A 144,179-nucleotide genomic window follows, 5' to 3' on the forward strand; every position below is an offset into this window, starting at 1 on the left:
CTGATATGATATTTTTGCGGCCAGTCTGTTGACTCTGATACTGTGATGTGCTATACATTATTTCTCTTTTTTTAAGCATGATATTTTTGGATGTCTGAATTTTATATTGATACATTTATCTATGATTGACTCCATTTATCAGGTACATCCCAGTAACTTCAATGAGAGAGAGTGCTGCCCAAATTTTGTTAAGACCATCCTTTTTCTTCTCTCCTTAGTTCATGTCTTATCCCATTTACACTTGCATGTTCACTGTGCACTGTTATTATCCCTTTGTTATCTGATGAGTTTTATCCAAGTGCCATCTTTTCAAGACTGCAGTCAATTCCAAGTTTGGGGGGGTTTATACCACCCACTTTGGATATTTGCGTCCTAACCATTCTTTGCCTTAGTTGCACTAGTATACTATTTCCTTTTGTTCTCTTTGCACATTGAGGACACTGTGCCATTTAAGTTTGGGGGTAATGGGTGTTAATTGCAGTATTTGCTTTTAATTCAAAATTTTAAGCATGACTTGTGTATTTGAGGGATTTTCTATGATTGGTCCATAACTAGCTATGATTTTGATCTATTAAGGACTATATTGCTTAAAATTCAAAAATTGCTTGACTTGAGAGTCAAATACTCCTTATATGCCTTGTGAATGCCATTTATGAGTAAATTTTTTGAAAGATTGATATCATGCTTGCACTTGTGGTCCACATCATCCTGATTTTGCGATTTTTTTGAGATTCACTCTAGGATTCTACACTAGCACAGGCGCACACTAGCATTCATTTGTGGGGTACATGCTTTTGTTGACTATTGAATTGATTATAACCTAATTGGGCTAGTAGTGCATTGAAAGCTTTCATTCTTGATAAAGGTGGATAACAAACCTTTTCATTAAGTAGCCGGGATTCTAGCCTCATCAAACACTGAATTTCTCGTGCCGAAAGGTGGAGGGCCCAAACTCTAGGTTAATAATTGAATTTCAAACAAAAAAAAAAAAATTTAAGGACTTCTCCCAAAAGGTGAGAAGTGGGAAATGATTAGATGGAGGTTGTTTTGACTTGTAACCTAGTTGATTTGAGCATGTAAGTCCTTAGAGGTGTTTGAACACCTAGTGCCCTAAAGCCGTATGGTTTGGGAGTCATTGACCTAATGCTTGACCTCATGGATCGCTAGAAAGCTTAATAGATCAACACATTGCACCATGCTTCCATCTTTGATCCCTAAAAAAAAAAAAAATCGAGTGAAAAGAATAAGCGCACCTAGAACAATAAAGTTTTAATAAAAGGTTCACCTTTTGTCTTAATGATCGGTACTAGATTTGTGTGCTAGTTTGAGGGTAAGGATGTGATCATTTCTTTAGTTGGCTTAGATAGCAACATATTTGATGCTGGTCCACTCAAAAAGGATTCTAGAGTTGTTTTAATTTGCATGATCATTTTCTTAATGTGTGGAGGACCATACTTGTTTACTTAATGTTGAGATTTTGGGAGATTGCTTGGAAATGGTTGAAAAATTGCATACTTGAGGTAGTTTTCTCCCAATGCTTGTTTGCAATATTAATGCCTCTTTTGTGATAATGAGCTTAATATTTGTGGGTATCATTTCTGGAAACCCTCACGAGACTTCACTCGTCCACTAGGGGTAACCTAGGGGTTTAAAAGGCTTTTTGCATATGCTAAATGCAATGGTGTTCCCTATGAAAGTAACGTTATCCTTTTATTATTTTCTAGTTCATAGTTGTATAGTCGTTCATTTAATTCCTTTACTTCGTAGATCATTGCTAGGGACTAGCAATATTTAAGTTTGGGGGTGTGATGAGCGCTGAAAAGTGCGCATTTAAACCCCTTAAGCTTAGGTATTCTAGGACCTTTATCTATCTTATTTTTCCGTCGTAGACTAATTTCATGTTATTGCCCTTTTTAGGTACTTATCCCAAAAATAAGTTAATTCTGCCAAATAAGAGCTTAAAAGAAATAATCCCAAGCTGAATAGAAGAAAGGAGCAAAGTGGAAGGAAAATGTTGCAAAGTGTGGAAAATCAGCAAGTTCGATCGATCTCAACATTCCTTCGATCGATCAGAGCAACATCAATCTGTACACTTCAAGTTGGATCCAAGCCTTTGTCTTTATCCAAAAGATTCCACCATGTTTCCAACTTATCTTCAATCTATTGAAATTATTCAATCTTATCCACACCTACTATGATACCCCTCGGATCCAAGACACGGGTTCATCAGGCCCAGGCCTAAACCCGAGAGAAATATCAAACAATTAAAGTATTTTAAAATGAACACAGAGTATTAAATGAAAATAAGAAATAGAATAAAGCTAACAGAAATATCCAAAATTAAATCCTCCAAACGATAGTAAACAAAGTGAATCCAAATCTCCAAAACCTCCAAGAGTACAACTTGGGAATCCATCTAGTGGACCCCTAAACAAAATCCAAACTAAACTGAAATAACTGAAATAAATGAAACTAAACATCGAGAGAAGTCTTACGTAAGTAGATGAAATAGACTATCCTCGACAAGCATGATCAAGCTCTAAGGCTGGAACCATTCTGTACCTGAAAAGAATAAAAGAGTGGGTCAGGCCCACGAACAAGTTCTAATCTAACTGCAATCCATACAGTGACCCGATATGCAGATACACCCTAGATACCTCGCGATATCTATTTAGTCCATACATATATATATCCACACTAAGGGACATTCACTGGACTATAATAGGGGTCTCAACCTGAATAGAAGACAACATACGAAAAGGCACCCAAAGGTGGGCATGAGTACCTAGACCTAATAGGGTACACCTACCTACTATATCTAGCTACATATCCATTGCATATACGCACCCTAACCAACGAGCCTGAGACTCAAGCTCATCTCGAGATACCATAACCATATATCTAAAGTCCTTCCAAATCTAGAGTATGTCATTCAATTATTCATTGAGGAGACATACAAAACGCAGTCCAGATAGTCACTCAACTTATTCAGCTGATATGACTTAACTACAACCAACAAATCCAGGAAGTCACTCAACTTAGTCAGTTGATCTGACTTAAACACAATTTAGGATTCAATAGTTTACAATCCATTCCGTTAATCCGATAGGTTAGGTCTTAGCGTTTTGAAGCTAAACCGTCCCTAGTATGCCACCGTCCCATACCGGTGCATACAAACCTCCATATCCATGTAAATTACAATAATTAAATAAAAGTTTAGCAACTTACTGTCCAAACCATTATCCAACTAATTGCAGAAAAATATATAATATTCTAGCAATTTAAATCCAAACAATAATCTATGTAATTGCAAAAAAGGATTTAATATTTCAACAATTAGCCTCCAAAGCATACATAGATCAAATTCAATACATCACTGACCCTAGAATGCATTTAGAACAAGTTTTATAATCATGTTGTTTCCCATTAAGTTGCTAAAATTTAGTTTAAGCAATTAATCCCTTTCATCCGGTAACAGTTTAACACAATTACACTAATCAGATACTGTTTGTCCCATGTACTTAGAACTGAATTTTAATCAATTTAAGGTCTTAATGATACCTAAAATCATCTTCTTAAGTCCTCTGTGAAGACCCAAAACCATCGGAATAGTTTAAGCCTCGCACAGTTCAAAACAGTGCGTAAAAAAAAACCATCTGAAACCAAATTGAGAGAGAGCCTGCTCCAAGTCTTTGGGAGCAGGCTCTAATAAGCCTAGAGCCTGCTCCAAGGACCTTAGAGCCGGCTCTACATGTGTGGGAGCCGGCTCCCACTTCTATGGAGCCAGCTCTCACCTCCTCTGAGAGCCTCCTGCTCCAACGCACTTCATTTTAGCCCGTCTGCTCTATCTCCGGCCATTCCAACCCCTCTATTCCTCTTTAATACTGAACTTAGGAGTCTTATCCAATCCCAGTAGCATCCCCTTGGTTGGTTTTACAGTGGTTAAAAGCAGTTACAGTAATTACAACAATACTAGTTTAGCATGCTTAAAGAATAACACTGGAACTCAAACAAGCACGAATTGAAACAGAGTGGATTCCAACACATACAGATCATCAATATAGCATATATTATACATGTAAATCTCAGTTAATGATTAATTAAACCCTAGAGACTATCTAGGTGCACAGAACACGAGCCAATGGGAAAGAGGAAGAAAAGAACTTGCCTATGATTTCAGTTATGAAATCTCGGTGTTGTGGCCACTGTTTCGGCAACACTGAACTACTGTCAAGCCCCCTAGTGCTTTGGGATAATCCACCACCACACTCCCCTTGGTCCTCTCTGTTCTTCTCCTTGACAGACCTTACAGTGCTATGTTCCCTCTACCCTCTGATTTTACAGAACTCAGTTTGCGTCTATGTGCTATGTGTTACGCTCGTAAACCCTAGTCTAAAGCATAATGGTGTATTTATAAGCTTAACCCCAAAACCCTAATCCTTGTAATATTAGAGACAGAGCCCTAATATAAACCTTAGTCTGCCCATCCGTGCATTCTAAAATAAAAGAAACCATAATCTTAACATTACAAGAATTACACTAAATTAATAACTTAATCTTAAAACAGTGAAATATAAATAGAATATTACAATTAACAATTTACGAAAATAACACACAACAATTAATAATTTAAATAAATCAAACAATGCACATAAAACCATTAAATATCAATTTAATTCAAATATCAATTAATAAACGCAAATAAATAATTAAACAACTAAAATTAGCAATTAAATAAATAAAAAGACAATAAAATTAAAATGCCAAGATTATCTTTTTTAAATTAGGGGTATTACACCTACCACCCCACCTACCACTTTTGTCTCTTTCCCAAAATATCCCAAAATATCTCAGAAATTTGTCTTTATTCAAAGAGGCACCGCCAAGGATGATCGATCTTTGCAATATTCAATGGATCTCACCTCAGTTCGATCGATCTCAACATAGTTCGATCGATCGAACCTCCTTAAGTCCGAAATAAAATAAATTCCAGCTCATTAAAAGTTGGCTCATGGTGCAATCATTGCAAGGACCCTAGTGCACGAATCCAGACCATTGGGTGTGACACTTGAGCATCCTATATAAGGATTTTGAGCCATTCAAATCAAATCATCTTCATATCTTCAATACACATATCATATCTCATATCTTGGAGAGGAGGCTAGAGGCTAGAGAGCTTTTACACATCTTTTGGAGTTCTTCCATTCTTCTAGGGTTTCCATCAAGAAGAAGGTCACGCCTACCATGGAGATAGCCCTTGAGGGTTGGATGACTACTTCAATGAGTGGCTAGACATCTACTTGGGACTAAAAGAGCCCCTAAGTTTGCTTCCTAGACCTAGTGTTTTGTATATTCTTGGGGATTTGCTTGTAATAAATGTTTTGATCTTGGATTTATATACATATCTTGTGATTTCTATTTGATGTGTATGGATTTTAATGCTTTCAATTGATTCTCTATCTCTAACCATATGTCTATGTTTGCTAGAATGGATGATTCATATGCTTTTCTCTAAATTTAGTGGAGTTTATGCATGTTTATGTGTATGGATGAAGTTAATCTAGAGATGGTCAAAACGTAATGCTTAATTGAACGCTCTTGTAATTTATTTGATGGTTCACACTTGTTTCTTGATGGATTGTGCCACACATTTAACTTATTTAGTTTAATTTCCATGTTTTTAGTGTAGATGTAGTGTAATTGCTTTAGATTCTTAAATATGTGGATAATCTATTCTTGTTCCTTGGTATTCCATACTTATGAATGCAAATGGTGAATGCTTCTAGATAGTTGTGTGTGCATCAATTGTGATTTCATTGAATTTATTTGGTCTCATTTGATAGGTTGTGCTTTCCATTTGAATTGGTTAGACAATCTATACTTATTTGTCATCCATGCCTAGTTTCAATTAATGTCACACACACACACACAAGTTACAAATCAATTTCCCCCATTGATATATAATTGCTAGTGTCTAGTGAAGTCAAGCTTAGTGGTGAGCTCTAGTACCCCAAGTCCTCTCCTCTATATCTTTTTCCCTACATTCTAAATTGTTACCTTTTACTTGCTTTAATTTCAATTGCATTGTAGTTTAATCAACCAAACAAACCATTTTTTGATCATTTGACCTACTAACCCTATACATTGTTTTCATTGCAAGCACGCCCACAATCCCTTGGAATAATCCCTACTCACCCTAGCTATATTTTTAGTTAGAGGTAGTAGTGGCTTTTATAAATTTAAAACTTGGCCATATTGCACACTCACACTCTTAGTGCAGCTTAAACGTTGGTGCTCGCGATAACCACCAGAGGGGAGCCCGGGGCTTATGTAAGATATGTGGGTTTAATAGAGGTAAATGATGGTTATTGAGTTTATAATTAACTGGAGTTATGCATCTTTGATTAATGTACTTTTTTGAGTTGTTTATACATATGGGAATGCAAGGTAAAGTGAGCTTGCTGAATTATGATTATGTTTAACATTTCTTGTTGAGCTTATAAGCTCAATCTATTATCACATTTCAGGTACCAGTTGAATAGGAATATGATGAAGACACATAATGATGATGGATTATAGCTCGATGCAAATTTATTTATTTTAGCTCAGCTTTACTTTATTATGATCATTGTAATAAGGTTAATGTTTTGTGGAACTTTGTTTAGTTGATTTAATAGTCATGGATGTTTTTACTCTGTTCGAGGGAGTTTCACCTCTATTCATTATTATGAGATATGTTTGTCTTTCAAAAAAATTGAATGATGGAGATTTATCGTAGATATATTAATTGTGGATGGTTGTTGAGGATAAATATAATTTATACTTTAGATTTTATATACGGGATAAGGGATTCTTATATTTTAAATTTGGGGTGTGACAAACATTGTAATTAACCAAAATGCAAAATTCAAAAGTGGCGCCTGTTGACACGCACCACCTGTCACCCTTTACTTTTGGAAAAAATTGAATCTTAGTCGTACACCTCTTTTTGCTTTCCAATAATCATTTTCAAGCCTTAATCGTTGCTTAGCCCCAAGATTTTTGAGATTTTTTTAATTCACTCTACAAATAAAGCCCTCATCTTCACAATTCATACACACGCAATCCCCCATAAGGTCATATATTCAGACACCATACTTTATCTCTATACACTCTCCTCCTCTCTCTTTCTACCTATACACATACACTCATACATTTCTTCACCTCTCTACACTTTTTTACATTCTCTACACCAATTTCTTCTTATTCTCCTCTTTTTACACTTATAGGGAGGATCCTTAACCTCTTCTTAACCTTGCAAGCACTACAAAGAAGATGGTGTCTTGAAGAAGAAGAGCAAGAAATCCATTACAAAGAAGGTATTGAAGCAAAAAATGGGTAAAAGAGTCTTCTAAACCTTATCTTCTTTATTTTTCTTGTATTGTTTTTCTTTTTCTCTTTTCTTTGCAAAACCCATGCATGTTTGTGTGTTGAAACCCTCATCTCTACGAAAGAGGTAAATGGTGTGTGATGGAATGGGTTCAAAAAGTTACACACCTCAAAAAAACAAAGTTCATAGAGATAATCATCATTGGCCTACCTGTGCGAAAAACCTTGTAGTAATCTGTTAGGTTTAATTTTATGCAAAACCTCTTTATTTTTATTTTTGTGTGCTTATTCATCCATATTTGCATTAAAATCAGACACAACATCGACAATCATGTTCATTATAGCGAAATGACATTATTGTCAAACCGTTACAATAATGAACTTTCTACACGCAAAAGCTGGTTCTCATGAGATCTCTACGATCTTTTGGATGTTAATCAATGCAATTTCCTTCACGGAATGTGTTGGTAGCTTATCTATTTTTGGAACCGTCACTTTTGTACATGTACATTAAACACACTCCTTTAAAATTGCAAAAATCATCATTCTGGTCATTTCTGACCTTTTCCTTTAAAATTGACATTCTGGTCACTTTCAACAATTTTCTTCTCTAAAATTGACATCAGCATCTTCAAAATACCAAATGGTCATTTTTCTCTAAAAGTGGTTTTCGTCATTTTTTACATCAAAAGCCCTGCTCACTTAAAACGGTCATTTTCACCTCATTTTTAACATCAAACCCCGTTCCTACAAAAACGGTTATTTTCCATCACTTTTTCAAACATAAAAACTCGTTTTCACTAAAACGGTCATTTTAATCACCTTTTTAAACATCAAAACCCGTTTTTACCAAAATAGTCATTTTTCTACATCAAAAAATAATTGCCAATGAAATGATCATACATAAATCCATTTCTCTCTTTCAAATCCAAAATATCAATCCCACATACACCTTTTAATCTCAATATCCAAATCTCTAATCAATTTAATGCAATCATTATTTTGCATTCAACACTCGAGAATACATAAGTTCTCATTTCACTTACCATTTGAAGCTTTTAGTGAGAAAGAATAATTGTTGTCATCAACAAATCCTTTGACATTACAATGTCTAGGAAAGCTCAGTCAAACGGCATACATGGCTAAGGATTTTGGGTTGTAAGTGGGACCCTTGTGACCCTTTTACTTTGGAAGCTTACCTGGTTGTAAGTCATCAAAGTTATGATCAACAATTCAGAAATATTCTTTCTAAAAACATCTTCAAATTTCCAAATCACGAATCTCGTGAGTTTCAACACTCTCATCCTTCATCTTTATTTCCAAAGGACACATAAGTCCTCATTTCATCCTAAATTTGAAGGTTCGTAATAGAAAAGAATTATCGTTGCCATCAATGATTCCCAAGACCTCACAATGTCTAAGGAAAGTTTTGTAAAAAATAGGCAACTCCGTTGCCTATGGAGCTTGAGTTCTAAGTAGGATTGTCATGATCCCACCCATTCTTCCTGGGAACATTCTTAGTATCAAGGGCTCACAGTCGGCAATTCAAAAATATTCTTTTAAAAAAACACCTTCAGTTCAAAATCAATCTTCATCTTGTGAAATCAATTACGATTCATTCATCATTCTTTCTCAATCCATGGGTAGAGGCCCTAAAACTCAACTCTAAGTCACACACGGCTCAATTATCCTCAATCATGCGGATGGAGGTCTTTAAACTCAAATCTGAGTCGTATTTAACTCAATCCTTTTTAGTCATGCGGACAGAGGTCCTGAAACTTAAATCGAGTTGTATTCAACTCAATCATTTTCAATCATGCAGGCGAAGGTCTTTAAACTCAAATCTGAGTCTTTGACTCAATTCATTTCAATCATGCCGGTGAAGGTTCTTAAACTCAAATCTGGGTCATATTCGACTCAAGCCTTTTTAATCATATGGGCGGAGATCCTTAACCTCAAATATGAGCTACCTATAACTCATCTCATCTCATGCGGATAGGGGTCTTAAAACTCAACTATTTTGAACTACATTTAACTTGATTTCCTAAAACAACAGGATACGTAGGCAACTTCAGTAACCTTGTAGGTCTTGAAACTCAAGTCTAAGTCATATTTGATTCAATCTTTTTCAATCATACGAGTGGAGGTCTTTAACTCAAATCTGAGTTGTATTCAACTAAATCCCTTTCAATCATACGGGCGGAGGTCCTTAAACTCAATTCCGAGCTATTTACAACTCATCTCATAAGGATAGGGGTCTTAAAACTCAACTCTTTTAAATTATGTTTGACTTGATTCCCTAAATTAATAGGAAACGTATACAAATTTGGCAACCCTAAGTTGAGTTAAGCTCTTCTTTATTTCCATCATTCCCTTTCCACTCCCATCTTTCATTCCATCACTTCCTCCTCATCTTATCCTTTACCACAATATTTCACATGCACCTCATTTTTTATAATATAATCATGCAATCGAATGAAACTTAGTACGAAGACTAGGTAAACTATATGCCTAACCCCTTCCCCATGTGTAATCAAGCCCCCAAAACCAATCTTTCAATTCAAGCAGGCCAAACGATAATCAATTAGGGTCCCACATTCCACATTTCCTCATCATGGTAACCTAACATACCAAAACTCAAAGTTAGGTGGCGACTCCAAAAATCAAATTTGTTTGGCCTTACCACACCATTTCCAAAATTTCAATACCATAGTGATAGGCGCTGAAAAGTGCGCATTTAAACCCTTAATCTTGAGTATTCTAGAACCTTATTATATCTTATTTTCCCACTTTAGTCTAATTTTGTGTTTTTCTCCTTTTCAGGTTCTTATCCCCAAAATAAGCCAAATCAGCTAAATTAGAGCATTGGAGGAAGCAATCCAAAGTCTAGTGGAAAGAAGGAGCAAAGTGGAAGCAAAGTGGTGAAAATTTCCTCTTCGATCGATCGAACCATGTTATGATTGATCATACTGTGGTTGTTCCAACTCTGCCTTGATGGATCGAGCCTTTGTCCTTATCCTCAGGAAAATTTCCTCTACGATCGATCCAATATTTTCTTCGATCGATCGAACCCTTTGATCTTATCCTCATAACCACTTTTATCCTTTTCCTCATAAATATCTCAGCCCTTATCCTTATCCATATCCAAATAAGTGCGCCGCCATGATGCGATCAATCGAATTGCCTCAAAAATCGTGCAGAACATATTTCAAGCCCAATTGAAGGTGTGCTCATGATGCAATGATTTGGAGGTCCTAGTGCATGAGGTCTAACCATTAGGTGTGACATTTAAGCTACCTATATAAAGAATTTGGCTATTTTTAGTAAGGAGGTTGGTTAGTTGGATAATATTGGCTAGAGATTAGAGAGAGAATATATACATTTTGGGTAGGATTCTTCCAACTTCTAGGGTTTCCATCAAGAACACTAAGAGGGGGAAAATGAATCCAACCATGAAGAGAGCCCTTGAGGGTTGGATGACAACAACTATGAGTGGTTAGATCATTCTCTTGGGGCTAGAGAGAGCCCTTGAGGGTTGGATGACAACAACCATAAGTGGCTAGATCATTCTCTTGGGGCTAGAGATAGCCCTAGGCTTGCCTCCTAAACTTTAATACTTTGTAATTAGTGGGGATTTGTGTTATAAATATTGTATTGACCTCGTGTTTATATAAATCATGTTTCCACATGATTTGTATGGTTTAATAATTCCATTTCATCTTTCAATTCTATTCATATGTCTATGTGTGATGGAATAGATGATTATGTGCTCACACTTGATTCTTTATATTTGACGCATGTCTATGTGTATTAAAATAATGGATCTAGTGTTGGTCAATACATGGTGCTAAATTGATTACTCTTGTATTTTATTTGATGGATTATGCTTATTTCTTGATGGATTGTGCTACCTCATTAATTTAATTAGTTTAATTTCCTTGTCACTAGTATAATTGTAGTGTAGTTGTTTTAATTTCTTAGATAAGTAGATAATTCATTCTTATTGTTTGATGATCCATGTTTAAATTCCTTGTCACTATGTATTTCTCTAGATTTTTATGTGTATTAATTGTGGGTTTATTGAATGCTTAATGGCTTAATTTGATAAGTAGCGCTACTCACAAAATTGATTAGACAATGTATGCTTATTTTGCCATCTATGCTTAGTATTTTAATCAATGGCACACACATTTGATTTACAACTTGGAATCCCCCTAAATTGACAAATATTAGATGTTTAGTGAGATAAAACCTAGTGGTGAACTCTATGTCCTAAGGCCCCTCTCTCATTCTCTACACCTCGCTTATTTTAGTTTGTTCTACGTTGCATTGCTTTTAATTGAATCATAGCTTAATTCAACCAACAAACCACTCACTTTGATCATTCGACCTACTAATCCAATTTTGATTCCGTAGTACCTTACAAATCCCTTGGGACGATCCTTACTCACTCTTGCTACATTAGTAGTAGTGATTTTTATAAATTTAAATTTGACCAAAAAGGCTTTTCTTGAACCACTCTCATATTCACATATTTTGGCATATGCAAACGACCCTTGTCACGTAGCCACCCCCATTGTATTTTTAGGTTCGTGATTTCTTTCTTCCACGACAGCTGGCCTCCATATGGTGGATAAGCTTGATTGGGTGAAGGAAAATCCCAGGCATGAAAAGTTCACATTTCAAATTTCTTAAAATCCATTTCATTGAGAACATATGTTAGGTGAAAATTTCAACAATATGCTTACATAATTTTGAACTTCTGGTAGTAATAGGAGCCTGTATTAAATCTTGATTTTCGAAAACCAACATATCCAAATGTTGTATTCAAAATTCTTAAAATAAAAAATATTTCATTCCCGGCTCCTAAGCACAACACCACATGGTTAAGTTCTAATATACATAGCATTTTCAAACGTATAAAATTTATATATGAAATTTACAAGCCTTTTTATTTTACAATACCAACTATTTCAAATTTAAAAGTTAATATATACACAGCAAAACACACAAAAAGCTCTCATACTTCTAAGCACGTGAGTCAAGCAAGTATGAGAGTAGAAAGCATAAAGCCTCAAGCATTCAGTCAACCTCTAGCCTCCACTTTGGACGGAATCTGAGAAAGGAACAAATATAGGGGTAAGCTTATATAATCCAATAGAGAAGTGATACTATTCTAATTTCTATAGCAACCTAATATGTCAAACAAACATAAAAAAAAAAAAAAAAAAAAGAACAACGAATATTTAACAAATTTAAACATAACATGGAACAATAGTTTTAAACGTAAAGTTAGCTTTACTCCCCATGTATTATTCAAACCCGCAGAATCCTTACTAATATCCTTTATATTTCATTAACCCCTAAGATTTTCATTAATCTTCAAAACTTTTTGGGACACATGTCTGACATGCTACTGGAAGTATCCAATTATTTATTTATTTTTTATGTTGGACGCACCATGGGACACCTTGGGGATACAAGGGACACGCTAACAACTGTTTTGAGGTTTTTTTTTTTAGGCCGAAGATGCAGATCGACGTTATACATATATATATATATATTTGTGTGTGTGTGTGTGTATCCATATAAAAGGATGTATAAAATTGGAGATATCTAAATATTTGAACAGAGAAATTTAAGTGAGCCACGATTCAAAGAGATAGTGAACAAGCGAGAGGTGAAGAGAAAGTGACGTCGTTTGAAAGAAAGAGAAAGTAACATATATATAGTACAGAGAGGTGATAAGAAAGAAATAGGAATACATGGAATCAAAATCTTATCTTCTTCTTCTTCTTTTACCACCACATTTAAAGAGAGCCATGATTTAAAGAGATAGTGAAGAAGGGAGAGGTGAATAGAAAGAGATGGCGTCTGAAAGAGAGACAAAGTAACAGACACAGACTACAGAGAGGTGATAAGAAAGAGAGTGAGGAATATAGGGGATCAAAATCTTGTCTTCTTCTTCCTTTTCTTTTAGCACCACATTTGGATAGAAGAGGTAACTTTTAGATATGTAGATACTCCAAAATTTGGGCTACTCAACTTCTACATTTTGCAAAAGAAGTTGGGCTTCTGAGCGGGCCTAATTTAAATTACTTATGTTTATGAATATAAATTATAATTTAACTAAAAATTAAATTTTTATGTACAATAAATATATATTATACAGGGTATTATTTTATTGTCGTATCCTTATATTATCTATGTCTTATTTTGATAATTTGTCGTATTGCTATGCTCGTGCTTCTTAGATTCTTGATTACTAAAACGGTCCAACTCTCAAAAGCTTGTAAAGAAAGCTTTGTCATCTATGTACTATGCATATATATTTATGGATACGTGTTGTGTGTGTGAGTTGGTGCTGGCAACTGTTACAAAGGGAGTCTTATCCACATTGGATCCAGGTGGGAAGTGAAATGGGCGTAAATGGGTTGGGTGATAGCTCCACCTAATGGCTTAAATTCTTGGGTTGACTCGCGAAGCACCTGGTCTGTTACAATTGGTATCAGAGCTATATCAGTTTTTGATCCGGTGCCACTCCAACCGTCTTCCCAGGAGGCATATGAGTAAGCACCATTTAAGTCAGGAGTGCGGTTCGAAAGCAAGACTTTAAGGACTTACCTACAGGATCTCTACCAATATTGCTATTCCCCTTGGGTATAAAACTGCATTGGTTTAAATAGCCTAGTCTCATCATCTTTAATTCTTTAAATTAGAGTCTACAAAATTTGGCTACTTCTATCTTACAAGGGAATCCGAACACCTTGTGGTCTATACGACAATTTGTCTCATTATTTCAACACGTTGTATGAGATTCAAAATGCCCCTGTTGTCCTCGTCCTGGTGGTGACTTGGAAGATTTGAGATCTCAACTTTGATTGAGGAGAGAAAAGAGAGTGAGGGTTGCTATGGTAGTGGAAGGAGATGGCGATGACGGTGGCGGTAGGAGGAGGTTAAGGGTTTGGGTTGGAGGAGGAGGTTGAAAGAGAGAGGTAGCAGCGATGGCTGTTGGAGATAACGACGGTTAAAGAAAAAGACCAAAGGTGTGGCGGTGGGAGAAGGTTGAGAGAGACAGTTATTGAGGAAGGTGTTGATGGTGGGAGTAGTTGGGGAGGTAAGAGAAACAAAGGAAGAAAGAACAAAGAATAAAGAGGGGAGAGTGGTAGTGCAGAGGAAAATTAAGGGTGTAACGAACTTTTTGATACTATTTAATAAAATTAAAAATTAAGTACTGAAAAATTTAAGTATTGAATGTGCTCAAGTTTGTAAGTGGTAATTAAAAAATAAATTAAATATATATTTTTAATATCTTTTTGAACCTCATTTTAAGTGGAGGTTACTATTTTTAATGATATTCAAATTATATTATCAAATTCACTTAATTGGATAAACACTAATCTGTCATTTATCGTATATACAATATAATATATTATTAAATTTAAAGACATAAATGACTTTTCACATTAAAAATCACTTTTTTATTGGAAAAATAGGTTTAGGGGATGTTAGCGTAATAAACATTAGGGTGATATTTACTCATACCTTAAGGGTCAGTTTGGTGCAATGAAAAAGGGAGGGAAGGGAAGGGAATGTGATAGAGGGTGATTAAAAATTTGTGTTTGACAAAAATTGTTGGAAAGAAAGGGAATGTTTTGGAGGGTTATGTTAAAGCTTGAACAGTATTTTACTTATCCTCCCAAAAATGGGAGGAAAATGAAGGAAAGTGAACGAGAGGGTTGATATATTATTTGTGATGCCAAATTTGCCCTTAAGATTACATATACATACAAGTTAGCAGTTGCAGAGAGAGTGAGAGACGGTGGGCCAGCGGCTGAAGCTTGCGAATGGCGAACCCGAACTGGAACAGTGGCGATGGAAATTGAAAGATATGGGTTTTGATTTTCTGAACAATCTGAAATGATATACCGATAAGGGTTTTGAACTTTTTGATTCTTGCAAATAGATGTTCCAGCGGCAATGGAAATTAAAATATATGGGTTTTGATTTTCTGAACAATCTGAAATTATATACCGATACGGGTTTTGAACTTTTGATTCTTACAGACAGATAGATAAACTGAAATATATGGGTTTTGAACTTCTGATTCTTGTAGTGCAGAGAGAGAAAGAGAAAGAGAGAGAGAGAAGGCAAGTTCAGAGTTGAGAACGAGAATAAAGATGGAGGCGAGATTGGGGAGGCTGAAATGATTTGCCCTAAATTTTTTTTTCTATTTATGTGGTCAATCATCTGTGGGCTTGCCAAAGGTACATGAGTGTATATATATATTTATTTATTTATTTATCTTTTAAAATATAAAAAGGTATAATAATCAATTTATTAAGATAATCCTCTTTCTTTTTTTTTCCTTTCTTTTCCAAAACATGATTATTATTCTTCTCTTTCTTTTCTTTCAATAATCAACCAAGCACAATAAGAACACAACAGGAGATTAAAATTATCCTTCTTTTCCTTTTCTTTCGCTCATAACTAATGTTATCATTTTCCTTCAAATCCACTGTACGAAACACAGCCTAAGCGAGGTGCGCGTAATTTACTACAGTAATCAACCAAGCACAACAGGAACACAACGGGAGATTAAAATTATCTTTCTTTTTCTTTTCTTTCGCTCATAACTAATGTTATCATTTTCCTTCAAACTCACCACCGTGCGAAACACAGCATAAGCGAGGTACGCGTAAATTACTACAGTATTTATTTTACTGTCTCCACAACGAAGCTCAGCCTCAGGCATCGAAAAAGAAAAAGAAAAAGAAAAAGAAAAAAGAAAAACTCATCCTCCAAACAGAACACGTGACATCTCTCGCATAAAAAAGCCCTGCCTGCCTTAAAACAAGAAATCAATCGATAACGTTTAGAGGGAAATGGAGTGAAGAGAGATGCGGAGGATAAGAAGATGAGGGGTTGTGCAATTGTAACCGGTTTCACACTTGCTCCCCTCTACAAGCCTACTACTACTTCTTCGCTCTTCCAGTTCCCAACTTGGTCCTTTTCTACTCCGATTTTCATACTACCAAAAAGAACCAACAGGAACAGGTCTTTGTCTCAATTGAAGAGGCGTAATTTTTATGGGAATGCGTGTGACGAAAGTTTCGGTTGTGGTTGTGTACCATCATCTTCTCCTCAAGCAGAAGATGGCTTTGATGTTGATGACAACTGTTTTATAGTTGTGAATTTCTACCATTTTGTCTTCATCAAAGACCCAGAAGACGAGGTCTCCAAACACCTCTCATTCTTGCAGGTTCTATCTATTCCCATTCCCTCTTTTCTAAATTTCGTGTTAATGCCCTTCTCTCTCTATATATATACATGTCTATGTGTGTGTGTTTGTGTGTATATACTTCGCAAAGTACGCTCTTTAAAAAAAGTACTAATAATGTACATGTTTCAGAAAGTAAAATTCAGTGGGTTCTGTTACTTCCAGGTTATATCTGTATGTTCCCTCTTGACATGTCGCATTGGTTACTTTTTAGTGTTTTCTGCTCTTTATGTATGTACATCTATGTGAAATATCAGTTTTTAGAAAATTCCGTTTCGTGGGTGTGTATCACATGAAACAAATTCATTAGACTTGTCCCAAAAAAAGGTTAAAATTCATTAGGAAACGAGAAGGGGTTAAGAGTTGGAAAAATTCTGTATTCTACCCGCGTAGGTGATGTGTGCGCACCCTTGAAGCTGGAGGTTGATGAGAGAGTGGGCATGGGAAAGATTGTTCTTAAAGTGAAAGATGGCGGCTCAGTTTCAAAATTTATACTGCTGGAAGACAACTGGTGACGGCTTCCCTAATTGGCAGAGATGAGATCTCTCTGATACTGAAAGTTGAGTGGTGGCAAGTGGGGGGGGGGGGGGGGAGGGGGGGAGAATCGGAGAAAAGATGATGTTGTGAGGGTCGAAGCCAAGAAAGGTTGTCTGTGATTTTAAGTGGCAGAGTTCATAGATGAAGGGCGGTAGGGTAGGAAGGGGGCAGGGAAGAAGTTGATAGTGCTCAAATGGGCCTTGTACAACTGCTGGCAGTCATGGGGCCACGTGGACAACAACTTGATGTTGTAGCATGTGGAGGATATAATTGAGGATTGGGTGATGGGGAATGTTGAGGATGTGAGCAAGAACTTGGGGCTGACTAAAGAAGGGAGTGAAGAACTGGCCCAAAATCTTTTTATGTCCATTGAAAATGAGTGGAAAATCTCTAAGTAATAGCAGGCGCTTGAGATGGAAGATGAGCACATGGAGGGGTGAGAAAGAGCTACGAAATTTGATCTCGTATGTGAACTATGAAAGTAGGAGTGGGAAGGAAAGGAAGAGGGGTAGAGGAGGAAGGAAGGGGGAGGGGAGTGCCGTGTGTGCATATGAAGCTCCGAATCGTGCGGTGGAATGTCTAGGGTCTCAATGACCTTTGCAAAAGGAAGGTGGTGTCCTTGCGAAAGTGGGGTGCCCAGGTGGCGTGCTTGCAAGAGTCCAAATAGTTTGCACCCCAAAACTTTATCATCTTCTTACCATCCGGGGGGCTTGGATGGGATTGTTAGGATTCTATGGGTGGTCTTTTTGTAGATAGGTGGCCCTTGATGTTGAGGGTTTTGTAGGGGTATTTTGATCCAGTTAGATAAGCAATGGGCATCTAAGGTAGATGTAGAAAGTGGGAGATTTGCAGTCACTTGTCTCTTTTCATTGAAGGACGACTGCTGTATTGATATTCTCTGGGGTTTATTGCCCTTGAAGATGTGGAGAGGGGCTTCTTGTCGGAGGAGATTACATATGTTCACAGAAGTGGGATTTGTCCTAGTACATTGGAGGGGATTATGATGTGGTTGGGTTTCCCATTGAGAAATCTATCAGAGGTTAGTGGACTGCGGGGTTTTCTGAGTTCACTGATGCTCAACAGCCGATTGATTTATTGCCAGAAGGTGCTACCTTTACATGGTCTATTGGTAGATAAGACCCTACTATTTTTTCTCTGGACAAATTCTTAGTGTCAGGGATTGGGAAGAGAAATTTCCTGATGGTTGCGTAGGTGGATATGGTTAGACCAGTGTTGGATCAAAATCCAGTATTGTTGGATGTTGAGGTAAGGGTAATCTTTATTCATATTTGAATACGTGGCTTTGAGTTGTTGATTTAAAAACAGGTTGAAGCATCTGTTAGATGGCTATGATTGTGAGGGGTCAGTTTTACTTTAGTTAACAAGTTTTGTATGTTGAAAGTGAATATCAAGAAGTGGAATTGTGGTTGTTCGGCAACCTGGAATGGTAGAAGGACAGAGTAAGGACAAAAATCTCAGAGTTGGATTGCAAAGAAAGGGCGTTAGGGCTTTTCATGTTTAGAGTTGTAGGTGGGAGGAACGCAATGCAACGATTGGAGAGATTGCAGTGAGGGAAGAAGTGTTCTGTAGACAGATCTAGGGTTTTGTGGCTTGAGGAAGAGGACAGGAATATGAAATTCTTTCATCGGTTGACCAACCCTCATGGAAGATTATTATGAGAAATCCCCCTCTCTCACACTCGATCTTCAAATTTATTATCCTTTTTCTTCTTCTCTCCTCCTCTAACCCTAATGCTAATTTCTTACCCTAAATTTTACATGTTGTAACTTCGGGGAAGGTAAAGGCTGGTGGTGCTTCTTGAGGTGAGATTCTCGGCAGGAGTGGGGGTGTGGAAGTTCATCAGGAAGGGATGTGATGAATTTTTCAAACATATTTGGTTTAGAGTAAAGAGTGGGAGGCATATTCTGTTTTGGCTGGATGAATGGCGTGGAGGGAGACTATATCGGGTGCTTTCCCAAGTCTCTTTAGGATTGCATTCAACAGGTCATCTACAGTGGCAGATAGCTATCGCCTTGATAGCGGGAGATTGTTCTGGGACATTTAGTTTGTGTAGCATCTTCAGGATTAGGAAGTGGAGGACTTTGCTCAATTCTTGGCTTTGTCGCATAGTTAGCAGATAGGTGGAAAGGGAGAGGATGAGTAGATTTGGGTGGCGGCTACTCACGGAAAATTTGAGGTCCACTTTTTCTATAGGAGATTGGTGGATTTTTAGGGCCTTTCTTTTTCTTGGAAGGCCATTTGGCACACAAAAGTCCTGGTTAAGGTGGCTTTCTTCGGATGGACGATAGTCCTGGAGCGGATTGACGATCGATAACTTGTGGAGAAGAAGGCAGATTATTGCCAATTGGTATTGCATGTGCAAGAGGGATGAGGAGTCAGTGAATCACCTCCTCTTGCATGTCCAGTGGCTAGGGAGGGATGGGATTTGCTTCTTGCCCTGTTTGGAGTGAGTTGGTTCATGCCGTTTTCCACAAGGAGCGTGCTTGAAGCTTGGAGAGGGTGTGTAGCGAGGAAGTAAGGTTGAGATGCTTGGAGGGGGTTGCTCTCCTTTGCATGTGGTGTGGTTTATGGCAAGAGAGGAATATGAGATCCTTTGAAAGGGAGGAGACTCCTATTTGGGCATTCAAATCCTATTATATACTTGGTTCCTTATTATTATTAAATTTTTTTGAGAATGGTTGGTATTGTAAATTTGTGGAGGATCTCATGTATTTTTTTGGATAGCTTGAGGGTATAGTGATTCTTTTGGTCTTGGTGCAGTTGTAAATGAGATGCGCTCCCCTTTTGAGCACCTTTCAATGAATACTTTACTTTAAAAAAAATCATATATGGAAATTTTCTTAATAAATATAGGCTGAATATGCATGGGTAGAAACACACGTGTAGTATTGTTAGTCAATAGTAATGGAATTGACGTGTGTTCTAGTACTCTATCTAGGAACAAAAAAATGAAAAATGGGAAAAGGAAAGGGAGCAGGAACATTGTTTAATATGCATAGATACTGATCGTGTATTTCTTCTTCTCTTCTTTATTTTTCTTTTTTCGGAATGGATTTTTTCTTTCTTTTTGTATACTAATTATTTTGAAGTTCAATTCGAAGTTAATAGTTTATCTAAAGAAGAAAGTTGGACTTTTTAATATAAACCCAAATGAATTCCAAGATTGTTCCAACCAGCAAAATTCCATCTATTAGGATTGTGATTCATTAAATTCTAATTCATATAATTGGAATTCTTAATCAATTCCAATCCTACACAGCAAACGCACACTTAAGCTTAGAACAAAAAATTCCAAACTCCAAAATATGTATATGCTGATGGATGCATCTAATTTGATGAGCTTGACACTGTGGAAACTTGTGAAAATGTATGGAGAGCATGAAAATAATATGAGATTGTAAAAAATGACCAGAGACTTCAACTTTAAATTAGAACTCTATGTTGCAATATTCTCAGCAATGTTGCCCAAACAATGAAACAGGGGGAGGGGGGGTGGGTTGAATTGGGTCTTTTGGCAAGCTTAATGGCTTTTCGATTTAGCTCAGTTCTTGGTGTGCAAACAGATTATAACAGTGATATGTAGCAGATGCGAACAATACAGAGAATGCAAAACGCAAAAGATAAGGAGATAGAGTTAGAGAGATGCAAACTCAAGAACACCAAGATTTATGAGGTTCGGCTACCCTGCCCACGTCTTCGCCTCAAGAGCACCTCTTGAGGATTTCCAAATCACTATCTTGCTTCTCCTTCACGGGTGGAGAAGAAACCATTACAGTCTCCCTTCACATGTGGAAGTCTCCCTTCACATGTGGAAGACGACCTGAGAAACACCCACCTAGACTTCAAGAAGGTTACACCAATCTTCTATTCTATCTCTCTCAAAGATATATATATATATATATATATATATATATATATATATATATGTATGTATGTATATATGTCTATATATATCAGTTACAACACAACAATGGTGCCCCTCTTTTTACAATGAAAGCTCAGTTGAAATTCTAGCCGTTAGAGTACTTGTGAGACTATTTGGAAACAAGGCTGTAAAAGCGCGACATGAGAAGACGTCTTGAGCTTTTAACCAGACGTTGAGTCCTTTTAAGTCTGTCCTGGTGTGTTCTTGTTCCATTCCCTTGTATACGTCTTGTCTTTACAAGAAGATATTTTGTTGGCATTTTCTGAGATTTCAGAGCTCTCGCTCTTTGCCGATTCTACAAGGGGAAGACATCTTGTTGAAACATGTAGACATCTTGTTGGCACTTTTGGAGATTTCAGAGTTCTTAGTTCTTTGCCAACTCTACAAAGGGAAGATGTCTTGTGAAAACATGTAAAAGTCTTATGGCCAATACTTTGGCACTTACAATGCCTAGGCCCGTCACATGGTGAAGACTTCTAGTTCACTTTGAATTTTTGAATTTGTAAAGTTTTGGCACTGAAGTGAAAAGAAGTGACACCAAATGACTCTTTTGTTCTTTTTCATTGAAAAACGTTTAAGTACATGGGCTTAGTCATTTTTCTTAGGGACCTTAAAAATATTTGATTTCACTTTAAAGCCTAGGTCCTTCATTTTTTAAATCATAGGGGTTGAGCTTTGAATCAACATGAGACATATATTACTTTACAAGATTCTTGCTCTCACCAACCCCTTAGCTTCATTATCTTGAACTGATATTACTTTTAGTTTCATCTCCATGAACTTGATCCATATTTGAACTTGAGCATTATTTCCATCAATTCACTTTGTACTTGAGTTTATAGAATCTCTTGAAAATCACCACTCTCAAGTAGACTATCAAATTCTCATATTAATAGGTTGTCATCAAAATTACCAAGTTGCCCTTGGCTTTAAACCTTGGGGTTATCAGAAACATTACTTTGCTCTGACACATTAACATAGGGTATGTATCTAATATGCATGTAATTTGCTTATATTCATTAAGATCCAAAAACTTTATAATAACGATACACGAATGGTTTAGAATTGCTGACCTGCTGCTATCTGTCTTTTCATGATAAATTACTAGGGTCTTGACATACATGGTCGAATATATCTGAATGAGCAAGGGATTAATGCACAGGTATGGTTATTCTTCCCGCCCTTTTTTTTTTCTACCTCTATTTTATGCATGTACGGATTTTTTTTAATAGTGTAGGCAGCATCTCACACAATATAATTCTCTTGTGCGTACTTTGGTATGCTTGTGAGTGGATGCATGCCTGTATACTTGTCTTGTTGAGTATATCTGTGTGATCCTGCTTGAACTCAATAAATGCTCTTTAGTTTTAAGTTTCAAAATTGGAAGTAAACAAAGGGTGCGACGTGCAATTATTGCAGACTTAAACTCAAAACTTCCTTACACTCTTGAATTGACATACATTCTACCTTTTTTCAAGACTGTTACCTTGTGGAACCTCCATTTATTGAGGGCGCTGTGAGGGGTAGACTGTTACAAACCTAATTTTTGGCATCAGTTACAGAGGGGCTGCCACATGAGACATTTGTTTTTTCCCACAAGGAGGTAAATGGTCGAGTTATGTGGTGATTGTGCAATTCTTGGAGGGTCTCAAAGTAGCTCAGGTTACGGGGCCAATGTCATTGTTGAAAAAATGGAGATTTTGCGTTGCGGTTAGATGGGTAAGTCAGTGTTCAATGGGCTTGTGGCATATGACCATTTGATGTGAGAGATATTGAGTTACTCGAAGTTTCAGAACTGGAGATTAGATGGTCTGAGCTAATGCTTTGGCTAAGTTGGGAGCTTACCTATGGAGCAAGTTAGAGGTCACTTCTACGTTCCTTGAGTACTTTTTGTGGATGGTGTGGGTTGGAGTAGTCTATTCATATGGTATATTTTTATATGTTATTTTCCCTTCTATTTTGTTGATGTGGTCGGTTATGGGGACTTCATTTTTTTTGAGATCTGCTAATGCGGAAACAAATTGTTACTCCTTATATTTGTCCCGATGATCAATTTGCTGATATTCTTACGAAGTCATTAGTTTGGTGGTTCATTTTAGTGATTGTGTTTCAAGCTGGGCATGTTTAATCTGTATGCTCCAGCTTGAGGGGGAGTGTTAGATTGCTTTATTATCTTGTTAGGCATTATTGTAATATTGCTTGTTATTAAGGGCCTTACTATAATTTTGATTGTCTTAATATAAATAAGAGAGAGGGTGTAGGAAATACAAAGCCGTCAGATTTCATTCTGCAATCTCTCTCTTCTCTTCTCTTCTCTTTTCTGTAATCCTAGAAACACTTTTATATAATTATACTACAATGATGAGGAGGAATGGAATTTTAAATGTCCACTTTTTCATATATAATACTAAATTATTTATGCAGTTACATTTTGTTGTAAATCCTAGGATAAAAGTGACTTGTAGACCAAAAGATTTCCAGATTTATATGGTGTTGTACTGTCAACATATTTTTGTGAGGAAGTGAGGAGTCAGAAGTGTGTGTGAGGTATTATATCGGAAATGTTACTTAAGAAACACACATTTTGTGCAGATTCCTTAAGGCATTTTATAGTCTAAAACAGTCTCGTAGAGGATGGAGATAACTTTTAGTAGTGTGGCTATTAAGATGGTTTCCATAGAGTATTCAGGAATGCTCTTTTCTTTTTCTGTCTTAATTTTTATTTTTATTTTTTCTGTAACATTTAGATTTATTTATTATTATTATTTAATTTTTTTTTTTTTTTTTTTTCATTTTTCTTTTAATTGATATCCATGCTCACGCTTGAGCAACTGTAGGAATACGTTCACCGTGTTGATAGTCTTTCAGAAGTGAGTTTGGTCTTTATCTTCTTTCTATTTTCGATTTTCTATTGTCCCCCCCTCTTCCTCATGATAAGCATTCTTCCAAGATTCACTGGAGAGATGTAGTTATTATTATTATTATTTGATAAGTAAAGAGAGATGTAGTTATTATGCTAATCAAATTATTGAATAATGATGTTATTATGTAAATCTGTTGCAGGGTAGTTCTCATATTGTAGAATGCTATACATTTATATCCTTGTATTATTCTGACGTGCTTCAATGTGTGCAGTACAGTGGGCCATCAAAAGATTCTCTTGCATATGTTAAATGGTTAAGAGAAGACCACAGATTTTCTGATGTATTGGTTCAGATTTCTCCAGCTTTAGATGGGCATGCTTTCCCAAAGTTGAAGCTGCGGTATAAGCCCTCACTTGTACAGGCAAGCTACTCACTAATAACTTTTTCTCTGTTAATCTTACTTTTACTTTTCTATTAATTTTGGTCCTTCTTAAACATAATTTTCCTTTAAAATCTATTCTCAAAGTGATCTTACCTTTTCTTTGAGTCATTAGCTTATCCACATGATGCCAGTTCCTGTAAACTACAAATTTTTTCCTCATTGTTTTAATTGCCAAGACATCGTTATCTCAACAAGGGCTTAAAAGATAATGGATTCTTCAAGGTGGTGCTGAATTTTCTGAAATTCTCAGTCTACATGTTTTATCTTTCATGGGAAATGTTGTCTTAAGATTATGAAATTACCAATCTCATTAGTTTCACAGGAAATTATCAATCTCCTTTTTCTATAGAATATCAGTGGATCTCTCTAGCAAACAACAAATGAAAGTTGCAGCATTCCATTCTTTTCATCTAGTTCACTGAAAATAAGACAAATCTTGAACATTACCACTAAGGCAAGCCATGTCTTTATTGACGTGCTAACCTTTGTCTTCCTCGCTTCTATTATTCTCTTTATTTAGTGACTCGGACTTGAACAAGGGCCTATAGAAAGACTGATTCAAATAAGTTATACGTGAAAAATAGTCATTGGGCATGAATGAAAAGAAAATTGGATGGAAATGTAAAAGTACAATTTAAAATCTATTTTGTGTTCCAAATGAACATGGATGATTGTTTTGACAAATTGTTCTGTTGGAAAATAAAACATATACATGTGTGGTGTGGCATATGTCACTAGCAGGTGACACCTAACCATCTAACAACTCCTATGTAAAGAGGTGGGTTGTGGTTAAGAGAAGACAGAAAGGAAAGGAAAGGAAAGAGAAGAAGAGAAAGGAAAGAAAGGGGAGTAAAGGAGGAAACTTCTAATGCACTTAGTTTACCAAAATAACCCAATGAACATGTACCATGAGTTTTTCCAAGTAGATGTTCCATGTTGTCACACTTATCAAACTTATACAGAAGGTAGAATTCCTTGAGGTCGGATAGACGTGATAGGACACCCGACAGAGACATTATATCTTTTTGATAACAATTTCTCAAATCCAACCAATGTGGATGAGGCAACTGTTCTATTTATTGGACCTTCCATTTATATTTGAGATAATCAACAATCTTTAGTATTTTAGGTTTTTTAATTTCTTTAGGAAATATAGGTCCACCAACTCGTAATAGCATTGACCTAACACCTGAAGATTAACCAAATTTGAAAGTGATGATGGTAGTAGTTTTAGTCTATACAAATTTGAAACTTTAAGCTTTTCCATCCAATCAAAAAAGCTATTTGGTAGTTCTAGTAATAGTGAAAGATTGGTGACGTTGCATCTCAACACCAAGGTGCATAGCCTTCGGTAATCTAACTGTTCGGAAAACCGATAAACATTGTGGGAAACCTTAATGAGATTGTTGTGCAATATTTATAATCATCTTTTGACACTATCTTTTACCAGAAACACGTTCAGATCTTTTGATGCAATTGATATGGCAACATCTCGAATTACGTTATGCATTTTGACTAAATTTTCATTTCTACCTTTTAACAACAAATAAGATTTATTGAGTGTACGAACCAACGTATGTGCCCTGTCTCTTGTCTTTTTCATTGTATTCGAGTCTCGAAAAAATGCCATTCCCACTCCATGCCTCACCAATTCATCGTCAATAGAAATCTTAGCATCTTCTGGAAACAAACAGCAATGCAGAAAGCATGAATACAAATCTGTTTGCTTTAGATGGCTGTAGCTCCACTCTATATGAACACAATTTTTCTGTTAGTCTCAATTTAATCTCCTTGAGAATTCCTCAATTCTTCAAGTGCATCGTGAATACTCGAAAACAAAGATCTTGGGACTCGTGGTTATTCCTTTGATGGTTGAGCTTAATGTTTTAATGGAGAATGCTGAAATACTATATTTGCATATATTGGAAGGTTTAAGGAAGGTGCTTCACGAAAGAGACGAAGAGTGTTTTTTAGACTTGTAGTCACTTCAAGTTAAGAAATGTGACAACGTGGAACATCAACTTAGAAAACATCATGGACCATGTCCATTGGGTTCTTTTGGTAAACTAAGAAGTTGCAACTTATCAAAAAAAGAAAAGAAAAAGTGTAGTAGAAGTTGCACAATGTGGATTAATCAAGTATCTTCTCCCCTCCCACTACAAGAGGTCTTCCGAAATTGCAGGAGCTCGAACATAAAAATTGTGAGACATTTGAAGCAATACTTAGAGGTGTAAAGATGGGGGTTCTCAAAAGGAAAATAAGAATCTTATGGCATCCGACCATTGCCTCGTGGCATCCCTTGCGATAACAATCGCGGGATCAACCCTTGCAAGAGTCGCCAAAATGTGAAGGGGTAAAATCAAATAGGGTTCGGTGAAAGAAGGTGTGATGAGGGTGACTCGTACACATGACTGAGCCAAATTCGGAAAGAGAAAGGAGATGGAGTAGGCTGGGGAGAGAACGAAAGGCAAGAAAATGTCTGAGGGGCCTGAATCTCCTCTCTCATCAGAGCACTGTGCTATTTATAGAAGTCTAGGCACGTGTTAGTGATGAGGGACATTCCATGTGGCACCAAATGATTGTGTTGTGTGTCCTTTCCTTACAAAATTGAGGGATTGACAGAAAAACTGTCAGACATATCCGGAGTAGAAAGATTTGCAGGCATGCTTTTTGCATTGCTATTTGTTTACAGTAGATGCTGAGATTTCTATTGACAACGACTAGGTGAGGTATGTAGTGGGAATGGGGTTTCTTTAAGGCTTGGATACAATGAAAAAGCAAGAGACAAAGGACATATGTTGGTTCGTACCCTCAAGAAATATTATTTGTTGTTGGAAGGTAGAAATGAAAACTTAGTCTAAGTGCATGACGTAATTCGACATGTTGCCATATCAATTGTATCAAAAGATCCTAATGTGTTTCTCTTAATAGACGGTGTTAAAGTTTGGTCGGAGAAAGATGATTATAAATGTTGCAGAACAATCTCATTAAGTGCTTCACAATATTTGTCGGCTTCTCGATCAGTTAGATTGTCAAGCATTACACACCTTAGCGTTGAGATGCAATATCACCGGTCTTTCACTTGTATTAGAACTCCCAAATAGCTTTTGGTACTGATGGAAAAGCATGAAGTTTTGGATTTGTATAGACTAAAACTACTGCCATCATCACTTTCAGATCTTTTTAATTTTTGGGTGTTGGGTTTATGCTATTGCGAGTTGGTAGACGTATCTTTCCTCAATAAATTAAAACCAAACAGGGTTCGATGAAAAAGGGAGTGATGAGCTCTTGAATGCTTTCTAATATATTTTTACTAGGGCTGATCACGGATCGGATCGGTTCGGTTTTAGATAAAATTCAAACCAATCCGGTCCTTACGGATTGGCTAAATCTGAAATCGAACTGATCCGTGGGGACTCTCAATCCGAACCAAACCGATTCGTGAAATAACGGAGATTGGTTTGGTTCGGTTCCCACGCATTGGGCTTGACAGAACACAACTAAGAAAACTGAAATTAGAGACAAAATACTATTTTCGTCTAAGTCATGCATGAATTTAAAGGGAAAAAGAGAACCTGTTATTGTTAACTCTGTTTTGAAATACTGATTTTCGTCTGAGTCATGCATGAAACTCTAAAGACTATACATATTATTAAATGGGCTATGAGAATGACAAGGTAGAATTGAAACTAAGTGACGAGATGGAGCAATCAAGATTTTTTTTCCAGAAGAGAAGAACAAAAATTCATAGAAGAAAATAATGAAAAACTTATGAACTCACTGGAAATTAGATGTAGATGAAGAGGAAATGATCGGCCGACGTAAATTGGAGATGCTTGTCTGGGTTCCATAAGAGACCGAGAGTATTGGGTAACTTGGGCCTTCCATGAGAGACTGTGAGCAGAGCAGTGGGTTTGTGGGATCAGATGAGACTTGATAGGAGGCCAGAGATGCATGCAAATGAAAGGAATATAAAAACTAAAAAGTGTAAAACGCTAAGCCATAAAGCAGTAAAGCATCTTGGGTTCCTAAAACAATAAAACTTTTGAAAACTTAATGATTAAAGAAAACAAAAACATCAATAATGTATTATGCATATACTGTATACTATACATGTTATATAATATATGTATATTAGTTCTACGGATTGGCCACAGATCGGTTTACGGATTGGTTCGGTTTTTTCAGCACCTAATCCGTTAACTGATCTGGTCACTACGGATTACTAATTTTTCAATCCATCACCGAACCACGATACTAGAAAACTAAACCGAACTGCACAGATCGGATCAGATCGGTTCTGTTTAGCGGATTGACGAATTATTTGAACACCCCTAATTTTTACTTAGCAAAAAAAGGGAAAGAAAAAAGGGGTGACTCATACAAATGGAGGACTGCATCCATTATATTGTGTGATCAACGTATCCCATTAAGATTGAAAGGGAAGTTCTATAAAACGACTATTAGACCAGGTATGTTTTATGGGACAAAATGTTGGACAGATAAAGAAACAATAAATTAATAATATTTCGATGTATATGCGGCATGATAAGAAAGGATATAATTAGAAATGAGCACATTCTTGAAATGGTTGAAGTATCACGAATTGGAGGTAAATTAGTAGAAAATTAATTAAGATGGTTTGGACGTGTAAAAAGAAGACCACTTAGTGCTACAGTTAGGAAGTTAAGAGGGGTTTGGAATTGGGAAAAAGATTTCGTTGAGTCATGCTTTTTACAAGTTGGAAAGGTTTGGGTAAGTATGGGACTTGCAGCAATCTGATATGTGCTACTACCTCAATGTTTGTGGCAGTGTGTTTGGTGGGAGAGGAGTAGGCAATCATTTGAAGGAGTTGAAACGCATCTTTGGAGATTCAAGCATTCAATGTTGAGTTGTTTGTATTTCTGTATTTCAAGATGGTCTTCAATTTTGACTGATTCTTTTTTTGATTTGATGAGAGACATGAAATTGAAATTTCTTTTTAAGTAGATCATATACACCCAATGTACATGGGTTGCGCTTGCTCTGGTACTTGATCTATAAATATACTCACCTAAAAATAGTGCAGTTTTAGGTTGTATTGTTGCTTTTATTTTATTTTTGTGTATTGAACTTTAAAAGTTATCTTAAGACTAACCTAGTTAGCACATCTATATGATTGACCTTGGGCGGTTTGAGTTATTCTTTAGCACGGAGGCAGGGGCGGAGCCAGGATTCTACGTTTTTTGGGAAAAAAAAATAAAAAAGCTAGCATTCTGTGCATCCACGTTTTTTTTTTTTGTTAAATAAAAAAATTCACGAATTTAATATTAATTTATATATCATTGGGCCTCTATGTATACAAGAGGATTAGAAAACCAAAAAAGAAAAATAGGATTGGGATTTTGAAGAATGAAAAAAGTAGTCAGTTTTTTAATTTTAAAAAAAAGAGAAATAGATGAAAGAGGATTAGGAGAGAATAGAGACAATGAACTTAAATATTTAATTTTTATCTTTTCCCCACCATTGAACCTAATTGCAAGAATCCATTAAAGCTTAGACCGTTGCTTACCTGGTTGTGTTTGCCATTAGTGCATTCCAACTTTATGCTTTGTTACGTAGTTTTGGGTTATATTACATATATTATATATTATCATATAATATTAGACTAAGTTAATATTTTATTATTATTGGGACTAAGTTAATATTTTATTATTATTGGGTTGAACTTAAAATAAACTAAGCGTTTTGTGTAATTGGATTGGGTTAATATTATATCATAAGAGGGATAATTTTTATTCCTACTGGGTTGGGCTTAAAATAAATTGAATTATGAGTTTGATGTATGAGCTGATATATTTATTAATTTGCTAGTGTATTTGGGCTTTAAAATTTTTTTATATTAATATTGGGTTTAAAGTTGCTAAAAGTCTATGGTTGACTTTTCTCTCTTCTCTCTCTACCCTTTTTGACGTTGGAGTCTTTCACTCCGGTGTTTGCTGTTTTTGGTTGTGCTTTCTGTTGCTGGACTTCTGGCTTCTTTGGTAGGGATTTGTGATATGCAACGATCGTGACTCTACCACGCCTCAACTTCCATGGAGAAATCAAAAGTTGTTCCATCGGCAATGATATGGTTTATAGGGTTGATCATCAAAGTATAATGGAACGAGAATCTGCCTTGCGATCATGTTTGGTTGGCCGTTTTGATCGAGATGTGGGATGTAATGAAGGGATTAAGGCGTGGGCGACGAAATCTTGGAAGGTATTGAGTGGGGTGAAAGTTTCTTCCCTACCCGACGACCTACTCTTGTTCAGGTTACCATTGGAGGCGGACGCACTAAGGGTATTAGATGAAGGGAGGAAGAGATGGGGCGACGCTACTTTATCCATTGACATTTGGTATTTCGCGGTGGGTTGTTTTGCAGTGAAAGATTGAGAAATGCGGAGGGTGATGTTGTTTGGTTTGCCCCTCCATCTTTGGTGCCACAAGTTGTTCGAAGCAATTGGAGACTTATGTGGTGGATTTCGAGGTGTGGAGGCGGACGTTTTGGCGAGTGGTGAGAGAATCCTTCTCTATGTTGCCGCCGGAGAAGTGATGCCGGAGTTTGTTTTCGTTAAAGACCAGCGAGTGGCCTTTAAGGTCAACTTGATAGAGGAAATCTCACCTCGCATCCTTCCGAAGTCCTATTATGGCGTTGGTGAGAGTCCCCACCTCTCGTCTGATGCAACGATTATTGAAGGATGCCGCCGGAATTTGCAAACCCATCTGGGCCTCCAAGGAAAGAGGCGAGTGCCTGTCAACACGCCAGATGCGAGTAAGGAAGGCAGATCCAAGAGCCGTATCAATCACGCCCTCAGTCAATGCCTTTCATCACTTCGTAATGATTGCTTCAACGGTTACCAACCACGCGGACGAGAACGTGGCATTACGGGAGCCTTTCATGTAGTGGCCTCTGATGGGCCCAAGTTTGGATCCGAAGCGTATTCTGGGCCTGCTAAGATAAATGGGCTGTTAGTTCATTATGGTCCACAGGCCACGAAGGAGCTTAAGAGGGTTGTTATGTGGGGGCCTATCAACCAATTATCTATTTCTTTTCTGAATTACAAGCCCAACCCACACTCTATGCCCAAGCCCAGCCACGAAGTAGATAAGTTACGACTTGGGCCACAAGTGAGCACTTCAAAAAGAAAGGTTATTTGGGAGCCAATAACTTGATTTCAGTTTATTTTCTTAACACCAAGCCCAACTCACGTGTCTCTACAGAACTTAGCAATCCTCAGCGTCATCATCTTAACGGCACCATTGCAACTTCATGGAACTCGCCGGAGAAGAGGAGATGGATGAATCTCTCTGCTGCCAAGGCTGGTGTAAGATCTGTTGAGAAGGTTTTTCGTCATTCTCAGTGCTGCACCAGCATATCAACTTCGTCCTTTCCTGACACTGCACTGCCGAAGGGAAGAATTTCTAGATTTTGTCTCAGGATTCTCATAGAAATCGTCATGGACTTAGATGGTCTAGAAAAGAAAAGCAGAAGTGGACTAAAACTAACGATCCAGGTATGTCCTGAGCTTTACACCCTCATAGCTCCTTCACTGCTCCATCTTCTTCTTCTATTCCTTGTGAGGTTTTGAGGAGTGATGTAGTTGAGACGGCAACGGAGAAGAGGTGTGGGCTATCAGTTTCACATACTGGACCTGAAGTTGAGAATGGGTTGAATACGGAAGGGAAGGAAGTCTGCGAGTCTGTTTTTTTCTGGGCAAATGGACCTAGCTGGTTGTGCAGTCAAGGACTTGTCTGAGGGGGTTACGGTCTGTGTGGGGAGAGACCTCCATTTTCAGTTATCCAATGATGAGGCTTTGGCTTTGTTCAAAGAGCTTCGATTGCGTGTAGCCTTGAAAGGTCTTAACTGCTTGCCATTTGCAGGGGCTGAGGAGAACGAGCCGGTTAGATTCGTTGGAATGGGCGATTTCGCTACAGAATCGGATACTACGCATGAGAATGGAAGAGATATTAAAGAGGAGATGGATGATGACTTAGGGTCTATCCAACAGGTTTGCTCTGATGAGCTTGCCCCTTGCTTGGAGAATGATTCTGACATATCAGTGGAGGAACCACTGGTTGTTGTGTGACCCAACTGTTATGAAGAGGCTGCTGATATGGGAAAGGATTGGGTAGTCGATAATATTGGAGTCACTAGCGAGCTGTTGGGAGTCTCATCAGAGGGCAATGACGACCAGACTTTATCCATCCTTCAAGCAATTGTGGAAGGAAGAGAGGTCGCAGTGACCAATGAAGTCATGAACACGAGGCCTTTATCGTCCTGGAAAGGGGCACTTGAGGTCAAGAATCTCATCTCTTATGTCAATTATGAAGGGAAGAAAGGGGCGGTGAGGGAAAGGGGAAGGACCAGAAGTAGGAGTATAACGAAGGGAGGAGGGGAGATAATTTTATTTGGTTTTTAATGAAGTTACGAATCATTACATGGAATATTCGTGGTCTTAACGACCCGAACAAGATTAGGGTGGTAAAGGTAGCTTTAAGGAAGTGGGGGCCCAAATTGCTTGTTTGCAAGAAACCAAGTTGGCATTCATTTCTAATGGGGTGGTTAGGAGTCTGTGGGGTGGAAGGTTTGTGGAATGGGAGGCCTTGAATGCTATAGGTACTTCGGGTGGAATTTTAGTTACGTGGGATAGTAGATGGCTGTCTAGGATATATGTGTGGATGGGGAGATTTTCCGTGTCTTACGAGTTTCAGATGGAATAGGACAATTTCAGATGGGTCTTTTCTGGGGTTTATGGACCGGTCTTTTCAAGGATTGTGGTCTCTCCCTTGGTGCTTGGGTGGGGATTTCAATTCAGTTAGATCCCCGGTCGAGAGGTTTACAGGGGGAAGGAGGTCTTCTGATATGGATCAGTTTTTTGACTTTATGGATGAGCATTTTCTCATTGATTTACCAATGGAAGGTACAGCCTATACCTGGTCAAATGGTAGGGACCCAGTCACTTTTTCAAGGCTGGATCGATTTTTGATTTCCGGGGAGTGGGAAGAGAAATTCCCAGATGCTGTTCAGGCAGTTTTGGCAAGGGTAAGTTTTGATCATGTTCCTTTGGTGTTGGATTGTGGGGGTTTGTGTTCTCGAAGATCCCCGTTTCGGTTTGAGAACATGTGGCTGAGAGTGGAGGATTTCGAAGGGAAAGTTTGGTCTTGGTGGGAGGGAGTTTCAGTTACAGGTTCGCCTAGCTTCACGTTAACAAAGAAGTTAAGAGCTCCCAAATTCGATCTTAAGAAGTGGAATAAGGATGTTTTTGGGAATCTTTAATGGAGGAAGAATAGAGCCCTTGTTGAATTCTCTGAGATTGATCGTCTTGAAGAGGCGGGTGGGGATGTGAAGGAACAACGTTCTAGGAGACCCTCCTGTCAGGCAGTTTTTGTTGAGATTGCTAGTATGGAGGAGATTTCGTGGAGACAAAAATCCCGGGCTCTTTAGCTAAAAGAGGGAGATCGCAGCACAATTTTTTTTTTCATAGACTCGCTAATGCTCACAGAAGGAGTAATCATATAGGACGAATTCGGGTGGAAGGTGTGGAGCTGTGGAGGGAGGAAGAACTGCGTAATGGGATCGTTTCCTTTTATCAGAAGCTTTACTTAGAACCGTTAGCATGGAGACCTAAACTTGATGGTCTCCACTTTGAGGCTATATCGGAATTGGATAGAGATGCGCTTGAGATTCCTTTTATTGAGGATGAAGTTCTACAGGCTTTATCAAGTTGTAATGGGGACAAAGCTTCGGGGCCTGATGGGTTTACTATGCGGTTTCTAATGGAAAGTTGGGCAGTTGTGAGAAATGAGGTGATGGGTACATTTCAGTAGTTTCATTCTACTGGCGTTTTTGAGAAGTCGCTAAATGCGTCATTCATTGCCCTTATCCCTAAGAAGGGAGGCACTTCAGACATTAAAGACTTTAGACCAATTAGCCCAGTGGGTTGTATTTACAAACTCGTGGCTAAGGTTCTTGCCCTTAGGATGATGAAAGTAATGGATGGGATTATCTCGGATTCCCAGAACGCTTTTGTTGGAGGAAGGCAAATTCTCGATTCAGTTCTTATTGCAGGCGAATGTGTGGATTCCAGAATGCGTAGTGGGGTTCCCGGAGTCTTATGCAAACTTGACATTGAGAAAGCATATGATCATGTGAATTGGAATTTCCTTCTTTACTTGCTACAGAGAATGGGGTTTGGAAGCTGTTGGAGGAATTGGATTGAGACTTGTCTTTCGTCTGTCAAGTTCTCGGTTCTTGTGAAGGAATCTCCTGTTGGTTTCTTTGGGTGCACCCGGGGCTTAAGACAAGGAGATCCTTTGTTGTCTTTCCTTTTTCTAATTGTTATGGAGGGCTTGAGCTGACTTATACGAAGGGCAGAGGATCTTGGTCTTATTAAGGGCTTTAGAGTGGGAAGAGATCTAGTCCATCAGGTGGAGATTACTCTCATCTTCTTTTCGCGGATGACACCCTGGTTTTCTGTGATGCTGATGTGTCGCAACTTAAATATTTGAGGTGTATCCTGGCATGTTTTCAGATTGTTTCTGGGTTGAAGGACAACGTGGCTAAGAGCTTGCTTGTCCCAGTAGGGGATGTTCAGGATATTTCATCTTTATCTGCAGTCCTCGGGTGTAGGGTTAGTTCTTTCCCCATTCCTTATTTGGGTTTTCCCCTAGGGGTTTCTTCCAGGAGAGATAGGCATGCAAAGAGATGGAAGAAACAATACTTGTCTAAGGGGGTGTAAAGTCCCTCTTATTAAGAGGACTTTATCGAGCCTTCCCACATATATATATATATTTTATCTATGTTCCAAATTCCACGCTCCATTGTTGAAAGGATCGAAAAAAATCAAAGGGATTTGGGGCAGAAGGGGCGAAGAGTTCAAGTATCACCTTGTTAGATGGGAGCAAGTTTGCAAGCCCATGAAGTTGGGTGGTCTTGGAAGGTTGGTTCCTTTTAATCAAGCTCTTTTGGGTAAATGGTTATGGAGATATGGGAGAGAAAGACATTGCCCTTGGCGAAGGCTAGTTTCATGTCGGTATGGAGAAGAGAGTGGTGGTTGGTCTACCGGTCTGGTTCATCTTGCGGGAGGAGTTGGGGTGTGGAAATCCATCCGGAAGGGATGGGATGTTTTCTCTACTCATATCAGGTTCAAAGTTCGTGATTGCAGATGCGTTCTTTTCTAGGAGGATCTTTGGTGTGGTGACCAACCATTATCTCATACTTTTCCCAGATTATACAGTATTGCAGTTGATAGACACGCCTACGTAGCTGACTGTTATTGGCTTGATAGTAGTGGGATTATGTGGGATGTGCACTTTAGGCGTTCCTTTTAGGATTGGGAGCTGGACGAGGTGCGTGTTCTTCTAGATTTGCTGTATAGGGAGGAGGCAATTGGCAGAGGTAGTGACGATCTAATATGGATTCTCTCTTCCCATGGTCGTTTCGTAGTGCGATCTTTGTTCTTATGTCTATCTAATTTTGTTAGTCTTGACTTTTCGTGGAAGACCATTAGGCGTTCTATGGCTCCAACTAGGGTGGCATTCTTTGTTTGGACTGTTGTATGGGGTAAGATACTAACGATTGATAATTTGAGGAAGCGGGGTAACTGTTTTGTTAATTGGTGTTGTCTATGCAAGCAAGATGGTGAGTCAATTGATCATATCCTTATGCATTGTCTTGTGGAGTACGTTTGCTGGAATCTTATTCTTGGGTTGTTCGGTATGCGGTGGGTAATGCCACGTTCTTCTAAGGATTTGATTCAAGCTTGGAGAGGATGTCGTGTGAGTAGAGGTGTACGCGATTATTGGAGAATTGTCCCACATTGCATTTGGTGGTGCATCTGGAAGGAGAGGAATAGTAGAATGTCCAAAGGAAAGGAATTGTTCACGGCGACTTTAAAACTCTATATTGTTCGTTCTCTTTTTAGTTACGTGAAGAGGAGCTCTTGTTCCTCTTCCGATGATTTAATTATTTTTTTGGATTCTTTGGGACCTTAGTCCCCGGTTCCACTTCTGTATAAGAGGGACGCATTCCCCTTTTGAATGCCTTTTTATTTTGTTATAACTTATTAAAAAAAAAAAAAAAAGTTGCTAAAAGTCCAATCTAAAATTTATTTGGGGGGGCCAAGTATGGAGTTATACATATTTGTTTTTGTTGGGCCATATAATAATAGACATTCTCAAAAATTTTGGTTTTGTGTTTGTTGGGGGGGGGGGGGGGGGGGGGGGGGGGGGGGAGGGGCATGATACTAAGTAGGGAATCTCTTTTTTGAAAGATACATATGCATGTTCAAATGTTTTTTCAAAGCAAAGACACATCTATATATACACACACACACAAAGACATATCTAAATAGTAGGTTTGTCTCCTGTCTTCCCTCCCTGCTACCAGCACTGCAAGTAGGCGGGGAATACACAGTGGATGCAGCTTTTATATGTATAAATAACAAACTGTACTCTCATGATCTCATCTCACTGAAAATCTACAAATAAGATAAAATCTATGAACCAAAATTCAAAGGGCCAACATCCTAGCGTTATCTTACCTAGTAACAACCTGAGTTTGAACATATGCCCGAGCATATGCGTTTCTTTTAAAGCACACTATTTCAAACAAAGAGAGACAACTTGCCAAATAGGATGCGCTTCCTCACTCTGCCTTCTCGCCAAATTCATAAGGCCTTCTCACATGATGTCGCCATCTTGACATGACCAAGAAAAATACTAAAAAAAATTATTAATCGCTGAAAGAATTTCCTTTGGGCATTAGTATGTTGCCTTCTTATTGCCTTGTTAGAGGTGACAATATGAAAAATTTATGATGTATGATTATTTTGTTTTTGGTATCCACTTTTAGTTGATTATTTCATAATGGAATACAAATACTCTATATTCTTGCAATTTGTAGTTTATGTACATTAATACTTTTTGAGTTTTTTTTTTCTAACTGGAAATATCACTTCTTTATAACTTATTTGTATCCAGTTGGAAGGAGGGATTTCACATCTTCCTTTACTTGATCCCTCGATGCGAGCAACGCCACTTACACCGTCTCAATGGAGGAATAAATTGGAAACGTTGAATATAATTGATGAAACATCAAAAGCAAACCTCAATACGAAGTATGTCCTATTGGATGTGAGAAATGGTACCTACTCTTTTTCTATATTGCGTTAATAGTAAGAATTTTGAGTAATAGTAAGAATTTTGATTATTTATAAAAGTATACACATTTTTCTTTGTAAGTGCATTGTAGTGGACATTTTGTGTGGATGATACCCTGATTTCCCTTTTAGTACTGAAGTTGGTTTGATTTATAGAAGTATCCCCATCAGTAGGATTTAATATAAAGAAACATAATAAACATGAAGTTATGGATGGCATGGTTTTGGCAAAAGAAACGAAACATGGGAGCATCCCTAGCATTTGAAAAGGCATATGTCCAGGCTATAGGAAGTATGAAGGCATTGACCTGGCTACAACAAATACATTTTAAAAAAAACGAGAATGCTGAAATGAAGATAGAGAAGGGATTAGCAATCAATTTGTTGGAGAAAAATTAGGAGTGATACCTATTAGCAATAAAATAAGAGTAGCTTTAGGTGGTATAGACATGTACAACATGCTCCACTAGACGCACCATTGCTAAAATAAAGACTAATTAAGTTAGAGGCAGATTAGAGATGGAGCACAACTAAGGATAAAGTAACAAAAAAAGGCTTTAAGAACTTACATATCTTGTAATAGAAAAGATTGCAAAGAATAGAATTCATGGGTTGGTAAAAGAGGGTTTTGGAAAGAAAACTAGGGCTTATAGGGGCTAGAATAATGGTTTGAAGTGTGTTCCAAGTAATAACACAGTAAGTGATGGGATCAACTGATATATTACAATTGAATTCGTGTGAATAAAGTAAAGAAAGAGTAGAAGAGATGCACAAATTTACATGAAAAACCCTAAAAAAAGAGAGTAAAAAACCACGGGACCTCGTCTTGGCGGGCACAATCTATTATGGAGAAGGAGATGTACAATTAGGTCATAGTTCTTGCTCAACCTTCTAATTGATCTCTAGACACAGTAGAATACCAAATCTTTAGTGCCCTCTAAGATCTCTAGGTTATTCTTTTGATCTGCCAACAACATCTGCACCACATGGACATGCTTCTTTGGTGATTGCTCGTTGTTTTGGTTGATATGAAGCAAAATTGATCTCAGTTTTTGAGGATGTGTATCAATTTTAATTCACAAATATGCAATAGTAAATAAATAAAGTAAAGAAAGAGTAGAAGAGATGCACAAATTTACGTGAAAAACCCTAAAAAAAGAGAGTAAGAAGACCACGGGACCTCGTCTGGTTAGGCACAATCCACTATGGAGAAGGAGATGTACAATTAGGTCATAGTTCATGCTCAAACTTCTAATTGATCTCTAGACACAGTAGACTACCAAATCTTTAGTGCCCTCTAAAATCTCCAGGTCATTCTTTTGATCTGCCAACAACATATGCGCCACACGAACCTGCTTCTTTGGTGATTGCTCGTCGTTTGTACTATGTTGTTTTGGTTGATATGAAGCAAAATTGATATCTCAGTTTTTGAGGATGTGTATCACTGAGGAATAATCTATATGGTTTCTAGATTGAATATGTGCAGAAGGCGGGGGAGTCTGTGAACCATCTTTTGCTTCATTGTCCACTCGCGAGAGATATTTGGGATATGTTCTTGGTTGCTTTTGGATTGGCTTGGGTGTTTCCTGAGTCAATGGTCAACCTGCTTGAGGCTTGGAAAGGGTGTATAATGGAGAGCTGAGTGCGTGATGCTTGGAGGGCCACTCCTCTATGTTTATGGTGGGGGCTGTGGAGTGAGAGAAATAGGAGATCCTTTGTAGGGGAGGAGTCTCCTATTTGGAATCTTAAATACAATATACTGAATTCTTTGTGTTTTTTTGGGTAAATGGGTGGAATTGTATATCTACAGATAGTCTTTTGGATTTTTTGGATAGCTTAAAGTTGTAGCGTCGTGGCTCACGACTTGTGTTTTCTTTTGGAATCGCTCCTCTTTTGAGCGCCTTTAATGAATTTTTACTTATATATAAAAAAAGAATATGTGCAGAAAATCTCTTATAGTGTAAAAATATGCAAAACTCACCAACTCACTCTATATCTTCTCACAAAATCTCTTCAAGTGTTTATCTATGTTTTAGCATGGAAGGCCTTACTCTCAAACTGACCTAAACCAAAATTTACAGTCAACAAGAGAGTCCATCACGTTTTAAATATATTTTTTTGATAAGTAAGAATTGTATAAAAAGCACTCAAAAGGGAGCGCGTCCTAAGGGAACAACAAACCAAAAACAGACACTAAGCCTTCAAAGAGGCCAAAAAATCTGCAATCTCCTCCCCAGATCTAAGATCTCTCCCTGAAACCCAACAAAAAAGAGTGGAGACAATAGAGAACTTAAGAAAAGAAATACTCCTCTCCTTTCCTTCGAAATATCTCATATTCCTCTCGAGCCAAATACATCACCAGACACAAAGAGGCGTAGCCCTCCAGGCATCTCGAATATGAGCCCTTATTGAGTAACCTCTCCAGGCCTCAATCAAACCTTTAGCAGATCCAGGCATGACCCAGTGAATCCCAAAAAGACCAAGCATCAAAACCCAACAGTCCCTGGCCAAGGAGCATTGTAGCAGCAGGATCCACTTTCTCCTCATCACGGAGGCACATGTAGCAACGACTGACCACCACCTGATTCCTCCTCAAATTATCCTGTGTTAAGATCTTACCCAAAACAGTGGTCCAAGCAAAGAAGGCCACCTTGAGAGGAGCCTTTGAGCGCCAAACTGACTTCTAAGGAAAAAAATCACCCGGCTCATCTGAAAGACACCTGAAGAAGGACTGAACATCAAAACGACCTTGAGAGCCATGGGTCCAGATCCAACAATCATAATCTGCAACCATAACATCTTGCTGATAAAGCAACTCCAAAAAGCGAGTAACCTCCTCAATCTCCCAGTCCTGAAAATGCTGCCTGAATCGAACATCCCAAACCAGTCTCCTGTTATCAAGTTGATAACAGTTGACCACCATGGCCTGCCTATCCGAAGCAATCCTGTAAAGCCGAGGGAAAGTGAGAGCAAGAGAAAGATCCCTACACCAAATATCCTCCCAAAAATGATCCTCCTACCATCCCTGAGTCGAAACCGAACATGTTTGGAAAATTCATCCCAACCCTTCCTAATGAACTTACAAACCCCCACGCCCCTTGGGCCACGCACCTTAAGAGAACACCAACCTCCTCTACTCTCCCCATACCTACACGCAACAACCTTCCTCCACAGCCAATGTCTCTCCACCCCAAACCTCCACAACCACTTCCCAAGGAGAGCTTTGTTGAAAGGCACCAATCTCCTAAACCCCAAACCTCCCCTCCGAATTGGCATGCACACTTGGTCCCAACGAACCAAATGAAACTTGAACTCCTCCCCTCTATCCCCCTACATAAAATTCCGCTGCAATCTCTTAATTCTCTCAGCCATAGAAGAAGGGATTTGGAAAAGAGAGATAAAATAAGTAGGATGGTAGGAAATGGTGCTCTTAATCAGAGTAACCCGACCCCCCTTGGAAAGGTACTGTTTCTTCCAACCCGCCAGCCTCCTCTCAAACCTATTCACAATAGGATCCCACACCTTCGCACACCTCGAAGGAGCTCCCAAAGGCATCCTTAAGTAAGAGATACTAGCAAACATAGCAATATCAGGGACCTCCCGAACTGGTACCAAGACGCTCTTACCAACATTCACCTTTAGGCCGGAGACAACTTGGAACCAAATTAAAACGCATCTCAAGTAGCGAAGTTGGGATGCATTCGCATCACAAAGCACCTAAGTGTCATCCGCAAACATCAAGTGAGAGATCTCCAACTAACTAACAGCATCCCTGCCCACCCGAAAACCTCTCAGAAATCCCAACTCAACAGCCCTCCTCAACAATCTACTAAGGGCCTCCATCACAAAGAGGAACAAAAAAGGGGAAAGCGGATCCCCCTGTCTCAAGCCCCTCAAGCTAGAGAAAAAACCTGTTGGAGCTATATTCACCAGAATAGAGAACCGGGCATTCGAAATGCAAAAATGAATCCATTTCCTCCAACGAACTCCAAACCCCATCCTATCCATCAGGTAAAGAAGGAAGGTACAACTTACATGGTCATACGCCTTCTCGATATCAAGCTTACATAAATCACCCGGCACCCCACTACGCAATCTGGAGTCCGCACACTCGTTAGCAATAAGAACTGAGTCCAAAATTTGACGACCTCCCACAAAGGCATTCTGAGAGTCAGAGATAACTCTATCCAACACTTTCCTCAATCTAAAAGCAAGGACATTGGCAAAAAAAAAAGACCTTGTAGATGCATCCCACCAAACTAATAGCGCGAAAATCCCTAACATCGATCGCCCCCCCCCCCCCCCCCCCCCCCCCCCCTCTTCGGAATGAGAGAACTGAAAGTGGCATTCAAACTCTTCTCAAAAGAGCCCTGAGAATGAAAAGCACTCATCACCTCCCTTTTAACCACCTCCCAGCACTCCAGAAGGAATCTCAATGTAAACCCATCTAGACCTGGGGCTTTATCCCCATTACAACTCTTCAAAGCCACCAGAACTTTCTCATTAGAAAAAGGCTCCTCCAGACCAGAGCACTCCTCGCCAGAAATAGAGTCAAAGTGAAGCCCTTCAAGTAAGGGTCTCCACCCAGTCGACTCAGAAAACAACTTTTACCTTTGCTAACCTCCTCCTCCTTGCTTAACCACACCCCATCCACCCGAATCCTCCCAATATGATTACCCCTCCCATGGGCATTGGCCAATCGATGGAAAAATTTCGTGTTCTTGTCACCCTCCTTAAGCCACAAAGCCCGAGATTTCTGTCTCTACGAAATCTCCTCCATAAAAGCAATATTAGCAAATTCTGCCTAACACTCCACCCTCCTAGCCTTTAAGGAATCCGGCAAGGCCCTGACCCTCCATCCGATCAATATTAGCAATCTCAGAAAAGACCCGATTCTTCCTCCAAACAAGATTCCCGAAGACCTCTTTGTTCCAAATCTTGAGACATTCCTTAAGAAGACGAAGGTTACCTACGAGCGTATGACTTGAGGTGCCAACCACCCCAAACCCATCCCACCAGGAACGGACCCTTCCAAGAAAGCCCTCAACTCGAAGCCACATATTCTCACTGTGAGGAGAACGATGACTGTGCAACCCACCACAATCCAACAACAATGGAACATGGTCAGAAATAGGACGAGCCAAAGTAGGCTGAACAATATCGAAAAATTTCTCCTCCCATTCACCGGACACAAGGAATTGATCCAACCGAGAGAGAGTAGGAGAAGAGCGACCACTAGACCAAAAGCCTAGAATCATCAATAAACGATGAGAAGGACTCCATATCAAGCGTCCACCTCCCCCCTGTCAATCTCTCAAAAAGAGAACGCACAACATTAAATCCCACCAATACACAATGGTAACAACCATCTCCTCCTGATATCCCCCAGCTCCTCCCACAACAAGGGACGAACACTGTCCTCCATAGGCCCGTAAACTCCAGAAAAAACCCAAAGAAATCCATCCTCCTCCAAAGAGAGAACGCATAAAACAGAGAAACTCCCGATATGAGAATCCACCAAAGACACCCATCTGTTATCCCACATAATAAGAATTCCACCCGAAGAAGCACAAGCGTCCAAGGCACACCACTCCACAAATCTCCCACCCCAAAGGCTCCTCACAATCATATCCTTCATCGAAGCAATTTTAGTTTCCTGCAAGCACACCACGTGACCTCCCCCTTTACCAATCACCGCCTTCATCACTTTTCTCCTCTCTGGGTTATTGAGACCCCGGACATTCCATGATAAGATCCGTAGCATCATAGGGAAACAGTAGTAATTGCATTCCCTCCCCTCCTCCCACTGTCCCTCTCCCTGGCCCCCTCATCCTCCTTTCGTAAGTAACAAACTCATTGGGACTCTGCACCTCCCTCCCTCCCAACCCATCCTGAACCCCACCCTTGCTTCCATCCCTATTCAAAAACTGAGAATTCAGCACATCATGGAACAAACACAACGCCTCCTCCATCATACCCTCGAAAGACACACCCGATAAGGAACCCACCTCCCCACCCTTCTCCCTAAACCACTCCTCCTCCAAACCTTCCATACCTTCAAAAACAGTAGCACCCCCCACATCATCTCCCTCCGGTCCAACAGCAGCCAAAGGAACAACCATCTCCACATTCGGCTCAGAACCATCCCACTGGACCAACCCGTTATCCCTATCAAATGAAGAACATGAGACATCCTCCCACTCCTCAAGAACAGAATTGGAAGGAGAACTCCTCCTCAGACACACACCCCTTCAAAGCCATGTGAACCCGCAGCTCCTTTAACAAAGTAGCGGCTGAAACCTCGTCAAGATTAATCCGCAAATCTCGCCCAACACATACAGAAACACCCTCGCAAGACATCTCGGGAAACCGAGAGGAACTCAACATAGAACCCTGCCCTCCAAAATGACTCGAATTCACGTCCACCTCTGACTCCATCTCAAAAATCGTATCCAATTTTTTAGAAACAGAGGACATCACTTTCTTTTCAAGCTCCGAGCATCGCCTCGACGCCCCACAAGAAGGGGAACAAACAGAAGAAGAGTGATTCGGAAAAGAGAGATCAGGCAAAAGATTGAGCATACCCGGATCAGAAATGGAGTCCTGACTCTTCACCCACTTTTGCTTCTCCTTACGTGTCCATCTTTTGCGAACAACAGGAAGAAGAATCTTCTTCTTAATTCTCTGACGGTGACGGTGATCTTGCACAAGCAGCTTGGCATGCCATCCAGCTTTGGAGCTCTCTCTACTCAAACCCGAAGGCTGTGTCACAAAACCCTCCGTAAAAGAAGACATCGGCCCAAACCTATTGCCCACAACCAGCCTAAAGCCACTAGACCCAGACCCCGACCCCAGCCCAACCTTCAACTCACAGCCCACACCAGAGGACACGCCCAAAGAACACCTATCATTAACAACTTGGGCCTCCGCCACTCTAGCCGGCCCAAATGAACCTGAATCAAGACTGCAATCTCCTGAAGACCCAACAACCGGCCCAATAGAAGAAGGACCACCAACACAAGGAACAAGGGCCCCAATCTCTGGCCCAACCATGGGCCCATCATTACATGAGGCCTGCTTAGCCTTACGGGCCCGAGAATTTGAAAAAGATTTCGAAAAAAACTTGGATACAGCTGTATCCCTATGAGAACGGGCAAACCCTGGTTGCCAACCACGTGTCCTTTCCCCATGCCTTTCCCACCCACGCGCCATAGGAACGTGGAAACCACCTCCCTTTCTTCTCCGATCCCCCTTCTGCAAATCCGGCTGACAACCATGACCCCCGAAACCTCCACCCCTCTGAAAAAACCGAAGACCAACTTGCCGTCCACGATCCGACAACGAAGGAAAGCCTTCTCTTCTCCTCTGATTAAAGTTCCTTCTGAAACACTCTGAATTCCGGATCCAGAGCTCATCTCGCCAAACCTTCCATTTTTGAAACTCGGCAATCCTTTCTGTCCCATAGACTCCCATTTCAGCCACTCCACCTCCTTTAACAAGTGCGAGCCGTCACCTCCTTCTAGGCTATCCGTCGTTGGAACAAGCTCGGGGTGCTTCTCCTCCCAAACAGCCACTTTGTAGCAGAACCAGTCATCGTGAATGAAAACAAAAGGAGGGCAAACACGCCCCACAGAAACAGTGATGCGAACCCTTTCTGCATCCAAGGATTCATCAGCGTCCACCCAAATAAAGCCACCACAAAGGTCTCCAACCGTCACAAAGAGGGCATGACTACAAAGGTGAAGAGGGAGGCTGTACAGCGTCAGCTTCTTCATCCCCTGTTCTTTCAAAACCTCAGAACAACCCACACTGAAACTCCAAGAGTTCACGCGAAGGGTGGCCTTACGCCAGTCACGGCGACCCTCCTTGAGCACACGTGCTGCCTCCGCTGAAGAGGGAAGACGAAAAAGGAACAGAGAATCCGGTAAAGGCGAAACCACCACCTCCGGGGAGACCTTCCAAGCCTGAGATGCCCAAGCAGCAATCTGCCCCCTATCACCCACTTCCTTGTCAAACTTACCTACCAGACAAGACCGAAGATCCTCTTTCCTTCGACCAACCGAGTCATCATCCAAAAAAATCGAAGGTCCTCTGTACTAACTGCAGATCTCGCAGACCCGCCCTGAAAAAGACGAGGCAAACGCGCTACCTCCAGGAAAGAACGCATAACAGAAAGAACGAAACTTGCTGTCGAACCTTCGATTGATCGACCTATCGATTGAAGCGTACTGACAACTTCTTGATCGATCGACCTATTGATCGAAGCTTACTGGACATCTGTCGATGGATCAACCAAACATCTCGACTGATCAAGATGTACTGTTCTCAAATTTTAACTCCAGTTTTCACAAAAATAAAATTTTAGCTTAGTTTTGAAAAACCAAATATTTAAAAACATTTTCAAAGCATGTTAATTCCCAACTCTCAAATAAAATAGGCTAACCTAAGGTCAATCTAAGTTCATTTATGTGTAACCTATCCAAGTGATTGAATATTCACCATTCTTGCATTTGGGGTTTGCCATGTTTTCAAATGATGTTCTTGATCAACTAATCGACACTTTTACACTTTACAAGTATGTTTTGATGAGGAATATGTCCAACACATGACTCAACTTCCTAACAATAATAAAGCATTATTTTTTTTATGTTTAAAAAATTACAAGAAAAGAGGCACAGCAGTAATAAAAAGAAGGAAGAAGAGATGAGAAAGAAAAGAAAGAAGAAAGACGCAATCCCTCAAACTAGCATTAAGGCTGCAACTTCTAAATTCAGTGTCACAGCCGGTAGAGATGACTATAATTCCTTTATTAAAACATGTGAACTAGTATCAATGAATTGTAGGCCTGAAATCAAATAATATAAATCAAACAAGTGTGACTTATGTTTATCATATCAGCCACCGAGGTTTGATAATTTTCCAAATGCTTGTTATCAGGTTATGAATGGGATATTGGTCACTTTCATGGGGCTCAACGACCGGATGTGGACTGCTTTAGGAGCACATCATTTGGGCTATCCCAATCAGAGGTATGATGATTTTAGGGTATGGTATCGAATCATAATATCTGGAATGTTACTCTAGGTACAAATACTTAATTTTTAGAAAAGGGAACAGACAAGCTGATGTCTTCCCTGATGTTCACAAGGCATATAAGAGAGGTTTGCTATCTTGAAATTCATTTATCGTAGAGAGATATGTTTTTATTGCCTTCTGGTGCATACCTTCCTTGACATTAAGACTTTTCTTGGATGCCGCTAAAATTGGATGGTTCAATAAGTTTTAAAATCAATGTTCGAGCAACAAAGCAATTTTATGATATGGAGTTTCTTTGACATATTGTTTACACCCAAATTTGGTATTTGTTTTTTAGTACGTGTGGGAATAAAAGTTCCGACTGCTAAATGGTTTGGCCTTGGAAGACGGAATGATGAACCAAATTGATAGCCAATCCTTGACAGGATCGAGTGAAGTGAATTGCATCAAGATTGAGCCCAGGAGGTTTCACTGGAAGAAAGAAAAGTAGAAGAGGGACATAGGGTGATGAATAAGGATTGCTCGTGCTAAGGAGGATGAGCAAGAGGTTAAAGGAGTGAGTTGGGCGACTCATTGATTTGACAGAGCAGGTGGAGAGGCCATGCTTGTTGGGTATTGTCAGTTGGCTGTCAATCAATTAGTTGCATGTCAGAAGCATGGTCCATGTTAGATTGGGGTCAATCACTCCAATTTATCAAATTAGACAACATACCCCTACAACAACCATTTTGTTTCCACCAACCATCAATCTTACCCTTACATGTGGTGTCATTTGAGTGGAACAACCCCTCTTCCCCGTAACTATAAATAAAGCTCAATTATGATGAGAAACAGAGTCCCAAAACGACCAGAAAATGTTGCATCTCTATCCATCCTTCCAATCTTAGTATATACAGCCCTCTCATCTCTTGTCCACGCTCTCTATCTTTCTTTATCTCCATGATGTATGAACCCTTATCTCACTATACATATATGCAAACACCCCTTCTCCAAAGAGCAGCTAAATGTAGGTGTCACTAATGCGCTGCCAATATTGCAAATACAGCACTGCCAGCATGACAAACTAAAAAAAGGTTGAAAAGTCAAAATTACCATTCATTGAGGAGTTCTTCTCCACAGTTAAACCTCGAAGGCATTAAAAGCTCGAAGAGTTGTTCCCCTTAGATAAACTTTGAGCCCGCTAAATATTTGAGGAGCTCTTTCTCACAGATAAACGTCGAAAACTGCAAAGCTTGAGTAATTCTTCTAAGCAGATAAAGCTTGAGCAAAGGAAAGAGGAGTTATTCCAAGCAGATAAAACAGAGTGTTTTAATCCTAACAGGATTCCGAAAGACGACCTGCTCGATCAATTGAGGATGATCGACGTCGATCGATTGACAAATCCTAATACTTGATAAAAATTGCAGAAACAAGTTTTGTTTCAAAATACCATACATTATTAAAACCATATTTTCCAAGTCTTTAACCTTTGTAGAATCTCGTTCTTCATCATGGAGGTAATTCTCACTTAACTCAGTATTAGGACAAAACTATAAAAATAAACTAAAATTACATTGAACATGTTTTGATCTACAAAATTTGCGAACCTACTTGTATGGACCTTACATTCTGAAGTGGGATAAGATGTGAACACCTAGGAAGGAAGGAGATTTTGGGGTTAGGAGGTTGGAAGATATGAACAAAGCCTCTAGTTTGGGAATTTATAAAATCAAGGGATTTCCTATGGGTGGCCTGATTCCAAAACAGATACACAAGCTTTCTTTCATTCTGGAGCTTCTATTCAATTCCTTTTCATTCTGTTGTTTGGCAGAAAATGCTTGCTGTGAGGGAAATCAGCAGATAGAAGTTTAAAGTGGGAGATGGCTGTTCCTTCAGGTGGTTTACTGACCCATGTTGTCAAGGTCAAATTCTTTTGGCTAGGTTAGTCCTAGATTATACAGAGAGTTGAGTCTTCCCAAGAATGCATTAATTGCTGCTAGTATTGTAATGGGGCTCCTTCCTCTTCTGTTACCATTCAACAGTTGAGGAACATTCAGTGGAAATAAGGGATTTTTTCTTTGGAATGTGTGTAGTCACTACGGTTGGGATGATGAAGACTTTAATGATCATATCTTTGTCGCATGCCAATTTGCCAAGGCTATATGGGATTGGTTTGCTTCTCTTTTTCATCGGAACATGCCTAGGTGTGCCTCCTTAATGCAACTTGTGGAGTGGTTTGTACATCAGGAATTCAGATCAAAGTCTTATTCCTGAATCTTTGCAATAACAATTTGGCAGATTTGGGCTGAAAGAAACTTGAGGTTGAACAATGGGTGTCCGGACCTGCTGTGGATGTAGCTAGACGGATTTGGTGGGAAATTATAGACCTGCAAATAAGAGATGCTTTGATGCTTGATTGACCAAGCTTTGCTACTGTTCTATGTAGCAAGTTATGATCATGGCTCTTATGTGTCATGCTTTAATGTATTTTGAGCTTCTTTGTTTTGCCAAGTTTGGCTTCTGACTTTGCAGAGGCATGTCTCTGCTTTGTACCATTGTACTATATTGTTTGAAATTTTATAAAATTTCCACTTACCCAAGAAAAATAAAAAAGGATTTTCCAAAACAATCATGAATTCTCAACATCCTAATGCATAAATGGACGGCCCTAATTTTGTAAGTGAAAATAGCAATATCAATTTGCATTTGTATCTATGGTGTCAAGAATTATGCTTTTGCTTTTTGGTTGAAGCTTAAATTCCATCTTTGACCATGACCAAGAGGCAAATAACTTTACACTAACTTTTAGAATTCTAGCTAAACTAAATAATAAAAAGAAAATTACAGTCTCTAGTTTGTCACGAAATATGCCAACCGAAGTCCTATTGACCTAAACACTTTCTAGCATGTGTCCTTCTGTTTCCAATCTGGATGAATGATGTTGGTGATTCGAAAGTGATGTAACCTAATTCTCTTTCTTCTAACATGTGGAAGTCAATGAAATATGCAAATTTTTGTTTTTCTTTTTTCGAGTAAAATATGGTCAGAAATATGTTTCTCTTTCTTCCAACGGTTTTTTTTGTTTTTTAGGCTCTGTTTATTTCAACGTAAAATATTTTTCTTGGAAAATATATATATTTTTCTCGGAATATATATGTATATATATATATATATATATATATATTTTTCAGGTAAAATATTTTCTTTTATTTTTATTTTTTGATGTTTGCCAAATGTCTAGGTCGAGGGTGAGATGGAGTATTGATTAATAGGTTATTTTTGTTGGGTTTTAATATTTTTTTTTCTTCGTAAATATTTTATGACAACCAAACACTAGAAAACAAAGAAAATATTTTCTGGAAAGTATTTTACGCTCAAACAAACGGAGCCTGGTGTACTTTTTGGTTGGGCGATAGACAAGTGCGAATGGTTAGTCTTTGCATCAGCAGGTTAAAAAAGTTGAGGAGATGACTTGAGTGTCTGGGTAAACCACAACAGACTTTTTTAGCTCATCTCTGGGATAAGCGGTGCACCTGGACACTGAATCCATTGCAAGTAACCAACGAATGTCTGAAGTAGTATGCTGCCTTCTTCTCTGTTTCTTTTCCTTTTTTCCTTTGACTGAAGGAAGGCAGAGAGCTTGACATATTCTTTTCAATTTTTGTTCTCACCAGAAGTACAAAAGAAACCTGAGTCGTCTTTTTGGGAGCACCTACGTGTTTGGGAATTACCTCCTATTCAATGGTGTACCTGCATGTTAATCTTGTGATATTCTTAATATCTTTCTCTCTTTTTCATGGTTTTCTGAGCTCAAAAATGAATATGTTTAATTAGTAATCATTATTTAGTTTTGTGTATGTAAGAATTCCTTTTCTAACTTTGAGTATGAACATAGTCTGTTTTGTCTACGTCATACATCCAGGTCATTACTCCAGATCCTTTACACAGTGTTGATAAAGAGAGAACAACTATATTGATGTACTGCACAGGAGGCATCCGTTGCGATGTATATTCTTCGATCCTCAGGTAGCCTACTTTTCACATTGTTTACCTTATCTTTTCTTTTTTTCACTTTTTAATTTAGAATGAAAAATGGAAAACCGGAGTTTTACCTAGACTATCCCTTGACTAGGTGGATTTTTTTATTATATGGTCAAGTTTGTACTTTCCCTGCAGCTGATGTGCTAAAAGAAAATCACTGTAACCTTTCGTGCTATCTCCTGTCACACTATCTGAATTAGAAGAATTTTCATTTCATTTGAGTTTAAGACAATATCTCATTTATAGCCCTTTCTAGTTTTGAATTACAATACCATCAAAAAAAAAAAAAAAAAAAAAAACAATACCATCACTTGCTTATAAATTTTTTATCCAAGTGTCATAATTTCCCAACTAATATATTTGCTACCAGATCAGAGCTGCACTTATGGAAGGACATAGGATCTGTATTCCCTTCATTGGAAAAGAAAAAGAAGCGTCAATCAGTAAGTCCACCACAAAGCAATAGAGGAGACATAAGTTTATGTGGAACGGGGGAAAATTATAAGGCCAAATTATAAGGCCAACAATCTGCTGAAAAGTTGAACAAGTACAATCTTACTGTTACAAGTGGGACTTGTCCCGCATCGTATTTGGATGGGGGTTGAAGTATGCATAAATGGGTGGGTACGCAGTGCTACCCAACGACTTGAGCTTTTGGGTAAATGGGTAAGCGCCACCTGTTTCAGTTGGTATCAAAGCCAAACTCGGTCCTTAATCCAGTGTCACGCCAAGCACTCAGCCCGGGAGGTGTTCGGGTCTGGCCCTGGGTATGCAGGGTAGCCCGACCGCAACGAGGGCGTTGCGCGGGCTCGGGTGGGGGAGAAAGTTACAAGTGGGACTTGGCTCGCATTGGATTTGGATGGGGGTTGAAGTGTGTAACAATGGGTGGGTGTGCAGCACTACCTAACAACTTGAGTTTTTGGGTAAATGGGCAAGCGCCCACCCCCATAGTGAATGTTAGAGGGGCTTATCCCACATTGTATCTGGATGGGAAATGAATGGGGGTATATATGGGTGGGTATGCCGCACTACCCAACAATTTAAGCTTTTGGGTCAGAAGACAAGTGCCTGACCCGTTATAGTGGTATTAGAGACAGACCTAGTTCTTGATCCGGTGTCACGCCAAGCGCCCACTCGGAAGGTGTCTGGTCTCACCTGAGTAGGCAAGGTGGTCTAACCGCAACGAGGGCGTTGTGAGTTTGGGTAGGGGAAGAGTGTTAAGAGGGGCTCATCCCATAACACTACTCAATAATTTAAGCTTTTGGGTCAGAAGGCAAGCGCTCGACCCCTTACAGTATTCTTCTACACTACAACCGCTAGCTAGTTGATTTACCTTGAAACGAGGCTTACACCAGGCACTTTACCCAAAAATTTTGTTATTGTTGTTTAATCAATCTTGAACTTTGCATGCAATCTGTCTTCATTTTCTTTAATGTTTACTTTATCTATTCGTCGAAGCCGTAACAAATGCATCTTTGTAGCTAGTTGCTCTTCAAGGAGGATCAGCATTACTCCAAGAACAAGTTGAATAGTCCCACAAAAAGTTCTTGAGAATGGCGCAGTAGAAACTCCCAAAGGGATTCGAAGATTTGAAGCAGATCTAGAGGGGTGGCTAGGTCTCATTTACACTTTTCGATTAAATTTCAACCGGGTGACTTTGATTGCATACAATAATGCTAAGTAGATTGATAAAGAGTCAAGAAGCGATGCTCACAATTTGAAAAGATTAGGTAGACTTATCATCTTATGCTAGGCAATCCACTATGAACGAGGAACAAGTACAATTCCAGTACTTGACTCTAACTTGACACTTGACTAGACACACAGTTGCTTCTGACGCCTTAGTCTCACACCTAATTTTCACTCCTCCTGTAAGCCCAGTAGCTCAATTTGACACTTGCTCTCTCTAGTTCAGATGCAGCTATTAGTCAAAGTGACCAACTACTTCATTTGCCTTCCTTTTGCAGTATTAATTTTATTTTATTTTTAATAAGTAAGAGTATATTAGAAAGCGTTCAAGAAGGGAGCGTATCCTGGAAAGTATACAAGGGCTGAAGCCAAAGAAAAGGTCCCAAGGACACAAGGAACCCAAAAAATCAACAATCTCCTCTATATATTTACAATTTTTCCCCATCAACCAACTAAAAAAAGAAATTTCAAAGCCCGAATGGAAAATGTGTGTTTGACTGATGTTTGACTTTCCTCTCAACTTTTCTTTTCTCTTTTGACGCCGGAGTCTTCTACTCCGGCGTTTATCGTTCTCTTTCTTTTCACTTTTGGTTTTGACGGATCATGCTACGTTGGTATCTCACAGTTGCGGCCCTACCATGTCTCAATTTTCACGGGAAGATCCAAAGTTGTTCAATTGATAGAGATGTGGTCCTTAGGGTTGATCGTAAGAGCATTGCAGAACGTGAATTTGTACTGAAATCTTGTCTGGTTGGTCGATTTGATCGTGATGTGGGGTGCATTAAGAGGATTGAGGGGTGGGCGATGATATCTTGGCAGATCTCGTGTGGAGTAAAAATCTCAACCCTACCTGACGGCCTGTTCTTGTTCCGTCTACCATCGGAGGCCGAAGCTTGTAGAGTTTTGCATGTGGGGAGGAAGAGATGGGGTGAAGCTTCCTTACACATCGACAAATGGGATTTCGCGGTGGGTTGCTCAGCCGTGGTTGATCGTGACAGGTTACGAAAGGTGGTGTTGTTCGGATTGCCCCTCCATCTCTGGTGTCATAAACTGTTTGTAGCTATCGGTGACCTCTGCGGTGGGTTTAGAGGACTGGAAGCGGATGATCAAGCAAGAGGTGAACGAGTTCTCATTCTTGTTTCCGCCGGAGCTGTGGTGTCGGAGTTTGTTTTTGTTGAAGACCAACGAGTAGCATTCAAGATCAGGTTGATTGAGGAAACCTCACCTTGCATTCTTCCAAAATCCTATTATGGGTCTGGTGAGGCTTCTCTCCTCCTGTATGATGGAAAATTCAACGGCGGGCGTCATCGGCATTTGCAGGCTCAACTGAGTTCTCAAGGAAAACGAAGAGCGTTCGCCGATGCGCCAGAAGAGAGTGTGGTTAATAGATTTCCGAGGTGTACGCATAACGCCCGTTTTCAACGCTTTTCAAATCCTCGTCTTGATAGGCTTGATGGTATTCAACCACGTGGGCAACCACGTGGCTTCACGAGGGCCTTTCATGCAGCTGAATCAACTGGGCGTAAGTATGGGCCTCTTTCTTCTGGGTTGAACAATGGGCCTCTAGGTTCTTATGGACCACAAGCTTCACTTAAAAGGAATGTTATATGGAGGCCCAACAATAAGCTATCCATTTCTTTCCTAAATGATAAGCCCAACCCACATTTGCCCAAGTCCAGCCGTAATAATACTAAGTTACGTATTGGGCCATTTGAAGACTTAAAAAGATTGGTTGATTGGGGGCCAATAATAAGAAATCAGCTTCTTTTCTTAATACAAAACCCAGTCCAGCCACCTAACCAATTCATATACAGGATCGTCTTCCTCATGTTCCCTCTGTGAAATTTTGGAGCTCACCGGAGAAGAAGAGGTGGATGAAATTAAGTGAAGATGAGGCTGGTGTGGGAACAGATAAGAATGGTTTTCGTCATCTACAGTGTTACGCTGATGCTTTAATCAAGCCCCTTCTAGCTACATCTCGGATAATGGGAAACAGCTCTAGACTTTCATTTCGGGATTCACATAGAAGCAACCATGTTTATTGATGGTCGAGAAAAGATAAACAAAAATGGAGCTCTACTGACCCAGGTATGTCCTCTGTTTCTCATTCTCAGAGCTCCCTTAACGCACCTTCTTCTTCTTCCTCCCTTTCTGGAGAGGTGAGGGGCGATGTTGAGATGTCAATGGAGAAGAGTTGTGTTATGACTGATGTGCCTTCGGCACCTGCTGAAGAGTTTGGGCTGGTTACAGGGACGACTGCCAGCGAAATTGTCACTTCAGGCCAAACAGATTCACTCAATTGTGAAGTTCAGGACTCATCAGATGGGGTCTTGGTTCGAGTTGGAAGAGACCTTCACTTTCAGTTGTCTAATGAGTCAACCATGTCTCTGCTCAAAGAACTTCGCCTTTATGTTGCTTTAAAAGGTTTTAATTGTACATCGTCTGTTGGGGAAGAGGAGAAAAAATTGGTTAGTTACTTGAGTAGTGGACTGGGAGACAGTACTGATTCTGACTCGTTTTCAGAGCCTTTTGATTTTGGAAGGGCTTGTGATGAGGAGGTGGCTACTGATTTGGTTTCTATCCAAGAAGTCTGTTCTAACGAGTCTGTACCTTGGATGGAGAATGATTTTTTTGAAGTGATAGAGGAGGAACCTTTGGCAATTGAGAGATTTGGTTGTTCAATAACAAATGTTGATTTGGGTAAGGATTGGATGATTGAAAACATAGGAGCTGCTAGTGAGTTGCTAGGTGTTTCTTCAGAGGGAAACAATAATCAGACACTTTCCATTCTTCAAGCTATAGTGGAAGGCAGAGAGGTTGCTGTGACTGAAGAGGTAGTGAACCCGAGGCCTTTATCATCCTGGAAAGGGGCACAGGAGATCAAGAATCTGATCTCTGAAGTCAATTATGAGGGAAAGAAGGGGGTTGGTGAAGGAGAGGGGAAGGACTAGGAGTCGGAGCGCGAAGAAAGGAGGTGGGGAGATTATCTTATCTGGTTTTTAATGAAGCTACGAATTATTTCTTGGAATGTTCGTGGTCTCAACGACCCGAATAAAAGGAGGGTGGTTAAGGTTGCTTTAAGGAATTGGGGGGCCCATGTTGTATGTTTGCAAGAAACAAAGTTGGCATCCATTACGGATGGGGTGGTAAGGAGTTTGTGGGGAGGAAGGTTTGTAGAATGGGAAGTTTTGAATGTTACAGGTTCTTCGGGCGGTATCTTAATTATGTGGGATTGTAGATGGGTGTCACAGCTGGATGTGTGGGTGGGGAAGATTTTCAGTGTCTTGCAAGTACAAGTTGGAAGAGGACAATTTCAGTTGGGTTTTCACTGGGGTCTATGGACCAGTTGTTGATATTGATCGGCCTTTTTTCTGGGAGGAGCTTAATAATGCTCAAGAAATGTGGTTTCTTCCTTGGTGCTTGGGTGGGGACTTCAATTCTGTTAGATTCCCAATAGAGAGGTCCACAGGGGGTAGGAGGTCATCTGAAATGGATCAGTTTTCTGATTTCATTGACGAGCATCTTCTTATCGATTTACCTATGGAAGGCGCAACCTATACATGGTCTAATGGCAGGAACCAGTCACTTTTTCAAGGCTGGTTCGTTTTTTGATATCTGGGGAGTGGGAAGAAAAATTTCCGGATGTCGTTCAAGCAGTTTCAGCTCGGGTCATTTCTGATCATGTTCCTTTGGTCTTAGATTGTGGAGGTTTGAGTTCTCAAAGGTCTCCGTTTCGATTTGAGAATATGTGGCTAAGAGCGGAGGACTTCCAAGGGAAAGTTCAGTCTTGGTGGGAGGGAGTTGTTGTCATAGGCTCATCTAGCTTCATGTTAACTATAAAGTTGAAGGCTCTCAAATTCGATCTTAAAAAGTGGAATAAAGACGTTTTTGGGAATCTTGAATGGATGAAGAGTAGAGTCCTTTCTGATTTTTATGAGATTGATCGCCTTGAAGAGGCAGGTGGGGATGTGGAGTTCTTGCGTTCTAGGAGAGCTTCTTGTTAGGCAGCTTTTGCAGAGATTGCTAATATGGAGGAGATATCTTGGCGACAAAAATCTTGGGCTCTTTGGTTAAAAGAGGGAGATCGCAACACAAAATTTTTTCACAGACTCGCTAACACTCATAGAAGAAGTAATCACATTGGACGTATTCGGGTAGAAGGTGTAGAGATGTGGAAGGAGGAAGATGTGCGTAATGGGATTGCTTCTTTTTATCAGAAGCTTTATATTGAACCGCTTGTTTGGAGACCCAAACTTGATGGTCTTCATTTCGAGGCCATTTCCGAGATCGATAGGGAAGGGCTTGAGATTCCTTTTACTGAAGAAGAAGTTCTAAAGGCCTTATCTAGTTGTAATGGGGACAAAGCTCCGGGGCCAGATGGGTTCACTATGCAGTTTCTTTTGGAAAGTTGGACAGTTGTGAAAAATGATGTCATGGGCACTTTTCAGGAGTTTTGTTCTACTGGTGCTCTTGAGAAGTCGCTTAATGCAACTTTCATTGCCCTTATCCCTAAGAAGGGAGGTGCTTCTGACATTAAAGACTTTCGTCCTATCAGCTTAGTGGGTTGTATCTACAAGCTTCTGGCTAAGGTCCTTGCTCTTAGGTTGAGGGGAGTGATGGATGGGATTATTTCAGATTCCCAGAATGCTTTTGCTGGAGGACGACAAATTCTTGATTCAATTCTTATTGCAGGTGAATGTGTGGATTCCAGATTGAGAAGTGGAGTTCCTGGAGTTTTGTGCAAACTTGACATTGAGAAAGCATATGATCATGTGAATTGGAATTTCCTTCTTTATTTGCTTCAGAGAATGGGGTTTGGAAGTAAATGGAGGAAATGAATTGAGACATGCCTTTCGTCAGTCAAATTTTCTGTTCTTGTGAACGGTTCTCCCGCTGGTTTCTTTGGGTGCTCTCGGGGTTTAAGACAAGGAGATCCCCTGTCATCTTTCCTCTTTCTTATTGTTATGGAGGGTTTAAGCAGACTTATGCGAAGAGCAGAGGATCTTGATCTTATCAAGGGCTTTATGGTGGGAAGAGGAGGGTGGTCAGTTAGACCAGTCAGGTCTGTTAACGGAGTGGGGGTGTGGAGGGCCATTGGTAAGGGGTGGGATGCCTTTTCCAAACATATTAGATTCAGAGTTCGGGATGGAAGAAATGTCCGGTTTTGGGAGGATCCATGGTGTGATGATAGGCCTTTGGCCCTTTTGTTTCCCAGGCTTTTCAGGATTGCTGTTGACAAACATGCTATGGTTGCTGACTACTATCGCCTTGATAGTGGAAGGTTGTCTTGGGATGTGCGTTTCCGGCGAGCTTTTCAGGATTGGGAGTTGGATGATGTCACTGGGTTTTTGGCTCTCCTTTACGGACAGGAGGTGGAGGGGTCTGGGGCAGATTCCTTGATTTGGGTGCCTTCTTCTCAGGGGATGTTCTAGGTCCGGTCCTTTTTTGTGTGCCTTTCTGGTTTTCATGGTACCTTATTCCCATGGAAGACGGTGTGGAGGTCTAAGGCGCCTCTTAGGGTGGCCTTTTTTGTGTGGACTGCAGCTTGGAGTAAGATTTTGACTTTGGACAATTTGAGGAAGCAAAGGCATATCATTGTTAATAGGTGTTGTCTTTGCAAGATTAATGGGGAGTTGGTGGATCATCTTTTGTTGCACTATCCTGTGGCTCATGATTGTTGGAGTTTGATGTTTGGCCTGTTTAGTATTCATTAGGTCATGCTTCGGTCATCTCGGGAGTTGTTAGATATGTGGAGGGGCCAATGGGTGGGGGCTCAGGCCAGAGTTTTTTGGAGGGTGACCCTTTTTTGTATTTGGTGGAGCTTTTGGAGAGAGCGTAATGGAAGATCTTTTGAGGGAAAGGAATCCTCCATTGGGGTGTTAAAATTTTCTATCATTTGTAATTTGTTTTGTTGGGGTCAGGGGAGAGACTACTCTTCTCTTGAGGATATTGTTGATTTTATGAGCTCTTTGAGTTCATAGGCTCCGTTTTGTCTTTGTATAGTTTGGGGTGCGTTTCCCTTTTGAACGCTTTTAATACAATTTACTTATAAAAAAAAAAAATGGTGGGAAGAGATCCTGTTCATCAGATGGAGGTCTCTCATTTACTTTTTGCAGACGACACCTTGGTTTTTTGTGATGCTAATGTGTCTCAGCTTAGATATTTGAGGTGCATTTTGGCCTGCTTTCAGGCTGTCTCTGGTCTGAAAGTTAATGTGGCTAAAAGTGTGCTTGTGCCAGTTGGAGATGTTCAGGATATTTCTTCTTTAGCGGAAGTCCTTGGATGTAGGGTGAGTTCTTTTCCAATTCAGTATTTGGGCTTGCCTTTAGGGGTTTCCACTAGAACAGTGGGGTGTTGGGACCCTGTGATTGATAGGTATGCGAAGAGATTAGTGGGATGGAAAAAGCAATACTTGTCTAAGGGAGGGAAAGTTATGTTTATAAAGAGCACTTTATCGAGCCCTCCTACTTATTTTTTATCTATGTTCCAAATTCCATGCTCTGTTGCTGATAGGATCGAAAAAATTCAAAGGGATTTCCTTTGGGGTGGAAGAGGTGATGAATTTAAGTATCACCTTGTCAATTGGGAACAAGTTTGCAAGCCAATGAAGTTTGGTGGTCTTGGTATCAGAAGACTAGTCCCTTTTAACCAAGCTCTTCTGGGTAAATGGCTGTTGAGGTATGGAAGGGAAAGGCATCGCCCGTGGCGACGGCTAGTTTCATGTCGATATGGGGAAGAGAGTGGTGGTTGGTCTACTCGTCCGGTTTCTCTAGTGGGAGGAGTTGGGGCGTGGAAATTCATAAGGAAGGGATGGGATGCTTTTTCTACTCATATCAGATTCAAAGTTCGTGATGGCAGATGTGTACGCTTTTGGGAGGATCTTTGGTGTGGAGACTAGCCTTTATCTCGTTTATTTCCCAGGTTATACAGTATTGCAGGTTATAGACTTGCCTACGTAGCCAACTGTTATCAACTTGATAGTAGAGGGATTACGTGGGGCGTGTAATTTCGACGCTCTTTTCAGGATTGGGAGGTGGATGGGGTATGTGTTTTCATGGATTTGTTGTATCGACAGGAGGCAGTTGGCAGAGGTAGTGATGTCATGACATGGATTCCCTCTTCCCATGGTCGCTTTGAAGTTCGTTCCTTATTCTTATGTCTTTTTGATTTCGATATTGTTGATTTTCCATGGAAGACTATTTGGCGTTCTATGGCTCCAACTAGAGTGGCGTTCTTTGTTTGGACCGCTGTTTGGGGTAAGTTCCTTACGATTGATAATCTAAGGAAAAGGGGCAATTGTCTTGTTAATTGGTGTTGTTTGTGCAAATAGGATGGTGAGTCAGTTGCTCACATTCTAATACATTGCCCTATAGCGACGGATTGTTGGAATCTTATCTTTTGTCTATTTCATATGCATTGGGTTATGCCTCGTTATCCTAAGGATTTGATTTGTATATGGAGAGGATGCCGTGTGAGTACCACTGCTCGCGATTATTGGAGAGTTGTACCACATTGTGTTTGGTGGTGCATTTTGAAGGAGAGGAATAATAGAATGTTCGAAGGGAAAGAATCGTCCATGGCGAGTCTGAAACTTCACATCATACGCTCTCTTTTCAGCTATGTGAAGAGGAAGTCCTGTTCTTCTTCCGAAGATTTAATTATTTTTTTTGGCTTCTTTGGGATCTTAATCCCTAGCTCCACTTTTGTACAAGGGATGCGTTCCCCTCTTGAACGCCTTTTTTATTTCAATTATTACTTATCAAAAAAAAAAAAAAAGCCCGAATGGAAGATTCCTCCTTGTCGAAAGATCTTCTATTCCGCTTCTTCCAAATGCTCAACCAAACCCAAAAGGGTGCCGGCCTCCAAAAATCACGAGTGTGGGCTCCCACTAAACAGCCTCTCTAAGCGTCGATCAAACCCCTCGAAGACCAAGGCATAACCCAATGAACGCCGAACAAACAAAAATAAGGCTCTAATAGTCGTGAGCCACGTGGCAATGCAAGAAGAGGTGATCCATAAATTCCCTATCCCTCTTGCACATGCAACACCAGTTGACATAACCTGTCTTCTCCTTCTCAGGTTATCCATCTTCAAAATCTTGCCCCAAACTGTAGTCCAAACAAAGAAGGTCACTCTGGGAGGAGCCTTCTAGCTCCAAACCATCTTCCAAGGGAAATTAGAACCAGAGAAGCCAGAAAAACAATAGAAAAAGGAACGAACCTAAAACCTTCCTTGAGGAGAGGGCACCCAAAAGATGGAGTCAAGGCCTCTACCATCCAACTCCTGTCTTTACAAAGGATATAGAAGCCCATAAACTTTGTCCAACTCCCAATCTTGGAAATGTCGCTGAAATTGCACATCCCACGTAATCCTACCGTTATCAAGCCGATAACAGTAGGCAACCAAGGCATGTCTATCAACTGAAATCCTGGGAAAAGAACAGGATAACGGACGATCACCACACCATAAGTCCTCCCAGAACCGAATTCCCTTGCCATCCCGAGCTCTGAATCTGATTTGTTTAGAAAATTCGTCCCAACCCTTCCGAAAGAACTTCCAAACACCTACACCCCCTGCTGATTTGACTGCACAAGATGACCAACTGCCTCTCCCCTCCCCAAAACGACACGAAATAACCGTTCTCCAAAGCCGATGTTGTTCACCACCGAATCTCCACAGCCATTTGCCTAGGAGAGCCTTATTGAAAGGGATCATTATCCAAATGCCCAATTCACCCAATTGAATACTCCCATACAACTGCTCCCAATGGACAAGATGATACTTGAACTCCTCCCCCGATCGCCCCAAAGGAAGTTCCGCTAAAATCTTTCAATCCTTCTAGATACAGAGGATGGGATCTGAAGGAGAGGGGAAAAGAAAATAGGAAGACTCGACAACGTACCCTTCATAAGAGTGACCTGACCTTCCCACCCTTTGACAAATATCGCTTCTTCCACCCAACTAGTCTTCTCTCAAACCACTTTTTGATAACAGGGCCCCAACCTCCCACCCTCCTCAACGGAGAACCTAAAGGCATGCCCAGATAATAAATAGAAGAAGAGCTAACCCTAAACCCAACAACCGCAGCAAGAGAAGCAATATTTTGGACCTCTGCATAGTTTGGGACATCTAGTTTGAGAGGCATCTTCAAGGAATGGGAAGTGGAGGACTTTGTTTCATTCTTGGCTTTGCTTATAGCAAGCAAATTGGTGGAGAGGGGGAGGATGAGTTGATTAGGGAGGTGACTTCTCATGGGAGGTTTGAGGTCCTCTCTTTCTATAGGAGATTGGTGGATATGTGCAGTGTATCTCTTTTCCTTGGAAGGCTATTTGGAGAACCAAAGCATTGGTAAAGGTGGCATTCTTCGGGTGGATGGCAACCTTGGAGAGGATCTTGACAACCGATGATTTGAAGAGAAGAAGACAAATTATTGTTAATTGGCGTTGTATGTGTAAGAGAGATGAGGAATGAGTGAATCATCTCCTCTTGCAATGTTAAGTGGCTAGGGAAGTGTTAAAACACTTATCTGTATATGTGTATTTATGCTGGGGTCTTATTGTAATTAGATATAGGATTTGTGGCCATTAAGTAAATAGGCCTTTCTTGTATTTTATATAATCCCCTTTATGTTTTAGGGTAAGAGATATATGAAAAATATGGGCTGAGCCCCAAACTTGCTCTCTCGCTCTCTCTCTCTCTCTGTATCTCTATTCTTTTTATATACAAATCTCTATTTTTACTTGGTATCAGAGCGGATTGAAATTGTGAGTGTGGGAAATTGCAGTTGTATTGTTCTTGTATAGATCTGTTCAGAGCTCGTGATGGTGGTGAAGGAGTTGCCGTTTTGGTTGTCGACGAGCTCGCTGCCTTCTCTCGTCGTCACTGCTCGTTGCTTGGTTCCTAGATCTGAAACCCAGTTTGGTTGCCGTTTTGGTTGTTGCCGAGCTCGCCGCCTTCTCTCGTCGTCGTTGCTCGTTGCTTGGTCACTGGTGGCTGTCGTCGTCGTCGCTGCTCGTTGCTTGGTCACCGATGGCTTCGCGAGGTGTGTCGCTGCTTCTTGATTCCATCGTCGCCGCTGCGTGCTTGCCGGAGAGCTGAGACTTTGTAAAGAAGAATGGTGTTTGGCTACAGGGTTCTCGCTATCCTAATCTAGGTTAACATAAACCGGATTTGTTCCGACCCGATTTGAGGTCTGGACCATTTGACCCGATTCAAGGTCCGGCCCGTTTGACTCGATTTACTGACCGGGTCTGTTCTGCTCCGAGTCTTCTTCTGTTCTGGCCTTCTTAGGTGCAACAACTTCTTTGGTTCCTTGGTACAAATTTGTCTTCTTAACTTGGCGCAGACAAGTTTTTTTTTTCTTTTCATATTCATATATCCATGTTGGACGATTCAAATGTTGCTTCTGGGTCTATTGGAGTTAAATCTTCTGCAACACATGTTGATCCTATTGGGCTGCAAATTACAACTATGAAATTAAGTAATTCCAATTACTTACTATGGGCTCAAGTAGTAAGGATTTCTTTAGGTGCCCGACGAAAGCTGAAGTTTATTACAACTGATCCTCCATTAAAAATATCAGCAACATATGAGGATTGGGAAACTGATAACTATATGGTTAAGTCCTTGTTGTGGAACAGTATGGAACCTTCCATTGCATCCACTTTTATGTTTGTCAACACTGCAAAGGCAATCTGGGATGCAGTTAAAGAAACTTAGTCTATGGACACAAATGTTTCTCGCATATATTCATTGTATGAAAAGATATTCCATTCTCGTCAATCTGACTTCTTTGGTCAAGGCCTTGGTGAGTATTACAGTACTTTCAAAAGCCTGTTAGATGAGCTGAATTAGTACCATCCCTTGACTACTGATCCTGACATCTCAAGCGACAACGTGAGGAATTTTCTGTTTCCATTTTTCTTGCTGGTTTGCACCCGAACCTTCATAATATTCGGGATCAGATCCTTGCTGGTGATGGAGGACTCCCATCTTTGGGTAACATTTATTCTCGCTTACTTCGGGTTTCAAAACAATCACATGTGACACCCACTGGAGTGAAAGAAAATTCAGCTATGATGATTCCTTCTATTTTTCCACAGTCCTCTAGAGTTTGTGATACTCCTAGTGGCAACAGAGGGTATGGTGGAAATTCGGGTGATACTCCTAGTGGCAACAGAGGGTATGGTGGAAATTCAGGTAGTTCTCGTGGCGGTAGTAGCCGTGATAGAAGTCGCAGTCGTCGTGGTCGTGGACGTAGTGACACTCGCATCTGCAGCCACTGTAGGGGTACTAACCACTCTGTTGAGAACTGTTGGACTCTTCATGGGAAACCAGTATGGGCAAATCAAGCAGTGTCTTCCTCTGACCTTGCGGGGTCTCATCCCTCTCTTGGTCAAACTTTTGTATTACCATCACCTGCATCTACTAGTGACACCGTGACACTTATCACTATCACGAGCTGAGTTCAGTGCATTGGTCAACTGGACACATCCCAACTCTTCTGATGTGGTTAATTTTGCGCAATCAGGTAATATTGCATGCTTGTCCGATTTATAGACTTCAGCATCCCCTTGGGTTATTGACTCTGTGGCTTCTACCCATCTCACAGGTGATGCCTCTCTATTTTCTAATTTTCAGAAGTCTAGTTCCTCATCTTTTGTTACTCTGGCTGATGCTAGAACATGTTCCATTATTGGCCAGGGAACAATTAAATTAACCACATCCATTTCATTATCCTCTGTGCAATTAGTTCCAAATTTTCCCTTTAATTTATTATCTGTAAGTAAACTGACTCAAGCACTGAACTGTTTTGTCACATTTTATCCTTCGTCTTGTGTCTTTCAGGACCTCAACACGAAACAGACGATTGGTGGGGGCAGTAACAGAAATGGCCTATACTATTTGGATTGCAAACCTTCCACCGTTGCTTTACATTCCCAGATGTCTGTGTACCAGTGGCATTATCGGTTAGGTCATCCCTCGTTGCGGTATTTGAAGTCTGCTTTGCCTTTCCTTGAGTCGGTGTCTACTTTAAATCGTGAGTCTTGTCAGTTGGGTATGCACTATAGAGTGCCTTTCCTTCCTCGTATCGTTAATCGTCTTTATTTGAATTAGTGCATACGGACATATGGGGTCCTGCTCGTCACACTAGTCACTCAGGTTTTTCTTATTTTGTTACTTTTGTTGATGATTATTCAAGGATGACTTGGTTGTTTTTAATGAAAGACCGTTCTGAACTTTTTTCCATATTTCAAATATTTTTTAAAAAAATTGAGGTCCAATTTGGGTGTGTTATATGCACTTTACAATCTGATAATGCTATGGAATATGTCAAAGGTGCTATTTCTAGTTTTTGCGACTCTCGTGGTATTTTGCACCAAACTTCTTGTTCTTATACTCTCCAACAAAATGGTGTAGCCGAACGGAAAAATAGGCATTTAATTGAAATAGTTCGGACATTGATGATACATATGCATCTTCCAAAAGCATTTTGGGGCGATGCTGTTTTAACTGCTTGTTATTTAATTAATCATATGCCATCTTCTGTTCTTAATTGGAAATGTCCTTATTCCTTTGTTTTTCCTACTCGACCGTTATTTGCATTGCCGCCTCGTGTTTTTGGGTGTGTGTGTTTTGCTCACATATTACACCCTGGCGCTGATAAATTGTCTCCTCGTGCCATTAAGGGTGTCTTTATTGGATACTCTCGGACTCAAAAAGGTTATAAATGTTGGACGTTACCTTTTTTGAGGATACTCCTTATTTTTCTTCACATAGTTCGTCTTTAGATACCGAGCTGCTGCTTCCGTTGCCTTTTGTGTCACATTCATTACCCTGTGACCCAAAACAACCACCTCATGTGCCACCGCCACTTCAAGTGTATAGTTGTCGATCACCCCCCCCCCCCCCCCCCCCAATTGTCTACTTCCATTGAGGCTCCTCCTGGTACTGATGATCTTCCTATTGGATTACGTAAGGGCGTTCGCTCGTGTGTCACTGCACACCCCATATTTAACTTTGTTTCCTATAAAAAGGTATCGCCCTCATTTTCTTGCTTTTTATCCATGTTATCTGCTATTGCTGTTCCGAAAACTGTGCAGGATGCTCTATCTGATACAGCTTGGCGCAAAGCCATGATAAATGAAATGGATGCTTTTCATCATAATAGGACATGGGACCTTGTTTCCTTACCTCCCGGTTCCAAAATGGTTGGTTGTAAGTGGGTCTACATTGTCAAATATCTCCATGATGGATCTGTTGAGCAATTGAAGGCTCGCCTTGTTGCAAAGGGATACACACAAACCTATGGTATTGATTCTGATGAGACTTTTTCTCCTATTGCGAAGATTTCTTCTATCCGAATCCTTATTTCAATTGCCGCCAATTGTAATTGGCCATTGTTTCAATTAGATGTGAAAAATGCTTTCTTACATGGTGACTTACATGAAGAGGTTTACATGGAGCAACCACCTGGATTTGTTGCTCAGGGGGAGTCTCATGCTGTATGTCGTCTTAAAAAGGCCCTGTACGGATTGAAACAATCTCCAAGGGCTTGGTTTGGAAAATTCTCCGAGGCGGTACTTTCCTTTGGCCTTAACTGATGCCAGACAGATCATTCGGTATTTCACCAACATACTAAAACTGGCTTTATTTTTCTTGTGGTATATGTAAATGATATTGTTATAACAGGTGATAATTCTGACGGCATTGCAAAGTTAAAATTGTTCTTGCAAGATCGGTTTCACACAAAGGATCTAGACAAACTCAAATATTTCTTGGGTATTTTGGTTGCTAGATCCAAGGAAGGTATAAGTCTATCTTAAAGGAAATATGTGTTGGACTTGTTAAAAGAAATAGGTATGTTAGGTACTCGCCCTACTGATGCTCCTATGGGCCCAGATATAAAATTATTACCTGATGAGGGTGATTTATTTGACGATCATGGCAGATATCGACGTCTAGTTGGGAAATTAATTTATCTCACTATCACCCGACCTAACATTTCATATGCAGTTAATGTTGTAAGTCAGTTCATGAGTGTTCCTACAGTACCACATTGGAATGCTGTTCTTCGAATTATTCGATATCTCAAACAAACTCCAGGTTTTGGATTACTATATAAACCTAATGGTCATCTTAATGTGACAGGTTTCACACATGCTGACTGGGCTGGTTCTCCCTCAAATAGGAAATCTACTACAGGCTATTGTACATTTGTTGGTGGAAATCTTGTTACATGGAAAAGTAAAAAGCAAACAGTTGTAGCACGGTCTAGCGCTGAAGCAGAGTACAGGGCAATGGCCTATATCTCTAGTGAGTTAACGTGGATACAACATTTTCTTGAAGAACTTGGGTTAATAGTCAAGACTCCTTTCCACTGTTCTATGATAACCAAGCAGCTATTCACATCGCATCCAATTCGTTGTTTCATGAAAGAACCAAGCAAATTGAAGTTGATTGTTACTTCACTCGAGAGAAAATATTGAGTGGAAACATTTCTACTCTATTCGTGAAGTCTGAAGATCAATTAGTTGATATGTTTACTAAGGCTCTTCGTCATAATCGGTTAAAAATGATTTGTTCCAGGCTGGGATTATATTATATATATTCTCCAGCTTGAGGGGGAGTGTTAAAACACTTATATGTATATATGTATTTACGCTGGGGTCTTATTGTAATTAGATATAGGATTTGTGGCCATTATGTAAATAGGCCTTTCTTGTATTGTATATAATCCCCTTTATGTTTTAGGGTACGAGATATATGAAAAATATGGGCTGAGCCCCAAACTTGCTCTCTCGCTGTCTCTCTCTCTGTATCTCTATTCTTTTTATATATAAATCTCCATTTCTACAGGAAGAATGCAACTTACTCCTTGCTTTGTTTGGAGTGAGTTGGGCCATGTTGCTTTCCACGATAAGCATGCTTAAAGCTTGGAGATGGTGTATAGTGGGGAAGCAAGCTGAAAATGCTTAAAGGATTTCCCTGGGGTCTTTGGCAAGAGTGAAATAGGAGATCTTTTAAATGCATATTTACTTACTGAGACTAATGGAATATATATTGAGAATAAGAAAGATCTCATATGGTGTACATTAATTTAGAGAAAGCCTATGATAGGGTACCTAGAGATTTGATATAGAGGGTTTTAGAAAAGGAGTCATAAAGGGCTATAGTTGTAATGACTGTAGGGGTAATAACTGAATTTCCAATTACTGTAGGTTTACATCTAGGGTCAGCATTAAGTCCATTCCGTTTTGCCTTAGTTACGAATGAGGTAGCAAGACACATTTTTCATGGTGTTTGTTATTTGCTGTTAATATTAGGAGTCAATGCCAAATTGGAGGTTTGGAGGGAAGCTCTAGAATTGAAAGGGTTTAAGATATGTAGTAATAAAATTGAATTTATGGAGTGTAACTTCAGTAAATCTAGAGATACAATGAGGATGTAGGGAAGATTGAGAATCAAGAGGTACAAAAAAAGTGATCGTTTTTGTTATTTATGCTCAATTATCCATATTGAATGAGAAACTAGAGATGATGTTAATCATAGCATCAAGGTTGGATGGGTTAAATGGAGGAGTGCATCTAGTATATTGCGTGATTGGTGTATCCCATTAAGATTGAAAGGGAAGTTCTATAGAACAATTATTAAACTAGCCATACTTTATGGGATAAAATTTTGGACATCTAAGAACAAAAAATACAAAATATGCATAAAGTGAGTGTGGTGGAAATGCGAATGTTGAGATGGATGTGCAGTAAGACTAGAACAAAATAGAATTAGAAATGATTACATTCGTGAGATAGTTGGAGTAGATCTAATTGGAGATAAAATGAGAGAAATTTGGTTAAGATGGTTTAGCATCTATGCAGAACACCTTTAAGTGCATCAGTTGAGAGGCATAGATTATGGCGGAGGGTGGTTGTGAGCAAATATGGGGAATTGAGAGGGGACTGGTGTTCTGCGGAGGTGAGACTTCCAAGTGGAGTGGGGGCATGGAAATTTTTTCGGAAGGGTTGGGATGAATTCTCTTAACATATCAGGTTTCGTGTTCGGGATGGAAGGGGAATACGCTTCTGGGAGGACATTTGGTGTGGTGATCGTTCTCTTGCGCACTGTTTCCCTAGACTTTTTCGGATTGCTTCTAATTGTCAAGCTATGGTGGTCGACTGCTATCGCATTGATAGTGGCAGAACAATTTAGGATGTTCGATTTTTGAGGCATTTTCAGGATTGGGTAATTGAGGATATGTGTGGTTTTTTAGAGCTCTTTTATCGACAAGAAATTAGGGGAGATGTTTCCGACTCTTGGGTGTGGCTTCCTTCTTGTCAGGGCCGCTTTGATGTTAAATCTCTTTATAGGTGTCTTTCAGATACTCCGACTCCTCCCTTTTTGTGGAGGGCTATTTGGCGCTTGAAGACTCTGCTCAAAGTGGCGTTTTTTGCTTGGACATCCATCTTAGGGAAGATTTTGACTCAAGACAACCTAAGGAGAAGGAATTAGATTGTGGTTCACTGGTGCTTTATGTGTAAGAACGATGAGGAAACAATTAATCATCTTCTTTAGCATTGCCTAGTGGCATGGGATTGTTGGATGTTGATGCTGGGGTTATTCAGGTATCAGTGGGTTATGCCGAGGTCTCCCAAATGCTTTATTGAGGCTTGGAAAGGCTGTCCAGTGGGGGTTAAAGTCAGGGATTTCTGGAGAGTTACACCTTTATGTTTTTGGTGGTGCATTTGGCTTGAAAGAGGGGGATCGTAATACCAAGTTTTTTCATAGAACTGCTAATGCTCATAGGAGGGGCAATCATATTGGGCGACTGTGTGTGGATGGTACGGTCTTGTCTACAGAGGAGGAGGTCCGAAATGGTATTGTCTCTTTCTACCAAAGGCTTTATTCTGAGCCTCTTCGATGGAGGCCAAGGCTTGATGACCTTTATTTTGACTCTATCTCTGTTTTGGAAAGGGATGGGTTGGAGGTTCCCTTTTCGGAGGAGGAGGTGCTGAAGGCTCTCAAGAGTTGTAATGGCGATAAGGCTCCAGGCCCCGATGGTTTTACTATGAGATTTTTGTTGGAAAGTTGGGAGGTGGTTAGGCTTGAGATTATAAGCACTTTTCATGAGTTTCATTCCACAAGGAGATTTGAGAAATCACTGAACGCATCCTTTATTGCCTTTATTCCTAAGAAGGGTGGTGCTTTTAATGTCAAGGACTTTAGACCAATTAGTCTGATTGGGTGTATCTATAAGATCATTGCGAAAGTCCCTGCGCTTAGGCTGAGGGAGGTGCTTGATGGAGTTGTTTCTGAGTCTCAGAATGCCTTTATTGGGGGTAGATAGATTCTGGACTCGGCTCTCATTGCCAGTGAATGCGTGGATTCTAGACTTAGTAGTGGTGTTCCTGGTGTTCTTTGTAAGCTGGATATCGAAAAAGCCTACGATCATGTCAGTTGGAATTTCTTGTTGTATCTATTGGAGAGGATGGGTTTTGGTGCGAAATGGAGGAAATGGATTACTACATGTGTTTCCACTGTTAGATTTTCGATTTTGGTTAATGGGTCTCCTACGGGATTCTTTGGTAGTTCTCGAGGTCTGAGGCAGGGGGACCCTCTTTCCCCATTTTTGTTTATTATTGTTATGGAGGCCCTTAGTAGGCTGATGAGAAGGGCTGTGGATTTGGGGTTTATTAGGGGTTTCAAGCTCGGCCCTGAATCGATTCAGCAGATGGAGATTTCTCACCTTCTTTTTGCGGATGATACTATTGTTTTCTGTAAGGCAGAGGTGTCCCAGTTGCAGTATTTGAGATGTGTTTTGATTTGTTTTCAGGCTGTCTTTGGTCTGAAAGTCAATGTGGGTAAAAGTGTGCTTGTCCCTGTGGGGGAGGCGCAGGATGTGGATTCTCTGGCTGCTGTTTTAGGCTGTGGGATGCAACGCTTCCCTATTTCTTATTTGGGTCTACCGCTGGGGGACTCGGCTAGGAGGGTGGGAAGTTAGGACCCGGTGATTGAGCCGGTCGAGAGAAGATTGGCTGGTTGGAAAAAGCAATATCTCTCCAAGGGTGGAAAAGTCACGTTAGTGAAGAGTGTTTTGTCAAGCCTTCCAACATACTTTCTCTCGCTTTTTAGGATTCCAGCCTCTATTGTGGGAAGACTGGAGATGCTCCAACGGAATTTCCTTTGGGGGGGTCGTGGGGAGGAGTTTAAATATCATCTTGTCAAATGGGATCAGGTTTGTAAGCCTCTTCAGCTTGGTGGTCTCGGAATTAGAAGACTGGCCCCTTTTAATAATGCTCTTCTAGGCAAGTGGCTTTGGAGGTTCGGCAGCGAAAGACATAGATTATGGAGAAAGGTCATTTCTTGTCGTTTTGGGGAGGAGAGGGGGGTGGTCAACTAGGCCTTTTAGGGCTGCTTATGGTGTGGGGGCGTGGAGGTCCATTGGGAAGGGTGGGATGAATTCTCCAAACACATTAGATTCAGAGTTCTGGATGGAAGATTTGTCAGGTTTTGGGAGGATTCCTGGTGTGAAGATAGGCCTTTGGCTCTGTTGTTTCCAAGATTTTTTAGGATTGCTGTTGACAAACATGCTATGGTTGTTGACTGCTATCGTCTTGATAGCGGGACATTGTCTTGGGATGTGCGATTCATGTGACCTTTTCAGGATTGGGAGTTAGATGATGTCACTGGCTTGTTGGCCCTTTTGTATAGACATGAATTGGATGGCACTGGTGTGGATTCCTTGTTTTGGGTGCCTTCTTCTAATGGGACGTTCTAGGTCCGGTCATTCTTTGTGCGCCTCTCTGGGTTTCATGGGTTGCCCTTCCCGTGGAAGACGATGTGGCTCTCTAAGGCGCCCCTTAGGGTGGCCTTTTTTGTGTGGACTGCAGCTTGGAGGAAGATTCTGACTTTGGATAATTTACGGAAGAGAAGACATATCATTGTTAACCGGTGTTGTCTTTGCAAATGTTTTGGGGAGTCCGTGGATCATCTTCTGTTGCATTGTCCTGTTGCTTATGAATGTTGGAGTCTTTTGATTGGTTTGTTTGGCATCCATTGGGTCATGCCTTAAACTTCTCGAGGATTGCTTGATATCTGGAGGGGCCAATGGGTGGGGGCTCAGGCTAGAGACTTCTGGAGGGTGACCCCTCTTTGCGTTTGGTGGAGTCTTTGGAAAGAGCGGAACTGAAGATTTTTTGATGGGAAAGAGTCCTCTATTGGAGAGCTGAAATTTTCTATTATTTGTACCCTTTTTTGTTGGGGTTGGGGGAGGGATTATTCTTCTTTAGAGGACATTGTGGACTATTTGGGTTCTTTGAGTTCATAGATTCTTTTTGTGTATATCTCGGGACGCGTTCCCCTTTTGAACGCTTTCTAATACATTTTACTTATAAAAAAAAGAAGTTTGTCGATTTTTTGGGTTCTTTGAGGGTTTAGAGGCCCTCTATTCTTTTGTAGCTCTTTTGGGATGCGGTCCCCTTTTGAATGCTCTTTTATACATTTACTATCAAAAAAAATAAAATAAATGGAGGCATGGAATTTGATTAAAGTTGTTCCCGTTTCAAACAAAGAGGATTCTATTGCTGGGAAAGTGGTAGATGCTCTTTTGAGGCTGTTTGGGTAGAAATTAGAGTGAAAAATCCTAGAGTTCCTTGGTTTTCTCTTTTGGTTAAAAGGAGGTGTTGTACAGTATTGTATGAGTTGTCACACGTGTACAGTTAGTATCTTATGAGTTGTCATCTACCCCTCATTACCATATATAAAATTACCATGTATAGGGTTTTCTTGTTCTCCACTCACCTACTCCCTTAGCTTCTCCTATATAAACACCATTGTATTATTGTATTACTGACTATATAACATATACGTTTTCATATATTCTCTCTCTCTCTCTCTCTCTCTCTAAACATGGTATCAGAGCGGAAATCGATCCCTCTTTAAATTAATTTTTTTTTTTTTTTTCTTATTCAGACTCCAATCTTGATTCCATCTCGGCTTTCTCTTAATCTCTTCTCAGTGATCTCAGTTCTAGTTTCAGCAATCTCTCTCGGATCCCTCCTCTGCTCTCTCCTCGATAATTTCTCTTGGGTTCATCTCCGCTAGATCTTGGTTCTCTTATCTCGGCTCCCTCTCGCTACTATATCTCATTTGTTCAGCAGCTTTTGTTATGGATACTAAGGAATCCCATCTTCTTCTTGGGTCAATCACCAGCACCAAATTGGTAAAGCGTGAGTGTGCAAATCAGCCCTCATCCACCGCTACTATCATTACTTCAGGTAATACGTGCCTCCATGCTTCATCTTCTACACCTTGGATCATTGATTCAAGGGCATCCGATCACATGACAGGTAATCCATCTCTTCTTTTTGATATTTCTCATGTTTTCTCACCATCAGTTTTTACTATATAGCGAATGGTGCCAAATCATTTGTTCATGGAATTGGTACCTTCCGCACTTTGGGTCTCACTTTTTCATCAGTTTTATATATCACTCAATTTTCATTCAATTTATTATCAGTTCGCAAAATCATATCAGATTCAAATTGCTCAGTTACTTTTTCTCCTTCCCGTTGTGTCTTTTAGGATCTCAAGACGAAGAAGACAATTGGTGGAGGGTTTGAGAAGGATGGTCTTAACTACTTCCAGCCAACTACTGCGCCGACAACTCTACGTTCCACCTCCTCTTCAGCTCACCAGTGGCATTTCCGCCTTGGACATCCCTCTTCAAACAGTCTTCGAGCCTTAGTCCCTTCTTTAGTTGATTTTTCTAAGTTTAATTGTACTACTTGTGAACTTAGTAAACATTGTCGGGCTACTTTTAAGTCTCGTTTTGATAAAAGTTTAAAACCATTTGAGTTAGTACATTCGGATGTTTGGAACCAGCTCGTACTACTAGTTTTATTTGGTGCTCGTTATTTTGTGTCATTTATTGATGATTATTCATGTTTAACTTGGGTTTATATTCTTAAAGATAGATCTCAAGTACTCTCTGCTTTTCAATCTTTTTATGCTGAAATTCAAAATTAGTTTGATGCAAAATTACTTGTTCTTAGAACTGACAATGCCCTTGAATATAAACTTAATGTTTTTCAAAAGTTTCTTGAGTCGAGGGGCATTATCTATCAAACTTCTTGTGTTGATACCCCTAAACAAAATGGAGTTGCTGAACGGAAGAATGGCCCACCCCTAGCTATCGCACGTGCCTTAATAATTCAAATGCATGTTCCAAAACATTTTTGGGTAGATGTAGTTCTGGTTGCTGCTTATCTTTTAAACCGCATGCCTTCTAGGGTCCTTCAAGGAAAATCACTCTTCTAAATGATGTTTTCCGACAAAAATCCCTTTTCCAATCCTCCAAAGGTGTTTGGGTGTGTCTGTTTTGTTCATAATCTGAGCCCGGGACGAGACAAACTTGATCCTCGTGCTCACAAATGTATCTTCTTAGGTTATTCAACTTATTCTCGCACTTAAAAGGGATATAAAATACATTTGTGAGCACGATGATCAAGTTTGTCTCATACCGGGCTTACAAATGTATTTTCTTAGATTGCCAAGTTTGATTAATCTTCAGAAGTTTATAAGGTAAGAGATAGAGAGGGCAACATGGAACTTTTAGAAATGTAGAAATGATATAAAAAGCTAAGTATCATAGGAGAGAGGATTTGTAATCGAAAAGAATGGGAAAAGTTCATGTGGCTGATCCCATTCGTATGGGAATAAGGTAATGATACTTAACACAGAAATTGGGAAAATTGAAGTATATTTCATAACTTTCTAATATAAAGTAGCTCGACCTTTATAGGCTGAATATAATCAGATCAGAATCCAGTAAATTAAGGAATATACAATCAAATCCCTAAGATTAGGAAATAAAATAAGTACCTAAAATTTAATACACCAGCTATATTACCCTATAATCAGATAGTTAATACTTTCCAAATTTATCTAACAATTACATAAATCATGTAATTCTCCAACACTCCCCCTCAAGCTAGGGAATAAATATCTTTCATCCCCAGCTTGCAGACAATTCTTTGAAACGCAGGACTGGCTAACCCTTTGGTTAGTACATCAGCTAGTTGTCCTCTTGTTGAGACATATGGAGTGCAACATATGGAGTGCAAATTAGTCCATTATCGAGCTTTTCCTTTATGAAGTGGCGATCAACTTCCACATGCTTGGTGCGGTCATGTTGCACTGGATTATGTGCAATATTGATGGCTGACTTGTTATCACAATATAACTTCATCGGCCTCTCAACTGAAACTCCAAGATTCTTCAGGACTATTTTCAACCATAAGAATTCACATATTCCTAAAGCTATGGCACGAAATTCAGCTTCTGCACTTGACCTTGCAACTATTGGCTGCTTTTTGCTCCTCCATGTAACAAGATTCCCACCTAGGAAGGCACAATAACCCGAGGTTGATCTTTTATCTGACACTGAACTTGCATAGTCCGAGTCTGTGTAAACTTCTAAGTTCAAGCACAATCCTCTCTTGAACTGGACTAGGTTTTAGATATTGCAGGATTCTGTATACTGCTTGGAAATATACTTGCTTTGGGTTGTGCATAAATTGGCTCACTATAGTAACTGCATAGGCGATGTCAAACCTGGTGTGAGACAAGTAGATTAATCTTCCAACAAGTCTTTGATACATTCCTTTGTCAACTGGCTCATCATCAACAGCTTCGCCAAGCTTATGATTCGGTTCAATGGGAGTCTCCACGGGCTTACAACCTATCTTTCCTGTTTCTTTCAGTAAATCAATCACATACTTTTGTTTTGAGATGAAAATTCCCTCTTTGGAGCGAGCAACTTCAATTCCCAGGAAGTATTTCAGCTTGCCTAGGTCTTTTATTTCAAATTCTGTGGCCAGCTTAGCTTTAAGAGTTTCCCTTTCAGCTTGATCATTGCTAGTGACAATAATATCATCTACGTATACAATGAGGACAGTAACTCCCCCTGAAGAAGAGTGTTTTATGAACAGAGTATGATCACCTTGACTTTGTTTATAACCCATTGCTGACATTGCTTTTGCAAACCTGCCAAACCAAGCCCTGGGGGATTGCTTCAGTCCATACAATGCCTTCCTTAGTTTGCATACCCTATTCTTCTTCGGAAAACTGAATCCTGGAGGAGCTTCCATATATATTTCTTTTTCAAGATCTCCATGCAGAAATGCATTTTTTACATCAAACTGCTGCAAAGTCCAATCAAAGTTAGCAGCCAGAGACAATAAAATTCTTATTGTGTTCATTTTTGCCATTGGGGCAAAAGTTTCTTGATAATCAACACCAAAGGTCTGGGTATATCCTTTTGCTACTAGCCTCGCCTTGTACCTCTCAAGAGATCCATCTGCATTAAATTTTACTCAAAACACCCATTTGCATCCCACAGTTTTTTTGCCCTTTGGTAATTCAACCATCTCCTAAGTCTTGTTCTTCTCCAGTGCGTCCATCTCAACTTTCATGGCCTGCTTCCATTCCCTGCTGTTTAATGCCTCAGACAATGTTTTAGGAACGGCTATTGAGTTTAGATGAGTAAGGAAGGCTCTATGTGAGGGAGATAATTTTTCAAAGGAGACAAAATGAGAGAGTGGATGTTGTGTACACCTTCGGGTACCTTTTCGAACTGCAATGGGTAGTTCTAAATCAGTCTCATCAAACACAAGAGTGGAATTGTTTACCTGAGCAGTGTTTTTCTCCTAAGTGGTTTCTTTCCTAAGCATAGGTTTTGACTTTTGGGCTTGCTTCGGATTAGTCTTGCCTCCCTTCCTTCTCGAAAAAGCTTGAAGTGGTTTAGTGACTACTGGATTGATTGCTGGAGTTGGATTTTTAGGAAGAGATTGTGGTTGAGATTCAGGAGGTGTCACACCTGGATTTTGAAGTGGAGGAATATCAGAACTGGAATCAGAATTAGGTAGTGAAACCTGGGAATGAATGTGATCCAGACTTGGAGAAGACGGGGTAGGAGGGGAACCAAAGGAAACCGAGGCAGGAGCGGTTGCAGAACTTGGACTCAAAGATGGTGGTGACAATTTGGGCATAAGATCGAAATCAAGGATATCTACATCATCATCCTTTTCATCACTTGTTACCTCCCCCTGAGGAGAAGGATGATGAAAGAAACTCTCATGTTCAACAAATGTGACATCAATTGAAATGTAGGCTTCCGAGTAGGCGGATGGTAACATTTGTAACCTTTTTGAGTTGAAGAGTAACCTCTAAAAATACATTTAAGTGCTCGGGGATCAAGTTTGCTTCAATTGTGAGCATGAACATGAGTAAAGACAACACACCCAAATACCCGAGGAGACAACCTGTTTGGAGTAAGGAAGTCTGGAAAATGATTTGAAAGTGTTTCCCAAGGACTTATAAAATCTAAGACTTTGGTAGGTAATTGGTTGATGAGATGAGTGGCTATGAGAACGGCTTCCCCCCAAAAATATTTTGGAACTTGTCTTTGAAAAAGAAGAGCACGGGTAGTTTCGAGAAGATGTCCATTCTTTCTTTCGGCCACCCCATTTTGTTGGGGTGTGTCAATGCATGAGGACTCATGAACTATTCCCTCCTGGTTTAAATATGGTGATAGAATTTGGTTAAAATATTCTCTCCCGTTGTCTGTCCTCGCCCTTTTAATTTTCACCCCAAACTGTGTTTTTATCATGTTATGAAAAATTGGAAAGATATTGGCTACATCAGATTTTTGCTTCATGAGAAAAGTCCAAGTTACCCGCGTACAATCATCTATAAAAATGACAAACCAACGTGCTCCAGAATAATTAGCAACCCGTGAAGGACCCCAAACATCACTGTGCATCAAATCAAAAGGAACTGATGATTTATTATTGCTCAAAGGAAAGGAAACACGTTTATGTTTGGCAATTTCACAAATATCACAATGAAGTTGTTTCAAATCAACATTTTTAAACAAAGAAGGAAACATAAGACTGAGAGTTCTAAAGAAAGGATGACCAAGCTGAAAATGATGAAGGAGAATTTTGTCTTTATTTGTGGAGGAATTAGATAGAAGCACAGATGAACAACCAACTCCAGTATTCACTTTTCCACTCATGGGCTCGAGACAGTAAAGACCATCCTTTTCTTTAGCATGCCCAATCGTCTTCCCCGAAGCTCGGTCCTGAAACACATGAATTTTTTGAGAAAATAAGATTGCAGTTCATATCCTTGGTGATTTGTTTGACAGATAAAAGATTGGTTGTCAATTTGGGCACATGTAAAACATTTTTAAGACAGAAGGAAGGTCCTAAGGATAAGTCTCCCTGTCTTGCAACAGTGACTAAATTCCCATCAGCTATGGTGATCTTTTTATTACTAGGGCATGGTTTATAAGAAGAAAAAGATTGGGATGAGTTGGTCATATGGTCGGTTGCCCCTGAGTCGACAATCCAAAAGTGTGGGTGGATTAAAACATTATCTGAGACACTAAGAGCATGAGAACCAGAATACATACCAGAAAGTGCTAATGAACAGGCACCTGTAGGTTCTTCGAGTGAATCAAGAAGGGATCGGAGGCGATCAATGTCTTCCTTACAGAATTCTCTGCTGCTGGAATTCGGTTGATTACTGGTATTATTAGTGCTATTTTGTGCAACGTGGGTTTGTCCCTTTTGCTGCCAGCTTCTTCCTCCGGAATTCCGGTTTAGCTGATTCATGTTTTGTGGCCTTCCATGTAGCTTATGGCAGGTGTCCTTCGTATGACCAGTTTTCTTGCAATAGTTACATACTAGATTCTCTTTGAATGTCCTCTTCGGGTCAGATTTCTTATAATCAGTAGTAGCTGAAGGCTTCTTCTCCAAAGTTTGCTCACTAGCAGCAGTTGTAAGCAGTGCCAATCCTTCCAATGGCTACGAATCCAACACAACTCCTCTCCTGCTCTCTTCAGCATGAATCGTTGCAATTGCTTCATTTAGGGAGGATAATCCTTTCCCCAAAGTCTGAACTCTTACAGTATCGAAATCCGAATTAAGGCCTGCTAAGAAATCATAGATTCGGTCTTTTTCTATGAAAGCCTTCAACAACGCAGCATCCTCGCTGTTCTTCATCTCGAGAACCTGGTAATAGTCCATCTCGTACCACAAATTTTTCAAGAGTGTTGGCATACTCAGTTACAGTCTTGTTCCTTTGTTTTGTAGCAGCTAGCTTCACCTTGATCTGCGTCATTTTTCTTCGAATAAGTTTGTCTAATCGCCTCCCATATCTCTTGAGCAGTTGTCAAAAACATGACAGTATCACTTATCTCGGGTATCATAGCATTCCATAGCCATGACATGACCATTGAGTCTTCTTCGTCTCAAGCAGCAAACTTTGGATCTTCCTTCTTAGGCCCTTTTCCAAGAAGATGGTTGAGCTTGCCCTTCCCTTTCAGAAAGGTTTGAACAAGTTGAGACCACTTTAAATAGTTCGTTCCATTCAGCCTATACGCAGCTTGAATGTTCTGTAGATCTCCAGGAACCTGTTGTTGGATTGTAGGCTCCTCCGATTGAGAGCTGGTTTGTGTTACCTCTGACATCTCGTTTTTTTTCTTCTGTAAAAACTGAACTCCAAGCTGCTATGAAATCTGTAAGTGATGAAATATTTTATCCCAGAAAGAGCACCTAGGGCTCTGATACCATAACACAGAAATTGGGAAAATTGAAGTATATTTCATGACTTTTTAATACAAAGTAGCCCGACCTTTATAGGCTGAATACAATTAGATCAGAATCCAGTAAATTAAGGAATATGCAATCAAATCCCTAAGATCAGGAAATAAAATAAGTCAACCTAAAATTTAATACACCAGCTATATTAGCCTATAATCAGACAGTTAATACTTTCCAAATTTATCTAAAAATTACATAAATCACGTAATTCTCCAACAATATTGATGATGATTGTTTCTCTGTACATGTAAGGGTGATTTGGTTTTCCGGTTGAGTGATTCATTCTTACATGTATTGTGTTGGTTTTGTTACCGAATTGCCAAATGGGGAGAATGTTAGGTAAATCTGTCAAGCTCAATCAAATATCTTGGTAAAGGTAATATGAGACGTTAGTGGCCATCGATTGAATAGAGGAGTCCAATCGATGTTTCAATTGATTCAAATTTTCAAGTAAGATTAGTGTCAGAATACAAATGTTTCGGTTGAAGGTATGATTGATTGAAACTAGACACAGTGCTTCCATCTATACTTCTATCAATCAATCAGCACCAAATTTTTATAGAAACTCTCCTAAAACAAAATTTTAGAAGGTTTTATCTTCCTATTTTATGTAAATTTGCTAAATTGATAATAAATATGGGATTATAGTTATTCCAGGGTTGGGCTCTACAACTTTTATAGCTTTATTGAGAGAATTTATATTTATAGAGAGAGAGAAAGCTTTGAGATTCAATCTAGGGTTTATCATGGACAACCATATTCCCATGCAATTGAGAAAATCAAAGCTAGCAGCGCATATGAGACTATTAAACAAGGCATCAACTGGTATATTTGTGAAGAACAAGGATTTAAACAACCATAGAGTGAGCAGATCTCGTGCGGAACGAATTTGTTGACTGGCAGCAACAGAGATCCGGTTGGATAATTTGGCATATGCCTGGATCATAGGTAACTAGGGCATACTTGGGATAGAATTTTGTTAATGTTGTGGGAATCCTTTTGTCCAATAGTGAATTGTTTGCGCCTGGACAGAGGGTCCTGTGTTTTTTTTCCCTTTCTAGGGCCTTTTCACCAAAAGAGCTTGTGTCTCTGATTTACGGTGCTTTATTTGTTTGAATGTTTGTGATTGAGACACGTGAATGACTAACTAACTGAAAATAGGACAAGGGTCAAACTAAAATTTGGAAAGTTATTCTCAATTAAGTACCCGTAAGACCTATCCACCCTTCCTCTACGCCTAATTGAAATGTGTGTTTTGGCGTATCTGAGCCTTTAGTAAAGATCTAGAATTCTTCAATTGGAGCATATTGATTGTGGATTCCTCACATGTATTCATCCAATTCATTCCAAATCAATGATCTTTTTTTTTTTTTTTTTTTTTTTTCTTTTTCATCTTGTTTTTTGGGGTCAAATATTGACTTGATAAAAGTTAAGACTTCAGCCAATGAAGCCTATATGCAAATTGTTCTTTCATTTATAGATTGGGAATTACGTCACAAAATAAAAACATTACAGCCAAATAGAAACTTGATACCAAGGCCTAAACATTCCGCCTAAAAACAAAAGCAGCAAGACAGAAAAACCACCCAAACATACATAAAATCCAACCAAATTGTTAACAGAAAGCAGTTGTTTTTGTTGCATGCTGCCAAACCATTGCGAAGGACTTTCCCTTATCTTGTTTTCAGTTGGGGCCTATTCTAAATTCACCAAGGTCCATTCCTTTGTAATGCCACTCATTTAACTTACATTGCTTTTGAGATAAATACCTCTATGATTGTAACAATGGTGGAAGGAAAACACGTAAAGAACGTACCCATACATATCTTATTGGATGCAACACATATGATAAATGCAAGAGTAAGTGCATTCAGCATTATATTCTTCAATGCGTATAGAAGGAATATTATTCTGACGTCTTCTGTAATCTGATTCAGAGTATGGTTCTGATATGGTTTACATTGAGACTGAAAGAATATATTGTATTCTGAATTTTTATTTTATTTTATTTTATTTTTTTCAAGTTTCCTTACATAATTGTTTTATTTTAGGAACTCAAGGGGCCTATAATACCAGTGGAAGATTTAATTTTTAATTTTTTAATTTTATAGTATATATATATTCCATTTTTCTTTTTCGTTTCCTTGTCCATATTGACTGATATAGGGGCTCTTATAGATTTTTTTTTTTTTCGCTGCTATTTTTATTTTTATTTTTCAACTCATCTGTTTTCTTGTTTATGACAGACAAAGGGGCTTCAAAAACTTGTACACCTTGATCGGAGGTGTTTCTCATTATCTCAAGAATGAAGGCCCAGTAGAATGGGTTGGAAATCTGTTTGTCTTCGACTCTCGTCTCTCTCTACCACCTTCCACTTTCAAGCCTGAAGTAATGACCAAATCAAGCAGCATGCTAGTTGTTTCCAGGGATACCTCATTTGCTAGATGCTACATATGTGGTTCACAACTTTCTGAATTGAGGCACCGTAACTGTGCAAATATTGACTGCAACCTGCTTTTCTTGTAAGTTCCAAATTTTCTTTATTTAAGAGAAGATTGGGTTTTGGGGGGGGGGGGGGGGGGGGGGGGGAGGGGTGGAATAAAAATCACTTAAGAAAGATTGATAAAACAAACCCACAAACACATTTGTGCATCCAAAGCCCATGAATTAGGTAACCAAATCATGTCCACACGCCCTTCTCATGAAACCTTTTTCTTGGACGGAAATGCCCTTACACCATATAGCTTAACTTCATCTTGACATCATAATCATGTTTGGATCCATTCAAGTGCAAATAAGGCAGCTACCCTGGAAATTGTCTTGTCTAACTAGCAACGGTTCCAGAATAACTAATGGAAAGAAAGCTGCAGTTATAGAATTGATGGGGTTACATGTGTGAAATGTAGTAGAACCGGAACCCAAGGATTTGAAACAAAGTTGCACATTGTTCACTGAGGTAAACTAGAGGGGAGTAAATAGGTCTTGTAGAACAATTTATTAATTCATTTTTTGTTATTCTAGTTATGGCTAGTGTTTCACTAAATAAATTAACTCCATAATATAAATAAAGCAGTAAAGCAATAAATGAAAGATACCAGAATTTAAACGAGAGTCAAAAACCACGGGACCTAGTCCAGACAACTAATTTACCATAGTAAGAGATGTACAACCTTTGTCACAGTTCAGTTGCCTTGAATCCTTAATTGATCTCTAAACACATTAAGACACTAAACCATAAGCATCCTTGATGATCCCTAGGTCATCTTTCTCATCTGTCAATAGCATTTGCTCCTCTCGAATCCGCCTCTTATTGATTAGCATCAGCCTCTAGTTGTACAATATGAGAATCTGATGTGGATTGCTCAAAACATGTTGAATAGTCTTCAGAAGCTCAGCAGCAGACGTATCAACACATAAAATCAACAACTCACCAAATACTAATGCATATGATGATTGTTGTAAACAAAAGATGCACTAAATCCTCACAAGTCATCTCTCAAAAATATTTGGATAGTATGCACAAAATGATTTTTGTTTCGTATCATGAGATTTGTTCTTGTGAATAAAAAGAAAAACAGTGTTTCTGCTTTTCAAATTTTGTATCAGTATTTAATTTAGAAGTTTTATTATTGAAAGTACCTTGAGGTTCAACAACTGCAACCAATGCAACTTGGGATACCTCATCAGCCTCAGAAGAAGAATCATCACTATCCCATTCAGATGAATAAGAAAGCATTGCTTCAATGCCCCATCCTAGGCTTCCTCCTCCTTTTTATCTTTTAAATCTTCTCTAGGGTAAACTTACCAAACTGAGTAGGAGTTGATAAACTTGGTTGCCTTGGACCATTGGTAGTTGATCCATTCTTCAGCCGTTGCTCAGGTTGATATCTGATTCAATCCAGCTTCCCAGAGATGCTAGCCTATTTTTTCCTAGCTCTAGTTTAGAGGTATTTTGTGTATTTGCTTTAGGCATTTAGAGTTTACGCATTGGGTTTACGGAATCATAAATCCTATAATAATAGCTATTTATGTGTTTCAATGGTCAACACGAAGATAGAATGCACCCAAAATTGGATTCGATTGGGTTCCCTGTTCTTTATGCCCCATAAGGATTAGATTATGCGTTTTGGTCTGGTTCCAAGTTGTCTCTGACTTGAGAGAGTTTGATGAGGTCGTTCGTGGATGTTGCGAGGTTTCCCCGTCTTTTTCAAGGCGGAACTGTTAGATCTGCAAACACATATCGAGGACATTCGTTTTTCCTAGATAATGATTCGGTTGAAAGAAGAAGAGAGGACCTTCGATCGTGTTTGGTGGGAAAGTTCGACAAGGATGTGGGTGATTGGGCTCAAATCGCAGGTTGGGCTTCTCGGGTTTGGAAGGTTTCTGCCGGTGTTGTGATCTCACCTCTACCGGATTCTTTGTTGCTTTTTCGTTTTCCTTCTACGAAGGAAGCGGCTTGTGTGCTTAAAGAATGGCGTCGTGTTTGGGGGATGGCCACACTACGAATGGAATCTTGGAGTTTTAGGGTGGGGTGCTCCGAGGTGTTGAAGGGTAAGGGCCTGAAGATTGTGACGTTGTATGGTCTCCCTCTCCATCTTTGGAGTCATGCCCTGTTTGTTATGGTCGGTGATCTTTGCGGTGGTTTCATTTGGGTGGACGCCGATGATTCAATTGACGCTGAAAGGGTTCACATAACAGTATTAGACGGCAAGGTTTCTCCCCCTTTCGTTTTCATCCACGATGACCGTCTCTACTACAAAGTAAAAGTGTGGGAAGAGAAGCCTCCTGAGCTTGTTCCGACAACGGATAGTTTGGAAGGAGGCGATGGTTCACACCTGCTGAAGGAGACAGAATGGTTAAGGTGGGAGTCTTTGGGGAAGAAAGGCTTGGCTAAGTTTCAGAGATGGGAGGAATGGAGGGACGATTTATGGAAGCGTAACTCGGAATGTTTTAGACGATTTTTCACTCTGAGAAGGAAAGAAGTCAAATCGGATGGAACTGCTTCTCGTCGGCAAGAGAGGTTCCGGAAAAGGCATAAGGAGGGTGGTCTCATCGGTCTTGGCCGGCCGACGTTCATGCAGATGTGGAGAAAGGAGCGTCGGTATGGTGGTTCTCACGTTAATCAAGCGCGTGGGAGGGAGAACGTTGGCGGCCTGACACGTGGTTGGCGCAGAGGCTTTGGCCGTTCAAAGTGGTTGATAGCTGCATCCAATTTCATTTCAAAACCTTGGGCTCCGAATATAAGCAAGACCAATTTTGGAGTTAAGTCGGTGACTGGGCCTCATATTGGGCTGAGAGTTAAGGATTTTGGATCTAATTCTTTTTTCTTCTTCTCGTGGGCTTGTGGTTGGTAAGCCTGACCTGATTAACGAAGATATGTTATTATCTGATGGTTCGGATGGAGGTGGTAAGGCCCAATCTGTGGATGTTGTATGTAGTGGACATGGACCCGTTGACTTGGGTTGTGCTTTGAAGGAAGGTCCGGGTGCTTTTAATGTTTCTTCTTCTGGGCCAGTGTTGGGTAACCGGTTTGGGCCTTTATGTGATGCTGTTGATTCCATTGAAATTAATCCGTCCACAGCGTTTCCTGAAGGCTCTAGAAGAAGTCGAAGTTCTAAGGGTCTGTTGCAGGGACACCGTATGAAGAAGAAAGTAATTTTCCCCCCTGTTCGCAAAAAATGGTCTAGAAAGGAAAAACAGAAGTGGATTCCGGTGTCGATGTTGGCCTCTGGATCGGGTATGTCTTTTGATTCGCCTCATCACTCTCCCGCTTTCCCTTCTTCTTCCACTTCTCATCCCTGTGGGTTGTCTCGAAGGAGCTTGGTGCCGAAAAAGAGAGTTGTGGCTTTTGTGTCTAAATGCTTGTCTCCGGTTTTTGAAAGGGAGCCGGAGCTTTTTCTTGAGAAAAGACCTGGTCACAACGATGATTTTGAGATGGGTTCCCCTCGGTTGTGTGATGTTAGCAGTGACGGCTTTACTGTGTGTGTGGGGCGGGATGTGCAGATAAGGATTGATGATGTTTCAGCTGCTGTGCTCTTGAACGAGTTGAGAGCTCATCTTGTGTCGAAGGGCTCTGTTTCTGACCAGAATGATCGTTTGGCTGATGAGGTGTTTGGAACTCCTTTTTCTTGCTGCTCTCCATCTTTGTCATCTATTGAGTTTGGGGAGGATGGGTCGTGTTCCTCTGTTCATGGGGAGGCGGGCATGTTTTTGTGGAATGGATGTGAGTCTGATGCTGATTTGTTTACTCCTTTGGCAGTTGTTAGACCAGAAGAGGATACTGCAGAAGGAAGGGGTTTTGATGCTGGGTTGGCTGATTTGGAGAAAGATTGGTTGAAAGAAAATGGTGTTGAGATAGGCTCCCTTTTGGGTGTGTCATTTGAGGGTCGGATGGAGGAGGTGACAAATCTTTTCCTTGATGTTCTTAATGCTCAGTTTGCTGATAGAATGGAATGTAGGGGGAGTGCTCCAGTAATGAGAGAGGAGAGAGGGTTTCCAAGTCCCTTGACTCTCGTTACTTACGAAAGGAGGAGGAGGAGGAGGGGGGCCAGGGAGAGGGCCAGTGGGAGGAGGGGTGACACAGTTAATACTACTGTTTCCCTATGAAGCTTCAAATTCTTTCTTGGAATGTTCGGGGTCTTAACGACCCGACTAGAAGGAAAGTGGTGAAATCGGTGATTCGGAAAGTGGGTGGTCATCTAGTTTGTCTTCAAGAAACAAAGATTGCTTCTATGACGGATGTGATTGTTCGAAGTTTGTGGGGTGGGAGATTCGTGGAATGGTGTGCCCTGGATGTGATTGGTTCTTCGGGAGGTATCCTGATTATGTGGGATGTTCTTTGGAGCTCTTTGTTGGATTCTCAGTTTGGGTGTTTCTCGGTTTCCTGTACTCTTTCCATGGTGGAGGATGGCTTTTGATGGATTTTTTCTGGGGTCTATGGGCCTACAGAGGATAGTGAATGCCATTTGTTCTTGGAGGAGTTGGGGGAGATTCGTAGGCAAAGGTCATTGCCTTGGTGTATCGGGGGGGATTTCAATGTTGTTCGTTCCCCTTTTGAGAGATTGACAGGGGGAAGATGGACAGCTGATATGATGGCTTTTTCAGAGTTCATTGATGCTTGCTGTTTGCTTGATTTGCCTTTGGTGGGTGGGCCTTTCACTTGGTCCAGTGGGCGTTCTCCTCCTACTCTTTCTCGTATTGATAGATTCTTGGTGTCGAGTGATTGGGAGGAGAAGTTTTCTGATGTTTTTCAGACCATCTTGGCTCGTCCTTTGTCGGATCATGTTCCGTTGTTGTTGGACTGTGGCAGGCTGCGTAGCAGAAGATCCCCATTTAGATTTGAGAATATGTGGCTCCGTGTTGAAGGTTTCTTGGAGCGAGTTCGATCCTGGTGGGCGGGGTATGGAGTGGTTGGCACTCCGAGTCACTCTTTGGCAGGCAAGTTGCGTTTTTTAAAGAATGACCTCAAAGTTTGAAGAGCTGTAACGGGGATAAAGCTCCTGGACCGGATGGTTTTACTATGAGGTTCCTTTTGGAGTGTTGGGAGGTGGTCTGTGGGGAGGTGATGGGCTCTTTTCATGCCTTCCATGCGCAGGGCTTTTTTGAGAAAAGTTTGAATGCAACCTTTATTGCTCTTATTCCAAAGAAGGGAGAGGCTATGGATGTTAGAGACTTCCGCCCTATTAGTTTGGTGGGTTGTTTTTACAAGCTGATTGCGAAAGTCTTGGCCTCTAGGTTGAAGAAGGTGATGAATGGTATCATTTCTGACTCTCAGAATGCATTTGTGGGAGGTCGGCAGATCTTGGATTCAGTTCTTATTGCTAGTGAATGTGTTGATTCCCGCTTGAGCAGTGGTGTCCCGGGTGTTCTTTGCAAGCTTGATATTGAAAAGGCATACGATCATGTGAGCTGGAGTTTCCTTCTCTACCTTTTAGAGAGGATGGGTTTTGGTGGGCGGTGGAGGGGATGGATTCTTTTTTGCATCTCTAGCGCTCGTTTCTCTGTCCTTGTGAATGGAGTGCCGACGGGTTTCTTCTCTAGCTCGAGGGGCTTGAGGCAAAGGGATCTGCTCTCCCCTTTCCTGTTCCTTTTTGTGATGGAGGCTCTTAGTAGATTGCTGAAGAGGGCTATGGAGTGGGGTTCTTTGAGAGGCTGTCGGGTGGGTAGGGATGCTGCTAGTCAATTGGAGGTCTCTCATTTGATGTTTGCAGATGACACTATTGTGTTTTGTGATGCGGAAGCGTCCCAGCTAAGGTTTTTGAGATGCGTTCTGATTTGGTTTCAAGTTGTGTCTGGCCTTAAGGTTAATGTTGGTAAGAGTCTTCTTGTGCCTGTTGGAGATGTTCCAGAAATTGAGTTGTTTGCTCAGATCCTTGGATGTTGCACCGGCTCTTTTCCCATTTCTTATTTAGGATTGCCTTTGGGTGCCCCTTCGAGATGCGTGGGGAGCTGGGATCCGGTTGTAGACAGAGTTAAGAGGAGGTTGGCGGGTTGGAAAAAGCAGTACCTGTCCAAGGGGGGTCGGGTTACCCTGATTAAGAGCACCCTTTTTAGCCTTCCTACATACTTCTTATCTCTGTTTCAGATTCCTTCTTCAGTGGCTGAGAGAATTGAAAGATTGCAGTGCAATTTTCTTTAGGGAGGGAAAGGAGAAGAGTTCAAGTTTCACTTGGTTCGGTGGGATCAAGTGTGCAGTCCAATTCGGTTTGGAGGCTTAGGGTTTCGGAGGTTGTTGCCTTTTAATAAGGCTCTTCTTGGTAAATAGCTTTGGAGGTTTGGGATCGAGAGGCATTGGTTATGGAGGAAAGTTATTGCTTGCAAATATGGGGAAAGTCGTGGTGGGTGGTGCTCTCTGGTGATGCGTGGTCCAAGGGGGGTGGGAGTTTGGCATTTCATTCGGAGAGGTTGAAATGACTTCTGCAAGCATATTCGTTTTCGTATTAAAGAAGGAAGGAGGATCAGTTTTTGGAAGGATCTCTGGTGTGGGGAACTCCCTCTTGCTCTAGCGTTCCCACGGCTCTACAGGATTCTTCTCATCGACAGGCCATGGTTGTTGACTGTTATCATCTTGATAACGGGAGACTGTCTTGGGATGTTCAGTTCATGAGGCATTTTAGGATTGGGAGATCGAGGATGTTTCTCGTTTTCTGGAGCTGTTGTATAGCCAAGTGATTTCTTTTGGGGAATCGGATTGGTGGTTCTGGATTCCTAACTCGCATGGCTGTTTTGAGGTTAGGTCCTTTTTCAGATGTCTTTCGGTTAGTCATGGAGATCCATTCCCTTGGAAGTCTATTTGGCGGTCCAAGGCTCCCCGCAAGGTCGCCTTTTTTGCTTGGACTTCTGTTCTGGGTAAGATTTTAACCCAGGATATTCTGAGGAGGAGGAATCAGGTGGTGGTCAATCACTGTTACATGCGTTTATGTAATGAGGAATCTGTTGATCACCTCCTTTTACATTGCAGCATGGCCAGAGATTAGTGGGATTTGAGGCTTCGATTATTTGGGGTCCATTGGGCCATGCCTTCTTCCTCTAGAGGGTTGATTGAGGCTTGAAGAGGCGTCTTTGTTGGGGTTGGCATTAGGGACGCTTGGAGGGCTACGCCGCTTTGTATCTGGTGGTGTATTTGGCTTGAGAGAAATAGGAGATATTTTGACGGAGAAAAGAAGCCTGTTTCTATGCTTAAGTTCTCTGTTATTTTTACTTTTTTTTGCTGGGTTTCAGGGAGAGATTATAGATCTATGGAGGAAATTATTGTTTTCTTGGCCACTCTGAAGGTCTAAGGCGCCCTTTGGCCCTTTTGTTTTCCCTTTGTTTCTCTGGGCTTCGCTCCCCTTTCGAGCGTTTTTAATAAAATCTTACTTATCAAAAAAAAAAAAAAAAAATCTTCTCTAGGTTTCTTGGGAGTTTCCCCTAGAAAGTGACCTTTTTCGCCACAATTCCAGCAGCCTAATTCTTTCAAATTTATTTTAGATTTGTCCTTCTTAGGTTCAAATTTCCTTGAAGATTTACCTTTTTTGCTATATTTGTTTTTCAAGAATATTTTAAATTTTCTAGCAAGTAAAGCAATTTCATCATCAGATTCACTACTCTTCACTAGTATCCTCTTCAATACTCCCTCTGTCTCATATTAGTTGTCCACTTTTCATATTATAACTTTTTAAGGGGACATGCAATTAGTGCATTGTCTCCTTTTAAAATTACCACGTTGTCATTTTAAGTTTAAATGTGTATATTACGATGTTAGGAGATTTTCAAGAACTGAAAGGGTAATTATGGGAAAATTATATTTTTTTTTTTTGCTTTGACTTGTCAAATAGGACAACTAATTTGGGACACCCTAAAAGGAATAATTGACTACTAATATGGGACAGAGGGAGTAGCTCTTATTACAAGGTTCCTTTATTTTTTAGGTGGAGGGTTATTGAGTTCATAAGTTTGTAGTGATCCTATTAAGTCAACTACCTTAATCTCATCTATGTTTTTACTCTCTTCTATGGCAGTCACCATAACTTTAAACTTTTGAGGAAGTGACCTAAGTATCTTCCTAACAAATTTCTTCTCAGGGATTGGTTCACCTAGCATAAAGCTGTAGTTCGATATGACATTAATCTTAGTGGAATATTCATCGAATGTTTCATTATCTTCCATCCTATGATTTTCAAACTCAGTGGCCAACATTTGAAGTTTGGATATTTTGATGAGATTAGTTACCTCATGATCGTTTTCTAGAATCTCCAATACATCCTTTTCGATAGTGCAGTTCATAATTTTACCAACTTAGTTGAGTTCACAGCTGAAAAATAGTGTTGAATGCCTTAGAAATAAAGTTTGTAGTTCATCTTTATTTCAGTCAGACATTGCTTCAAAATCTCATTCTCAGTAGTTGGTAAGTTGTAGCTAAGTTCTACAGATTGCTAGACCTTTTCATCTAGAGACATTAGGAATCTCCTAGTCCCTAGTTTTCTAGTATTTATAATTTGTTCCGTCAAACAAATTTACCTAACTATGGAATTGTCTTCTTTAAGACCTTCCATTATTGGCTCTGTATCCTTTGAGCGATCCACTTTGATCCAAATTGATGGATTACATGCTTGAAACGTACCATAATTGGAACCCGAGGCTCTGAAACAAAGTTATGCAAGGTCCACTGATCTAGACCTAGAGTGGGTGAATAGCTTTTGTAGAACAAATTAGAAATCTGATTTTTGTTTTCATATTGTTTGATTAAACATTGTGTGATTGATAATCTCAATATATTTTTTTTGATAAGTAAAATTGTATAAAAGTGCTCAAAAGGGGAGCGAATTCTAAGAAAGTACACAAGGCTATAAAGGACCTAAGCCTTCAAAGAGGCCAAAAAATCAACAATCTCCTCTAAAGACTATAATCTCTCCTTGAAACCCAACAAAAAGAGTGGAAATAATAGAGAATTTAAGAATAGAAATCGACATCTCCTGCCCTTCAAAATATCTCCTATTCCTCTCGAGCCATATACACCAACACACACACAGAGGTGTAGCCCTCCAAGCATCCCGAATGTGAGCTCCCACAAAGCAACCACTCCAGGCCTCAATCAACCCTCTTACGGAACAAGGCATAACCCATAGAAACCCAACCAAGCCAATCATCAAATCCCAGCACGCTCTAGCAATGGTGCAATGTAAGAGAAGATGATCCACTATCTCCTCATTGCGAAGGCACGTATGGTAACGATTAACCACCACCTTATTTCTCCTCGTCAAGTTATATTGGGTTAAAATCTTTCCCAGAACAGAGGACTATGCAAAAAAAGGTCACCTTAAGAGGAGTCTTTGAGCGCCAAACGGACCTCCAAGGAAAGTAATCCCTAGGATGATCCGTGAGGCACTTGAAGAAGGACCTAACCTCGGAACGCCCATGAAAGTTATCATCCCAAGTCCAACAATCAGAGTCCTCAGCCACAATCCTCTGGCGAAACAACAGCTCCAAGAAACGAATGGCATCCTTAATCTCCAAGTCCTGAAGCAATCGCCTGAATCGAACATCCCACACCAGTCTCCCATTATCAAGATGATAACAATTGATCACCATGGCCTGCCTATCCGTAGCAATCTTGAAAAGCTGAGGAAGAGCGAGAGCGAGAGGAATATCTCCACATTAAACATCCTCCTAAAAACTAACCCTCCTACCATCCCTGAGTCGAGAACGGATATGTTTGAAAAAATCATCCCACCCTTCCGAATAATCTTCCAAACCCCCACACCCCGAGGCCCACGCACTTCCAAGGAACACCACCCTCCTCTACTCTCCTCCAAACCGACTCGCCACAACCCTTCTCCAAAGCCAGTGTCTCTTCACTCCAAACCTCCATACCCATTTCCTAAGGAGAGCCTTATTAAAAGGCACCAATCTTCTAAGCCCAAACCTCCATTCCGAATAAGTTTGCAAACATGCTCCCATCGAACCAGATGGAACTTGAACGCTTCCCCCCCCACAGAAAATTACGCTGTAATTTCTCAATCCTCTCCACCATAGAAGAGGGAATCTGAAAATGGGAGATAAAATAAGTGGGAAGGCATGAGAGAGTGCTCTTAATCAGAGTGACCCGACCTCCCTTGGAGAGGTACTGTTTCTTCTAACCAGCTAAACTCCTCTCAAATCTATCCACCATAGGATCCTAAACCCCCACACACCTCGAAGGAGCTCCCAGAGGCAACCCTAAGTAAGAGATGGGAAAAGAACCAGTACGATAACCAAGAATATCAGCAAAAGTCTCAATCTCAGGGACCTCCCCCACCGGCACCAGAACGCTCTTACCAACATTCACCTTGAGGCCAGAAACAACTTGGAACCAAATCAGAACACATCGCAGATAACGAAGCTGGGACACATTTGCATCACAAAGAACTAACGTGTCATCTGCAAACATTAAATGGGAAATCTTCAACTGGGAAGCAACATCCCTGCCCACCCGAAAGCCACTAAAAAATCCCAGCTCAACCACCCTACTCATCAATCTACTGAGGGCCTCCATGACAAACAGGAACAAGAAAGGGGAGAGCGGATCCCCCTGTCTCAAGCCCCTCGAACTAATTAAAAAACTTGTAGGAGCACAATTCACAAGAATCGAAAAGCGAGCACTGGAAATACAAAACTGGATTCATCTCCTCCACCGATCACCAAACCCTATCCTCTCCATCAGGTAAAGAAGGAAGCTCCAACTTATATGATCATACGCCTTCTCGATATCTAACTTACATAGAACACCTGGGACCCCACTACGCAATCTGGAATCTACACACTCACTAGCAATGAGAACTGAATCTAGAATCTGACGTCTCCCACAAAAGCATTCTGAGAATCAGAAATGACACCATCCAGAACTTTCCTCAACCTAGTAGTAAGGACCTTGGCAATCAATTTGTAGATACACCCCACCAAACTAATAGACCGAAAATCCTTAACATCCAACGCCCCTCCCTTTTTCGGAATGAGAGCAATGAAAGTGGCATTCAGACTCTTCTCAAAAGAGCCTCGAGCATGGAAATCATGAAAAGTGCCCATCACCTCCCCTCTAACCACCTCCCTGCACTCCAGAAGGAATCTTATGGTGAACCCATCTGGACCTGGGGCTTTATCCCCATTACAGCTCTTCAAAGCAATTAGAATCTCCTCTTCAGAGAAAGGTTGCTCCAGACCCGTGCACTCCTCGCTCGAAATAGAGGCAAACTGAAGCCCATCAAGCAAAGGTCTCCAACCAACAGTCTTTGTGAACAATTTCTCATAGAACTCTGAAATGCCCTTGTAAACCTCCTCCTTCTTACAAAACAACTCCCCTTCCACCCGAATCCTCCCAATATGATTACCCCTTGGCCAATCAATGGAAAATTTTTGTGTTCCTATCCCCCTCCTTAAGCCACAAAGCCCTAGACTTTTGCCTCCATGAGATCCCCTCCATGATCGCAATCTCAGCAAATTCCGCTTGACACTCCACCCTCCTAGCCTTCAAGGAATCCACCAACTCCCCTTGACCTTCTATCCGGTCAATATCAGCAATCTCAGCAAGAACCCGATTCTTTCTCCACACAATGTTCCCGAAGACCTCTTTGTTCCAAAATTTGATATTATCCTGCAAAAGACACAAATTTCCTGCAAGCAAATGACTTGGGCTGCCAGCCACCCCTAACCCGTCCCACCCCGAACCCCTCCCACCAGAGATGAACCCTCTCCAGAAAACCCTCAGCCCGAAGCCACATATTTTCAAATCTGAAAGGAGAACGTCTACTGCGCAACCCGCCACAATCCAACATCAATGGAACATGGTCAGAGACAGGATGAGCCAAAGTAGCCTGCACAACATCAGACAACTTCTCCTCCCACTCCCCGGACATAAGGAATCTATCAAGCCGAGAGAGAGTAGGGGGAGAGCGGCCACTAGACCAAGTAAAAGGCCCTCCCTCCAAAGGCAAGTCAACCAGCCTAAACTCATCAATGAACTTCGAAAAGGACTCCATATCTGTCGTCCACCTACCCCCTGTCGACCTCTCAAAAGGAGAGCGAACAACATTAAAATCCCCTCCAACACACCAAGGTAACAACCATCTTTTTCTAACCTCCCCCAACTCCTCCCAAAGCAAACAGCAAGCTCTGTCTTCGGTAGGCCCATAAACACTAGAAAAGACACAATGAACACCATCCTCCACCAAAGAGAGAACGAACGAAACAGAGAATCTCCTAACCTAAGAATCCACCTTAGACACCCATCTGTTATCCTACATGATCAAGATGCCACCCGAGGAACCAATAGCATCCAAGGCAAGCCACTCCACAAATCTGCCTCCCCAAAGGCTTCGCACCATCCTATCCGACATCGATGCAAGCTTGGTTTCTTGCGAACACACCACATGACCTTCCCCTTTACGAATAACCGACTTCACCACTTTCCTCTTGACCGGGTCATTGAGACCCCGGACATTCCATGAAATAATTCGTAGCTTCATAGGGAAACAATTGAGTTAGCGAACCCTCTCGTCCTTCCACTATCACTCTCCCTGGACCCCCTATTCCTCCTTGCATACGTGATAACATCAATGGGACTCTAAACCACCATCTCTCCCACCCCATCTTGCATCCTACTCCTACCTCCCACCCTTTCCTTAAGTTGAGAATTGAGAACATCATGGAACAAACACATTGCCTCATCCACCCTACCTTCGAACGACACTCCCAAAAGAGAGCCCGCATCCAAACCCTTTTCCCTCACCCACTCCTCTTCCACTCCCTCAACATCCGTAGATCCTCTCACCCAATCCCCCTCCAGACAGACAACAGCCAAAGGGACAGCCAAATTCACAGCCTGCTCCAAATCCTCCCACTGAACCAAACTCATATCTCCATCAAAGGAAGAACATGCAGTTCCCTCCCAATCGTCAAGGACAGAAGAGGAATGAGAGCACCCAATGCGCTGCGTTTCAGTCACCTCCTCAGACAACCCTCCCCTTGATTCACACTGAAAGCCTTTCAAAGCCAAAAAATCCTGTAAGTCCTTCAGCAGAACAGTGGCTGAAACATCATCAACCTTTATCTTCACGTCACGTCCTACACACACTGTGACTTCCTCACCATACTCCTCCCTAGGCCGAGAGAAACCCAACCTGTTCGCCAGCAGTGTAGTCTCCGAAATCCCCTCAACAACCGGGGCCAAAGGGAAAGAATCAGTGGCCATCCCTCCCTCCTCCAACCCCAAGCACCTTTTCGACCCCCCAACAGAAGGAGAAGGCGGCGAATTGAGAGGAGAATTCGCAGAAAACATATAAGACTTACCCGGATCAGAATCCGAATGAACAGACGACACCCACTTCTGTTTATCCTTTCTTGTCCATCTTTTACGAAGAGCAGGAAGAAGGACCTTCTTGGCCAGCCGATGTCGCTGCATGGGGACCTTCAGTCGCTGATCATCTCTAAGTCCCGAACAAGGCGAACCAGGTGTCTGAGAGGCTCTTCCTTTAACTGAGGAAGATAAAGGCCCAGCCCAAACTAAGCCCAGAGCAAGAAGGAACTGTGCCCGGCCCACTCTTCAGCCCAGAAGATCCACCAACACAACTAGTCGTCCGATCTGTCAACAACATTTGCTCCTCATGAATTTGCTTCTTTAGTGATTAGCATTAACCACTAGTCGTCCGATATGAGAATCTGGTGTGGATTGCTCAGGATGCGTTGAATAGTCTTTAGTAGTTCAACAGTGGACAACTCACCAAATACCAATGTGTATGTTGATTGTTGTAAACAAAATATGCACTAAAATCTCACAAGTGATCTCTCAAAAGTATTTGAACAGTATGCAAAATCATGAGATTTGATCTTGTGACTAAAAACAAAATAGTGTTTTTGCTTTTAAAAAATATATGAAAATTTGTTAGGAAAGCTCTCTAGGTTTTCAGAGACGTGTTTTCATAATCATTCTATAAGAGTGTTTGAATTAGGTCAAAACTCAGATTTCAGTCCAACCTGAGCTCTGCAATTTCAGATCCTTTAATCAATCAAATCTTGTCTCAGTTGATTGAGACAACCACAGTAGGTTTCGATTGATAGCTCGATCAACCTAACCTCTGCAGTTTCTGATACTTCGAAAATTGTGTTCAAAATTGTTTTATAGTTGATATCATGCAATACCATTCATATTTAGTAATTAAAATAAGCTTAGAAAATTTTGAAATTAGGATGCATGCATATGCAGTGTGTTAGCCTAATTGGCGAGTGTGCATCATAATTTGACTTTACCTTTTTACCCTTTTTGACAATGATGACCAGTTTAACCTTTTTTGAAGTTTGTTCTTCATCTCGGAGGTAATTTACACTAGTTTTACAATTATAACATATCTAACTATCTGAAAATAAAACAAAAATTCATTTGCCAAGTTCTGATCTACGAAATTTGTCAATTTAGTCCTATTGACTAACAAAAATATATGTGAGCTCCTATGAGAAATATTCTTTCTTTGATTCATGGAAATCGCCATAAAGTAATGCTTTTGTTTGATCCAGATCAAAACCATGAAGGATGATTCAATTTTTATAGGGGAACGATTAAATTAGAATAAGAATGTTAGCTCATTAGGTACTGCAGACTATCTTTAAGTCTGTTTATTAACTCTTCCACGCAGAATTGAGAAAAATAGATGACAACGTTATAATGTTTTAAAAGCCTCCCAATTGTCTCAAGGTACCATGAAAGTCGATTTTTTTAAAGAGAATGTGCATATTCAACCGATGCTTGGTTTATAATTACGGAATACAATGTTAGTGGATCTAAATTGAAGAAATTAAAATGATCATGTAATTGGGAAAAATATAGTAAGAAAAATCAATTTTAATAAGAGCAACTGAGCAAGTCTATAACAAATTCAAAAGCCGATTTTCATAACCTATGGCTTATTTTTTATTTTATTATTATTATTTTTTGGCCTTCAGAAAACGCCCCTTGAATTAACAGACTTTTGCAGATGACCTATGTATTATCTTTAAAGTAAAAAGCTATATAACTTTACTTAAAATATTGCAATTGCCTCCTTGCTGATAGTTTGCCATTAAGAAAATAATGACGATTTAAAAACGTGCAAAGTATATGTCATAGCGTGTGCTTTTGGGTAAATTACATTTGACACCCTATGAGATTTATTCTTACTAGCTTAGATGCTATGTTTGCGAAAACCTACATAAACACACGCTTAAATTAATGCCGGAGTTAAAATTGTGTGTAAAATGTCATAATTTCCCTTCATTTTATAATAGATTTTTTTTTTTTTGATAAGTAAAGTAGTATAGAAAGCGTTCAATAGGGGAATGCGTCCCAAGAGTACACAGAGGCCAAAGCCAAAGCCAAAAGAGGGATCCTAAGGACCTAAAGAGGCCAAGAAATCAACAATCTCCTCTATACAATATCTGCCCATACCCCAGCAAAAAATGAAGCTAATAATATGAAATTTCAAAGTTCCTATGGGAGGCTCCTCCCCATCAAAAGATCTGTAATTTCGCTCCTTCCAAATGCACCACCAAAGACATAAAGGAGCTACCCTCTTAGAAAGACGAGTGTGAGAACCCACCCCACACCCACTCCAACAAGAGTCAATCAAACCTCTCGCCATCCGGGGCATAACGCACTGCATGCCAAACAAGCCAAAGATCAAACTCCGGCAGTCGTGAGCCACAGGCAATGTAACAAGTGATCCACTGATTCACCATCCTTTTTGCACATGTAGCACCAATTAACTGTAACCTGCCTTCTCCTTCTGAGGTTATCTCTTGCCCCAAGCTGCAGTCCAAAAAAAAATGCCACTTTGAGGGGAGCCTTCGAACGCACACCGTTTTCCAAGGGAAATTAGTCCCTGAGAAACCCGAAAGGCAACAGAAAAAGGACCAAACATCGAATCTCCCTTGAGTAGATGGCACCCAATAGAGGGAATTTGGGCCACCACCATCCAACGTCTATCTATACAGCAGATCAAGAAAGTCAGAAACATCATCCAATTCCCAATCATGAAAATGTCGCCGAAAACGTACATCCCAAGTAATTCTTCCGCTGTCAAGCCGATAACAGTCAACTACCCAAGCATGTTTGTCCACGGCAATCCTGAAGAACCTAGGGAACGAACAAGCCAATGGACACTCACCACACCAAATGTCCTCCCAAAACCGAGTGTCCCTGTCATCTCGAACTTTGAATCTGATGTGTTTCGAAAACTCATCCCAGCCCTTCTAAATGAGCTTCCAAACCCTAACGCCACAGGGAGATCTAACCACACGAGGTCACCACCCACCTCTCTCCTCCCCAAAACGAAAAGAGACGACCTCCTCCATAATCGATGTTGGTCCCCTCCAAATCTCCAAAGCCACTTCCCTAGGAGAGCCCTATTAAAAGGGATCACCCTCCTATTACCCAAACCACCCAACTGGATAGGCCTCCACTCCTGCTCCCAACGAACAAGATGGTACTTAAACTCATCCCCCATCCCACCCCAAAGGAAGTTCTGCTGAAGCCTTTTAATCCTTTCAGCCACGGTGGCCGGGATCTGAAAAAGAGAGAGAGAGTATGTGGGAAGACTCACCAATGTGCTCTTCATAAGGATGACCTCCCCCCCCCCCCCCCCCCCCCCCCCCCTTCGAAAGACACTACTGTTTCTTCCACCCAGCAAGTCTTTTCTTAAACCTCTCAACCATAGGGTCCCACCCCCCCACCCTTCTTGATGGTGAACCCAAAGGCAAGCCCAAATAAGAAATGGGAAAGAGGAGATCCCACACCCAAGCACCGCTGCAAGCTGGGCAATGATAATAGGTTTTTCTTTAAAAAGTGTATATATATATATATATCAGTATGGAAGTCTATATTATACCTAGCAATTAACTCAAAAAAATTACAATATGGATTGTGGAGAATCAAAACCCTCTCAATCACACCCTCACAGTTTTGTGCTCTAACTTTCCCTCTAAAACCCATTGATGACACCACCATCACCACCTCTATCCATGATTCTGACCACCCCTCCATGCATTCGGGCACAATCATCCTGCCACCCACCACTCTTACTGCCCCCTACCCAACCTGATCTGCCATCCTCATTGCCATGGCAAAGTAATATAAAGGCACACCTTACAACAAAGTGGTTGTCAATTTGATCTGCAAGGATATGCAAATCTCTAGCTTCTGTCTCTCTACATCCTCCACTGCACCTTGTTTATCCCACTCCATGGGCATTGATGGGGTTGGGACTGAAACAATACATTAGCAATCGATACTAAGGATCTTCCTGATCTAATAGACCTTGGGAGGGGGGGTGAATAGATCTTGTGAATATTTATAGATATTTTTCAGCTCTTTAAATTAAATTCAATTTACCAATTAATCATTACCTTTATACTTGTGAAAATATTAGTTTGCAACTCAATTCCAATTCTCAAATATAATATGAGTAATAAATAAATTAAGTAAAGTAAAGAGAGAGTAAGAGAGAGACCAAATTTATGTGGAAACCCCTCAGAAGAGTGTAAAAAATCATGTAACTCACGAGACCAGGAACAATCCACTATAGAGGAAGAGATGTACAATCTGGTCACATCTCGCTACAGTCGAGTTCCTAATTGATCCCTAGACACAGTAGAATACCAAATCTGCATTGCTTCGAAGATCTCCAAGTCATCCTTCTGATCTATCTATAGCATTTGTTCTGCGAACCTGCTTCTCTACTGATTGTTCGTTCTCTTGAATTATCGTTTGATGGAAGCAAAACTGAATTCTCTGCTTCTTTTGATGTATATTCACTTGCTGAAGTATAAGCTATATGGTTCTTAGATTGAATATGCGAAGAATATACTCAAGAATGTAAAAATAAACAAAAACCAAAAACCCACTTTTGAACTTCTCACAAATTTCTTAAAAATATGCAAATATGTTAAGACACGAAAGATTCATCAAAACTTGTGTTTAATCTGACCTAAACCCTTATTTATTGACAATGAAAGTGTCAAATACGTTTTAGGTCTAAAATCGTATAAAACTCTAATTTACGAAAGTCCTAATCGTAGTAGGATTCAATTTCTCAATTGATCACCTACATCTAGACCAATCAATGGATCGGATTCTGATTCGAATCCAATCCGATTATCCGTAATATGGATTGGGAAAAAAAATTCCGATAATGATTTGAATTCGATAAACCGTTACCTTAACAAATCGAATATGGATTATAGGTAATCTGATCCGATAATGATCCGATCTGATTAAAATTATATATATATATATATATTATTATTATTATGACATTACAAATATACTATAAATGAATGTTATATATATTAGTTATCTACTATTAAATATATATATTAATTATTTACCACTATATTCATTTGGTTGCATAGTTATATTTTGCACCATCCTAACCTTATAACTATATATGTCAGTGAATATGATTTTAATTTGAATCTGAATCCGAGCTAAATAGGACATGGATTGGAACATTCAATCCGGTAACCCATTAGCAATCCGAATCCGATAATCTGTTAGCTTAACAAATCAGATATGGATTTGATCGATTCAATCCAAATCTGATCCGTTGACAAGCCTACCTACATCCTCGATTGATCGCCACTAGTCCAATATGCTTTGATTGATACAATCCTTAATTCTCAATCAATCTACAGATTGTCATATTGAACGAACCTTACTGGAGTTTTGTCGATTGATCGCCATAAGCCATGATGGAGGTTCGATCGAGCTTCACTGAATTCTGCTTCTAACACCATTATCATAAAAAAACATATTTTAATTCAGTTTTAAAAATCCAATATACTTTAGAACATTTTCAAAACTTTTTTAACCCCAACCCATAAATAAAATAGGCTAACTTAAGTTCAATCTAAGTTCATTACCTGTAGCATATCCAAGTGATGGAATATCTTTTTTTCATTGGCAAGAAACACACTCATGCACACTTTTTTACCCACACTTGAGCTCGAACCCCATCCCTCCTCTTTGAGGATGGGGAGGTTATACCATTGGGCTAGATGCCCTTTGGTCAAGTGATTTAATATCACCATCCTTGCATTCTACGTCTGCCATGTCTTCAACTGATATCCTGTGATCAACTCATCGACATTTGGACACTTAACACAAGTATCTTTTGGTGAGGAATTTGCCAACACACGAGTCAATCGACACGAGTATGTTTTGATATTGATCTTTTTCATGATGTGGTGCCAATGATCCATAATATTTTTGACATATATTTTATAATAAATTTTGCAATATATATAATTTACCTTTTGCAAAATTTTCAAATATGGACATTAATTTGTTAATTTGCAAAATATTTTGAACTAAGTTGTTGTATGAGAGAGAATGCACATTCATGTATGTGAAATGTAAGGAGGGCATCTTTGTCCATATAAAAGTTTTGAGGGGGGCACTTTGTCACTACATGTGCTACATTAAGGTTAAAGATGCCTTTTTAGTAAGTTAAAAGGGTCATTTGACAACATGTCCGGTGACAAACCAAACAGTTAGCTAAAGGGAATGGTCTGGTAGTTATCATGTGCAAAACCTCAGGGGTATTTGTGTAGGTTTTTACAAACATAGCATCCTAGTGTTATAAGGGTAAACTTCGTCGTTGCTGTGTAATTTAATCTTGCTTTGTTGAACATCATGCACTTTCGAATGGCAATAGTGCATGAGATGATCCAATTGCATGCTATACCTGAACACACTTGTTTTTAACCCAAAATTCTCAAAATCAAATTTACCCTTAATAAAATAAAAAAGTATATTATGCCCCCTGCTAAACCATTCTTGATATCTTTTCTTTTCTCCTCTCTACTCTCTCTGCAAAACCACCACCCATCGCCTTCATCTCCCATCATAAACATCTCTAGTAAATCAACAAAGCAATTCACGAAATCAAACCCTTCCTTTTATACTCCTACAATGAAATTTAGACACATATTTAGACCATCCAATAATCGGTGCTCTCCATGTCTCTGAGATGGACTGCCTCCCCCAACTTAAGATCCTTGCCTGTATATCCAGTTAGAATAGCTTTTTGGTGACAGTAAACTATATGCATTTTTACTCAAATCATCCTCTGATCTGAAGCCTCTTACATAATTTTTTGCAAACCTGAGTGATTGTGATCTACTAGTAATACTTAGCTTATTAGTAGAAGATTATTTTTGTTTTGTACAAGCTATACAAACCTGAGTAATTGTGATCTACTTAATGATTCATGTTCAAGTTCAGATTCAGATCATATAATCACAGAGAAAAATGTTGCTAGTCTCCAACAGGTCTCAGCCTATATTTCCACAAGATATTTATTGCAAATCTCTCGAAATTTGTTATCTTCCCCGAGTAAAGTGGAGAAGTTTGCGCTATTTTCTCTTAGGAAAATGTTATTAACCCATCAAATCATTGGTTTTGTGTGTGTGTGAGTATCAAATCAGAGTTTGTAGTAGACTAGAGAAGTATAGCTGTAGCCAATCCAATGTTTTTGTCGATCTTTTTGTTAAGAAATTCTTATGCCATTATGTTCATTATCAGTAATCTGTCCACGTCATGCAATATGCATGACCAATGGAATTTCCATCATGCAATATGCAAATGGATAGATGTTTGACCAATGGAATTCAGTGTGTGCATTTAATGATTTCCCAAATTTGATGAATCTGTAAACTTGTACAAGGTTTAGCTTTAACATTTTCATTATTCCCTGGAGTATTTCCCCCATTTTGGTTTCATTATAAACTTTTACTGTTGAACTGTACTCAAATTTATAATAGCTATTTTATAAGAGAAGCATTTACACACTCGAGTTTTAACTTTGAGCTCCAAATTGCCGTTGTGTGTAAGTTAAAAAACACACAGCAGATGGAATACAGGAAGTCTGCGGTGGACTCCAAACAAGGCTGTGCATGAAACCACAAAACCGCAAAGAAACACTCTTACAGTTCTACAACTTTCATTCTGTTTTCCCGGATTTAACCAAAAAAAAAAAAAAAATTCTTTACTAAACATCCCAGCGTAGACACATAGGGTAGGGTTGGTTAATGCTCCGTCATGGCACATAACAAGACTCTTATATTGCGAAAGAATAGACCAGATGTATCAAAAATTGAGTGTGACTAAGCCGACCCTTATATTTGAATTTCTGTATGTTGCGTTTCATTTGCCAAGTTTTAAATTTAATTATGAAATTAGGTACTTATGACTCCACATAGGTGAGATCATTTAAGATAATTATGCTGTTTGCCTAGGAAAGTAAAACTATCAAATAACATTTGAAGTGGAGTAACGTCATTGCATCAGTAGGTACAGCCTTGGGAATTCAAGAATCGAGGTTGTCCTAGGGAAAAAAGAAAAAATTATACAATCTAAATTTTGAATAATTGTTTTTGGGATCTGAGTCCAAAAAATTATACAATCTAAATTTTGAATAATTGTTTTTGGGATCTGAGTCCTCCATTTTAATGGTTAATACTATTTTCATCTTCGACATGATCATGTCTGTCATCCTTCTTTCCCATGTGTAAGTTTTATATTTTTTGAAGAGTAAACTTCTTATGCTTGAGTAGAAGCTCCTAAACTGTGTTTACATCCTGAATTTTTTTTTTTTTTATAAATATTTTTCCCTTTCAGATGCTGTAAAGACTGCACGAACGATCTAAGAGGATGTTGTTGTGTGAAATGCACGGCTGCCTCTCGACTTAGGCCAGTGCTACCAGGGCATCAGAGATACAAAAAATGGTATTATTATCAAGAACTGGAGTTGCAAAGCAGATGACAGCTTAGTCAGGCATTGTTTTCCTGAGTTTGGAAGTGGGTATTCTTCTGGCATTACAAACCCAAACTATTTCTTCAGTGAGGATCCATCAGTTGTGGAAGCCATCAATGGGCGTTTATTACTGGAAGATTGTAATTTATATTACGGGACAGTACATTCATTATTTATCCATTTAAGGTTCGTTTCGGCTTGTATTTTCTTCAGAATATGCCACCGATTGAGGCTTCAATGTCTCCTATCATTTTCTGCATGTCTCTTTTGCTTTTCAAAAACTCTTTTTTGGCTCACACAGTGCATGTGATTGCAAAGGCTGACCCCCTCAAGTGCGTCATGTCAAGACCTGTTCTTTCTGGGTGGCTTCCAAGGTGGTCGATTCTGTTCAACGAGTTTGAAATCTTGTATAGTTCACGAAAAGCAATCAAAGGACAAGCCCGTGTTTTAGTTTTGATTTTTTCATGCATCCCAACCATAGAAAAGCTATGGTGCCAAACTTAAAGGTTCATGATCCGTTTATTAAACAAGTAGCATGGGATAGGTCGTGTCGCGTTATGTTTATTAGTAATTGTGCATTTCGTGTCAAGGTCTCTCGACCCATATATCAATTTTGTAACATGACACGAGTACAACACACAAGCACGAATCGTAAAGAGAAATGCTTTCGTAGCCAAATGTTGTGATTACGAGTGGAGCATTTAGCCAATGATTGTTAGATACTCTTTTCCGTGATTGTTTGTTGGTGAGGAAAAAAATAAATAAATAAATAAATAAATTAAAAAATTAATTCAAAGCACTTTGATATAGCTTTTGAACAATAACAAAAAGAACAAAATATAGCGACACTTCACTCCAATTATGCTAGGGCCAAACTTCGCTAATTCGGAGTTTCCTAGTTGTGGCTCAAAAATGGCAAATGATATGAGTTTGAGCTGTCTAGCCTAACAGTACGGATGATAGGATAGTGTACTATAATAAATGCAAAGCATAAAAATTTAAACTAATAAATGATTTAGGGTTAATTTAATAAAAAAACATTAGGAAGTGTTAATTACGGAGACCCAATAGTGACCTTCACGTCGGCAAAGATAAACCCAAAAATGAGTTGCATTAATTCCGGTGAGCTCTGACTAGCAAAGCTCCATTGATTTTGACATTTTCTAAGCAAATGACGCCAAAACTTTAGTGACTAAGCCGAATGGTTTCAGCACCCTAATCTGGGAACTTACAATGAACAAACCGGCGAAGATGTACAACCATCCAACTGAATAGCTTCATTAAAGACTTATTTTGAGAGTTGTTTGCTATATATTTTACATTAGTCAGTAAAGGTTTTACATTACATTAGTTACAGTTTTAGTTTGTTTAAGTACAAGTTTTACATTATTCAATAAAGATTTTACATTATTCAGTAAATGTTTTACATGCGGTGAACGTTTAGTGAATAAGCTCCATTGATTCTGACGAGTTCTAAGCAAACAACGACCAAGAAGCAACAAGACCAAATCGGTGAAGCTACATAGACTTAGCAGTGACCTTCACTTCAATGAAGAAAGACTCAATAGTGAGCTCTGACCAACAAAGCTCTATTGATTCTAACAAGCTCTGAGCAAACAACGACTAAACTTTAGTGACCAAACTGAACAGTTTCAACATCCTAACCCGTGGAGTTACAATGAACAAACCGGCGAAGAGGTACAACCATCCAACCACATAACTTCATTGAAGACCTATTTTGAGAGTTACTTGTATATTTTATATTATTCAGTAAATGTTTTACATTATTACTTTTTTAAGTACAAGTTTTACATTATTCATTAAAGATTTTACATTATTCAGTAAACGCAGCTTTACATGCGGTGAACATTTTACATGAGTGTAGTGAATGGGCTCCATTGATTTTGACAAGTTTCGAGCAAACAACGGCCAAGAAGCGATAAAGACCAAGTCGGTGAAGTTACAGAGACCTAGCAGTGACCTTCACGTTGGCGAAGATAGACCCAACAGTGAGCTCCATTAATTTTGTTGAGCTTTGACCAGGAAAGCTCCATTGATTTTGACAAACTATGAGCAAACAACAACCAAACTTTAGTGACCAAATCGAACGATTTCAACATTCCAACCTGTGGAGTTACAACGAACAAATTGGTGAAGAGGTACAACCATCTATAGAAGATCAATTTTAAGAGTTGCTTGATGTATATTTTACATTATTCTAGTAAAGGTTTTACATTACTATAGTCGTTATTTTCCTTTGTCTAAGTACATTTTTTTACATTATTCAGCAAAGCAGACCCAACAGTGAGGATGTTAATTCCGGTGAGCGACTGACAAACAGGAGTAATGGGGTGCCTTAGGTTTGAAGAGAAAAGGAGAATAGTGACAGATGAGTAATAAATTGGTAAAGTAGATTTATGAGATGGAAAGAGAACAAGGGTTATTTAGTAAAATTACAAAAGGTACTTAGGGATTATTTAGTCTCCATGTATTCATGAATAGTAAAAATTGACATATTTGTTATTACTTTTGCCTAAACTATTTTTGAATGAGATTATTTTTGACTCTTTACATTCTAGTAATTAAGGCTTCCTAATATGTTTTTTTATTAAATTAACCCAATGATTTATACACCTGAATAATGTATTGTTTCTGTGCGATAAAATGAAGATGAACAAGGCAATACATTGACAAAAATGGTACAATGGTAAAATATGGTACCAAAAAATGATTGATTCAGAAACATATGAGTACAATTCAAATTTTTTATTAAAAAAAAATTTCTTGAAAAAATATGGCAAAAAAAAAAAAGGAAAAAAAAAAAAATATATAATTAAGTAGGTATGTAATAAGTTGTGTGGGTTAAAAATTTGGACCAAAATATTGGCAATAAATATGCTATTTATTATCTTACATCTTATCTTTACAAATTATCTCTATCTATTATAAGAGAATACGAGTCATTCAATTCAGTGTTTATATATCACTAAAATCATATATGAAATTTAAAAGATTTATAAAAATTTACCGTCATTCTCCAAACAACCCATAATCTAAGTCTCACATAGGGAGGTAGAGCGAGAGCAGAAGCACGAAAACGGCAAAATCTAACTCTCGCAAAAAAATGGAAAAATCTAAATTATACGAAGTAGGAATGAGAGCGAAGGCGCGCCATGCCCAATAAGAAGAATTGTGTAACTTAGACCATAGTTACAAAGTATATATATATTACTAGATAGTTAGTTGTATGCATTTAAGTCATAACTTCATAAAATTATGGACAACTAAGAATTTAGTTTAGAATCTCTTATTCTATTTCTCGCAAGTTCCATAATTATGGTCGATACACTATTTCAACCACATATATTCTATTACTTGATGAAACACTACTACTTATGCCTGCATGTTGGGGATAATTAACTCCCTCCAACTCACTCCATGGTCAACTGGTGTTGAGAATTAAATTCCTCTTTCATCACACACAGCTGAAACATCATTATCACATCAATTAACAAGCATATATGTAGATAACAATCATACACATCACCCACAATACAATATTTTACAAGGTTCACCCAACTCTCGACGTCCGTGGAGAGAGAGATTTCACCATTATGAACCAAGGAAGAGAATATACAACTAGATGTCAAAACCCTACTCACTCACTCATCATCTCTTTAAGGATGCATCTCTATACACGGGAATTATATATACTCTCCCTTCTTCTCTCAACACTCACTCTTGAACCCCTTACATCTTTTCTCTTTTCTGTCTCTCTTTAAACTTCTCACACCCATCTCTATTTATTGAGTCTTCAAACCCAATCCCTTGTTGAACAAGTATTCTCCAACTTGCCTGCAATGACTTACCATATCAGTTTTCAACTCTAAAATAGCACTCTTTTGGTTACACGTCCAACTGGTTCAACTTTTCATAAATTGGTTTAATTGGAGTTACAATCATGTCCAACTTGTTCAAGAAAAAAGTTGAACTGGTTCTAAATACTTGAAGTTGTTCACTTCTGCAAGAACGTTACTTGCACACTAAATTTGTAATACCCCTAATTTTGAAAGGATAGTCTCGGAATTTATTTATTTATTTTATTTGCATTTTTAAATTCATTATTTGCTTTTTGGTTATTTGTTTAATTGTTTTATTTAAATGGTATGCTTATGTGGAAATTGAACTAATTGTTTTATTTGAATAAATTGATTAATTAAATAATGTGATTAATGATGTGTGTTATCTATTTTATGTGCTAAGTGTTTAGAAGAAATTAATTGTTTTTAAGTGTTTATCTTATTTTAAGGAGTTGGGCTTGGATAGTATGGATTACTTGGATAGGAGATTAAATGGGTATAGTTAGTACCCATGGATGATTATACATATATATATGGGTATATATGTATATAAGGTTCATTTAATTATTAATTATTATTATTAATGGTAAAATTAGTATCATTATTCAGTATATATATATGAAATCATGTATAGGACATTTTATGTATATGTAATTATATATATATATATATATTTTTCTTTTTGTCCTTAAGTTAGCCGACTTAATATCGGTTTGGGATTAGGGTTAGCCTATACTATATATATGTAAGGTTGTGTCTGCCAAGGGTTTTAGAACCCAATTCACGTAACAGTGGAGGCAGAGAAGAACAGAGAGGTGAGAAAAACTGAGAGAACGAATTAGGGTTTTGGCCAAGAACAAAGGCTGAACCAACGAGAGGTTATTGAAGCTTACTCGTGGGTTGAACCAAGGGCAATAGAGGAGTTGAGAACAGTCAAGGTTTGCCAGAAAATATAGGAAGACGACATTGAGATTTTAATCCGAAATCTTAAAGGCAAGTTCTTTCTCTTACTCCTTCCCTTAGACTTGTGTTCTGTGCATGCCTAGATAATCTCCAGGATTTAATCGGACATTAAAACTGATCTTGTATGCATATTAATTTAGAGTTTTAATTGTATTATGTGTTGTTAATTGAAAATTGATGTATCGTATCAATTGTTTCATTTTAAGTATTTTAAATTGTTGTTAATGATGTATACTGTGTTTTATGAGTTTCTGGGATTATTTGGGACATGGATTGAACCCCTAGGAACCTTAAAAAAAACATTACAGAGGGTTCTGCACATCGCCAAAGGCGAGGAAGATGATGGGTTACAGCATACGGCTCTCTGGGAAAAAGAGAGCGGGCTTTCCAAAGGAGGGAGCCGACTCTAGAAGAGAGAGAGCCGGCTCTCCATGAGGGAGAGCTGGCTCCACAAAGGGTAGAGCCGGCTCTCCATGAGGGGGAGCCGGCTCCCTCTTTAGGGGAGGTGACTCCCTTGTTGAAATACACCAGTAGGTGTATTTTTGGTAATTTTTGGAACTTCAGGGGCTAAAATGGGTTTCTAAACTTTAGTGGGGAGTTTTAGATGATTTAATTAAACATGTTAAAATCCCAGGATTGTTTGTATATGCTAATATACTAAAATATTGGACATCATGAAATTTAAATACTGATTTGCATGATGTCAATCAGTATGGAGGATTTAATTGCATGTGGTTGTTCTAGCAAGTTAAATGGATTAATATGAATATACTTTGGAATATTTCTATATAATGTGCTCAGTTATTTATCTGATTTTCATTATATCATTCTCTGAATTTTAATTGATGAACTACTTTATTTATTTATTTATTTATTTTTTGTTCTATTAATTAGTGGATTTTATGGAGTATATGTATCGATATGGGACGGTGGCATATTAGGGATGGATTAGTTCAAAACGCTAAGTCCTACCTATTCTGGAATAAGGGAATTGATTAACTATAAAAGTTAAATCTTACTTATTTTTGTGTCAGGTCAATGAATAGTTGAATAACATACCTTGGTTTTGGATGGATTTATATATATATGATTATGGTACCGTGACATGAGCTTGAATCTCAGGATCATGGTTAGGGTGCGTATATTGCCTAGGATGGAGAACTGGATATAGTAGATATCTGGGTGTCTTGGTAAGTCTAGGTACACGTGCCTACTTTATGTGTGATTTGCATGTTGCCTTCTATTCAGGTTGAGACAGACCTATAGTCCAATAAGCGTCCTATAGTGTGTGTGTGTATATATATATATATATATGGACTATTTAGTTATTATTGAGTTATCTAGGATGTATTTGCATATCAAGTTTTTGTTTGGAATGTTATAGAGTAGAACTTGTTCGTGGGCTTGATCCACTATTATTTTTTTCAGGTGTTCGACAATTCCAGGCTTAGAGCTTGTTCGTGCCGAGCAGAGATAGTCACTCACTCTTCCGACTACGTAGGACTTTGCTTCATGTTTTAGTTTTTGGTTTTCTTTTCAGTACAGTTATTTTAATTACAGTTGGGATATTATTAGGAGTCCACTAGATGGATTCCCGAGTTGTAATAATATTGGAGGTTGGAGTTATTGGATTATTTTATTAATATTTTGAGGATTTATAATTTAGATTCTTTTCAGCTTAATTATTTATTCTTAAATTCTTTTCGTACTCAATGATTGCTTAATACTTAATTGTTTGGTATCCCTCGGATTTGTGTTCGGACTTGATAATCCGTGGCTCTAAAATCGAGGGGTATCACAGTTGGTATCAGAGCACTTCAGGTTCAAGTGTCTCTATGGTTATTTCGTATTAAGACTTCTGCATAGTGTATTCTCTTGTTTAGAGCTTAAGTTTAGGATTCGTGGTATTCCTTTACAGTTCGTTTAAAATCGTATTGAGATGTTAACATAATGGTTAATGCTAGAACCAGATGAAACAATCGGAGAAACAGGCAGCGAAGGGAAGTGGCACGTAGGCAGGAAGATCTCTTACAACGTCAGCAAATGGAGGAAGAACAGCAATTGCCTGGGTTTCAGGAAAATGGAGGTTAGTTACATGTGGAACAAGAGGAAGTTCAGTAGACTCAGGATCAGGGAAGAGATCTAGAATATCCTTTTCATCTCAATGACCTCATTGCTCGGGCTATAAAAGCAGGTAATAACTACACTTCGGAATCAGCCATAGGTTCAGTAGACAACTATACCAGTACCAGTGGTTCAGATTGATCATTGGGAAAAGGCTAGGAGTTCTTTCACAAAGGGGAGCCCACCTGAGTTCTCAGGCTCCACCGATGCGAAAGCAGCTCACCAGTGGAAAAAGGACATCGAGCGACATCTTTGCATAGTTCAGTGCATAGAGGTTCAAAAGCAGATGTTTGTTACCTTCAAACTCGTCAGAGATGTACTACAGTGGTGGGAGTCAGTTACCACCATAGAGGAGAGGACTTCATTGACCTATGATCAGTTCAGTGTTCGCTTCAATGAGAAGTACTTTCCATATGTAGTCAGGACAGCTATGAAGATAGAGTTCCTTAATCTAGATTAGGGGAACATGACAGTGGCAGAGTATGGGCAACTGTTTTGCTCCAGAGGAAGTGGATATAGAGAAGAAGAAATGTAATAGTTTCATTATTGGAATTATGTGGTCAATTAAGCGAGCTATTACAGGTAGTCCATCCTATACTACTTATGCTCAGGTGGTAGACGCTGCTCTACAGCAGTATCAGTTGACTGTAGACTTCAAACAGGCTAGGGGTGAGAAGCAGGGTGACAAAGACTTTGCTAATCAGTCAGCTGAGAAAGGGAATGGCAATGGATACCGACATAATGATAAGGGCAGATTCTATGGACATTAGTTTTGAAAGAAGCACAAGGGTGGTTCAAATGCTGACAAGAATGGGGCACATATTCAGAGGCAGCAGGATGGGGGACCACAGGAAAGACAGGGTCAGCCACAGGCTGATCGACAGAGGAGGTCGTTTGGCATTTTCTAGGGTAGTTGCTACACTTGTGGAGAGTTTGGTCACATTTCTAGGCAGTGTCCTAAAGCAGGACAGGGACAGGGACAACATGTGCAGCAGGGACAGAGGGCACCAGTACCTTTACTCGATCCACAGATCCAAGGATTCAGGGATAGACATATCCGGCTTTACCAGCACCGCCACGGCCTTAGGGAAAGGCACCGCAGCAGTTGCATTATGGCAGGGTTTTTAACCCCATGCTACAGGATGTTCAGGCACCTCAGGCTGTTGAGGGTATGTTTCCTATTCATGGTAGACATGGTCATGTTTTATTTGATGCGGGAGCTACAAATTCATTTGTATCTAAATCCTTTATTACATTATCTGGGATGACGACGCGAGTATGCGATAGACCTCATGGTATTTCTACACCTTTAGGTGATACTGCTATTTTACATAAGAGTGATGGGCCTGTGACACTAGATATTGATAGACTCAAATATCTAGCCAATCTATTGGTCCTGAACATGCACACTTATGATGTGATACTTGGGATGGATTGGTTATCTCACTATCATGCCCAAGTTAATTGTTATGATAAGTCTATTGTATTCACTATACCTGGTCAGGATAGGTATGTTGTCGCTATGCCACATTCTAACGGGGTTACTAGCACTTATTTGTTCTATGTGGAGGAGGAAACTAAGGAGGAGATTACTATGTCACAGGATAGCATACCAATTGTACAAGAATTTTCGGATGTTTTTTAAGAGATTCTAGGGTTGCCACCTAGTTGAGAGATAGACTTTGTGATTGACTTAGCTTTAGGTACTACGCCTATTGCTAGAGTACCATACAGGATGGCACCAGTGGAGATGCGAGAGCTGAGGGATCAGATTCAGCAATTGCTCAGTCGGGGTTTTATTCGTAGGAGTACTTCACCTTGGGGAGCACCAATTTTGTTTGTGAAGAAGAAGGATGGTTCACTTTGCCTGTGCATTACAGGGAGTTGAATAAGGTTACAATTCAAAATAAGTACCCTTTACCTAAGATTGATGATCTTTTTGATCAGTTGAAGGGAGCTATATATTTCTCTAAAATTGACCTACGTTCCGGATATCATCAACTTCGGGTTAGGGAGCAAGATGTTCTTAGGATAACATTTCTTACTAGATATGGTTCTTATGAGTTTCGTGTCATGCCTTTCAGATTGACTAATACACCAGCAGTCTTCATGGATTTAATGAACAGAGTCTTTAGGGCTTACTTGGATCAGTTTGTCATCGTGTTCATTGATGATATTTTGATCTATTCTAAGTCAAAGGACGATCATGCTAGACATTTTCGTATAATGTTGCAGACGCTTCGTGAACACCAATTATATGCTAAATTCGAGAAGTGTGAATTCTGGCAGTGAGAAGTAAAGTTTCTGGGCTATGTAGTGTCAGAGAAGGGGATAGCGGTAGATTCAGCCAAGGTTTCAGCAGTGGTAGAGTAGTGACAGCCTACTTCACCTACCAAGATTCAAAATTTCCTCGGATTGGCAGGAAACTATCGTAGATTCATTCAGGGGTTCTCAAAGATAGCAGGACAACTCACTCATCTGACTAAAAAGGGTGTAGAGTTCATATGGGATGAACACTGTCAGAAAGCTTTTGATGAACTAAAGAGTAAATTGACTTCTGCACCGGTTCTGTCTACTCCACAGAGCGGGATAGAATATCTAGTTTACACAAATGCTTCTTTGCAAGGTCTTGGGTGTGTTTTGATGCAGGAGAAACGACCAATTTCGTATGGATCTCGTAAGTTTAAGCCTCATGAGCTTAATTATCCAACACATGATTTGGAGTTGGTAGCTGTGGTCTTTGCCTTAAGTATTTGTAGGCATTATCTGTTGGGAGAGTCCATCAGATTATTTAGTGATCACAAGAGTCTGTAGTATTTATTCACTCAGCGGGAGCTGAATATGAAACAGCGCAGATGGTTATAATTTGTGAAAGACTATCATTTCTCTATATAGTATCATCCAGGGAAAGTGAATGTGGTGGCAGATGCACTCAGTTGCCGACCCTATGCGAGTCTTTCTGCTTTATTTAGCACTGAGTGGAATGCTTTGAAGACCATTAACGAGTTATCTGATGCTTTTATGGCTTGCATGGTAATTACACCTTCTATCATTCACAAGGTCCTGAAGGCACAACTCACGGATCAGCAGTCCATTAACAAAGTTATAGAGATAGCTTTGGGGGAAGTTTCATTTTACTATGTTAGGATTGATAGAGGTTGAGGTACAAAGGGCGTTTAGTAGTACCTTCCACTGACGATTTGAGGAAGGATGCGATGACTAAGACTCATCATTCTGACTTTTCTGTTCATCTAGGAGGAGACAAAATGTATCAGGATATGAAGCGGCAGTTTTGGTGGGCCTGTAACGACCCGGTCATTTGCCTTCCTTTCCTTTTTTCCTGAAATTTTACGAATGAATTTTTTTCGTTTAATTTTCTTTTCTCAGCTCTGTTTCGTGTCGCTTAGTGTCATCTTGAGTGCTCAGAATTGGTTTCTGAGACTCTTACATGTGAATTGACAACTTCCTTTGAGGACCGAGTCATTTTCACATTTTTCATTTTTCGACACTATATGCTATTTCGTCCTTTTCCTTATTCTGTCTTATCTCTGTTTGTCAGTTTTTGGCACAACCTCACTTCTCATGCTCGGAGTTGGTTTTTGACTTCATGTGCCTTCATCTTGAGTGGTTTCCTCGAAATATGTATCTTTACTTTTGTAAGAAAGTACTCTGGTTGCTCCCGGTGCCCACAGGGGCATGGATGCACAATTCTTTAAAATCTTTTTCATTTCTTGGGGTGTTTTTCGTAAATTTCATTTGAAGATATTTTATTTCAGGGGTATCTAAGAAAATATCTTTTGGAAGATATTTTCATTCTGGGGTAGTTTCGCAGTTAACCCTTTTTGTAGGGGTCATTGTGCAATTAATGAAAGTTATTGCAAAATACCTCGTCTGGAGTCTGGATCCCCGTACGGGATTCATTTTCACATTTCGTCGAGTTGTGGACTCTTAGAATTCCGTTCTGGTCGTTGTTCGGGGCATAACTTTCTGCTCGAGACTCAGTTTTTGATGCCGTTTCTTCCGTTGTTCACATTTTCTTATTTAAAATCTTTTTTGTTCACAGAGTTTTTCCGTTTGAGCGCGTTTGCTCAAAATCCACTTTTCCGGACCCGACGGGGCCCTTTCGGGGCACTTTTTGAGATTTCTATAAATAGGTTGCCCTAATTTTTAAAATAAGATTTTCAGACCTTCTTCCTCCTCTTGGCTGGCAGCCATGGGAGCCCAAGGGGCTGCCTTCACTCTTTCTTCTCCTCCACTTGATTTCCTTGGTAGAAAGTCTTCGGCCTTAACATTTGTTATTCGCCTCGTCGTGTTCTTCCATTACCCCTTATTAGAAACCATTTCTGACCAAATTTCGAGTTTGGGATTGAGGTCAAGTTTGGATTTTCAAGGGGCTTCTTGGGGATTCATATAGATCGTGTTGTCCCCGACAAAACCTAGGAGTTTCGTCGGATTCGGAGCCATTTCAATTCGGTGGGGATTTGGGATTTTCATCCCAAATTGATGTAGGAGGTGTTATAGGTTTAATTCTTGTTATATAACATGCTATTGATGCTTATACAACTTGATTGCATGCTTAAATATGAAATCTAGAGATTTTATTATTTAATTTTCTTGTATTGGATTTGATTTTCCCGGTTTCTTATGACTTGTTTTAAACATGTAGTATGGTAATATAATACTCTATAATATGGTCATTGACATATATTAAATTGAGGGAATTTGAACAAGTAATAAAGATTTTATTTAATATTTATCTTGAATAAAATATTAAATCATGTGGCCTTAACTAGCTCAAAATCAGTATGTGTTAGCATCTTAAATTAGGCCTTAGCATGCTCTCCAACATAGTTGAATTTGAAAGTAATTGGAGGTGTTTTGAAAATTAGTAATTTTTAGTTAATTTGATTAATTAATTTGCCCCGAGTGCACTATTCACTCCATTTGAATTCCGACTTGATATTCTTGATCTACATGCCATATAGCTTCACATATATTTGATTTAGAATATTCGGTGAGGTTTTGAAATGGAGTGAATATTCCTTGTTTAAGATTTAATCCTTATGGTGATATACAACTTGGAATTGAATTGTGGCATGCTAGAAAATTAAGCTTTGGTGTGGTTGTTCACATATATTAAATTGGGATTAATTGCATGAGAATTGCAACCTTTATTTTATATTTAACTTTAGTGAAAGTTTAATTTACATAGGTGTAACTTGCATGAAATAAGCTTGTAATGTGATATTACATTAGTCCTTGGCATATTCTCTAAGATATGTTAAATTGAAAGCATTTGGTTAAGTTTGAAAATCTAGAGATTTTAATTAAAAGAATTAATTAAAATCTATTTTGTAGTCCCATTAGCTCAATTACGATTTTAACTTGATATTTGTATTGGCCATGACTTGTTTACTAGTATATATTAATTGTGGACCATTTGAAGTTGCTTTAGAACCTTGGTAATTAAATTAGCATGATTTAATTAGAGTTTTACTTTGTTGTTCCAATAACCTAATTGAGTTTTAGAATGGATATAGGTGATGACCATGCCATGTTCTTTAATATGTATTAATTTGAGGTTATTTGGAATTGAATTAGAATCTAGGGAATTTAATTATTTTTATTTAATTAAATTCTATCGAATTGAACCATGGATTTAATTGTGCTTGAAAGTCGTTTCTATATCAAAATCCTGGACATGGACTTGTTGTATATTCATTTGGTTATGTTTTGAGTATTGGATAACATAGTTGCTATGTTTATACTCATGAGAATATGTTTTCCTTATTGAATATATTGTTGCCTTGTGTAATGATTTGCACATTTCGTATTTAACATCATTCATGCATAGCGTGTAACGAATCGCACACTGAAGATTCGACATTCATCACATCATATTAGTTGTGGACTTAGAGCATGTATTGTATAGGTTTCCAATTTTAGTTGTGCTCGGTAGATAGTTGATTATCTTGCATATTCCTGTTGATATATGCGTTGTTGCACAATTTGTTGATTTTGGAAACTTGGGGATATCGTTGTTTAACTATGGCTAGGACGTGGTTCTAGTACGGGGGATAGTCCCTCTATATGGTTGAGTGCGCACATAGGGAGGTTACCCATGGGCTAGTAACCCTAAAGTAACTATGTTGTCGGTCTGATCCGGCGTGACGTCCGAGTATCCACTTTGTTTGATTTCACATTTTATTTTCAAGTTGATAACTAGATGATGTTGTAACTTGTTGTTTCTTATTTGTCGTTCCATTTTAAGTTACAGGATGTTAACTTTGCGAAATTATGCTTTATGCGTTGTATTGGAAGTTCCAATGTTGGTTAAATTGCATCGATATTGAAAATCGTGTTTTGACGTTCTAACAAAGCTTAGGATTGATCCTATTGATTCATTTATAACTTAGACGTTAGGTGGCATGACCCACTTCTGTTGTTTTCGTGCTTTAGATTTCAAGCTAATAGCTTTAAGAAATTGTATTTTGTTGCCTTGTATAATATGCTTTTATGTGGTTAGATTGCATTGAAGTTGTAATTTGCTTTTTGATTGTTCAGCACGGCTTAGGATGATTCCTTAGACTTATTTAGAACATAGACGTTAGGTGACATGATCACTTTAGTTGTTTCTGTATTCGAGATTGCAAGTTAATACCTTTAAGAACCTATATCTTGTTGCTTTGTATAACGTGCTGCCATATTGTTTAAATGGCATAGATGATGTGATTTATGCTAGAAACACTCTAAGGTAGCTTAGGATGCTCCCTGAGTCTCATTTCGATATAGATGTTAGGTGTTATGAACCCCTTTAACATGTTTCACCTTAAGGTGATAAATTTGTAAATTGCTAGGTCGATGCATGCTCATCTCCTACGAGTAGCTTTATGTTACTCACCCCTACGATACTGGGGCATATTTCAGGTACGAAGACTTGGTTCGTGACGCCTACCATTCCTTGGATGTCGTGTAGCTTTCAAGTTTCCATTTCATGCAAATGTTAGCATGAAATGTCATTTTGTAGACTTATATGTCAAAATATGTATATTTGATTCCATGTATGTAATGTGTACATAAGTGCACTCCTTTCAATGTATTTAACATGTATGAGATGAGGCCGGAGGCCAATGATATGTGTATTGTATTATATACAACTTTTTAACTTTATGAAATATTATGAAAACCTTGAAAAATCACAAGTCATTGCTTCACCATGGTTGCATCGGGTATGGGAATTCCATTTTCATTCGTTCATAGGGTTTTATTAATTTTGTATGAAGTGTGGCCAAGGGCCAAATGGTCATTTGACTCCATTTTACATTTTTGGATTCCATGTTTTCCATTCCAAGCCAATTTTTGCCTTTTTGCCTGTTGGGGGTCGGATTTTGCATCGGCTATATTTTTAAGCCATGAACCATTATAGCACGTCTAAATAGGTAAGTTACGTTTGTATGCATGGTCGTTTCCGGGCAAAACCTTATCGTTTGTGTTTTAAGCCTCTTGTGAATTTATTTCGCATTTTTTTTGCATATTCTAATCTAGGGGCATTATATACTTTTCACTGTAGTTTTATTTTCTTCTTTCAACACGGTTGAATAGAAAACGTGATTTTAGGGGGGGTTTCTTTTTCGTGTTTTTCCATAAAATGTCGTCTTGGTGCCCAAAATCGATTACAAAGTTCAGCTTTCTGTTTTTTTTTTAGCAGCTTTTTGGACCTCCATGACCAGATTTTATGGAGGGGCATTTCGGGTATTCTACATTGTGTTTTTTTTAAATTCTCTCACGAGTCACGTAGAAAATTCAATTTTCGGGGGTTTCTTCTTTGTGTTTTTTCAGAAAAGTTCATCTACTAGCCCGTTTTTACTCTCTGTTCTGGCTGTTTCTGGAAAAAAATACTTATAGCAGCTTTTTGGGTCCATCTTGACCTAGGCTGTTCAAGGGGCATTTTAGGGACTTTACATCGTATTTTTTTTGGTTTCTTCTGTATAGTCGGGTAGAAAACGTGAATTTAATGGGAGTTTCTTCTTCGTGTTTTTCCAGAAAACTCGTTTAAGGGTCCGTTTTTATCCTCGGTTCTGGAAAAAAAATTTAATTGGAGCTTTCTGTCAAAACATTATTCCTGCCCAGATTTTTGAACCCGGAAAGTTGATATTTTTTTGAAACTTTGAGGCTTCATATCTTCTTCGTCCCGACTCCAAATCAAGTGATTTTTGAGTCTAAGTTTATTAGTTTTTGTTGGTCTATCCAAAGGTATGGATGTTTGCATCCAATTCTATCTAAAAATACTATTTAACCCCTTGCAAAGTACCCTTGCCACATTGATTTGAACCCAGAAGTCTATTTTTTTGAAACTTTGAGGCTTCATATCTTCCTTGCCCGGACTTCGAATCAAGTGATTCTTGAGTCTAGATTTATTAGTTTCTCCTTTTCTATCTAATGGTATTCTAAGTTGCATCTAGTTTTGTCTAAAAAGACCAGTTTACCCTTTGTAAAGTACCATTGCCGCACTTGTCTTAAAAACCCAAAAGTTTGATTTTATGAAACTTTGGAGTTTCATATCTTCATCAACCGGACCCCGAATCCTGTGAATCTTGAGTCCATCTTGGTTAGTTTTTCATTGTCTTTCCAGTGGTGTGCTCGGTGGCACCGGAATCCGTACTTTCAAAAATAACTATTTTGCCCCTGGGGGCTTATTTGTCATATTTTTGACCTTTTGCTTCAACATCAGTTCTCATTGAGTTGCACGACCTCATGGAAGGTTACTTTGACTTATTAGAGTCTTGTTTTCTGTTTTCGTTTCCGCTTATCGGATCCGTTATCGGGTCAATCTTCAGTTCATCACAGGACACGCTGGCTTAAAAAACCAGGGTCGTCACAGGGCCGGTATGAAGAAGGACATTGCTATTTTTGTCCCTTAGTGTAGTACTTTTCAGATGGTTAAGATTGATCATTAGAGGCTGCCAGGAGCTTTACAGCCACTATCTATTCCAGAGTGGAAATAGAGAGTATTTCTATAGATTTTGTGGAGGGATTGCCTAATTCATTCAAGGATCATAACTCTATTTGGGTCATCATTGATAGGTTGACTAAATTAGCTCTTTTCTTGCCTATTTGCACTGACTTCACTTCAGAGCAGTTGACGAGACTTTACATTGCAGAGGTTGTGAAGTTACATGGCATTCCGTCATCAATTATATTGGATAGGGATTTAAGCTTTGTGTCAGGATTCTGGAAGAGTTTTTAGTAGGCTTTGGGTATAGAGTTGCATCTTGGCATTGCTTATCATCCTCAGACAGATGGTCAGATCGAGAGGGTTAATCAGATCATGGAGGATATGCTTCGTTCTTGTGTTCTTGATTTCAATGGCCACTGGGAGAATTATTTACCACTGGTGGAGTTCGCGTATAATAATAGTTTCTAGAAGACTTTTAGTATGGCACCATTTGAGGCATTATACGGCTGACCATGTCGATCTCCTATTTGTTGGATGGAGGTTGGAGAGAGCAGATTTTTGGGTCCTGAGTTCATTAAGGATACTTCTTAGAAGATCGCTTTTGTTCGGGATCGCATGCGCACTGCCCAGAGTAGGCAAAAGAGCTATGCTGATTGTCGTACTCGTGTATTGGAGTTTCAAGTTGGGGATCAGGTTTTACTCAAAGTGTCTCCTATAAAAGAAGTAATGCGCTTTAGGAAGAAATGGAAGTTGTCACCACGGTTTGTCGGTCCATTCATGATTACGAATCGAGTTGGTACTGTAGCTTATTGGTCAACACTTCTGGATCATTTGGATCGTGTGTACAATGTGTTTCATATGTCCATGTTGCAAAAATTTCTGCGTGATGAGGATCGTTATCAGCATATTGATGTTGGTGAGATCGAGTTGCAGCCAGATGCAACATATATGGAGCCACCATGTTGTATTATTGATCATCGGGATCAGATTCTTCGCAATAAGGTTATACCTTTAGTGCAGGTCTAGTGGAGTCACCATAATGAGGCTTAGTCTACTTGGGAACGGGAGGATGCCATTTGCTCGCAGTTTCTTGAAATAATGGAAGAAAGTAAGAGCGAATTCCAAGGACAGAATTCCTTTTGTTAGGGGGGAAGAATGTAATACCCCTAATTTTGAAAGGATAGTCTCAGAATTTTGTTTATTTCTTTTATTTGCATTTTTAAATTCATTATTTGCTTTTTGGTTATATATTTAATTGTTTTATTTAAATGGTATGCTTATGTGGAAATTGAACTAATTGTTTTATTTGAATAAATTGATTAATTAAATAATGTGATTAATGATGTGTGTTATCTGTTTTATGTGCTAAGTGTTTAGTAGAAATTAATTATTTTTAAGTGTTTATTTTATTTTAAGGAGTTGGGCTTGGATAGTATGGATTACTTGGATAGGAGATTAAACGGGTATAGTTATTAACCATGGATGGTTATACATATATATATGGGTATATTTGTATATAAGGTTCATTTAATTATTAATTATTATTAATGGTTAAATTAGTATCATTATTCAGTATATATGTATTATATAGTTTAGGGTTATATATATATATATATATATATATATATATGAAATCACGTATAAGACATTTTATGTATATGTAATTATATTATATTTTTGTTTTTTTCCTTTTTCTTTAAGTTAGCCGACTTAATATCGGTTTGGGATTAGGGTTAGCCTATACTATATATATGTAAGGTTGTGTCTGCCAATGGTTTTAGAACCCTATTCACATAACAGTGGAGGCAGAGAGAAAGAACAGAGAGGTGAGAAAAAACTGAGAGAACGAATTAGGGTTTTGGCTAAGAACAAAGGCTGAACTAAAGAGAGGTTATTGAAGCTTGCTCGTGGGTTAAACCAAAGGCAACAGAGGAGTTGAGAACAGTCAAGGTTTGCCGAAAAATCTAGGAAGACGATGTTGACATTTTAATCTGAAGTCTCAAAGGCAAGTTCTTTCTCTTACTCCTTCCCTTAGACTTGTGTTCTGTGTATGCCTAGATAATCTCCAGGATTTAATTGGACATTAAAACTGATCTTGTATGCATATTAATTTAAAGTTTTAATTGTATTATGTGTTGTTAATTGAAAATTGATGTATCGTATTAATTGTTTCATTTTAAGTATTTTAAATTGTTGTTAATGATGCATACTGTGTTTTTATGAGTTTGAACCCCTAGGAACCTTAACAAAACATTACAGAGGGTTCTGCACATCGCCGGAGGCAAGGAAGATGATGGGTTACAACATACGGCTCTCTGGGATAGAGAGAGTCGGTTCTCCAAAGGAGGGAGCCGGCTCTAGAAAAGAGAGAGCAGGTTCTCCATGAGGGAGAGTCAGCTCCACAAAAGGGAGAGCCGGCTCCTTCTTTAGGGGAGGCGGCTCCCTTGTTCAAATACACTAGTAGGTGTATTTTTGGTAATTTTTGGAACTTCAGGGGCTAAAGTGTGTTTCTAAACTTTAGTGGGGGATTTTAGATGATTTAATTAAACATGTTAAAATCCCAGGATTATTAATATATGCTAATATGCTAAAATATTGGACATTATGAAATTTAAATACTGATTTGCATGATGTCAATGAGTATAGAGGATTTAATTGCTTGTGGTTGTTTTAGCAAGTTAAATGGATTAATATGAATATACTTTGGAATATTTCTATATAATGTGCTCAGTTATTTATGTGATTTTCATTATATCATTCTCTGGATTTTAATTGATGAACTACTTTATTTTTTTTGTTCTATCAATTAGTGGATTTTGTGGAGTATATGCACCGATATAGGACGGTGGCATATTAGCGATGGATTAGTTCAAAACGCTAAGTCTTACCTATTCTGAAATAAGGGAATGAATTAACTATAAAAGTTAAATCCTACTTATTTTTGTGTCAGGTCAATGAACAGTTGAATGACATACCTTGGTTTTGGTTGGATTTATATATATATGATTATGGTACCGTGATATGAGCTTGAGTCTCAGGATCATGGTTAGGGTGCGTATATTGCTTAGGATGGATAACTGGATATAATAGACATCTGGGTGCCCTCGTAGGTCTAGGTACACGTGCTAACTTTATGTGCGATTTGCATGTTGCCTTCTATTCAGGTTGAGATAGACGTATAGTCCAATGAGCGTCCTATAGTGTGTGTGTGTGTGTGTATATATATATATATATATATATGGACTATTTAGTTATTGTTAAGTTGTCTAGGATGTATCTACGTATCGGGTCTCTGTTTGGGTTGTTGTAGAGTAGAATTTGTTCGTGGGCCTGACCCACTATTATTTTTTTCAGGTATTCGACAGTTTCAGGCTTAAAGCTTATTCGTGCCGAATAGAGACAGTCAGTCACTCTTCCGACTACGTAGGACTTTGTTTCATGTTTTAGTTTTTGTTTTCTTTTCAGTTTAGTTATTTTAATTACAGTTGGGACATTATTAGGTGTCCACTAGATGGATTCCCGAGTTGTAATAACATTGGAGGTTGGAGTTATTTGATTATTTTATTAATATTTTGAGGATTTATTATTTAGATTCTTTTCAACTTAATTATTTATTCTTAAATTCTTTTTCTACTCAATGCTTGTTTAATACTTAATTGTTTGGGATCCCTCAGATCTGTGCTCGGACTTGATCACCCGTGGCTCTAAAATCGAGGGGTATCATAAAATTCGAGTCACAGCACTCAACAATCTCCACCCTTCATTGAATTCATTCTTCCCGTGATCCTCCATAGCTCTACCTCAAATGAAGATTGATCCACCTCGAGCAAAACTTCATCCATCATCCCAATTGGTGTTAAAATTTTCATGTATGACAACCCGCATATCGATCAACTCATCCTCATCAATTGTTTTTCTGGCTTAAAACAACAAACCCTCTTCTTCACTCTTTATTGCCCTTTATTAGGTTTAGAGCAAACCTCCTCATTTCTCACACCATACTTGCCCCATCTTAAGAATTAACACCCATTCTTTGGCTTGTTCCCAAAACTTATTCCTTATGGGCTTCACACCATTAACATACCTTGTCATTATCAACTCTAATCGAATCTGCATACCACCACATTCTTTGGCTTGTTCCCAAAACTTATTCCCTATGTTTTTAGATTCATTGTATTCCATATTTTATTATTTGGAGTGTATCTATGTGATGATGTGTTTATTTATACATTTACAGCATATTATATAGTGTATATGCATTTAAAGGCATTTTTGACTTTTGTGATCAAAAGTGGGACCCAATGACTTATCCATCACATGTATTGGTGGCCAAGTGTAGAATTTCTGCATTTCTTTTCTTCCTCCAAATTGTGGACTTCTCTTTGTCTCTAAGTCTATTTCTCTCTCTAAAACCCTTATATTAAAGCCTCCATTTCACCCAATTCCTCCATGATTTGATCTTTGCCATAGAAGACAAAGTTGTAGAGCTTGACGAGAGCTTCGATTTGGTTGGAACAAAGTTTCAATTGGAAGTCTTTGAGGATTTTTGAAAATTAGGGCTTCTAGTTTATGTTGAGATAGAATTATCTAATTATTAAATTCCTTAGGTTTGGTGACTAAATTTATGTTTTTTCCTCTCTTTAGCATGTTGATTTGAGATGATGTACATGTAATTGATGATTATGGTTTGTTTAATTTGAAGTTTATGTAAATTATTAAGCCATGTTAATTTACTTGTTGATTTAGCATGTTGATTTGAGATAATGTATATGTAATTGATGATTATAGTTTGTTTAATTTGAAAGTTATGTAAATTGTCAAGCTATGTTAGTTTACATGTTGATTTTGTGGATAAATGTGGACTATGTGCTATGAATAATATTATAGGATGAATGACATGATTAAAGTATGCTAAATATATTGATATTCTATGTGATAACATGTTAATTACCTGAGTCACCTTTCAATAGATGTGCGATTATCATTTACGTCCTTATTATGAGCATGGATTATCCTTAATGTTGAGAAAGCATGTCGATAAGTGGAATGGTTTGAGATTTCATGCATTTGTCTATATAACATTGATGATGTTTTATGAGTACATGAGTTGAGTGTGTAGAGATGTATGTGTGGGATTGTGATGAGATAAAGAAAATGTGAATTTGATAAGTTTTGGGAAAAGGTTTTTCTTAAACCCAATAGTTGGGGAGTTACCCCTTTATTAGCGGTACTAGTTTGCTAATAAGGACACGGGAGGTAACCGTGAGTAATTTAACGACTCAGGCCTCAAATGGTAGTTAGGATGTACACTTTGCCAGGGATGATTAGCAAATTCTCCCTATGGATGGCGGAAGGCACCCAAAGTCTGGCTAATTAGTACGTTTTCAGTGTAGGTGTGTGCATATGCGAAGGTGTGTGTGATATGCGGTTGTATAACCCAATTCATGCATTGCATTGCATTATTTTGATGTTGATGGCCATTGATGATTTAAATGGAATTTGTTGAGATCCCTAACATGATCCCGCCTTCAGTTTGCTATTTTTTGCGTGTAAAGCATGAGATTAGTTACTTTGCTTGAGAAGATGCCACTTAGGTAATCTCTATTGAGCTTTGTGCTCATTCCTCTACTATTTTTCAGGAACCGGAAAAGAAGTAAAGGATGACCTATAATCTCATCTTTGGACTAATTGAAGACTCTTTATTTATTTATTATTATTATTATTATTATTATTATTTTTTTCTAAACCTAGAATTGAACTCATATATTAGGACTAAATTTTGATGTATGTGGAACATGTAAGAAAACATGTATTCTTTTGCTATAAATTTGTACCTTGATAACCACTTCTATGTTTTTTATAGATGGAAATAATTTTGAGATCAAGAAACCCCTCCTTGTGGTCTCCATAGGATTTCTAATCCTTTGATGTATGTTGAACTCATTTTATATATTCAATAATAAGGTCGTATCTATTTTAATGCATGAATGTTATTTCATTATGGTGGCGCTTATATGTTGATTGGGACAGGTTTAGCATGGCCTAAGAGGCAAACTTATGATTTAGGATGAATGGAGGTCAAAAGTGGCCAAAATGGTCATTTTCTGGGTTGGACGATCGGTAGCCAAAAGCTACGACCGGTCGTCCCTTTGTGCCTTCGAGTTTTTATTGTAGTTTATTATTCACTAGTAACCAAGCGAAACAATGACCGATCGTCCGTGTGGCAACAGGTCGTCGATTGTCAATAGGCCCCAGCTCGCAGCACCTTGCACGCGTAAATGAGTACTCCAGGGTGCTGGATGACCGGTCGTCCATCTTGGCTACCGGTCGTCGCACCCATACTTAGCCATATTTCAATTTTTTCCCCCTTGCACTCTTGAACCCGAAACTTCAACGAATGTATTCTATTGTTAATAAATGATATATAGTAATCAAATGGAATATAATTGTAATGACCCGGTCATTTTCCTTCTTTTCTTTTTTCGGAAATTCTTTTTTTCGTCTTTTCTCTATTTCGTCCTTTAGTCATTTTTCCACTTTTCCTTGCATATTTTTGTGTTCGGATTTGATTCCGGCTTTGCGTACATCCATTCTATTTCATTTCCATGATATCTACATTTTTACTTTTGTAGAAAACCAAGTTAAATGTTTACTTTCTTTGTAAAAGCCGTGAAAACAAGACTTTTTGTATTTATCCATAACTTGAGGGGTTTTTGGGAAATTAAGTAAAGTAATTATTTTTCGTCTTAGGGACCATTTAGCAATTTAATTTGGGAGATATTTTTAAAAAGGACCTTTTTACAATTTCCGGAAATGTGACAAGTGTCACTTTCCTAAGGTGCCATTTGTTGATTTTGTAGTGAAGCCACTTGTGGGCTTAATCCTTTGACACATGGAGGGTGGAGATTCAACCATTTGTTGGCCTAGGATAGGTTCACACGTTAGCGTGGATGGTTGACAAGTGTAGGCTCAATATTTGATCTTTGAAGCTCACTTAGATTCATTACAAGTGTAGGCTTCACAATTAGTCTTGGAAGTGTGTGTGTGAGAGGTAGTGCAAGAGCACCTAGTGAGTGGAGATCCCCACCACTTTTACTTAAGGTTTTCTAATACATTTTAATTGATTCACCACCTTTATTCCAAGAACCTTAAGAAATCTCCATTCAAGCTCAGCTTGAATTAAAGCTTTGAGCTTCATTTTTGTAACCTTCCACTCACTTTAGAACCTTGAACTTGGAATACAATAGTACCCTCTCACTCTTTTCTATATAGAACCTAGCTTGGTTTTCCATTTTGAGCTTGTTGCATAGGATTATAGAGATTCAATTCTCTATTGAGGTAGGGGCTATTATAATTTAATATTTCCAAGTCATTTAATTGTTCTTATGATGATATAAGAATTGTATGCATGTCCTATATTAATTTAAGAGTTAAATGATTAATGATAGCTTGCATATAATTTACTTAGACTTGATATATGGCATGGCCATGACATAATCCTTGTTGTATGTCAGTTTGACATGATTTAAATGAGCTTTTAAATCTAGAGAATTAATTGATTTAAATCTTACTTAATTGTACTATGGGAGATAGAGAGCTCCCTACAATTATAGTGTGCACTAGGGGAAAGGTGCCCATGGGTTAATAGCCCTAAAGTGATCTCAAGAGTACGGTTTTAATCCGGGCAATATCCAAGTATCCACTTTGGTTTGATTTCGCATTTAAATTCCAAGTTGTTAACTTTGTGAATTTGCATCTCATTATGCTATGTTGAAAGTTTTAATGTCACTTTAATAGCATGGATTGAATTATATTAAATTGCAAACCTTGTAATAAGTTGAACTTATGCATGCTCATTCCCTACGAGTAAACTTGTTTACTTACCCTGAAGTTACCGGGTGTTTTTTAGGTAAAGAAGCCATATTCTGGGATGCACAACAATCATAGACTTGCTAGACTTCTTGGAGTATTTTTGCTATGCTAGAATATGCACATGTTAGCATATTTTGTTCCATTTTGCTTATTATAACAAAATATGTATTTGTTGACTAAACCATGTAATGTATACTTAAGTGTATCTTTTGATGCCCTATGGATGTGTTGTAATGTGGCCAAGAGCCAAACATATTTCCTTTAGCATTTGTATTCAATTGGTGCATTAATTTGCCTTAAAAGCATACTTTAGCTAAATTGGAGGTTTAGCATATGAAAATCTTGTAAATGATGTGTATGAGGCTGGGAGCCAAAGTTTTGTATTCATTTAGTCATTTCAAGGTTGTTGGCATGTTCACATACTCAAAATCTCATTAAAAGTCAGTTTTGCACACTAATTTTTGAACCAAATCATCATAGGATTCAAGGCATGGGTTGAACCTTAGCCCCTTGGACTCATAACAGCTTTTTCATCATGTTTTCGAAGTGTTTCGGTCAACTAAAACTCCATTTCAGTCGACCAATGGCAATTGGAATTGTCATTGCATCAAAAACATCACTTTTCAGTAGCCAAAAATGCTGTTTAAGCCTATTTCGGTCGACCGAACCTCTATTTCGGTCTACCGAAACAACCAACACTTAAAAATGATGTTTTCAGCTCTCAGCATATTCATTTCGGTCATCCAAAACTCCATTTTGGTCGACCAAATTTACCATTTTACCCTTAGTTGACGGATTTGATTCGTTTTAACTCTAGTTCCCTCTTTTGCCTTCTTTAGGTCCCATGACCACATGGAATGTCACATTTGAGTCTTAGAGATGATTTATCTCTCAAAGGACAATGGTTTCATCTTTTGCTTCTGCATCAGGCTCTGTTAACGGGTCCGTCATCGGTTCATAACTTACCCACCGGGTTGAAGAAAACCCGGGTCGTTACAAGTGGTATCAGAGCACCTAGGTTCGAAAACCTTAGGACAACGGGTTTTGGGTGTATATCATGTTTTTGTTGGTGTACTTTGATTTATTCATATAGCTTGATAACATATTTTAATATTATAACATGTTTACATGCTTAGTTGATAACATGTCTAAGTGTTTATGTGGTTAAGCACCTAGAAGTTTCTAATATCTGTTTAGCATGTTGTATATGCTTACCTGCTTTAGCATGACTATATGCCACATACATTAACATGCTTCTTGTTTCATGCATTCATAGCATGAGTTGCATTCGGTCATAATAACTTGTGTTATTGTTGATCTCTTTCTTATCGTACGTTTAGTATCATGGTTGTCACACGTGGCAAGTCTTCACATCAGGGCGTTGAGGAGCAGGTGGATGACACTGAGTTTACGAGGGGTCCGGGAAGGTCTAGGATTACAGTTCGTGGCACGGGTCCTAATCCACCACGAGCCCCGACTTATGAGGAGCAGAATGCACAGGGAGTGGCTCTAGGGATGTCAGAGTCCATTCAGCAGATGTTTCATCAGTATATTGCAGGGATGCAAATCCCGGTACCGGCGCCAGCACAGGCACCTGTTGCTATTGAGGCATTGGATTCCTTCATGAAGTTATAGAGGGTTAAGATCGACCAGTTTGCATGGAGTATGGATCCGCTTGCTTCAGAGGCATGGCTAGATCTCATGGTATGCAAGCTTGATAGCATGGCAGTGCCTACAGACCGATTGAGGATCTCCTTAACAGCCTCTATGTTCATGGGAGATGCCGATATTTGGTGGAAGTCTATGACCAATGTCCACAATGTTGAGTTGATGACTTGGAATGAGTTCAGAGGTTTGCTCTTCGAGCGCTTCTTTCTTAGGGCTATGAGGCGGGAGATGAGGATACAGTTCATAGGTCTTTATCAGGGCACTATGAGTGTCATTGAGTATGAGACACGATTTACTTCTCTCTCTCGTTATGTTGAGGATATGGTGGCGACGGATGAGGTCAGGGCAATGAAATTTCAGGATGGACTACATCTTGACATCAGGCCACGGGTATCAATTCTTGATTTTGAGGACTTACAGAGAGGTGGTCTAGAGGGCAATGTTAGCGGAGGCAGAGGAACGGGATCAGTTACGGATTAGGAGTTCACATAAGTAGCCAGATAAGCGCCGAATATTGTATATTCAAGCGCCTTAAATTGCATTAGTAAAGTCCGTTGTATGTTAATTTATGTAGATTATCTTCATTTCCATGTTTTTATGCATTTTCAGGTTCCTTGGCCCAAAAGGAGCAAAAATAAGGTGTTGTGGATTTTTGATCAACAATGTGCTCAAAAGCTGAATTTCAGGCAGCAGTGGAACTCGATTTTGATTGCCACTTTTGACCCAGAAAGCTAGAGATCTGGACTTCCATTATAAAATGGCATATTTAGAGCTCTGAATTATCTTTCTAAATCCTCAAACGGTTTGTCATTCAGAGCTCGGAGCAGAGAGTTATGGCCTTGTTACCAGAGGTACGCAGAACTGCCTGGCAGCAATGAAATTCTGGCCTGATCTTCATTTTCGACAAACCATCCTTGAGAATTGGATCTCCACCAAAACATAAAGTATTTAAAACTCTGAATTAGCTTTTCAAATCTTCAAACGGTTCATCATTCAGAGTTCGGAGCGTAAAGTTGTGGCCATTTCACCAAAGTAAGTACGGGCGAATCAAAGCAAGCATGGAGCAATCTGCTCCATTTTCAAGTGCTCGAGGCCTTGCTTAGAGTGCTCGAATTTGGGGCAGAATTGCCTTCGAGAATTCTCATTTTGGCCGCCACTTGTGCATTGGTTTCCTCATTTTCTACTTACTTCTTTATGAGGTGGTTGGGGATGTTTTTGGAGGAGAGAGAGGGCTTTGTTGGAGGACAAAAGGCAACCAAAGGCCACACATTTGATATCCTTCATTTTTACAAGATAAGAGGAGAGAGAAGAGAAAAAAAGAAAGGGGTTCTTCAAGCTAACAAAGGGGAGCTCAAAAATTGGAGATGGAGTTCAAGCTTCTTCTTCATTCTAAGGCTCCAATGGGTAACTAACTCTTCCTCTAGGGAGGTGATGAAGCCTCCCTTGTAAGCATACTCTAGTTTTGTTCTTAATTTGGGGGATGAAGTATGTATGTGGTATTTTTCATAATCTAGAGCTCTACACATGTTGTAATGGATCTTAATTTCTATTAATGATTATGTTGAGTTTTATCATCTTGTTTTAGGTTATATTCTCTCATGATTTTATAGCTTGCATCTTCATAGTGAAAATGGAGATGAGATTATGAAATGGTTTTCTTGGCATGTCTTGTGAAGGTTTTGATAGTCCATTCCTAGGAACGATGAACCATACTACACCCCTAGTTTAATGTAGTTAAGTAGATGGTTCATACCAACCGTGGATGGATTATACTTAGTCTTTGATTACATGTGCATTTACCATACAAAGTAAGGGATTTGATAGGCCATTCCTATGGGATTATACTTAGATGGTTTATACTTAGCTCTTGATTGTATGAATTTCTTGAAGATAGTGTAGTTATCATGCATCTCTACATATCATGGTCATTTACATAAGTAGCTCCCCAAGTTAATTGCAAGCTAGCATGTTTATGAGGTGTGTGCTGGATTCATTTCCCTAGTCCTCTCCACCTAAGTTTCACTCTTTTTAATCTCCTTCAATTTATTATTTTATGCATCTTTACATTTCTAGCTTAGTGACAAACCAATCAACAACTCTTTATTACACCTTATCACTCTAAAATGACTCTAGACAATTAGGTTGCCATAGATTAGCACAGTCCCAGTGGTTTGACTTACCCGACCAATAGCCCTATTTTATAATGATTCGTGCTATTGCGAAGGTTGATGTTTAATTGACCAACCGATTAATTTTTGGCGCCGTTGCCGGGGACTGCAAACGGTTTAGCGACCAAAGTTCTAGGGTTAATTTTAGTTTGATTGTGAATATTGTGTCTTGTGAATTCTCCTTGTGTATTTTTGATCATCTTCGTGTTTGTGAGATTCTAGGGACTCGAAACTCGCCGTGGGAACGCTAGCAAATTGTAAGTCTAGAGGCCCCCAGGTAAGTCTCGTGACTTCTAGTTTCGCATTGTGAATATTGTGTATGTGTTTAATTTAGCTTGTGAAGCCCTTGTCGAGGCTAATCTTTATTGTGTATTTTCAATTCCAAGTATCGGTCCTTGTCGTGGCCAATTTAATTTTTGTCTTGATAATTGAGGAGAAAGAGATCATTGCATGTGGATGTTTTGGTGAAAGGTTGCTGTGTAGTTTAATTATGTTGTATATATTTGTGTGAATTCACCTTAATGTATCTAATCAAGTGGCTGAATTAGTCCTCAATGGGGAGTAATTTTCCTTCAACTCAATTTTATACACCACATGAGTTTTGTGCCTTTTGCTCTAGTCATACACATCATACAAGAGAATGTCTTCCAACGAGACAATTCTCAGACTTCTATCTAGAGCAACCAAATGAAAATTTCTTTAAATCGGGTAGTGATCCATACTTCAATGGTTATAACTCGGGTTGGGGAGACCAACAAAACTTCTTGTGGCATGGCATAGGAAATTTAACCCCACAATCTCATATGCAACCTTTTCAACCCAATGATCATTCTTTCCCGCCCTCTTCTCCTTGTCTACCGTCTCCATTGGATGAGTTAATAGCTGCCAACGAACAAATGATAGAGTCTATGCATACGCAAATGATGGAGTCCAACAAGCAAATGTTGGATGACATTGTTAGCATGCAATCCACCGCCTATTCTCATTCCCAATCTAGAGTTGATTTAGATGACTAAATAGCCCAAATTCAACAAATGGTTGATGTTCTAAATCAGGAAAAGGAAGAAGAATTTCCAATTGAACTTGTGGTCAATCCAAAAGAGAATTATATGAATGATGAGTTTACTAGTAATTTTCATCACGAGAATGATCAAGTGGTTATTACATGTGAAAATGATGAAATGGTGGTTGAAGATCAAATTGTTGCCCCACATCAAAATGAAGCAATTGTGGCTCAAAATGGGAAAAATAATGATGTAGAGATTATCTACCCTACTCCAAAACAGCCCCTACATAATCATTTGCTTGATGCACCTCCTTTAATGGAGGATCCTCTAAAAGCTTGCTTAGCTCATTTCAATTATGAGGATTTTGATGTTGACAATTCTATTTTGGAGGTAAATTCTTTGTTTGATATTCCTCCACCTATTCTCTCTCTTCCTTGGGCAACATCAAATGTATCCCTCTCTTGGGAGCTTGCACCTCCTCTCATTCTTTCACATGAGTTATCTCAAGCTATTGAGCCCGAACCACCAGATAAGTGTGAGGAGGATGTTGAAAGTCTGAAGGATAATTTGTCGAGCATTCCCGTGCTCAGTATGACCCTTCATAAGTCTTTGCTTGGTGCACCCTCACTTAATCCATCTTCCTATAATCCAAATCAGCCCCATAATCCAAAGTACTTCATTGAGGATGAAGAGTGGGTTGAGGTCTTTCCTTTGCCTCCTTCCATTATTTTTCTTCAAGCTCTTTTTCCTCCGCTTCTACAGGAGCTTTCCTATTTGGGGAAATATGACTCTCTAGAGAGACATGGTATAGGGTGATGAGGACTAACCTGATCTCGGTGCGTCTAGCTATCGACGTTAAATTTAGCACTCATGGGAAGAAATTCTTCCAATTTCCATGCTTCCCTTGTCTTCAATTGCTCGTGCCTTGAAATTTTTTGGGAAACGGTTTAGAAAAGCCAAAATTTTAATTTTTCTGGAAATATTTTTAGCTGTGTTCCACAATTTTAGACTGGCCTCTTAGATTATCTCAATTCTCACTTTCATTCCTGGAAGTTTCTATCTTAATGCATTAACATGATTCTTGCAAACTTTGAGAATTTTCTCAAAATCATCCATGTATTGGAGAGATTGTGTGCAATTTAAAAATTTTCTTAATTTCATCCAAGCATTAGAAGAGAGGTTAAGCAATTTAAAAATTTTTTCCAGAAATTTTCCATGCATTGGATTGAAATGAAGTTGCAAAGTTTTAAAAAATTTTCCATACATTTGAGATGATGTGCAATTTCAAATTTTTTCTACTAAATTCATCCAAGCATTAGAGAAAAATTGCACAGTCTGAAAAATTTTCAAAATTTTCCATGCATTGCAATGAAGTGTAGAGTTTAACAATTTTCCATCCTTGCATTGGAATGGAATGAAGTTCAAAAGTTTGAGAATTTCCTATGCATTAGAAAGCAGTTGCAAAGTTTTCAAACTTTTTCTAAGAATCCATCCATGCATTGGATTGGAATAATGCATGCAAGGTTTGAACATCCATCCATGTATTACTTGGCATAATGTGCAACAGTTGCAAAAAAAAAAAAAAAAAAAAAAAAATTTTCCATTGGCATAATGATTCTAGCTGCCGAGCTCACTGCCTCATTTTCGAGCCCTCTATCTCCCATTTGGAGTGCTCGAAAACTCCATGAAACTTCTCAACCCATTCTGCGGCCACTGCCCTCACTTCGAGCACTCTAATTCCATGCTTCGAGTGCTCGAAATTTCCATGCACCATTTGGAGTGCTCGAGCACACACTCACCTTCCAACCATCCCTCATCTCTCAGAACTCACCTCACCAAACCATCACCCTTACCACCTCTCGGCATCAACCATCTTCCCCATCTCCCTCACCTGCAAACCACCAACTCAACCTCAACCCCACACACCACCCTCCTCCCTCTCGGCAACTCCTCAACCAACCCACATCAACCCACAACCATGCATGCACAACCTTTATCTCAAACGCATCAACCTCACCTCATCATCCTCAACCAGCATCTCACCTTACCAACCAACCACCATCCCTCTCGGCCTCACACCATTCAACCACCATCTTCCTCACTCACATCCTCTCGGCTAACACCAACCACTTATCCTTCTTAACCGAGCCTCACCAACATCCACACAAACCAACCAACCCACACACAACCCATCTTCCCCTCTCTGCAACTCAACCACTCCATCCCTCCATAACCAAACCACCACACAAGGAAATGCATTCATGCATGCACCACCACTTCCACCCCACATTTCCCACCATGCATGCATGCATGCACCTCTCCATACATGCTTATCCATTTCCTTCCACTCCCCATGCATGCTTACCCACCCATCCATCAATCTCTCATCCACATCTTCCATTAACCCCAAATAATGGGCCTTGTGTTCTCCATTGTTGGGTAAGTGTCTAACCCTCTTTTTCTTTCAATTTTTGATCAATAGAGGATGGGATTGCTTGTGTGAAGGATTTGTGATTGTTTGGGAGTTGTGTATTGCATTTGTAGGGCCAAATTTTTGGATTTTCTCATCTCTAATCAACCTTTGGCCCTCTTCCTTTTTGTCTTGCACACCACTTGTTTGACGAATTGCCTAAGCCAACTTTATCTCTCTAAATGCATGGCTTTTGGCATTATTTTGTTTTCCATTTTAAACTTATGACTCATGTGTGCCAATTTGTATTTTGTATGGATTTTTACCTTGCAATAACATTCATCTTAGTGTTTTCATTTCTGTTTTGATTTTTCTTAAGAGACCTATGCTTTTACCTGTGTATATTCGTTGTATTTTGATAGGTCTTCATGTCCAAGTTTGGGGGACGCAGTTGCGCACTCACATAGCTGAACATCTTCGCCTTTGTCACTCCACTTGGTATTATTATTCTTTAACCCTCTCTGCGCTTAATTTGATTTACTTGTCTTCTCACATTGAGGACAATGTGACATTCAAGTTTGGGGGTGCATTTATGCATTTTTGGTTTTGCATTTTTACTAAGCAATGATAATGTAACTTGACACTAGTTGGAGACAAAGTATATGTTTAATAACTTGTGTATAGAAGCAATTGACATTTTTGAAAATAAAGAAAAATTTAAGTTGAAATTATCATGTAGATTCAAATTAGTCTGTATAAATGTCTCAATTAGATTCTCCCTGGATTTGACACTCTTTTAAGCTTCACAATGCACAGATGCACATTGGAAACTTAACTGTGAGGCATGCAACTTGATTGACCTTGATCTTGGCCTAGTTAATCTGATTTGATGAACCTAATGGATGAATACTTTTGGCATGAATTTAAAAAAAAAAAAAAAAAAAAAAAAAAACTGAGAAGGAAAGAAAATAATGACCAGTTGACGTTCGTAGCCTTTCCAACTCGAGCTATTAAGCCCTAGGAGTGTCTCTACACTTAAAACCCTAAAGCCGTCTGGTTTGGGAGATGTTGGCCTAACGCTTGCTACAGGAGTTGGTTAGAAAGCTTAAAGGACTTAAACATTGCACAGTCATTCAAAAAAAAATTGTAATAAGCATGGTTCGTTGGAGTTCGTAGCCTTTCCAACTTGAGTTATTAAGCCCTAGGAGTGTCTCTACACTTAACACCCTAAAGCCATCTGGTTTGGGAGTTGTTGGCCTAACGCTTGCTACATAGGTTGGTTAGAAAGCTTAAGGGAATTCAGCATTGCACAACCATTCTATGTTTCGCTTATGAGTTACAATAAATTGTCAACAAGCAACAAAAGTTGTCTTGTAAATAAAATCATGCGTTAGGGACCTCATTTAAAGGGGAATTCAAGGATTTGAAAACTTGCGCTTGGAAATTGGAAAAGAAAGTAAAAGCTGCATGTTGAGAATCCAATCCACTTTCACTGAAGTTAGAGTTGATTTCCATTTAAGAGATGACAATTGAGTTATTTATATGGACTATGATGTTGATACATGTATGTTGAAATGTGTTTAGTATCAATGCTTCATATATGCAAGGTAGTCTTTCCAATGACCCCATCTCCAGCTCTTTTTCTGTTTCAAGTTATTTTTGAGCTATGTATATATCTCATTTTACCATGGATGATATTTTTGTAGTAGCATGCCCATGGTTGTCTTTTCATTAAGTTTTTCATTGTAGTTTTGCTAAGGGACTAGCAAAATGTAAGTTTGGGGGTGTGATAAGCGCTGAATATTGTATATTCAAGCGCCCTAAATTGCATTAGCAAAGTCCGTTGTATGTTAATTTATGTAGATTATCTTCATTTCCATGTTTTTATGCATTTTCAGGTTCCTTGGCCCAAAAGGAGCAAAAATAAGGTGTTGTGGATTTTTAATCAACAATGTGCTCAAAAGCTGAATTTCAGGCAGCAGTGGAACTCGATTTTGATTGCCACTTTTGACCTAGAAAGCTCGAGATCTGGACTTCCATTATAAAATGGAATATTTAGAGCTCTGAATTAGCTTTCTAAATCTTCAAACGTTTTTTCATTCGGAGCTCGGAGAAGAGAGTTATGGTCTTGTTACCAGAGGTGCGCAGAACTGCCTGGCAGCAATGAAATTCTGCCTTGATCTTCATTTTCGACCAATCATCCTTGAGAATTGGATCTCCACCAAAACATAAAGTATTTAAAGCTCTGAATTAGCTTTCCAAATCTTCAAACAGTTCATCATTTGGAGTTCAGAGCACAAAGGTATAGCTATTTCACCAAAGTAGGTCCGGGCGAATCAAAGCAAGCATGGAGCAATCTGCTCCATTTTCGAGTGCTCGAGGCCTTGCTTAGAGTGCTCGAATTTGGGGCAGAATTGCCTTCAGGAATTCTCATTTTGGCAGCCACTTGTGCATTGGTTTCCTCATTTTCTACTTACTTCTTTATGAGGTGGTTGGGGATGTTTTTGGAGGAGAGAGAGAGGGCTTTGTTGGAGGACAAAAGGCAACCAAAGGCCACACATTTGATATCCTTCATTTTTACAAGATAAGAGGAGAGAAAAGAGAAAAAAAGAAAGGGGTTCTTCAAGCTAACAAAGGGGAGCTCGAAAATTGGAGATGGAGTTCAAGCTTCTTCTTCATTCTAAGGCTCCAATGGGTAACTAACTCTTCTTCTAGGGAGGTGATGAAGCCTCCCTTGTAAGCATACTCTAGTTTTGTTCTTAATTTGGGGAATGAAGTATGTATGTGGTATTTTTCATAATCTAGAGCTCTACACATGTTGTAATGGATCTTAATTTCTATTAATGATTATGTTGAGTTTTATCATCTTGTTTTAGGTTATATTTTCTCATGATTTTATAGCTTGCATCTTCATAGTGAGAATGGAGATGAGATTATGAAATGGTTTTCTTGGTATGTCTTGTGACGGTTTTGATAGTCCATTCCTAGGAACGATGAACCATACTACACCCCTAGTTTAATGTAGTTAAGTAGATGGTTCATACCAACCGTGGATGGATTATACTTAGTCTTTGATTACATGTGCATTTACCATACAAAGTAAGGGATTTGATAGGCCATTCCTAGGGGATTATACTTAGATGGTTTATACTTAGCTCTTGATTGTATGAACTTCTTGAAGATAGTGTAGTTATCATGCATCTCTACATATCATGGTCATTTACATAAGTAGCTCCCCAAGTTAATTGCAAGCTAGCATGTTTATGAGGTGTGTGCTGGATTCATTTCCCTAGTCCTCTCCACCTAAGTTTCACTCCTTTTAATCTCCTTCAATTTATTATTTTATGCATCTTTACATTTCTAGCTTAGTGACAAACCAATCAACAACTCTTTATTACACCTTATCACTCTAAAATGACTCTAGACAATTAGGTTGCCATAGATTAGCGCAGTCCCAGTGGTTCGACTTACTCAACCAATAGCCCTATTTTACAATGATTCGTGCTATTGCGAAGGTTGATGTTTAATTGACCAACCGATCATAGCCTCGTAGTGACACTTCGTCATCTTCCGGGAGTCAGTGGAAGAAGGCTAAGGCTGGGGACAGTTCACGTACTCAAGGACAGTTAAAGCAGGCTCTGTCTGCATCTGCAGTTCTAGTATCTTCGGGTACCTCAGGCACCACAGCCAGCGGTGCTGCCAGTTAGTTCTTATCCGGGTAGAGGTTCTACACCTACTACTTCCGGACACCAGTCAGGCCACCAGGGCAGTTCTTAGCAGTCAGGGGCTTAGGAACGAGCTTATGCATTACCACAGGCCGATACCTCCTCTAGCACTTCTGTAGTTCGAGGTATCTTTCCAGTCTTCAGTTCTTGGGCTAGAGTCCTTGTTGACACAGGTGCATCACATTCATTCATATCTGCATCATTTATACATTCTTTGGGTCTAAAGGTCACGCAGCGGGATGGTTTCCTTTGTGTTGACACGCCAGTAGGGGGTCCAGTGTTTTTGGACCGTGTTTGTCAGTGTTGTGCTATCGAGATTGCTGGGCGAACTTTAGAGTTTGATTTTGTCATTTTTGACATGACAGGCTTTGACGTCATTCTCGGGATGGACTGGTTGTCTTTCTTTTGTGCCACAATGGATTATTTCCGTGGGCAAGTATCTGTTTGCACTCCCACAGGAGATTATTTTCACTTCGTGGGAGATCGGAACGATTCCCACTCGACGATTGTTTTCAGTATTGGTGACTGGAGTTGCTATAGGTCCTACTTGGCTACCCTGTTAGTTGACGAGGATAGCAGTTTGGGCCGCAATTATCCAGCAGTTGTTGTGGAATTTCTAGATGTCTTTCCCGAGGAGCTGACAAAGTTACCTCCTTTAGGGGAAGTTATCTTTGCCATCGATGTCATTCCTGGTACTACGCCGATCTCTATGGCATCGTACCATATGGCACCGGCAGAGCTTGATGAGCTTAAAGCTCAATTAGATGATTTAAAAGCTAAGGGCTTTATTTGTCCTAGTGCTTCATCTTGGGGAGCACCAGTTCTTTTTGCGAAGAAAAAGTATGGGTCTTTGAGACTTTGCATCGATTATCGCAAGCTGAACCATGTCACAATAAAAAATAGGTATCGTTTGCATAGGATTGATGACTTGTTTGATCAGTTAAAGGGAACCACTTGCTTTTCAGAGATTGATTTGAGGTCGGGTTACTATCAGTTGAGGGTTAAGGATGAGGATGTATCCAAGACCGATTTCCGCACACGGTATGGTCATTATAAGTTCCTGGTGATGCCATTTGGGTTGACCAATGTTCTAGCAGCTTTTATGGACTTGATGAACCATGTATTCAGTGACCATTTTGATCAGTTCGTAGTGGTTTTTGTTGATAACGTTCTTGTATGCTCAGCTTCAGTAGAGGAACATGAGTAGCATTTGAGGACAGTATGGTAGATCCTTAGGGATAACCAGTTGTACGCCGAGTTTGAGAAATGCGAATTTTGGCTATCGGAGGGGAAAGACACGTCGTGTCAGGGGGTGGTATTGCAATAGATCCATCAAAGATTGAATCGGTGATTGATTGGGAACGTCCGAAGACAGTGTTTGAGATTCGGAGTTTTCTTGGCCTAGCTGGCTACTACCGGAGATTTGTTTGGGATTTATCTCGTTTAGCAGCATCTATGACTCGACTTACCAGCAAGGAGGTCAAGTTAAATGAGGCTTGTGAGTTTGCTTTTCAGGAGTTGAAGGTCAGGTTGACATTGGCTCCAGTTTTGATCATTCCTGAACGTGGTTTGGGTTATTTGATCTTTTGTGATGTTTCGCGAGAAGGATTAGGTTGTGTTTTAATGCAGACAGAGCGGGTAGTTGCTTATGGGTCTCGACAGTTGAAGACTCATGAGTTGAACTATCCGACACATGATTTGGAGTTGGCAGCAGTTATCTTTGCCCTGAAGGGGTGGAGACACTATTTGTACTGGGAGACGTTTGAAGTTTTCTTCGACTACAAGAGTCTCAAGTATCTCTTCTCCCAGAAGGATTTAAACTTGAGATAGTGCAGATGGGTTGAGTTTATGGAAGATTATGACTTTGAGTTATAGTACCATCCAGGTAAGGCCAATGTGGTAGCCGATGCATTGAGTAGGAAGTCACGGGAGACTCTTGCTAGCATTTCCATTCATAGATGGAAGATGTTAGAAGAGCTTGCAGACCTTGTTAGAAGAGTTTATTGTCTTATGAGGACGCTTCATCGACTATCTTGTTTAGCTTTGTGGCTCAACCAACTCTTGTTAGCAGAGTTATTGAGGCACAGTTGGAGGATGGGGAGATGAAGGCCATCCATGTTTGGATTTTAGACTGCGAGAATATAGAGGGTTGGACCTTACATTCAGACGGTGGTCTCAGGTACAAGGGGATGATGTTTGTTCTTTTGTTTTGTTGTGAAGACGTTCTTCGGGATTTTTACCACTTTCGACTCGCAGTTCATCCTGGTGGTACGAAGATGTATCACAATCTGTAGCGACAGTTTTTGTGGTAGGGCATAAAACGAGATGTTTCACAATTTGTGGCTCGATGCCTTACTTGTCAGCAAGTGAAGGCAGTGCATCAGTGACCGGCGGGATTGTTGCAACCATTACCAGTAACTGAGTGGAAATAGGAGCATATCACCATGGATTTCGTAACAGGACTTCCGAGGTCTCAGGCAGGGAATGATGCCGTTTGGGTCATAGTTAATAGGTTGACTAAGACGGCTCACTTTTTGCCCATGGCAGTGACAGATAATGCAGAGAAATTGAGTGGACTGTATGTGAGACAGATTGTCAAGCTTCACAGGGTTCCTGTATCCATTGTTTCGGACAAGGATCCGCGGATCACATCTTACTTTTGGCAGAGTTTTTAGGAGGCTCTTGACACGGGGCTTCATTTTAGCATGACATTCTATTCCCAGATTGATGGTCAGTCAGAGCGCATCATTCAGGTATTGGAGGATATGTTATAGGCTTGTATCTTTGATTTCGGTGGGAGTTGGGAGGACTACTTGCCTTTGGTTGAGTTTGCCTACAATAATAGTTACCAGGCCAGTATTAGCGTGTCACCTTTTGAAACATTGTATGGCAGGCCTTGCAGATCTCCAGTTTGTCGGACCGAGGTCGGTGATACCATTGCCTTGGGTCCCAACATCGTCATTGAGACTACAGAGAAAATTAAGTTGATTCGGCAACGGTTGGTTACCGCACAGAGCAGACAGCAGAGTTACGCTAATAGGAGGAGACGATCTTTGTCTTTTGAGGTAGGAGACCATGTTTTTCTCAAGATTTCTCTACGGAAAGGACTTCTAAGATTTCGCCAGACTGGCAAGTTATCTCCTAGGTTCATTGGACCATTCGAGATATTGGAGCGCGTCGGTGAAGTTACATATCGTTTGGCATTACCGCCAGACCTTGATAGCGTTCACGACATCTTTCATGTCTATATGCCAAAGAAGTACGAGTCGGATCCATCACACGTTTTACGGTGGACTGATGTGGTTGTTGATGAGGACGTGACCTATAAGGAAAGTCCAGTCCAGATTCTTGATTCACGGGAACAGGTCTTGCAGACCAAGACCATTCCATTGGTTAAGGTCTTGTAGAGACACCACGGCTTCGAAGAGGCTACCTGGGAGCTCGAACAGGAGATCCGCTCTCGGTATCCCCACTTGTTCACTCTTTCAGTTATGATTCGATTTCAGGGACGAAATCCTTTTTAAGGAGGGTAGATTGTAATGACCCGGTCATTTTCTTTCTTTTCTTTTTTAGAAAATTCTTTTTTTCATCTTTTCCCTATTTCGTCCTTTAGTCATTTTTTCACTTATCCTTGCATAACCTCACTTTTTGTGTTCGGATTTAATTCCGGATTTGCATACATCCATTATATTTCATTTCCAAGATATCTACATTTTTACTTTTGTAGAAAACCAAGTTAAATGTTTACTTTCTTTGTAAAAGCCGTGAAAACAAGACTTTTTGTAATTATCCATAACTTGAGGGGTTTTTGGGTAGTTAAGTAAAGTAATTATTTTTCGTCTTAGGGACCATTTAGCAATTTAATTTGGAAGATATTTTTAAAAAGGACCTTTTTGCAATTTCCGAAAATGTAACAAATGTCATTTTCCTATGGTGCCATTTGTTGATTTTGTAGCGAAGCCACTTGTGGGCTTAATCCTTTTACATATAGAGGGTGGAGATTCAACCATTTGTTGTCTAAGGATAGGTGCACATGTTAGCATGGATGGTTGACAAGTGTAGGCTCAATATTTGATCTTGGAAGCTCACTTAGATTTATTACAAGTGTAGGCTTCACAATTAGTCTTGGAAGTGTGTGTGTGTGAGAGGTAGTGCAAGAGCACCTAGTGAGTGGAGATCCCTACCACTTTTACTTAAGGTTTTCTAATACATTTTAATTGATTCACCACCTTTCTTCTAAGAACCTTAAGAAATCCCCATTGAAGGTAAGTTTGAATTAAAGCTTTGAGCTTCATTTTGATAACCTTCCACTCACTTTAGAACTTTGAACTTGGAATACAATAGTACCCTCTCACTCTCCTCTATATAGAACCTAGCTTGGTTTCCATTTTGAGCTTGTCGCATAGGATTATAGAGATTCAATTCTCTATTAAGGCAGGGGGTGTTATAATTTATTATTTCCAAGTCATTTAATTGTTCTTATGATGATATAAGAATTGTATGCATGTCCTATGTTAATTTAAGAGTTAAATGATTAATGGTAGCTTGCATATAATTTACTTAGACTTGATATACGGCATGGCCATGACATGATCCTTGTTGTATGTTGTTTGACATGATTTAAATGAGCTTTTAAATTTAGAGAATTAATTGATTTAAATCTTACTTAATTGTACTATGCTTAAATTCCATTTTGACTTGATATATGGCATATCCACGAGTTATTACTTGTCATATCTTAAATTGGAATCATTTGGGCAACTCTTGAAATCTATAGAAATTACTTAATTGGTTTAATTAATTTCTATCTTAATGATCTAATGATTTAGTCATTCAATTCATGGAACTTGTTGTTATACTTGTTGATTTTGGAAACTTGGGATATTATCAAGAACTTGGCTAGGCTAGGACTTGGTTCTAGTACGGGAGATAAAGAGCTCCCTACAATTTTAGTGCACACTAGGGGAAATGTACCCATGGATTAATAGCCCTAAAGTGATCTCAAGAATACGGTTTTAATCCGGGCAATATCCAAGTATCCACTTTGGTTTGATTTCGCATTTAAATTCCAAGTTGTTAACTTTGTGAATTTGCATCTCATTATGCTATGTTGAAAGTTTTAATGTCACTTTAATAGCATGGATTGAATTATATCAAATTGCAAACCTTGTAATAAGTTAAACTTATGCATGCTCATTCCCTATGAGTAAACTTGTTTACTTACCCTGAAGTTACCGGGTGTTTTTCAGGTAAAGAAGCCGTATTGTGGGATGCACAACAATCATAGACTTGCTAGACTTCTTGGAGTATTTTTGCTCTGCTAGAATATGCACATGTTAACATATCTTGTTCCATTTTGCTTATGATGACAAAATACGTATTTGTTGTCTAAACTATGTAATGTACACTTAAGTGTACCTTTTGATGCCCTATGGATGTGTTGTAATGTGGCCAAGAGCCAAACAAGTTTCCTTTAGCATTTGTATTCAGTTGGTGCATTAATTTACCTTAAAAGCATACTTTAGCTAAATTGGATGTTTAGCATATGAAAATCTTGTAAATGATGTGTATGAGGCCAGGAGCAAATGTTTTGTATTCATTTAGTCATTTCAAGGTTGTTGGCATGTTTACATACTTAAAATCTCATTGAAAAATCAGTTTTGCACACTCATTTTTGAACCAAATCATCATAGGATTCAAGGCATGGGTTGAACCTTAGCCCCTTCGACTCATAGTAGCTTTTTCAGCTGGTTTTCAAGGTTTTTTGGTTGACCAAAACTCCATTTCTATCGACCAATGGAAATTGGAATTGTCATTGCATCAAAAACATCACTTTCCAGTAGCCAAAAGTACTGTTCAAGGCTATTTTGGTCGACCAAACCTCTATTTCGGTCTACCGAAACAACCAACACTTAAAAATCACGTTTTCAGCTCTCAGCGTATTCATTTCAGTTGTCTGAAACTCCATTTTGGTCGACCAAAATAGCCTGCATACTCTAGTTGCTTCAGTTACCGAAATAGCCGGCATACTCCAGTTGCTTCAGTTCAGTTTCAGCACTGCTATTCTGACTTTGAAAGGCCATAACTCCTTCATTCCTAATTCAAA

At 39.3% G+C, this 144,179-nt stretch overlaps 1 protein-coding gene across 6 annotated transcripts; it reads left to right on the top strand.

Annotated features, from left to right (window-relative positions):
• The first annotated feature begins 16,210 nt into the window (after positions 1 to 16,210).
• LOC132286465 (rhodanese-like domain-containing protein 8, chloroplastic) lies at positions 16,211 to 103,777 on the top strand. 6 transcript variants are annotated; one of them, XR_009472788.1, is made up of 9 exons: positions 16,212 to 16,630; positions 22,240 to 22,293; positions 24,267 to 24,416; positions 37,441 to 37,603; positions 46,557 to 46,648; positions 50,557 to 50,660; positions 81,274 to 81,549; positions 103,185 to 103,506; positions 103,622 to 103,777. XR_009472788.1 is itself a non-coding variant. In XM_059788803.1 (8 exons), exons 1-8 carry the CDS (start codon positions 16,286 to 16,288, stop codon positions 103,327 to 103,329), a joined length of 1,329 nt encoding a protein of 442 aa, XP_059644786.1. In that variant the 5' UTR covers positions 16,212 to 16,285; the 3' UTR covers positions 103,330 to 103,777. The 6 variants fall into 6 exon arrangements, 5 of the variants coding, with proteins under 5 accessions (XP_059644790.1, XP_059644788.1, XP_059644791.1 ...); XM_059788803.1 differs by having other exon boundaries at positions 103,185 to 103,777; XM_059788807.1 differs by lacking the exon at positions 81,274 to 81,549 and having other exon boundaries at positions 16,211 to 16,630; positions 103,185 to 103,777.
• The last annotated feature ends 40,402 nt before the right edge of the window (positions 103,778 to 144,179 follow it).

The sequence above is a fragment of the Cornus florida genome, unplaced genomic scaffold, assembly GCF_030987335.1.
Source record: "Cornus florida cultivar Cherokee Brave unplaced genomic scaffold, ASM3098733v1 CherokeeBrave_3.0.0_Hap2_Chr11, whole genome shotgun sequence".
Lineage (NCBI taxonomy): Eukaryota > Viridiplantae > Streptophyta > Magnoliopsida > Cornales > Cornaceae > Cornus > Cornus florida.

Excerpts from the sequence above, each read along its gene's own strand:
- LOC132286465 (XM_059788803.1), top strand. The coding sequence starts at position 16,286 with ATGAGGGGTTGTGCAATTGTAACCGGTTTCACACTTGCTCCCCTCTAC. Across the intron at positions 37,604-46,556 it reads CCTATTGGATGTGAGAAATG|GTTATGAATGGGATATTGGT; the intron begins GTACCTACTCTT and ends GCTTGTTATCAG. Across the intron at positions 50,661-81,273 it reads GTATATTCTTCGATCCTCAG|ACAAAGGGGCTTCAAAAACT; the intron begins GTAGCCTACTTT and ends TGTTTATGACAG.